Consider the following 144179-nt stretch of genomic DNA (forward strand, 5'->3'; position numbering starts at 1 on the left):
TGACTGACTGTTACAGTTACTGTCACCTTGACTGACTGACTGTTACAGTTACTGTCACCTTGACTGACTGACTGTTACAGTTACTGTCACCTTGACTGACTGTTACAGTTACTGTCACCTTGACTGACTGACTGTTAGTTACTGTCACCTTGACTGACTGACTGTTACAGTTACTGTCACCTTGACTGACTGTTACAGTTACTGTCACCTTGACTGACTGACTGTTACAGTTACTGTCACCTTGACTGACTGACTGTTACAGTTACTGTCACCTTGACTGACTGACTGTTACACTTACTGTCACCTTGACTGACTGTTACACTTACTGTCACCTTGACTGACTGTTACACTTACTGTCACCTTGACTGACTGACTGACTGACTGACTGACTGTTACAGTTACTGTCACCTTGACTGACTGACTGTTACAGTTACTGTCACCTTGACTGACTGACTGTTACACTTACTGTCACCTTGACTGACTGTTACACTTACTGTCACCTTGACTGACTGTTACACTTACTGTCACCTTGACTGACTGACTGACTGACTGACTGACTGTTACAGTTACTGTCACCTTGACTGACTGACTGTTACAGTTACTGTCACCTTGACTGACTGACTGACTGACTGACTGTTAGTTACCGTCACCTTGACTGACTGACTGTGAACCTTTAAGTACATACATATTGTATGCAAAGACAAGCAGACAACAGTAAAAAAGCTGATGTTTGGTAGAGCATTTTTCTTTTCATTCATGCTGGATTATGTAATTCTATCATAAAAAAAAGCCCATTACAATTGCACTGTCTGGGGATTTGGGTGAAAATAAAAGAGAAGAAATTAATTATATTGCTTTGATATAGAATCAGAATGCAGAGATTGCATTTGTTTCTCGCAAGGCGACACAAGTGGTGATGAGACACAAGTGGTGATGAGACACAGTGACATGTAACAACCACCAGAGGTCTCCCATGTACACAGAGAAATGGAACACTGCAGTTTCCTAGGTACAAAGCATAGTACATTTCTATAGTAATATTTGGCACCCGATTAGAATGCCTCTCAGACAATCAGAATGTGAGGTACTGTGAACTAACCGTGAAATAATTAGTTTTAAAGACATCTCTCATATAAACTCTTAATGTTAATGTTAATGGTCTTATTTCTTAAATATGATATTATTATTATTATTACTACTACACACGGTAGGATACATCCGTTATTGTCTCCGTCCATTCATACGGAATTTGGAGTTTGACCGATGAGTTTCACGAATGTATAAAAAAGAAAATAAATATGACAAGGCAAAAAAGTGGTTATGTAAATACAGTAACTCAAGAACACAAATAATGTACCTCTTCATGGAATTAGCTGGATAAATGTGCTCTATACACAATTTCCTGTACCACAGATCTATATATATTTTTAATCTAAGTTCTAAATTTGTTTGATATGACTTTAATACACTTCCTGGTAATTTTGATGATATGATGTAACAGAAAAGTATTGACAAATACAAAATAACCTGCAAACAAGCTTATACATCCAAAATGAACTACCATAGATGTACATAGTGTTTTTTCAACCTCCCAACAGCCCATGATACATTAAATATGAGACAGAAATGAGCACTTTTAACCACTTGAACGCTATATATCCTTGGTTGACCGGGGTCCCCCAGGGGGCTATTCCTGGCCCCCTCCTTTACACCGTCCTCTACGCAAAATCCCATCGCCCGAAAAAAAAAAAAAATCTACAAGGTCATATGATATCACAGCCCGTCATGTTGTGACGCATATAGGGTTCAAGTGTTTAAAGGGGTAACAGGAAGAGTGGGCTCCTTCTCCTTTTTGTTCTACAATTGCTACAAAACCTGTATATATCCAGTCATTTTGGGGTATGAACAAGACGTTGAATGATGCATTTAGGTCTGATAATGATGTACTGTGCATGTTCAAATGTTTTAAAATTTTGAACAAAATGGATAATTTTACTCGTCCTTAATGCCCACTCTTCGTTAAAAATACCAAGTAATAACACCGACGGCTGGAATACCTCCAACCGTCTTTAAAGCGTCTGTGTGTCCACCATGGAATTAGTTTTCCCCAGAGCACAGCGTCACGTTTATTTTAAATTTGTTTTCACTTTTCAATGGGAGTGCCGCGTGTTCAGAGCTATGCTTGAGCAGGACTTAAATGAGCAGGATGTTCACTTCTGGGATTTGGATCGGCCACTGTTGAAATAATTATGTTGATATATTTAAAAATAGTTTCGACTCTGGTCATTTTGGAAGCGTTTTAGAGCAATGGTTCTCAAACATTTTAAATTCCAAGGTCTCTCCTCAACTGTGGCAGTACAGTATATACAGTAGAACGACGAACCCAGAGGGTCCCTGGAATCCACTTTGAGTAGCACTGATTTAGATGAGAGCTGGGAACACACACACACACACACACACACACACACACACACACACACACACACACACAGCCTTTCATCATCATCATCATTGGCATCGCAGTCTCGGAAGACCATAGATACCTCAAAATACTGTAACTATTGTGTAACCCTTTCTCCATAAACTAGAGATGAAAAGCACATCATCTCCTGTGCATATATTCATGTCTTTGTCCTCTACCTAAGTAGAGAGTACCGTAAGTCCTCTACGGAAGACATGTCTTGTCCTCTACAGAAGACATGACTTGTCCTCTACAGAAGACATGACTTGTCCTCTACAGAAGACATGTCTTGTCCTCTACAGAAGACATGTCTTGTCCTCTACAGAAGACATGTCTTGTCCTCTACCTAAGGCATGTCCTCTACAGAAGACATGCTGAATACACGTCGTCCACACACATACAGTAAGGTGATAGTGAAAACAGCAGCTCATAATTCTAACGTACCTTTTTGAAAAGTACCTTGTTCAGACTAAAAGGAATAATACTGTACATATTATTTCACACCTATGTAACATTACTCTACGGTACATATCCAAGTATCTAAGCTTCACTGTTGTCTTTGTAAACTCAAAGGCTAAAGGGGTCCATGTCTGTATAGAGAGGCCTTTTGAGCTGGCAGTGTCAGAGTCTACCATGTAGTTACAGTAAAGGGCCGTTGCTGCACTTCTCTTCAGTCAGTGCCCGGTCAGTGCCCCAGACGCCCGGCGCCCAGTTCAGTGCCCCCGACACCTGACGCCCGGTTAGTGCCCCCGACACCTGACGCCCGGTTAGTGCCCCCGACACCTGACGCCCGGTTAGTGCCCCCGACACCCGGCGCCCGGTCAGTGCCCCCGGACGCTCGATGCCCGGTCAGTGCCCCCGACGCCCGGCGTTTTTTTTTGTGCAGTCAGTGCCCTGGACCTTCACGTCATGTCATCCTCGTGATTGTATTTGACAACCTGGTCAATTACAACCTGGCGTTTGAATCGTTACTACAACCATGAGAACAGAAGTTCATGTTTACGTCGTTTCAATTAAGCTGCTTGTGCTAAGTGTAATAACGCAGGTGACAGGACGTTTGAGCAATGAGCACCACAATGTTTTTTTAGATTTTTGGCATGGTGTTAGGGATGGGCATTAGATTTTTTTTTTTAAACATCGCAAACGAGTTGGGCTTCATCCCCTAGTGGTCTGTTTGGAATTAATCCATTGAAATCCCAAATAATTGATAGAAGATATTTTTCAATGGATATTGTTACTATTGGGTGTGCTGAATAACATACTAAAATGTCATTTTCAACATGGCATCCACGGTGGTTTACGATGCCTATAAGCTGGGAGCCATCTTGAAAATGATGCCTTTCCAGAAGTTAGATAATTATTGGTCAAAGGTCAAGACCCAAAATAAGTATTGACTAGTTTGGGTCTCCCCGGGGACCCAACTAGTGAAAATAGGCACCATCTTTCACCGGCAAATATAAAAAAAATGTAAAAAGAAAATACATACTATCAGAATATTGACATTGAGGTATTTGGTCAAATATTTCGTGATCACCCACACCCAGCCCTATATCATTTATACTTCATCCCCCAACCTTCTCGTTCAACAAAACATGGAAGTACAAAGTACAAATGAGCCTTTTAGTTCACATAGCTGGAGGAAATAAGGCTCAACACCATGTAACCATCATAGAATAACAACGGTCTGCAGTGGTTTAGATCAGTGGTTTTCAAACAGACTCAGCCGTGCCGTACCGTGCCGTGACCCCCCCTATATATGAACTGGGGATAGCAGATCTACAATGTCACAACGCCTCGTGTTTTGCGAAGCGTTGTAAGCTTGTAGATTGGGTTACAGGCTTTAGTTTAGACATAGCTTTGGTTACGACTGTCATTAGACCGACAACCTATACCTCAAACCCTAACCTAACCCTAACCGCGAGCACGGGAGCAGCGCATGTCCGACCGCATGTTCGTTGGTGTGTTAAATCTGCGTCCCTGTAGATTGGCACAAAGTGTGCCTCTTTCGTATATTATTTGACAGTTTGGTTGAGAACCACTGGCTTAGATGAGAATTGCAAAAGTACATGTTCACTCGCGACTCTATTACAGTACATACAGTAGTAAGGATGATTGGACAGCAGTATGTACTCATGTATCTATGAATTAGTTAGTTATTGTAAGTCCACTTTTATAACGTTAAAGGGATTCCTAGTTGATGTCAAGACACTTTGAAACAACATTACAAAAATAAATTAAACGGTGCAATTTCAACATACATACAGATATACATACAGTAGCCTGGAATCCAGACTGTTTGGCTCTGCTTCTCAATCCGTCCTCCCTTTTAGCCTGGTTTCCTTTTAGCCTGGTTTCCCAAAGTCAGCGCTTATACGTTACGTAGCCACGCCCCACGCCACTGCAGACAACCACTGACAGTCACTGCTGGAAATGTGACTTCAATTTTACATGGGGAAGGTTTCTGGTCCGGCCCCGCCCACAGACGAATCAGAATCCTCGATGTCTCAAGAGTAAAAAATAAATAAATAAAAAAGTCTGTATTCCAGGCTACCAAAACACGAGCTGTGTTCATGGTCTTTTCAAACCAGGCCGCGGTCCAGACGGACAGAGGGACATGTCCAGAGGTCTGCTCCTCCCACGGTCCAGAAGGACAGAGGGACACGGGACATGTCCAGAGGTCTGCTCCTCCCACGGTCCAGAAGGACAGAGGGACACGGGACATGTCCAGAGGTCTGCTCCTCCCACGGTCCAGAAGGACAGAGGGACACGGGACATGTCCAGAGGTCTGCTCCTCCCACGGTCCAGAAGGACAGAGGGACACGGGACATGTCCAGAGGTCTGCTCCTCCGCCCCGCCATGTCCTCTCAGGCACCCGGGACGGACGGAAGCACAGCGGGAAAACAGGAGACATATTAACGCACCCTCAGAGAATGAACGTGGGGTCATACTTCCTGACCTCTTGGAGGAGGCGCTCTCTGTCGCCGAGGGCCTGGGAGAGAGCAGTCTGGACTTCACACAGCTGGACCTGGAACCAGACGACCCGCCTGGTTAGTTTAGTATCAAAGGTTAAAATGCAGTTTTTTAAACGTTATTTAGACCACTGGTTCCCAAACACTGGGTCGCGGACACAATTGTATATTTCCTACATTTTGTTTCTAATTATTAGTATTTCAAAACGCATTAAAAAAACAGTTTTACATTAATTTTGCGTTGTGAGCTTGTAGATCTGCTATTTTCACTCGTTTGGGTCCCAGGCAAATGTCTAATTTCTCTTTTGGGTCTCAAGCTAAGAAGTTTAGGAACCACTGATTTAGACAGATGATACTGTAAGTTAATTTGTTTACATGGCATCCTATAGTTTCAATGTACGGATTCATATTTATATTACTTTAGACTGATGAACTGATGTTCATGTTTACCTCGCTCTTTGTGACAGCAGCTACCTGTTCCAAATTAATCCAATCCGACGTATCAATAACGTTCCTTATTGATAAGACGCCATCACACTCTGGTTGAGCCCGCTCTCCTCTGGTCACAGTGAAGGGGGGTGGGCGGTGAATAAAAACATCTAGATGTGTTGAGGTGACCACCTCCGTTTTTAACATGTGTAGCTGCCTTAAGTCTAACATAATGTATCTAGTTTAACTCTGGATAAAGACCGTCTGCTAAATGCCTAAATTGTAAATTGCATATTCAAATGAATCATGTGATGCATCAAATAAAGTCGATTCTGATTCACATTTATACATGGTCACGCGTGTAGCACAGCTCTAAAAGCTTGTAATGTAGATCGTCAATGTTATACGGTATCTTGTCCATAATCAAAACCCAAGACGGTGCTTAGCTTTAGGTAAACGGTGTGTGGAGATCAGATTGTTATCCGGGTGTAATTACAATCCTGGACAGAACACCTGGACACTCATGTCTGGATTACAAGCCAACAACGCACACAGACGGGACTACACTAGGTACACATTTACTCAAGTACTGTACAATTTTGAGGTCATTTTACTTTACTGGAGTATTTCCAGTATTCAGTACTTTTACTTCTACTTCACTACATCTCAAATATTGAACTTTTTACTCCACTACAAGTATTTGAGAACTTTAGTTACTAGGTATTTTGTAGATTTTGATTATTATTACAAAACATTAACCACTTCTGCCATATATGCATTTCAGTTATTTGAAAATAGCTTATGTACAATGATCTACAATGTGTGAGCTCTAGACTTTCAAAAGAATTGTATACAATTTGAATTTATGTGGAAACTTGTGAAATTTGCATAATGAGTACATTCTACTTTTGGTACTATGATACATAGTACCGGTAGTATTGATACTTTGATGCTTTAATATTTTTTCCACCAATGATACCATGTTATTGTAAAGTGATAGCGTGTTGTATTATGTAGACTACACCCAAACACTTTTGTGGGTCACAAGAAAGTATCCCTTTCTTTGTTTGTTTCCTACTTTTGGATTTTCAAAAAATGTCCCACATATTGTTCACACCTTTTCACGAAAATCTTTCAAAAATAATTTCATGAATAAATACACAAATCTAAGAAATGTCATGTTTTTTAGTTAGTGAAAATAGCTAGTTCGGTGACTTCGGTCCCGTGTAGACATTAAACTTATCTTTCGCGTCTGGAGATAAACAGTGTGGGAATCACTCACTGACATAGAGGATGTGCTTATAAATTATTATGTTGTACACACAGACGCGAAAGGTGTCACATTTTACCCTGGCATCCTGGTTACTTTGTAGAACATAATTGTTTTGTTGTTGCTCTCATGTTTAATTCATTGTTTTGGTTGCTCTCATTTACCCTGTGGTTTGTTGACTAGGGTTCATGTCACCGTTCTTTTGTGACGCTGTAGTATGATCAAGAAATAAAATAAGTAGCGCAACTCCGTGTGGGCGTGCTCTGGGGGGGGGGTCCGCGAAACTTTCAGGCCCACAGGAACGCGCCCAGAGTGCCGGCCCGGTTCCCGGCGAGCCTCCCCGCGTCCGAAACGGTTGAGAAATGACAGTTACTGTGGGGGGTCCCCTCTACAGTACTGTACTGTACTGTCTGTTACTGTACTGTCACACCCCAAATCATCATATATACAGTTAATGTGTGTGTGTGTGTGTGTGTGTGTGTGTGTGTGTGTGTGTGTGTGTGTGTGTGTGTGTGTGTGTGTGTGTGTGTGTGTGTGTGTGTGTGTGTGTGTGTTAGGCTGCGCAACAGTGACACTTGGTTGTGAAAACGCTATTTTCGTGCTTGGACAGACCCAGCCAGCCACCCACCCACAGACACACAAAGCTCCTTAATGAAGTGGTTGCACCACTTAGAAATAGAATATGGAGGTAAGAGGTTTCAGAATATTGAACCAATGAAAAGCGCTTGTGACAAAACCTCTTAAGTCCAGAGGGGGGGTATCAAAAGCCCCCCATACCCCACAGCAAACCCAACCCTGGTTCATATCATCTACTTCAATGTTGCCGTTTGTAACCGTTACTGTTCACTGCAAGGCACCAACCACACAAGACTAATTCCTTTAATCAATGTGCACCACACATATCTGGCAATAACATTAGTTGAATTGCTCAGCTTCAGCGGGTTTAAAAAATGTCGTTAAAGCCTAACTAATGACCGTAGCTTCCTTACCATGCTTTTAATTAGCCAATGACCATAGCGTCCATACCATGCTTATAATAGCTTATCTGGATGTAGCACTTTAGCTACGCTACCTACAGCGGATCTCACGGCTGTGTAAGCAACAGCCTCACACACATACCTCTTCTAACTGTGGCCCAACAGCCTCACACACATACCTCTTCTAACTGTGGCCCAACAGCCTCACACACATACCTCTTCTAACTGTGGCCCTGATCTGTGGCCCAACAGCCTCACACACATACCTCTTCTAACTGTGGCCCTGAGCTGTGGCCCAACAGCCTCACACACATACCTCTTAACTGTGGCCCTGAGCTGAAGACAATGTTCTGACTCACGTCTTCAGACTCCACCTTAGACGCCGTCTTATGCAAAGGTTAAAATGTCATTTAGAATGGCATAGTTATTTAGACAGATGCCAGGTTCTTTTGTGTTGACCTGGCATTCTAGAGTGTCTATAGTCTCAAATGTAGAGATTAGTTTAGATTAGTATAATGTTTAGACACGTTCTTGGTTTACCCATGATCCTAGATGACTGAGGCACTGCACTGTCTCTATGCATTTGATGTGTGTGTTTACCTTGCTTAAAACTCTTTCAGCGCCACCTGGTGGTCACCAGTTTAGGCTTTGAGTGCCAATTCTCCCATTATAAAGAAAGAAAGAATTTGTAATTCTATTATGCATGTAATGTGCATGTCATCACCTGTACACCAGATTAGAGGAATTTTCTAAATATGGATGATTTTTTTTTTTTTAATTAAGAATATTTTTATATTTATACTTCCCAAGGGAAGACGTCTTGTCGTCGGTGGCATCCGGTACTTAATTGGCAATTAGACGTCTTGACGTTTATGGCTCTTAAACTGTTTTAAGAGCGTCTGCTAAATGCCTACATTGTAATTTTTAATTGTGAGCTTGTCACGAGGTCAACATAGGGCTGTCACACTTATTACATAATGGCCTGATAAGCATTATTTATGACAATGAATGGTCAGAGTAGATCTATGACCTCATTGCATGCACACGCAGTGTGTCTGTTGGCTCCTCCCACCTGCTCGTGTTGAAGAGGATCATCAGAGGAAGTGGTTGGATGGTGAAGGCAGCCTGAGACCCCCTGGACCGCTGCTGACATGTTAGGGACCCCTAACACACACACACACACACACACACACACACACACACACACACACACACACACACACACACACACACACACACACACACACACACACACACACACACACACACACACACACACACACACACACACACACACACACACACACACACACACACACACACACACACACACACAATTTTATTCAGGTTCCGTGTACTGTAAACAGTTTGAGTGTGAATCTCTGTTTGGAATGAATGCATTCTGAATGGATAAATAAATATCGTCCAGGTAAACGGCAGGTGTTTCGGCAGTACCAGATTGTGCGTTTTCACCTTTGACCCTGAGGATGCCGTCATCTCCTCGCTCCAGGACCACCTGGTCTAGGACGAACGTAGAGGGGACGGGCTGGGGGGCCGTGGGGTACGTCCTGGGACCGTCGTCCTATATGAAACAAGGACAATCCCATGATTGTTAACCACTTTCAATCTGGCCTCCCTATTTTGGGCATGTCATAATAGGCGAAAAGTTAAATAAGAATGTATAGTGAAGTTTCAGTACAGCAAAATAAACATATACCAAAATATAGTAACGTTTGTGAATAGCCAATCTGTAGTAGCTAGGGCCGGGACTAATTGCGATTAATTTAGATTAATTAACTACAGAAAAATTAATCGCGATTAACTAAATTGATGCGATTAATAAATTAATCGCACCTTTTTTTCACCGCGGAACGTTTCTCACTGGGCGCTTTTCTATAGTACTGAAAACTGGAAATAATAAAAAGTCACCCCATTTTGTGTTGCCTAGAACTGCAGGTCTGACAAAAAACAGTAACAATATGAAGTAAGTACAGCTTTGTGATGTCACTGAGATGTACTTGTTACTGTTACTAATTTTTTTTCAGACCTCCAGTTCTAGGCAACACAGAATGGGGTGACTTTTTATTATTATTTCCACAACAGGTATATTAATGACAGTAAAATGTTGAAAATGAGTGGTATCCTGTAGTCACTATTCGTTGATTCACTGGGATACCAAAAAACATTAAAAAAAAAGGTTTCTCGCTGTTCTCGGGTTGAATATTGATATGCGATTAAAATGCGATTAATCTAGATTAATTAATCGCAAAGCCTCTGATTAATTAGATAAATTTTTTTAATCGAGTCCCAGCTCTAGTAGTAGCACAATGGACATAGTGCAGTCTAATCATTCATTCTATAAATTGCAGCTCAAACCAAAACTTTTTTCTTCAGATATTTAAGTTATCTTTTAGGTCTGCTCTGTGCATTCTTTGTTTACACAGCCTAAAAGCAAACCTTTTTTTAAATTTTATTTTGTCGTCTCCTCCAGGCTGGACAACTGTAACACACTTCTCATCGGGATCCCTAGCAAGAGCCTTCAAAAGCCATCGAGAGCACTGCACTGGCTTGGCTTCCCATCTCCTCCCGACAGAATAGAGCGTGTGCACATAACGCCCCCTCATCTACTGTAGACTGATTGGCGAAACATTGAGCAGCATAGAGCATCAGTTTGGATGTGCTCGTTGGAAATCACTCAACAGTCCTGAGTTAGTCTAAATTTTACATAATGCAGGAGGCAGCAGGACTGAGTGCTTCCAAACTCTTAGAAAAATAATCTCCTGCACAGAATTTCTTGACAGAAAGTAGCTCATAACATGGATCTTCAATCAAGAGGATAGGCCTAATTCAAGCTTTTTTCCGTACACCTGCAATGTTGGTGAGTTTAACGACACGTTGTTTAATACATTCAGATAGGACTTTTCTGTTTGGATGTCACGGCCAGAAAGTTGTTTTTTTCCCCACTCAGTAGGCGTTCCCGCATAACTTCCAGGTATACAATGATGTGCACAGGGCTCCAGCGTGCGACCTATTAGGTCGCATATGCGACTTAATTTCTTATGGTGATACTTAAAATGTAATGAGGTCACACCGGTGATACTTGGAAATGTGCGGAAAAAAAGAAAGAAAAACGATCTGTTTATTTATTTATTTTTACTCCGTCTCAACACTGAGGCACGGGCGCCGCGCGGCTATTAGTAGTGCGATAATAAAGTATTACTTTCTTTTGGCTCAATCGAATCCCCTCCCTTTCTCTCTCTATCTCTCTCTCTCTCTCTCTCTCTCTGCCTGCCTGCAAAGTCAATGCAAAGACGATAATTGTGCAAACAGGCGCAGCGCAACCTGCCGCGGTACAAACTGGACGAACCGAGGAGAATATATATTCAGGTCTGAACGCAGTTTATCCGACACAAATTAACTAATCTTTCTCAGCTGTACAATTTCACTGGAGCGCAGCGCCCATATCTAAACTGCATGATGATCAGTCATGATCTACACAGACAGCCGACTCCCGACCATAGACTGTAAGCTCCCGACCCAAACAATGAGTAAGGAGGTAAACTTGTTGTTTGATTAAACATATAATGTGCCAAGAAAAATAGCTTCCAAAGCTTGTTATGTTTGCATCGAGGAGGTAGCCTGTGTCCATACATGATGATCGGCCAACAAAATACATTAATCTCCCTCCCAGTACAAAGTGTGTGCTGAAAATGGCTGATCTACAAGCTCACAACACGCCAACTTGGCCCATGAAGACAAGGAAAAGGATTAAGAATTTGGTGGCATTTCACATTGCAAAAGATTTTTTCCAAAATGTAAAAATATTATAATAAGGAATTAATTTGGATAATGGTAATGGGATATTGTACAAATTGTCACTTTATTAATCCCAAAGGTTTGGACTGCATTTAATTTTCAACACAAAACCTTAAACTGACTTTCTGTGTGTGGAATATAAATATAGCATTTATTGACTGAGTGACTTTGTGTTGGGTTCAAACCATTCTACAGTGTTTTGAATACTGTATAACCAGGTAGGTTGCTGTTTTTTACACAGTGACCTTTGGGTTTTATGATTCAAACCTTTAATGGTGGAAACCACTACAAAAATAAATGGCGCCCTATGTGGGGGCATGATAAGATCATGTAATAATACCACGCTATACAAAGAAAAAAAATGGTGCTACCTCATTTCTGGTGGCGCTACCAAATGAAAAGGTAGGTGGCACCAGTGCTACCTGTGAAAAGGTTAGTCTGGAGCCCTGCATGTGCATACCCTCTATAGAAGATATCTCTGTTAAGCCATCAATGCATCCACGGTAATGGACACCCTACCTTAAAGGAACACAAACCTCCGCTCGCAACCTTGGTTTGGAAACAACAACTGCCTCCTCCCCCGGCCGGGCTTTCTGCTCAGCGGCTCCTCCACTGCCCCTCCTCCCCCGGCCGGGATTTCTGCTCCACTGCCCCTCCTCCCCCGGCCGGGCCTTCTGCTCAGCGGCTCCTCCACTGTGGAATGCCCTCCCTGACCACCCGAGAGCCCCACAGTCCTTTGATGTTTTTAAGAGGACTAAAGAGTTTCCTTTTTAACAAAGCGTTCGCTCAGCTAAAGGGTTTCACCTCCTAGTTCTTATGCTTGCGTGTTTATAATACTTTTTCTCTCTAAACCTTGTAATATCTGTTGCATATATTTTCACCGTGTACTGCAACACTTTGTGATTCGTTTTAAATGTAAACTGTATTATTATTACTATGATTCTGCGTTCAATGCCAAAAACACAATTACAGTATGTGTGTGTGTGTGACAATAAATCGTCAAGTAAAGCGTCATGACGGTGACAACCCTGGCTACCTTCATGGTGACGGTGATGTTTCTGAGGTGGACCTTCATGGGTGGACCCTCCTCGGCGCTCAGCTCGTCCTCCAGGAAAGGCCCCAGGCTGTTGACGGTGGAGCCCAGCAGGTCCAGCCGGCAGCCCTGCACCGCCACCTCCATGAAGCCCTGGAGGGTGGTGGAGGGGCCCATCTCTGTGCGCATGCAGACCACCGGGGGACCCCCCCTGCCGGGACCGTGGCCCTCAGGAGACTGAGCCGCTGCGACTGGGACTGGACACGGAAGGAGAGAGACGTCCATGTCAGTGATTCTCTACCTTTGTCGTTTCAAGGACCCTCGGTTTGACATGCATTATGCCACGGAGGATCCCCATTTTATCTTTGGGATCTACACTGTTAAATCCTCAAAAGTGAATTTGAACACAGAGAGTGTACAAATAGAAGCAGATGGACCCAGTCCATTTGGTTCCATTTGTACACTCTCAAAGTTACGGACCCATAAGGATCTGTCTGGTTCAATTTGTACACTAGGATCCTAATACTCATAATTTCCAAAAAGCCCAAAGGAATATCTAAAAAAGAAAAACTTACAGAATATTGAAAAAATAAATTCAAACTAGTAGATGAAGAATTACTAAAGATGGAGCAACTGTATGGTATATTTATCACCTATATAGATGTATAGACCAGCTGAAAAACCATGTCTTTAAGAAAATACAACTCCACTGTGAATATAGAGAATACCATGTCTTTAAATATCAGGTAATAAAAGGTTTGATATTGTCTCTGTCGGGTGGAAACTGTTACTTTAAAAGCAAAAATAACAGATCGACAAGCTCAAAACACGGCGTGAAGTGACTAGTTTTGAGCTTGTCGATATGCTACTGTACGTGCTTTTACGTGATGCTGTAGTATGATACAGTACTACAGTAGGGCGAGAGGTTTCTGCCTGTTTTTTTTAGGCAGGAGGAGGAGGGATTTAGGTCAGGTGTGGTCAGGTGTCAGGCTGACAGAAGGACATGCAGGGACCATCAACTCTGTGTTTGTGTACACTAGTCCAGATTGGACTAGTCCAGATTGGACAGATAAAAACTATTTCCGTAAGTTCCGTTATAGGTCACAAAAGGCGTTTTTTGGTCATTTCTCACAGGGTTTATATGTTTTCAGGAGGATTGAGAAGGCCGTACCGTACCTTGTATGAGACCAGCCTGAAGGTCCTGAAGGTCAGAGGGCTTGACGTTGCCCATCTGGACCAGGTTGACGTGCTGGACCTCCAGAGCCACCAGCTGATCTTCTCCCTTCATCTCCAGCACGCAGGACACCCCGCCCAGGACCACCACCACCACCGAGGACTATAATAGGACCATAATACACCGCCATATGAGGACTACAAGAACCATAATACACCGCCATATGAGGACTACAAGAACCATAATACACCGCCATATGAGGACTACAAGAACCATAATACACTGCCATATGAAGACTACAACAACCACAATATAATACTACAGTTATAGTAACCAATGTACACAGTTTTTAAATGTCCTTTTTTTTTGTGGTGCAACCACTCTTGCAACCAGCAATGTCCGTGTCCGCCTATGCGCCTTTGTGGCATTGGTCAGGAGCACGAGTATATGACTTATTAGTACCAGTAGGGGGCGCCAGAAACAGAGAGGGATAGTGCATGCTCTGTTGCCTGCTAATGAGAGAGAGAGAGAGAGAGAGAGAGAGAGAGAGAGAGAGAGACAGACAGAGACAGAGACAGAGACAGAGACAGAGACAGAGACAGAGAGAGAGAGAGAGAGAGAGAGAGAGAGAGAGAGAGAGAGAAAGAGGTGGTGGGGGGGTGGGGGGGGAATTGCAACACTCAGTTCACACGGTTGTGATTTTTTTACATAATAGGTAGTTAAACAACTAGTCGACTAGTAAACTAGTCAACTAGTCAAAATGACTAGAAGTGAATGCCCTAATTCATACCCACCATATCAGGTACCATGTCCTCAGTGCTTTAATAATAATAATTATAATTCATACCCACCATATCAGGTACCATGCCCTCAGTGCTTTAATAATAATAATAATAATTCATACCCACCATATCAGGTACCATGTCCTCAGTGCTTTAATAATAATAATTATAATTCATACCCACCATATCAGGTACCATGTCCTCAGTGCTTTGGGACAGATTCATATACCCACCATATCAGGCACCATGTCCTCAGTGCTTTGGGACAGATTCATATACCCACCATATCAGGTACCATGTCCTCAGTGCTTTGGGACAGATTCATATACCCACCATATCAGGCACCATGTCCTCAGTGCTTTGGGACAGATTCATACCCACCATATCAGGTACCATGTCCTCAGTGCTTTGGGACAGATTCATATACCCACCATATCAGGCACCATGTCCTCAGTGCTTTGGGACAGATTCATATACCCACCATATCAGGTACCATGTCCTCAGTGCTTTGGGACAGATTCATATACCCACCATATCAGGCACCATGTCCTCAGTGCTTTGGGACAGATTCATATACCCACCATATCAGGTACCATGTCCTCAGTGCTTTGGGACAGATTCATATACCCACCATATCAGGCACCATGTCCTCAGTGCTTTGGGACAGATTCATACCCACCATATCAGGTACCATGTCCTCAGTGCTTTGGGACAGATTCATATACCCACCATATCAGGCACCATGTCCTCAGTGCTTTGGGACAGATTCATACCCACCATATCAGGTACCATGTCCTCAGTGCTTTGGGACAGATTCATATACCCACCATATCAGGTACCATGTCCTCAGTGCTTTGGGACAGATTCATATACCCACCATATCAGGCACCATGTCCTCAGTGCTTTGGGACAGATTCATACCCACCATATCAGGTACCATGTCCTCAGTGCTTTGGGACAGATTCATATACCCACCATATCAGGTACCATGTCCTCAGTGCTTTGGGACAGATTCATATACCCACCATATCAGGCACCATGTCCTCAGTGCTTTGGGACAGATTCATATACCCACCATATCAGGCACCATGTCCTCAGTGCTTTGGGACAGATTCATATACCCACCATATCAGGCACCATGTCCTCAGTGCTTTGGGACAGGGAGCTGCTGAGGTCATTCGACGAGCCCCCCTCTGTGCCGGGGGCGGGGCTGCCGTGGCCAGACGTGTTACTCGGACGCATGGACTCGATACCCGATTCTGGAACCACAACAAGAACATTGTTCTGGATCATTCCATCGTTCATACCAGACTCTGGAACCACAACAAGAACATTGTTCTGGATCATTCCATCATTCATACCAGACTCTGGAACCACAACAAGAACATTGTTCTGGATCATTCCATCATTCATACCAGACTCTGGAACCACAACAAGAACATTGTTCTGGATCATTCCATCATTCATACCAGACTCTGGAACAACAACAAGAACATTGTTCTGGATCATTCCATCATTCATACCAGACTCTGGAACCACAACAAGAACATTGTTCTGGATCATTCCATCATTCATACCAGACTCTGGAACAACAACAAGAACATTGTTCTGGATCATTCCATCGTTCATACCAGACTCTGGAACAACAACAAGAACATTGTTCTGGATCATTCCATCATTCATACCAGACTCTGGAACCACAACAAGAACATTGTTCTGGATCATTCCATCGTTCCACATGGTAGAGAGATTCAGAACATTGTTCTGGATCATTCCATCGTTCCACATGGCAGAGAGATTCAGAACATTGTTCTGGACCATTCCATCGTTCCAAATGGCAGAGAGATTCAGAACATTGTTCTGGATCATTGCATCGTTCCACATGGCAGAGAGATTCAGAACATTGTTCTGGATCATTCCAACGTTCCACATGGCAGAGAGATTCAGAACATTGTTCTGGACCATTCCATCGTTCCACATGGCAGAGAGATTCAGAACATTGTTCTGGACCATTCCATCGTTCCACATGGCAGAGAGATGTGTGAATAATCCTCCCTGATAAAGTGGTCAAGACAGGCCTATAACATATTTTTCTTTGACCATTGTTACAGTATTAAAGCCTTTTCTGTGAGAATAAAACCTTATTTTGACCAATCAGTATGGTAGAGTATGTTAATACAAGATAACTAACACGACTGTAGTGGGTGAATTTGGTCTCTGTATATTTGTTTTTTTACTACTAGTGTACTGTACCGGAATCCATGAGAACAACGAAGGTGTCACTGAGGTCACTGTCCAATGACATGTGGTCGTCAGGCAGACTTCCGTCCATGATGTCGCTGTCCAAGGAACTCTGGGAAGGTGAGTTCTTCATGGACTGTAGGCGTGAAGCCAGGGAGGGGGAGGAGCTCTCTGAGCGCTGGGCGTCCCTACATGTAGACACACACACACACACACACACACACACACACACACACACACACACACACACACACAAAGAAGAAACCGGTGTAGGACAAAGTATGGAACACGTGCCCTCCCCACTCGGCGTCCCTCCTCCAAACATGAGCCAATGGTGTTTGTGTAGACACTCAACACAGTGGATTCAAACCCAAAACCCCTGCAGTGGTGAGCAGGCACCTTACCACTGAGTAGTACGCTACGCTGTTCGCTCTTTCTTGCACTCTTTATTCTATCCCTTTGTTTGCTGTGCTCTCTGTCTGATGTTATTGTATTTATGCTGCTGCATTGTCGGAAGGAAGCCAAACTATAATAAGCTTTACTCTTTATTTTTATTATTATAATTTTTATCCCACGATTTTGTAACCCATTTTTCACCCCTGTGTAAATTATCTAATGTGATCCTGGGCTCTACACACCCTCCGCCAACCTAGTCCCCATATATGGGGGACAAGGGGAGAGCAACGGTCTTGAACTCATGCTTCCTTCATGCCTGAGTGTCCAAGTTGCTCCTTTACACCTGACAGGGGGGAGTTTCCCTGGTTGGACGTAGCGCGTGGAAGGAACACGTTATTCCAACCAGTTCCAGCGTCCCCAGCGGGAATCGAACCCAGGACCTTCTACTGTAGCGGTGAGGCGACAGCACTACCAACTGTGCCACCGTGCCCCCATAAGTTAATAAGTTTTACTCTTATGTCCCTGTACATAAGACGTAACAATAAAGTACAGCCTTGAACCCCAGAGGACTTACTTTAGCTGCGGGGTGAACAGAGGACTTACTTTAGCTGCGGGGTGAACAGAGGACTTACTTTAGCTGCGGGGTGAACAGCTTGCTCATCCCGGAGCCGCGGCTGAACATGCTGAAGGCGTCCTTGGTGATGGACAGCGCCCCCTTGGTCAGGTCCAGGGAGACGCTCAAGGCATCCTTGGTGACGTCCTTGGTGACGCTGATGGCACTGGACAGCTCCCCCTCCAGGCTGAAGGTGGAAGGGTCCCGGGACAGGCCGTCGGGAGGGGACAGAGAGGGCGAGAGGACCAGGGCGCCGAGCCCCTCGTCCCCTCCGTCCCCTCCTCCTGTCACCTCCTCCAGCTCCTCCACCGCCTCACAGGCCTCCTCCACCGCCACCCCGTCACCAGGCCTGTTAGTGGACCACAAATAACTGGGATTAGGTACTTAACCCATTCAGGCCTGACGTCGAAATAAAAAAAAATAGTTTTCTAAATCATGACAATTTTCTGAAAGATTTGAGGCACATTTTAACTATTTTTCAAAAATAGCAGACCTACAAGCTCATGGCGCGCGCTATGAGCTTGTAGATCTGCTATTTTTCAATAGCTAAATTATAACATAATGTATGTAACCACCAAAAGGGGTTCCCGTTCAAAATGGTTAATTGTGTTTTTGACATTATAACATGTCTAATGCCACAGCAAAGATTGCACTGGGCAGACGAATGTTTTTTTTTTTCTTTCTTCAAATGTTCGAATGTTCTGTCGGAGGATAAGCCCCTTTAAAATAAATAATGTAATATTGACAACATATGCCACATTATATAATATTCATAGATCATTATTAAATAAACTGCTGCCATTTTTTCCTATTCTCTTTTTATTTGTTGATGACATGTATTCATGTGTTCATTCATATGCCATGCCATATTGATGAATTGAATACATAGGTCCACAATGGAAAAAGTCCCCAGGACCCCCCCCCCCCCCCCCCCCCATTACTGAGGTGTACCATTAAGCGCAACAGCACTGATTAGCTACACCTGGCCAACGGAGCAGCTGCTCCATGGATTACACCTCAGTAATGGCCGCGCCCAGGGCACCCCTCTGTGAATCGGTCTATACGTCCTCCGTACCTGCTTACATGTTTGACTATTCAATCAGCCAGTCAATAAAAAAAAAGTCAAATTCGGATCGATTTTTACAATTCTAATGATTATGCAGAAACAATGACCTCATGACCGCACAGATAACCGTATTCCGTACTCAGGCGAGACGGTGGCTTACCCGTCGGGTCCCTCCTGCTCCACGCCGTCGGCGGCGACACCGTTCACTACGGCGCAGTCCTCCAGGACGGACGGGCGACGGGAGTGATGGGAGGGGGACACGTCTGAGTCCGTCATGCTGGGACTGTCCGTCTCTGGAAATGGACGGAGACATTTAGCAGGATCCGGGAACCAACCATAAGTTTCCCGGAAAAACCGGGGTTGTATCACACTGTCAGAGGAGCTGCTATGTGGAGTTCACGTCTGACATACAATTATAATACCAGTGCTTGTCAAATTGTTTTAGATTCCAAGGACCACCATTACTCTGAGAGTGGACAAATATACAACCAAATGCACCCTCACAGGTCACATTTGATTCTATGTATACAGCGCACTCTCAGTTACAGACCCACAAGGGTCCATTGGGTCCACAAATTCACGAGGTGAGTGCTAGGGGGGTGAGGTGGAGTCTGAAGAGGTGAATGCTAGGGGGTGAGAGGTGGAGTCTGAAGAGGTGAGTGCTAGGGGGTGAGGTGGAGTCTGAAGAGGTGAGTGCTAGGGGGTGAGGTGAGAGCTAGGGGGTGAGGTGAGAGCTAGGGGGTGAGGTGGAGTCTGAAGAGGTGAGTGCTAGGGGGTGAGGTGGAGTCTGAAGAGGTGAGTGCTATAGGGGTGGAGTCTGAAGAGGTGAGTGCTAGGGGGTGAGGTGGAGTCTGAAGAGGTGAGTGCTAGGGGGTGAGGTGGAGTCTGAAGAGGTGAGTGCAAGGGGGTGAGGTGGAGTCTGAAGAGGTGAGTGCAAGGGGGTGAGGTGGAGTCTGAAGAGGTGAGTGCAAGGGGGTGAGGTGGAGTCTGAAGAGGTGAGTGCAAGGGGGTGAGGTGGAGTCTGAAGAGGTGAGTGCTACGAGGTGGAGTCTGAAGAGGTGAGTGCAAGGGGGTGAGGTGGAGTCTAGAGAGGTGAGTGCTAGGGGGTGAGGTGGAGTCTGAAGAGGTGAGTGCTAGGGGGTGAGGTGGAGTCTGAAGAGGTGAGTGCTATAGGGGTGGAGTCTGAAGAGGTGAGTGCTAGGGGGTGAGGTGGAGTCTGAAGAGGTGAGTGCTAGGGGGTGAGGTGGAGTCTGAAGAGGTGAGTGCAAGGGGGTGAGGTGGAGTCTGAAGAGGTGAGTGCAAGGGGGTGAGGTGGAGTCTGAAGAGGTGAGTGCTATAGGGGTGGAGTCTGAAGAGGTGAGTGCTAGGGGGTGGAGTCTGAAGAGGTGAGTGCTACGAGGTGGAGTCTGAAGAGGTGAGTGCAAGGGGGTGAGGTGGAGTCTAGAGAGGTGAGTGCTAGGGGGTGGGGTGGAGTCTGAAGAGGTGAGTGCTAGGGGGTGGGGTGGAGTCTGAAGAGGTGAGTGCTATGGGGTGGAGTCTGAAGAGGTGAGTGCTAGGGGGTGAGGTGGAGTCTGAAGAGGTGAGTGCTAGGGGGTGGAGTCTGAAGAGGTGAGTGCTAGGGGGTGAGGTGGAGTCTGTAGAGGTGAGTGCTAGGGGGTGAGGTGGAGTCTGAAGAGGTGAGTGCTAGGGGGTGAGGTGGAGTCTGAAGAGGTGAGTGCTAGGGGGGTGAGGTGGAGTCTGAAGAGGTGAGTGCTAGGGGGTGAGGTGGAGTCTGAAGAGGTGAGTGCTAGGGGGTGGAGTCTGAAGAGGTGAGTGCTAGGGGGTGGGGTGGAGTCTAGAGAGGTGAGTGCTAGGGGGTGAGGTGGAGTCTGAAGAGGTGAGTGCTAGGGGGTGGGGTGGAGTCTGAAGAGGTGAGTGCTAGGGGGTGAGGTGGAGTCTGAAGAGGTGAGTGCTATAGGGGTGGAGTCTGAAGAGGTGAGTGCTAGGGGGTGGAGTCTGAAGAGGTGAGTGCTAGGGGGTGGAGTCTGAAGAGGTGAGTGCTAGGGGGTGAGGTGGAGTCTGAAGAGGTGAGTGCTAGGGGGTGAGGTGGAGTCTGAAGAGGTGAGTGCTAGGGGGTGAGGTGGAGTCTGAAGAGGTGAGTGCTAGGGGGTGGAGTCTGAAGAGGTGAGTGCTAGGGGGTGAGGTGGAGTCTGAAGAGGTGAGTGCTAGGGGGTGGAGTCTGAAGAGGTGAGTGCTAGGGGGTGGAGTCTGAAGAGGTGAGTGCTAGGGGGTGAGGTGGAGTCTGAAGAGGTGAGTGCTAGGGGGTGGAGTCTGAAGAGGTGAGTGCTAGGGGGTGAGGTGGAGCTACCTGGGGTGTGAGGCACCTGGTCCTCTGGCTCCGTAGAGGAGGGGGGCAGCAGGAAGCCCAGCTCCACCGAATCCACCAGGAGGGCAATGCACATGGTAGAGGCCCCTCCCCCTCCCTGCTGCTGCTCCTCCTCCTCCTGGGTGGGCTCCGCCCCCAGCTCCGCCCCCAGGCGCACCATGGCGTCCTTCATCCTCAACAGGGCCACGTACTGGTAGTGGTTGAGCCACACCCGCAGCGGCGTGATGCTCTGAACCAGGACGTGTACGGACGCCTCCGAGGAGACCTCGCCCCCTGGTGGCTGGAGGACAGCGCCGGGATCTGCAGGCAGTGGAGGACATAATGTATACTGTTATTTAATTTTTTACTTAAAACCCATTGTGGGCTTGAACCCCTATCTATTGAAAAATAGCAGATCTACAAGCTCATAGCCACCGAGTGGCGCGCTAGCTGGCGCTGGCTGGCTGGGTGGGTATGAGCATGAAAACAGCATGGTTGTTTTTCACCACCTGTGCGCAACACACACACACAAACACACACGCACATATTAACTGTATATATGATGATTTCGGGTGTGCCAGTACAGTACAGTGACAGTACAGTACAGTACAGTAGAGGGACCGGCACACGGTAACTCTGTCATTTCTCAACCGTTTCGGACATTGGGCGGCACGCCGGAACCGGCCCAGCCCCCTGTGCCCGTTCCTGGGGATCTGGAACCTTTACACAAAGGCACATGTTGGCCACAAACAGAAGAGACAAACATACAAACAGAAGAGACAAACATACAAACATGTACAAACAGAAGAGACAAACATACAAACATGTACAAATAGAAGAGACAAACATACAAACATGTACAAACAGAAGAGACAAACATACAAACATGTACAAACAGAAGAGACAAACATACAAACATGTACAAACAGAAGAGACGAACATACAAACATGTACAAACAGAAGAGACGAACATACAAACATGTACAAACAGAAGAGACGAACATACAAACATGTACAAACAGAAGAGACGAACATACAAACATGTACAAACAGAAGAGACGAACATACAAACATGTACAAACAGAAGAGACGAACATACAAACATGTACAAACAGAAGAGACAAACATACAAACATGTACAAACAGAAGAGACAAACATACAAACATGTACAAACAGAAGAGACAAACATACAAACATGTACAAACAGAAGAGACAAACATACAAACATGTACAAACAGAAGAGACAAACATACAAACATGTACAAACAGAAGAGACAAACATACAAACATGTACAAACAGAAGAGACAAACATACAAACATGTACAAACAGAAGAGACGAACATACAAACATGTTAGCTACAAACAGAAGAGACGAACATACAAACATGTACAAACAGAAGAGACAAACATACAAACATGTTAGCTACAAACAGAAGAGACAAACACACTAGAAACAGGTAGGCCACAAAAAGAAGAGAGAACGAATGAAGCTCGCTCACACGTATAATAGTAGTCACAATAAATGACATATTATTATAAATGAGTGTGAATCAATTACACAAAATAATCAATCCTGGTGTGTGCGCGGACCTTTATAGGCCAAAACATGATAGATTAGTGCCACCGTGATTTTAAATGTAGTAAAGTATTTGGAGTAGATTTTCTTCCGTGGCGTACTGGGAGTGCGCGGGCAAACTTTCACGCAGGTAGCTGCACACAGAACGCAGACACACGCAGGTAGCTGCACACAGAACGCAGACACACGCAGGTAGCTGCACACAGAACGCAGACACACGCAGGTAGCTGCACACAGAACGCAGACACACGCAGGTAGCTGCACACAGAACGCAGACACACGCAGGTAGCTGCACACAGAACGCAGACACACGCAGGTAGCTGCACACAGAACGCAGACACACGCAGGTAGCTGCACACAGAACGCAGACACATGCAGGTAGCTGCACACAGAACGCAGACACACGCAGGTAGCTGCACACAGAACGCAGACACACGCAGGTAGCTGCACACAGAACGCAGACACACGCAGGTAGCTGCACACAGAACGCAGACACATGCAGGTAGCTGCACACAGAACGCAGACACACGCAGGTAGCTGCACACAGAACGCAGACACACTGTAGCCCGAGTTGCACCCGGTCGAACCTGCCTAGCATGGTCAACCACTCCCCCTTGAAATCGCACTGCATTTCTTTCTCTCCCAGAATGGAATGAGAAAGAACTAGTGCCTGTCAGGGTGGATTTGTGTGTGTGTGTGTGTGTGTGGTGTGCACACACACACCTACATGTGTGGGCATGCGCACTTTACCACAGGTCTGTCAAAGGCAGCTCCACCTCTTGCCTGATCAGATTCAGATCAGATTCACATTCAGATCAAACACACAACGTTCCAGACTCGGCACACCGAGACGCAGATGAAGGAACAGTTTAGGAAGATGCATCAGTTTGTACATGATGAAGAGGAGGCCAGGATCACCGAACTGAGGGAGGAAGAGCAGCAGAAGAGTCAGATGATGAAGGAGAAGATGGAGGGTCTGAACAGAGACATATCAACCGTTTCAGACACAATCAGAGCCATAGAGGAGGACTTGAGAGCTGAACACATCTCATTCCTGCAGAACTACAAGACCACGATGGAGAGCGTCCAGCTCACACTGCAGGACCCACAGCCGGTCTCAGGAGCACTGATAGACGTGGCCAAACACCTGGGCAACCTGGCCTTCAGAGTCTGGGACAAGATGAAGGACATTGTCTCCTACACTCCTGTCATTCTGGACCCCAACACTGCCCATCCAGTATACACCCTGTCTGATGATCTGACCAGCGTGACATGGGGATTGAAACAGAAGCTCCCTGAAAATCCAGAGAGATTTGACCATGTCAGCCTTGTCCTTGGTTCTGAGGGCTTTAACTCAGGGAGTCACAGCTGGGATGTTGAGGTTGGAGACAATACATACTGGGATGTAGGTGTGTTAGCAGAGTCCTACCAGAGGAAGGGAAACACAGGGGGTCCATTCTGGACAATATGGTTATGTAACGGTGAATACACAGCATCCTACTCAGAGCAAGACACTGATCTCTCATTGAAGCAAAAGCCTCAGAGGATCAGAATCCAACTGGACTGGAATGAAGGAAAGCTGTCATTCTGTGATCCTGATACTAACACACACATACACACCTTCACACACAGGTTCACTGACACACTCTTTCAATGCATTTACTCTGTTCCTGGTACTCTGAAGATCTTACCTAGATCAGTCTAACTCTGGACAATGTATGATGACGATGATAACGATGACGAAAACAAAGATGATGATAAATGATAGATTGATCAAAAAGGATTTTTAATTTCTACACATTAAACGTCAGTAGTGGTAATAATGTTAACATGAATAACCTGATATTGATTATGACAGTGGCAATATTTGTTGGTATAATATTGGTGGTTTATTAAAAACCAATAGTAATAAGTTGTTTTGGATAAGACATGTGTGTGAATGTGAATCCCTAGACTCCTTCAAAACAGCTCCCAAAGAGCACTTACGGGCGGCTGCAATACGAAACTGACCGCTGTAAAAAAGGTTAAAGTCCCCCCTCCCTATTTTTATTTCTTGATAGTGTGGGGGAGCTTTCACACATGCACGCTCATGCATGTGGCAGACCTGCATGTGCAGACACACACACACACACACACACGCGCGTGAAAGTTTTAAGATTTTGTTTTGCAGTCTTTTGTGGTCATTTGCCTTTTTAAGTGGTGCAACCACTCCAAGGAACAGCAATGTCCGTGTTCACCTACCTATGTGTTCACCTATGTAGCCACAAGACGCGCAAACGCGGGAAGCGAACGCAGCTCGTAAATTGCAATAACAACAATTAGAATAAATTACGTACTTTTTTTTCCTTTTTAGTTAGTAATTTTTTAAGTTTTCTACTGTGTGTGTGTGTGTGTGTGTGTGTGTGTGTGTGTGTGTGTGTGTGTGTGTGTGTGTGTGTGTGTGCTACAGCTGCGCCCTCTGGTGGCGGGCGGGTGGTGTCACAGCGGGACAGACAGACACACAGACAGACACACAGACATGATCTGCAGGGTCTCATAGTTAGTGCTCAATGCATTCGCAATCACTGCGTTCGCAATCACTGCGTTCGCAATGAGCACCAGTATATGACTATGAGTACCAGTAGGGGCGCTGTTGTGCCAGAAACAGAGAGAGAGATATAGTATTAGTGCTGCACTGTTGCCTGCTAATGAGAAAGAGAGAGAAAGAGGAGAGGAGGGGGAGAGAGAGGGGAGTTGCACCACACAGTTCACACAGGTGTGATTTTTTGGCCTATCCGTGGGCGCCTACTAAATAAAAATCATATTGTGGTGGCTGGTCATGATTGTGTGGTGGTGGCCATACAGTAATGCGAACACTAGTGTACATCATGGATTATTGTTTTGGCATAGAAGTGTTTATTTGTATGTCTTTTTCTGATTAATTAATATGGAGGACCCTCATGTAAACAAGTCTTAGTGCTTTTTTCTGGTTTTATCCTCTTAGCAGATTTTGTATTGACTGACCTGTACCTTCCTTGAACTGCACCCATTCTACTAACTGTAAATACATTTTGTATTGACTGACCTGTACCTTCCTTGATCTGCACCCATTCTACAAACTGTAAATACATTTTGTATTGACTGACCTGTACCTTCCTTGATCTGCACCCATTCTACAAACTGTAAATACATTTTTACAACCAGGCTAGTTCCTGATGCATGGCAGAGACACTTAAAGGACCACTTCACCACTTTTCAACCTATCTTCATATAACAGGTCGTCACTAATAATAATCATGATAAAATGGCACAATTCTTTCCTACTCAGTCTGTGTCTCATAGGAGGGCTGTGGGCAGTTCAGAAACCCATCCACCAGTGACATCATCGTTAGGCAAGTAATTTTGTATAATCGTGAGAACGATGGCTTCCATTTTCGCATTACAACTTTTCAGAACAGGAAAGCCTGAACTTTCTATTGGCTTGGATTCCTCATCGATGATGTCACTGGTGGACGGGTTTCTGAACTGCCCATTTTTATCATGATCATTAGTGAGGACCTGTTATATGAAGATAGGTTGAAAAGTGGTCCTTTAAGACCTATCTGCTGCTAAAGAGCAGGTAGTGCATGGCTGCCTCTGTCGTGGTGCTGTTAAAGGGTTAATGTGAGGCGTACGGTTTGTTGTAAAGCACTTTGAACAGTCAAAGTTCACTCTGACACCATAAGAACACAACCTTTTCATTCTGCTACCTTTATTGTCTGTACTAAATATAATAAATATATAAAAAGACCGTCCTTTCTCATTCAAACAATTCAATGTGTGGAGTATACGGTGTGTGTGTGTGTGTGTGTGCGCGCGCACACACACCTACAAGTGTGGGCGGGCGCACTTTACCACAGGTCTGTCAGGGTTGACGTCACGCCTACCTAGTTGTGACGTCATCCCCTCCTTATATAAGGCCTATTGCCAGAACCAAAGAAGAGGGAGAGTTACCACGACTGACTGGCAGAGTTCATTGTTGACTGCGTGAGCGAGTGTTTGTTAAAATGGCTTCCAAGTCGTCTCTCTCTGAAGAGGACTTTTCCTGTCCCGTGTGCCGTGACATCTTTAAAGATCCCGTTCTCCTGTTGTGTAGCCACAGCTTCTGTAAAGCCTGTCTGCAGGAATGGTGGCGAGAGAAGACAATAAAGGAGTGTCCAGTTTGTAAGGAAATATCTTTGATGGATCGTCCACCTCGTAACCTGGCTCTGAAGAACCTGTGTGAGGCCTTCACACAGGAGAGACATCAGAGAACGTCAGCAGGCTCTGAGGATCTCTGCAGTCTGCATGCTGAGAAACTCAAACTGTTCTGTCTGGAATGTCAACAGCCAGTGTGTCTTGTGTGTCTTCATTCAGAAAAACACGCCAAACACAGTTTCAGGCCAATCAATGAAGCTGCTCTGGATCACAAGGAGGAGGTCCACAAATCACTGAAGCCTTTACAGGACAAACTGAAGGTCTTTATTAAAACTAAAACAAAGTACTATCAAACAGCAGAACACATTACGTTCCAGACTCGGCACACAGAGACGCATATGAAGGAACAGTTTAAGAAGATGCATCAGTTTCTACATGATGAAGAGGAGGCCAAGATCACTTCACTGAGGGAGGAAGAGCAGCAGAAGAGTCAGATGATGAAGGAGAAGATGGAGGGTCTGAACAGAGACATATCAACCGTTTCACACACGATCAGAGCCATAGAGGAGGAGCTGAGAGCCGAACACGTCTCATTCCTGCAGAACTACAAGACCACGATGGAGAGAGTCCAGCTCACACTGCAGGACCCACAGCCGGTCTCAGGAGCACTGATAGACGAGGCCAAACACCTGGGCAACCTGGCCTTCAGAGTCTGGGACAAGATGAAGGACATTGTCTCCTACACTCCTGTCATTCTGGACCCCAACACTGCCCATCCATTATACACCCTGTCTGATGATCTGACCAGCGTGACAGAGGGAGAGAAACAGAAGCTCCCTGAAAATCCAGAGAGATTTGACCAGAGAGGCCTTGTCCTTGGTTCTGAGGGCTTTAACTCAGGGAGTCACAGCTGGGATGTTGAGGTTGGAGACAATACACACTGGGAAGTAGGTGTGTTAGCAGAGTCCTACGAGAGGAAGGGAACCACAGGGGGTCCAATCTGGACAATATGGTTAAATTACGGTGAATACACAGCATTCTCCTCAGGGTCATACACTGTCCTCTCATTGAAGCAGAAGCCTCAGAGGATCAGAGTCCAACTGGACTGGAATGAAGGAAAGCTGTCATTCTGTGATCCTGATACTAACACACACATACACACCTTCACACACAGGTTCACTGACACACTCCTTCCATACATTGCAACTGGTCCTGGTGGTACTCTGAAGATCTTACCTAGATCAGTCTAACTCTGGACAATGTATGATGATGATGATAAAGATGACGAAAACAAAGATGATGATAAATAATATTGATCAAAAATGCTTTTTGTTTTCTACACATTAAACGTCAGTAGTGGTAATAATGTTAACATTGATAACCTGATATTGATTATGACAGTGGCAATAGTTGTGGGTATAATATTGGTGGTTTATTAACCCATAACAACCTGAGGCCAAATGCCTTCTAAATCAGTAGTTCTCACACTTTAAAGAGTTTTTTTTTTAATGTTCATAAACATGTATAGCTCGCAGCATGGCACGAAGTGAAGTCACACGCTGTGAGCTTGTAGATCTGCTATTTTATATAGCCAACACTAAAATCTAAAGTGACACAGATGCTTTCCAGGTTTTAATTGGTTAAAAACAATAGTAATAAGTTGTTTTGGATAAGACATGTGTGTGAATGTGAATCCCTAGACTCCTTCAAAACAGCTCCCAAAGAGCACTTACGGGCGGCTGCAATACGAAACTGACCGCTGTGAAAAAGGTTAAAGTCCCCCCTCCCTATTTTTATTTCTTGATAGTGTGGGGGAGCTTTCACACATGCACGCTCATGCATGTGGCGGACCTGCATGTGCGCGCACACACACACAAACAAACACACACACACACACACACACACACACACACGCGCGTGAAAGTTTTATGATTTTGTTTTGCAGTCTGTTTTGGTTATTTGCCTTTTTGAGTGGTGCAACCACTCCAAGGAACAGCAATGTCCGTGTTCAGTGTTCACCTACCTATGTGTTCACCTATGTGGCCATGAGCACCAGTATATGACTATGAGTACCAGTAGGGCGCTGTTGTGCCAGAAACAGAGAGATATAGTATTTTTTTTTTTTAATATATTTTTTTTGCGGCTTACGCCTTTTTATTGATTTTTGAAGGGACAGACAGTAGGCTGACAGGAAACGGGAGAGAGATGGGGGGATGACATGCAGTAAAGGCCGTGTCGGGTCCGGGAGTCGAACCCGCGGCACACTGCGACTGGATTACCAGTCCGGTGCCCAGACCGTTACGCTACGGCCTGGGCCGAGAGATATAGTATTAGTGCTGCACTGTTGCCTGCTAATATGAGAGAGAGAGAGAGAGAGAGAGAGAGAGGGAGAGAGAGAGAGAGAGAGGGAGAGAGAAAGAGAAAGAGAGGGGGGAGAGGAGAGGGGGGGGAGAGAGAGGAGAGGGGAGTTGCACCACTCAGTTCACATTTTTTTAGCCTATCCGTGGGCGCCTACTAAAATAAATCATATTGTGGTGGCTGGTCATGATTGTGTGGTGGTGGCCATACAGTAATGCGAACACTAGTGTACATCATGGATTATTGTTTTGGCATAGAAGTGTTTATTTGTATGTCTTGTTCTGATTAATTAAAATGGAGGACCCTCATGTAAACAAGTCTTAGTGCTTTTTTCTGGTTTTATCCTCTTAGCAGATTTTGTATTGACTGACCTGTACCTTCCTTGATCTGCACCCATTCTACAAACTGTAAATACATTTTTACAACCAGGCTAGTTCCTGATGCATGGCAGAGACACTTAAAGGACCACTTCACCACTTTTCAACCTATCTTCATATAACAGGTCGTCACTAATAATAATCATGATAAAATGGCACAATTTTTTCCTACTCAGTCTGTGTCTCATAGGAGGGCTGTGGGCAGTTCAGAAACCCGTCCACCAGTGACATCATCGTTAGGCAAGTAATTTTGTATTATCGTGAGAACGATGGCTTCCATTTTCGCATTGCAACTTTTCAGAACAAGAAAGCCTGAACTTTCTTTTTTTAAATATATATTTTTATCCCACGATTTTGTAACCCATTTTTCACCCCTGTGTCAATCATCTAATGTGATCCTGGGCTCTACACACCCTCCGCCAACCTAGTCCCCATATATGGGAGACAAGGGGAGAGCAACGGACTTGAACTCATGCTTCCTTCATGCCCGAGTGTCCAAGTTGCTCCTATACACCTGACAGGGGGGAGTTTCCCTGGTTGGACATAGCGCGTGGAAGGAACACGTTATTCCAACCAGTTCCTTTCCCCTCCATCAGGCGCCCCGGCTGGCCAGGGGGAGGCAGTTTAGTGACCAGGATTACTGCATGTTTTTTGTGAGGGTACCTACCCTAGGGGACACGGGGAGAACATGCAAACTCCACACAGAAAGGCCCTTTCGCCAACCCCGCCTCGGGTATGGGCACTGATGACGCGGAGGAGGAAACACGCCGCCAGCACCCACAGTGTCCCGAGCGGGAATCGAACCAAGGACCTTCTAGCTGTGAGGCGACAGCACTACCAGCTGTGCCACCGTGCCCCTCTATTGGCTTGGATTTCTCATCGATGATGTCACTGGTGGACGGGTTTCTGAACTGCCCATTTTTATCATGATCATTAGTGAGGACTGAGGACCTGTTATATGAAGATAGGTTGAAAAGTGGTGAAGTGGTCCTTTAACACCTATCTGCTGCTAAAGAGCAGGCAGTGCATGGCTGCCTCTGTCGTGGTGCTGTTAAAGGGTTAATGTGAGGCGTACGGTTTGTTGTAAAGCACTTTGAACAGTCAAAGTTCACTCTGACACCATAAGAACACAACCTTTTCATTCTGCTACCTTTATTGTCTGTACTAAATATAATAAATATATAAAAAGACCGTCCTTTCTCATTCAAACAATTCAATGTGTGTATATTGTATACGGTGTCTGTCAGGGTTGACGTCACGCCTACCTAGTTGTGACGTCATCCCCTCCTTATATAAGGCCTATTGCCAGAACCAAAGAAGAGGGAGAGTTACCACGACTGACTGGCAGATTTCCTTGTTGACTGCGTGAGCGAGTTTTTGTTAAAATGGCTTCCAAGTCGTCTCTCTCTGAAGAGGACTTTTCCTGTCCTGTGTGCCGTGACATCTTTAAAGATCCCGTTCTCCTGTTGTGTAGCCACAGCTTCTGTAAAGCCTGTCTGCAGGAATGGTGGCGAGAGAAGACAATAAAGGAGTGTCCAGTTTGTAAGGAAATATCTTTGATGGATCGTCCACCTCGTAACCTGGCTCTGAAGAACCTGTGTGAGGCCTTCACACAGGAGAGACATCAGAGAACGTCAGCAGGCTCTGAGGATCTCTGCAGTCTGCATGCTGAGAAACTCAAACTGTTCTGTCTGGAATGTCAACAGCCAGCGTGTCTTGTGTGTCTTCATTCAGAAAAACACGCCAAACACAGTTTCAGGCCAATCAATGAAGCTGCTCTGGATCACAAGGAGGAGGTCCACAAATCACTGAAGCCTTTACATTTCAAACTGAAGGTCTTTATTAAAACTAAAAGAAAGTACGATCAAACAGCAAAACACATTACGTTCCAGACTCGGCACACAGAGACACAGATGAAGGAACAGTTTAAGAAGATGCATCAGTTTCTACATGATGAAGAGGAGGCCAGGATCACTGCACTGAGGGAGGAAGAGCAGCAGAAGAGTCAGATGATGAAGGAGAAGATGGAGGGTCTGAACAGAGACATATCAACCGTTTCACACACGATCAGAGCCATAGAGGAGGAGCTGAGAGCCGAACACGTCTCATTCCTGCAGAACTACAAGACCACGATGGAGAGAGTCCAGCTCACACTGCAGGATCCACAGCCGGTCTCGGGAGGAGCACTGATAGACGTGGCCAAACACCTGGGCAACCTGGCCTTCAGAGTCTGGGACAAGATGAAGGACATTGTCTCCTACACTCCTGTCATTCTGGACCCCAACACTGCCCATCCACAATACACCCTGTGTGATCTGACCAGCGTGACGGGGGGAGAGAAACAGAAGCTCCCTGACAATCCAGAGAGATTTGACCATGTCAGCCTTGTCCTTGGTTCTGAGGGCTTTAACTCAGGGAGTCACAGCTGGGATGTTGAGGTTGGAGACAATACACACTGGGAAGTAGGTGTGTTAGCAGAGTCCTACCAGAGGAAGGGAACCACAAGGGGTCCATACTGGACAATATGGTTAAATGAAGGTACAACTACACACACAGCATCCTCCTCAGGGTCATCCACTGATCTCTCATTGAAGCAGAAGCCTCAGAGGATCAGAGTCCAACTGGACTGGAATGAAGGAAGGCTGTCATTCTGTGATCCTGATACTAACACACACATACACACCTTCACACACAGGTTCACTGACACACTCTTTCCATTCATTCGCACTGAACATGGTGGTACTCTGAAGATCTTACCTAGATCAGTCTAACTCTGGACAATGTAAGATGATGATGATAACGATGACGAAAACAAAGATGATGATAAATGATAGATTGATCAAAAATGCTTTTTATCCCTGTGTCCCCTAGGGTAGATACCCTCACAAAAACATGCAGTAATCCTGGTCTCTAAACTGCCTCCCCCTGGCCAGCCGGGGCGCCTGATGGAGGGGAAAGGAACTGGTTGGAATAACGTGTTCCTTCCATGCGCTACGTCCAACCAGGGAAACTCTCCCCTGTCAGGTGTAAAGGAGCAACTTGGACACTCAGGCATGAAGGAAGCATGAGTTAAGTCCGTTGCTCTCCCCAGGTTGGTGGAGGGTGTGTAGAGCCCAGGATCACATTAGATGATTGACACAGGGGTGAAAAATGGGTTACAAAATTGTGGGATAAAAAAAAAAAAAAGAAAAAACGTCAGTAGTGGTAATAATGTTAACATTAATAACCTGATATTGATTATGACAGTGGCAATAGTTGTTGGTATAATATTGGTGGTTTATTAACCCATTACAACCTGAGGCTAAAATGCGTTCTAAATCAGTAGTTTTCACACTTTAAAGTTTATTCTTTTAAATGTTCATAAACATGTACAAACCTCGCAGTGTGGCACGAAGTTAAGTCACGCGCTGTGAGCTTGTAGATCAGCTATTTTTTATAGCCAACACTAAAATCTAAAGTAACACAGATGCTTTCCAGGTTTTAATTAGTTCGAAACCAATAGTAATAAGACTAGACTAGACTCCTTCAAAACAGCTCCCAAAGAGCACTTACGGGCGGCTGCAATACGAAACTGACCCCTGTAAAAAAGGTTAAAGTCGAGTGGCGTGCTACGAGCTTGTAGGTCTGCTATTTTTGAAAAATCGAAGACATTTTTAGAATCTGATCTCAGGTCAAAATGGGATCCAGGCGGGACCCTTAGGGTCCCTTGAGGGGGTTCCAAATGGACCCCTACAAGTCTGTAACACTGAAAGTGTACAAATAGTTCCTATTGTACACTCAATTAGAAAGAAAGATTGAGAACCACTAATCTAGGAATAAATAACAAATCCAGCAATTGTACAGTAAGAAGAATATCAAACAGTTGTGCAAACATCAACAAAAGATATTACTGTGAATTAAATTAAATGGAATAGCCATTAGACTGGCATACTGCCGATACCAGCATTTTAGGCAGTATTGGCAGATTTTCCAATAACTGGTTATCTGTTCCACCACTACCTACAGTACAGTTGTCTTTGTCGTTCTATAAACATAACATACAGTATGTGTTCCCTGCTGTTTGTTATTATCACATGTGCATGCTGGTATTGCTTGTTGTTTTTGCCTAGTACCATGGTTTTATTGTGCAATGGGTATATTTCCTCCATATGAACTCTGCTATTTAGGGTTGAAACAGGGGGGTGGGAGTGGCTATCTTTGGGAGAGCTTTTAGTTTAGTTTTGTCCCGTTTGTACAATATGTATGGTTATACTGTTGTATTGTTTTGTGATCAATGTATCTGTGTTGAGGACCCCCTCTAAAATGAGATGTGACATCTCAAGGTGCTTATCCTTTTAATAAAGGTATATATATATAAAACATCTCAAGGGGCGTATCCTTTCAATAAAGGTATATCCATACCTGCGGTGGAGGAGGGCGTGCTGCAGGTGAAGCCGTCCGGACGGCACATCCACAGCGACAGGGCGAAGGGCTCCACGAAGGGCTGCGTCTTGCCCCGGGGTCCGCGGCGCGCTCCGTCGAAGCCCAGCGTCACGCGGGACAGACTGAGCGACCAGACGTCGCGGCAGCGCGGCGGCGGCCTGCCGTCGGGGAGGGGCTGAGGCTCCGCCTCTTCCTGCGTGTGCAGCAGGAAGGCGAACGGCAGCGGGTTCAAGGCACTGTGGTCTCGGGGGAAGGGCCGGGGCCGGGCGGCGGGCCGGAAGAAGGGACGGGCGGAGAAGCCGGCGTAGGTGCCGCTGAGGTCGGCCCGCGTGCCGTGGGGGCAGTGGCGGGTGTTGCTGAGCGCCAGCGTCGGGACGAGGACGCTGAGGGACTGGGGACGCTCCGGGTGGTCCAGGATGGACGAGTCCAGGGGGAAGACCACCTGCAGAGACAGGAAAACATCATTGCCTTTATGTTGGTATAGGAGGCCATGAAGCCTGCAGAGACAGGAAAACAAACATCAATGCCTTTATGTTGGTATAGGAGGCCATGAAGCCTGCAGAGACAGGAAAACAAACATCAATGCCTTTATGTTGGTATAGGAGGCCATGAAGCCTGCAGAGACAGGAAAACATCAATTAGGCCGTGTTGTGAGGTCCCTTTTCGTTCAGGTCCGTTCCCACGGAAGGGGGACTACACAATTTTTTCTCCATAAAAGAGATTTATAGGTAGACAGTCTAAATAAAAAAGTTCTACTCGTCCGACGCTGCAGTTATTTTATAATCCGCGATCTAAAATGGGACTATTTCTTACAAGGCGTAATAATATGTGCAAGGGGAGTGGTGTGGTTTTGGTCACGTGGACCAATCGCGTAGCCGCTTTATTCCCTTGAGTATGCGCGTAACGTCTTCGTATGCGGAAGAACTTTTTGTTGTCCATAGCAACCTAGCAACTCACTGTTGCGACGCTGTTTTCATTCTCTAAACTGGGAAAATGGGAAAGAGCCGTTGTGCGATTGACTGTACAAACAGATTAAAAAAGAACTCGGAGCTATCCTTTTACAGACTGCCGAAATGTAAAGAAAAAAGAAGTAAATGGATCGCTGCACTTCGCCGATGTAGTCATGTTTCAGGGCTACATGGATTTGGGGGTGCCACTTTCACTTTGTGTCAGGTATGTTGCTTTTTTTGTAAAACCATACGTTCAATGTAAAAGGGCCTTTTCACACAATGTCCCGTTTTAAATGAACCTAACGGAGTTCTCTTCTTGTGGACCAATTAGTGGATTCACATAGTCCGTTACCCGGAAAGAGATCTGGTCAGGAGTAATTACTCATCAACATGTTACGTGAGTCCGTGGAAAGACTTTAATGTTAATGTTCTTATTGATCAACACACCCTGCAGTTACTGAATGTTAAGTCTCCATGGTTTCCCTCAGAATATCGTATGACACTGATTTATATGACACATTAAGAGTCCACTGATAACCACTACAGTGGTTTAATATCAAACTTTTTTTGTTTGTTTTTTTCAAGGACCCACATAACGTTTGATTGTTATTGCACAAATGGACTTACTCTGAGAGTGTACGAATGGAACCAAATGGACCCATAGTGTCAGAGTTACAGACCTGCATGTGTCCATTTGTACACTCAGGCTGTAAGGGTCCATTTGGTTCCATCTCTCAGAGTTACAGACCTGTAAGGTCCATTTGGTTCCTAAGAAGGGTCCATTTGGGGTCCAATGGGGTCCATTGGTTCCATTTGTACACAGTTACAGACATGCAGGCTAATCCTCTCTCACTCTAATGCCAGACTGGCATTAGAGTGAGACACTGGCATTTCCAGTGTGTGCCAGTGGTCACCCTTAGCACCCGTGGTTAAAGCTGCCTACCCCTGCTCTACACCAACAATGTTGTGAGCTTGTAGATCTGCTATTTTCTGCAAATGTTCCCTCCAGAATAGGGATGCTATTGTTCCAGTGGTTAATGTAAAAAAATAATCTCACAATGATTTGGCAGCCCCGTCCCGGATGAGTTTGTTTTGAGGCTGATGTCTGAAACAGGACATATGTGAAAACACCCCATATATGTAAACAAATTAATATCATATTTCTAGTAAATGTTTTTGTTGTTTTTGTTATTTAAGGGGAAAAGAGTGATGATCCTCTACATCCTGACTACGTGCCAAGGTTATTTGGTTTCACCTCCATCACTGATCGAAGTACAGCAGAGGTACAGACTGTTGTTGAAGTCCCAGGCATTGGGGTCCAGACAGAGGAAACACAAAATGACATTGCCTCATTACATGAACAGATTAAATCTTTAAATGCTGAATGTCAATCACTTAGGGATAAAGTCAACAAATTAGAAAGTGAGTTGAAACATCGTACTCTTGATCCTTCAGAATTTGATGACAGCAAAATGAAATTCTTCACAGGACTTTCATGTTGTTGTTCAATTTTGTGTCACCAAGTTTACCACCTCCTGCAAAACAGTCACTTAGTGATACTCAGAGACTTCTGCTTACACTGAGGAAGCTGCGCCTCAATCTGTCTGAGGAACTTTTAGGTTACCTCTTTGGCATTCTTTGAGTCAACTGAGGTAAGCCAAGCAGGTTCATCTTGGCAGCAGTTTTAACCTTGACCAGTCAACTTTCAACACACTGAGCAAATATGTGTGCTACCTGTATGGCCAATCATCTGCCAAAAACGTGAATGATGCAAGGTACAAATCATTCTGTACGGCATCATCAGCTTTGCCAGAACTGTACATTCCCCCAACAAGTGATGCTCTCCACCAACATTGCAAAAGGGCAAACTACCAAGCAGCAGTGATGAGACGTTCTCTGACTAGTAGGATGTGTGCTCCTTCACCCATTGGCAGTGGATGGGTCATGGAGGATGGGGAGTTAACAGTACAATGGATGACTATAAATCCTGCCCCTGATAGTGTGTTGCAGGTAGTCCACTGTAATTGCAAAAAAAGCAAATGTGAGACTGAAAGATGTTCATGTATGTCTGCAAAACTGTTTTGCACTGATTTATGTCACTGCCAGGACTGTGAAAATGTGTCAAAGGAAACAGAAGAAAGAGGTAGGCCTACATGGGATGATGACTGATGAAAGTGATAGGGATGAGTAACCCAACATGTTACCATGTAGGCCTACTACTTTTTTTTTTCAACAATTATTATGCATTTGTATGTTATTTTGTATTTTCAATTTTCATATATTTCCTTGGCCGGGGGGGTGGATGTACAGATGACAGATGCTGTGACCCTTTGCTGTGACCCACTTGTAAATAAATAAATGTTTCATACCATATGTTGTAATAATTCTGACCTCTACTACTTTAATTCTTAGTCTTGTCCATTTGTTGCATTATTCCAATTTAGGGGGCGTGGTAACATTTTGATAGATTTTCTGCCATGTTGGTCCAAGGTGCCCTGATTTTCTTTTCTACCTTTCATTACACATTAGGATGAGACATTTTCTATGTATGAAACATAAGCTCTTGACACAATTTACTGTGTAGGTTTCATTGTACTGTGTGGCAAACACTTAAGTTGAAGCATATTCTTTAACAAATATGCTACATTTCATGATATAAATTCACATATGACTGAGTAAACTAAAGGCACCAATACTTATGTCAGATGTTATGTATATGCATTTGACATTTGAGAAAAAGAAATTGTTGCCAAAAACACATTTTACAAGCAAAAACAGCAGCACACGATTTTCGTTTTTTGGTTATAAACTGTTTATACATTTATGGCTATAAAAAAAAAACAGCAGGTTTTTATGAGTAGAACTTTTTACCCAAAGTCTAGAAGGGTATTATCTATGAAAAAATGCATTGAATGCGTAGTTCGCTTGACATGGGAACGAAACTCATTTTCTAAGCACTTTTTCATGGGTCCCAACACGGCCTAAATGCCTTTATGTTGGTATAGGAGGCCATGAAGCCTTTTGGTTTGGTTCATAAGATATCTCTGCTGTCGGGCAGAACCTTTGCATACATCTCCATATTTAAAATGTTCATGTTTTTTTCTTTATTAAAAAAAGTGGTAAAGTGGTAAAATGTGTGTGTGGGTTTTATAAATAGTGAACCATTGAAAACCTTTTTGTTTTTGTTTTTGATCAGATTCTAAAAATGTCTTCTATATCCTGACAGTTTTCTGAAAAAGCTATGTTTCTGTCAGTCGTTCTGACAATAGCAGACCTACAAGGTCGTAGCTTGTAGATCTGCTATTTTTCAATAGCTAAAGCATAACATAATGCTAACACCAAAAGGGGTTCCCGCCCAGAATGGGTTAAAGGCGTGGTCATCATATGAGCATACCGAACAATGGATGCCAAAGAAATTGGTACATTTTCATTGTTGTGTATTTTTATATCAAAAGTCCATAAAAATCGAATTTGAATTACTTCCTAAAAACAAAAACGAACTGCGTGATGACGTGTCGAGGCCCCACATCGATAAAAGCCAATAAAAATGAAGCTCACCCGTTTAATTCCCCATATCTGTGCCGTCCGTCCAACACAGCTGATACCAATTACAGAAATCCTACCTTTTTATTCACATTCAAGATACTGTAACATCCAGACAGTGTATTACTCGGTTTCAACTTAATCATCACGCTAAAATATGTATCTGAAAACATTATAGGGTAGAAATAAGACTGATACAGCAAGTGTTCCAGTCCCCCAATACTCTTGCACTTTATAGGATATGTTTTTAACCGTCTTTTAACTGCTCTCTTGTCTCTCTTGTCTACTGTACCATAACTATGCATTGTTTTTTATTATTATTATTTTTGTCTCCACCAGGCCGAAGGCATGGGGGGAGAGTATGTTTTGCACTCCGTCCGTCCGTCGGTGTGTCCGTCCGTGTGTCCGTCCGTCCGTGTGTGTCCCCGTGAGCAGCTTATCTCCGGCACCGTTAACCCGGTCGATGCCAAATTTTGCACACACACTCCCTGGATGCCAACGATGAACCTCTGCCCCAAAATTTCCAGAACGGCCTGTTATAGCGCCACCAGGAGGCCGCTTTGTGCAAAACAAGTTTTTGCACAGTACACCTACAGATTTTGTCCAAACATCGCGCAAATTGGTACACAGTCTCTCTAGAGCCATTCAACGAAACGGGTCTTTCAGATTTCTCAGACTCCATCCTGATTGGTTAAGATTGCCTTCCAAAGTTCACAGGAGTGCTCAGTTTCAAAAAAATGCTGCAAATCATGAACACATCGCGTGATTTCCGTGAAATTGTGCACGCACATTCCCACTAGGCCGAGGAAGAAATGCCACATGAACAATTTCAACTCAGCCTCAAGGTGGCGCTGTAACTGGCCCGAAAAGTGTTTTTACCTCTAATTTACTTTTGTTGCCCTTTTATCCAACCACCAGATGAAGGCAAGCTGCAATGTCCTACATTCCTATCCTGGTGGAGACCTGTGCCCAGAAGGGCACTTTTTCTAGTTTAATATAATTTATTTTACTGTTTCACTGATGTATTGTATTGCACTGTATCGTATTGTTTTTCTTTGACCTGTGAAGCACTTTGGTACGATGAGTCGTTTTTAAATGTGCTATACAAATACAATTGATTTGATTTGATTTGATTATCTGACTTGTAAACAAACACTCCATGCGTGTAGCATAGCTACCGTCCCTAGCTACCGTCCCATCGCCTGATAGGGATGCAACGTTTCATGTTTAAACCGGCTGAAACTTCAAAAATAAAATGCCCACCATTTCCGTTTCCCTACACCTTTAACAAGAGCTTGTGACAAAAAAAACAACTACACAGGATTTCCTGAAAAAGAACCATTTTGAACATGGCATCTACGCCCCCCCAAAAATGCTGATCTACAAGCTCAAAACATGCCAGGTTACCACGGACGGTGAGCTACTGTAGTAGAGCTGCTATTCTTACTATTTTGTGTGTGCGTGCGTTGCGTGCGTTGCGTGTGTGCGTGCGTGCGTGCGTGCGTGCGTTGCGTGCGTTGCGTGTGTGCGTGCGTGCGTGCGTGCGTGCGTTGCGTGCGTTGCGTGTGTGCGTGCGTGCGTGCGTGCGTGCGTCCCACCTTCAGCTGTGCTGCGTCCAGCCGGATGTCCAGGTGCTCGTCAGGCTTGCTGCTGTCCTGCAGGTGGTAGAAGGCTTTGACCTGGTCCAGGGTGCGGAGCAGACCTCTGGCAAACACGTTGATCCACAGCACGCTGGCCACGTCAACCACCACCTGCAGGCCGTTCAGCTGGCCGTACAGGTTGGACGTGGGCACTGCATGCGGCCAGCAAGCAAAGGGTTAACGTTACATTCCATAAAAGACAGCATGTCACACACTAAACACAGACTATCTTCTACAAGGTGAGCTTATTTGAAGTGGTCAAATATAAAGCAATAAACCACAAGAGGTGTGAGATTAACTTAATAATATAATATATAATATAATGGCCGAGAGTCGTCCAACCCTCCCAGACATTATAAAATACGGGTTAAACCTCGGACCTCGCGTGGCCTATTGCTTTAACCCATTTTGGTGTTTTAAAGCATTACGTTATACTTTAGCTATTGAAAAATAGCAGAATTTCGACTCAGGCCTAAATGGGTTAATAACGGTTACAAACCTGGCACAATTAAAATCATAAAACTATTCCTAATTCACTGGAGAATGTACATTTTGCAGCCAGCAGACAGAGACCTTCCTTGTTTCCTTAGCCAGTCCAGTCAGGCTTTGTTGTGTTATAACGTGAACCTTTGCCAAACGAACACATTGAGAAATAAAAGGTCATTCTCATGGTAACTAATATTCGATAGAAATGAATATGTTTTTAAATCCAGATTTAGCTGATAGGTATGTTACCCCATTTTGGGCGGGAACCCCTTTTGGTGTTATGTCATGCTTTAGCTATTGAAAAATAGCAGATCTACATGAGCTCATAGTGCGCCACTGAGTGGCGTGCTACGAGCTTGTAGGTCTGCTATTTTTGAAAAATCGAAGAACCACTGACATAGAAACAGAGCTTTTTCAGAAAACTGTCAGGATGTAGAAGACAAAATGGGTTAACATCACAACGGAGCATAGCCCTTAGCTAAGCGACCGAGACATTGTGAGGGGGATCACCGGATTCCCAGGGGAATAGGAGGCGCTTGATGTCTTTACAAGCCTCTCATTCACAGTCCTATGAGCACGGGCGGTGCTTCGAAGCCCGCACGGCCCAGGGGTTTGCAAGGAAATCAAGCGCTTCCCTAACCCTAGTTCTGCTACAGATATGCTGGATCACTGCAGCGCACCTGGGATTGATTTAAACTGATTTAAGGTGTAGAATAGATTATTGTGAGATTTATTATGTGGTCTAATCAGAAACCGGCCAATCAGAATAAAGTATTGGGACTGAAGGTGGTTGCACACTGGATGTGTTTTTCGGAAAACCGATGGAGAAACGCTGCTAAAAATCCAAAGAACGTGCTCTGTGTGCAGGGACCTTAAACATACCAGGAAAGCCAGGGTTGTCAGGGAAGTAGTATTCAGTGAACTGCAGGTGGATAACCGGCACATTGTCCGGTAAGCGCTGACTTTTACGGTTACACGACATCAAGGACTGAGTCTTCTTACTGCGACGCCCCCCGGTGGACACCTGGAGAAAGACAACATATGTGTATGATAAAACTATTAAACCCCTCTCTAGATTGATTGAAATATTTATTAGCAGTTTGCAGAATTACAGTACATTTCAAGCACAAACTCAATACAAAAACTGTTAACTTTGCATGTCTTAATGACTGTTGATAGGGCGTTCCACATTTTGGTGGCATAGGAGCGAAAATAATTTAGTCCCTTGTTTGTGCCGAATCTGGGTTGTACATGGTTCGTTGCACTCCCTCTGGTGTTGTGGGTGTGGACTTCGTTTACATTAAGGAAGTATTTAGACAGGTACATGGGTATCTTGGTGGTGTATCGAATCTTGTGGACCAGATCCATTGCAAGATGCTGTACTCTGTCATCGACCCTAAGCCATTCCAGCCTGTCAAAGTGGGCAGGGGTGAGGTGGGTTCGGGGGGTGAGGCCAAGTAGGAGCCTGAAATGGGGCCAAAGAGCATATCTTTCTACAGGTGTCACTGAACTGAAGTTTCATAATGGAACAGATGAGGAATAAACCACTTCCTCGTGTCAGTTTCTGTTCTTCTATCAAACACAGGAACTAGTATATAAATACAGATGTATGAGGCTCTTCTATAAAAGAATAATATGGGTAATGTCCCACTTTCACAAAAAATGCAAACACTGTGGGAAAAAAAAAGAAGAATCAGTTTCTCCAGTGTGGTGAGGAGGTGTAAACAAACAAGGAGGGAACCGATTCATTTTAGACTCGCTGAGTTTGTTCTCAATAATCCAGAAGTGTTTTACTTTGATTAAGTGTGAGATGACCTTTGGCTCTGTACTTTCCATGCCCATTCAATTGTGGCATACAGTCGTGTGAATGTATCTTTCTATCTGCTAATTACTGATGGTCTGCAGCCTTATTCAATTGACACACACACACACACACACACACACACACACACACACACACTCCTCTCTCTAGTTAATCAGGCTCATCTGCTGCAGGTGTGTCTAGTTTCCTGCGGCGGATCCTATGCCGTAGAAAGCATAGGTCTGTTCCAGGCTAACTGTTGAGTGAGAGAACGATGTCGCACATTAAGCTAATTGTCTGGGGGGAACCCATAGAGTATTCAAAGGATAGAGACTGATCTGGCGCGAAGCTCCGCCCCCTCCGCTATTCATGTCAGCGGAAGTTGCTCAGTGGCGTTTTGAAGCACCCGAGCACCAAGTCTATTTCCGCCTTTTTGGTCGCATTTCCACATTTAGACCACCAAATTTTGGTGGTCCAATGCGGAAGAGCAACCGAGTGCTCAATGTTAAAGCCCAGCTGCACGGGTCATGAATGAATCCACGGGTCCGCCTGCAGTCCTTCCTCTTACCACTAGGGCCCAGTGCTTCAACGTTGGAGGGCCTCACTGGCCCCTTGGGGCAACCCCCACCAAAACCAGGGGGCAGACAGTCGGAGAAGCCCTGCTCTAGTAGCCTGGCCCAGGGGGCAGACAGCCGGAGAAGCCCTGCTCTAGTAGCCTGGCCCAGGGGGCAGACAGTCGGAGAAGCCCTGCTCTAGTAGCCTGGCCCAGGGGGCAGACAGTCGGAGAAGCCCTGCTCTAGTAGCCTGGCCCAGGGGGCAGACAGTCGGAGAAGCCCTGCTCTAGTAGCCTGGCCCAGGGGGCAGACAGTCGGAGAAGCCCTGCTCTAGTAGCCTGGCCCAGGGGGCAGACAGTCAGAGAAGCCCTGCTCTAGTAGCCTGGCCAGGGGGCAGACAGTCGGAGAAGCCCTGCTCTAGTAGCCTGGCCCGGCCAGACTCATAGCGAAGGTTCACTGATGTTTCCTCCCCGCATATGAACATCAGTGAACCCTCGGTATGAGTCTGGCCGCTCCAGGCTACTCCTCTGGTGGATTGTGGTGAGATCTTGCCTGGTGAATATCCAAGTCATCCATCCTGAGGACCACACAGCTGGACCTCAGCCTCTTCAGGCCGGTCCCTGGAGGAGGCGCTGCGCTGGAGGAGTTCCTCCTGGATGTCTGCTCCTGGTCAGCAGGGTTGGACTTCACACTGGCCCCTCCATCTGCAACACACAACCAGAATGATGACTTAATAATAATAACTTCAGCACCTTTCCAAAAACAAGTTTACAAAGTGCTTTGCAGTCTTGTTTGATGGGGGGGGAGAGGGGAAGAACACAGCCATCAAACAAGACAAGTCAAACCATGTGACTTCCATTGGAAATGCATTGGAGTGGCCATTAAACACGGACAAGACTCAAGAGTCAAGACAGGTGTCTTCTAGGTGTGAATGAGGCCTCAGGGTGGTGTGTGTGTTTAGTGTGTGGTCAGGGTGTGTTCAGGGTGTGGTCGGGGTGTGTTCAGGGTGTGGTCCTACCCTCAGAGTGGTGGATGTGATCAGGGTGTGGTCAGGGTATGTTCAGGGTGTGGTCAGGGTGTGTTCAGGGTGTGTTCAGGGTGTGGTCAGGGTGTGGTCAGGGTGTGTTCAGGGTGTGTTCAGGGTGTGTTCAGGGTGTGTTCAGGGTGTGGTCAGGGTGTGATCAGGGTGTGTTCAGGGTGTGGTCGGGGTGTGGTCTGGGTGTGTTCAGGGTGTGTTCAGGGTGTGGTCCTACCCTCCGGGTAGTGGGTGTGTTCAAGGTGTGTTCAGGGTGTGGTCAGGGTGTGGTCAGGGTGTGGTCAGGGTGTGTTCAGGGTGTGGTCAGGGTGTGGTCAGGGTGTGGTCAGGGTGTGGTCAGGGTGTGTTCAGGGTGTGTTCAGGGTGTGTTCAGGGTGTGGTCAGGGTGTGGTCGGGGTGTGTTCAGGGTGTGGTCCTACCCTCCGGGTGGTGGGTGTGTTCAGGGTGTGGTACCGGTCCAGGGAAGCCGCTACTGGCTGCTCTCCTGTGGAAGTCGTGCAGCAGCCTGGCGGCCCACTGGGCCTGGGCCTCCATGGCTCCGTTGTGGCGCTCCCAGTGGCCACAGCCGTCAGCTGGAGGACAAACAACATGTTCTGTCATTTAATATCAAACTTGAGTATTTGCTTCTCACTCACATTTGGTGTCAAAATGGAAATTCTTATTATTTTTGAGGGGCGCTATCCCCTCCAAAACATGACTTGAAGATCACGTCATGTGGCAGCACGAGTCAAGACTTTTTTATGCTCGTTTAGAGCACTTAAGACGTAAATTGTTTACCAGCCAAGTGTGATTACATGCGCAAGCAGAGGGTGCAAGTATTGTGGTTGTTGATGGTGACATAATTAAGATATGTTTCAATGTTGGGTGGATACAAGTACTGCGATCGGCTGGGTGTGTATATATGTCAGTGTTGTCGACTAATGTTGTCCATCGGCCAATAAGGGACCAACATTCTTGATGACATAACTAAGGTTGGTATAAGGTCAATAACGGGTCTAAAGGATTTAGAACAGCAGTTGTAATAGACATTAATTAGTAGCAGTGCTTGTGTGCTCTGCTTGCGCACAAGTAGGCCATGTATGGCCTACTTGTGTGTGCAAGGCGCCTCGACAGAGTGCATTTCTAGTTTGTTTTGTATTGAATTATATATGAACATCCTATTGGGGAAGAGATGCAGGGAGCAACAGCACAAAAACAAGGACTAAACAATAACACACCATTGATGAGTTTATGGCAAACTCATTCCAAAAAACGTCATAACATCAGCAGAACATTTTTCTCTCACACTATTTTAGTGCAGCACTCTTGTGGAATTGTGCGTGTAGATGACACGATGTTGGAGCACAGAAAAGGACGATTAGGTTTTAGCGGTGCATCTATAAACTCTGCATGCGAGATAGTATCTAGACGTGATTATGCAAGGCGATTCTTCCTCCGATCATAAAAGGCTTGGCGTGGACACACGCTGCACCTTAAAACTACACAGAGGAGCCAGCCAATGAATGAGCTGTGGAGGAATGTATGTGGTTGTTCCACATTCTACACGGCAGGAATTCCACTGGAGAGTAATCCCAGTGGGCAGCACATTATTCTGCTTCAACAGCAGTCCTCCTAGTAGCAGTTTGGTGTGAATGAGTTATGTGCTTAAGAGCCTGAGGCTAGACGCCAGTTAACCACCATCTCTATTTTGGGCATGCCATTACATAGGCAAGAATCTTCAAAACACGTTAATACATAGCAGATAAGCTCAGAGCTTGTACATCGGCCATAACAAAATTAAAACATTTGAGTAGGACTCAAGTGAGCCATTTGCAGCGTTATCTTCATAGAATTGTTCCTCAATAATGCCTCGTTATAAGATGGCACCATTTCTGTCTGCTCACTCTGTGTCTCAGAGGAGGGCTGTGGACAGTTCAGAAACCACTCTGTGTCTCAGAGGAGGGCTGTGGACAGTTCAGAAACCTGTCTACTCACTCTGTGTCTCAGAGGAGGGCTGTGGACAGTTCAGAAACCACTCTGTGTCTCAGAGGAGGGCTGTGGACAGTTCAGAAACCACTCTGTGTCTCAGAGGAGGGCTGTGGACAGTTCAGAAACCTGTCTACTCACTCTGTGTCTCAGAGGAGGGCTGTGGACAGTTCAGAAACCTGTCTACTCACTCTGTGTCTCAGAGGAGGGCTGTGGACAGTTCAGAAACCACTCTGTGTCTCAGAGGAGGGCTGTGGACAGTTCAGAAACCACTCTGTGTCTCAGAGGAGGGCTGTGGACAGTTCAGAAACCACTCTGTCTCAGAGGGCTGTGGACAGTTCAGAAACCACTCTGTGTATCAGAGGAGGGCTGTGGACAGTTCAGAAACCACTCTGTGTCTCAGAGGAGGGCTGTGGACAGTTCAGAAACCACTCTGTGTCTCAGAGGAGGGCTGTGGACAGTTCAGAAACCACTCTGTCTCAGAGGAGGGCTGTGGACAGTTCAGAAACCACTCTGTGTCTCAGAGGAGGGCTGTGGACAGTTCAGAAACCACTCTGTGTCTCAGAGGAGGGCTGTGGACAGTTCAGAAACATGCCTACTGCCTACTAGTGACTTCATCAGTGTGGTCATTTCAAACAAAGAAAATCTATTTTATTTTTCATTCATGCAAGAATGAAACGAAAAGAAGGCTTCTATTTCAGCATAATAACTTAAGTTTCCAGCAAGAGAAAGCATGCAGTTTCTATTAGCTTGGATTCCCCATCGATGCCCACCAATGAGACACAGACACAGAAGACCAATTATACGAAAATAATAATAAAATGACTGCTCCTTTATAAGGTGCAATTATAACTTCATGTTGTACCCGGTGATTCAAACGCCAACGTCTTTACTGTGAGATTATCTTTTGTAAGTTCCAGACAGGTGTGCGGGACGTCTTTCTTTGATCTGATATCAAAGATCCCTTTCTGTACTGAGCGAGTGCCAACATTTATCCCGTTGAGCGGAAAACCTATTTGGGTGGAGGATTACAATTTAGGCATTTAGCAGACGCTCTTAATCCAGAGCGACAAGTAGGCAGGAACAATACAAGGTAATACATCAAATACAGTATAGAAATACGGTAGTCATCAAGAATCATAAGCAAGCTAAGAACCTATAAGAATATTTTATTATGAATTATTCATTCTAGACTCACCAGGTCTGTGGGTCGGATAGTAGTCGAAGCCCAGCTTCCTGAAGGTCAGCTGCATGGCACCCTGGGAGTTTGGAGGGGGAGAGGCTTCTAGGAAGTCCAAAAACATTATAAATATTAGTAAGTCTCTGGTTCAAAAGCTTTCATAGATCACCACTGATGGAAGTCCAATAACGTTATAAATATTAGTAAGTCTCTGGTTCAAAAGCTTTCATAGATCACCACTGATGGAAGTCCAATAACGTTATAAATATTAGTAAGTCTCTGGTTCAAAAGCTTTCATAGATCACCACTGATGGAAGTCCAATAACGTTATAAATATTAGTAAGTCTACGGTTCAAAAGCTTTCATAGATCACCACTGATGGAAGTCCAATAACGTTATAAATATTAGTAAGTCTCTGGTTCAAAAGCTTTCATAGATCACCACTGATGGAAGTCCAATAACGTTATAAATATTAGTAAGTCTACGGTTCAAAAGCTTTCATAGATCACCACTGATGGAAGTCCAATAACGTTATAAATATTAGTAAGTCTACGGTTCAAAAGCTTTCATAGATCACCACTGATGGAAGTCCAATAACGTTATAAATATTAGTAAGTCTACGGTTCAAAAGCTTTCATAGATCACCACTGATGGAAGTCCAATAACGTTATAAATATTAGTAAGTCTCTGGTTCAAAAGCTTCCATAGATCACCACTGATGGAAGTCCAATAACGTTATAAATATTAGTAAGTCTACGGTTCAAAAGCTTTCATAGATCACCACTGATGGAAGTCCAATAACGTTATAAATATTAGTAAGTCTCTGGTTCAAAAGCTTCCATAGATCACCACTGATGGAAGTCCAATAACATTATAAATATTAGTAAGTCTATGGTTCAATACATAGCAGTGTTTTGGCTTCAGTACCCCCTTTCCCTGATTTCTGAATCCAAGCACCCCCTTTATCCAACTACAGCAGCAGCATATTATATTAGAAAATGTTATGTCCATAACCAAATAAATGTTATTTGAAAAATGATTGTAGATGTCCTTAAATAAAGAATATAAAAAAACAGCATATTGCGGGCAGTAAATACTTTTTGCAATTCAGTAACAGTTTTTTACAGAGCACACACATTTGTTCATGTTTTATCACTAAACATAACAGTAGAATTCATTATTTATTATTCCATAGTACATCTGCGTATCCATATTTGAGAAACACTGATATAGACAGGCATAACAATAGTTATTTATTTGATTTAGTCTAGTTTATTTCAATTGTATGCATAATAAACCTTACATACTGTAGTATAATTTAAGATGTCATATAGCTTAACCTCTTTTGTTTTTTTAAAGCATTATGTTATACTTTAGCTATTGAAAAATAGCAGATCTACACGGTCACTTGCAGGTCTGCTATTTTTGAAAAATCAGGAACATTTTGTGAACATTTTAACTCAAATCTTTGCTTCTTATCTGGGGAGGTCCATGGAACAACATATTTTCAGATGGGGGGGGGGCGGAGGCATATTACGTATAATCTTTGGGGTCCTTGACATGAAATATTGAGCACTACTGATACAGAAACATAAGGTTTTTCAGAAAACTGTCAGGATTTTGAAGACATTTTTTTTAATTTCTACGTCAGGCCTAAATGGTTTAAACCCCAGCATCCATTCTGGAGGGAAACGTTTCAGAAAATAGCAGATCGATGAACTTGAAAATAGAAAAGTGACTAGTATAGAAAATTGAATCAAATAGGGATCTGTGGCCTAACGCATATCACTGGTGGTCCTCGACATGAAAAAGGTTGAGAATAAGCAATGAAAAATGACGACGCCAGGCCCAGGAAATAGTTCCCAATGCATTTTCCCCATAGACATTTCAAAACGTATTTATTTAAAGACGTTATAAGCGTGTCGTACAAAGCCAACTCTCAACACAATATTTTGGACCAAACAAATAATTACAAAGAAGAAAAACAAACAAAAAAAAGTGTTGTAACCTGCTGTTTTCTTTCTTCTTTCTAATTATTTGTTCAGCCCGAAAAATTGTGTTTGTTGTCACGATTTGTCACGACAAGAGTTGGCTTTGTCCGCGGCGTAAAACATCTTTAAATAAATACTTTCTGAAAAGTCTATGAGGAAAATGAACGGGGATTTATTTTCCGGGTCTCTCGAGGGGGGGGGGGGGGGGGGGGGGAGCTCTCACTACAGATGTGCACACTAACCCGTGTCCATGGAGGAGCTGTCGTTGCAGATGTGCAGGTCCAGGCGGGAGATGAAGGTGTGATATGAAGACTCCTTGACGTCGTACAGGTCAAAGTACTGACTCAGGTTGCTGGGGTTAGCGCCGGGGCCGGTGGAGGCTGTGTCTGACCACAGGGTGTGGATGCCGGGCGACGGAGGGGACGTCTGCAAACACAACACACTACACGGTCACTACAGGTTGCTAGGGTTAGCAGTGGAGGAGACGTCTGCAAACACAACACACTACACGGTCACTACAGGTTGCTAGGGTTAGCGGTGGAGGAGACGTCTGCAAACACAACACACTACACGGTCACTACAGGTTGCTAGGGTTAGCGGTGGAGGAGACGTCTGCAAACACAACACACTACATGGTCACTACATGGTCACATACGGGGAAGCAGCTTTTTGCTTCTACGGGCCGTCGGCATGGAACAAGCTCCCACTGTACCTTCGACAGGCAGCCTCTGTAGACATTTTTAAAGCTCAGCTCAAGACCCACTTCTACAACATTGCTTTTAATTGATCTTTTTTTTTGTTTGTTATTCATGTCCTCACTGTATTGCATTACTGCTTGTTTTTTAATGTCGTTGCCTTGCTTTTCTTTTATTCTCCATTGTTCTGTAAAGCACTTTGAGCTGCATTTCATGTCATGAAAGGTGCTATACAAATAAAGTTTTATTATTATTATTATTATTACTACAAGTTGCTAGGGTTAAGGGTGGAGGAGACGTCTGCAAACACAACACACTACAGTACATGGTCACTACAGGTTGCTAGGGTTAGCGCTGGAGCCGGTGGAGTGTTTTAAGCGTTACGTTATACTTTAGCTATTTTTGAAAAGCCGTGAAAATGTGGCGCAAATCTTTGAATATATATTCTTTCAGAGCGAAGTTTTTAACTCAAATCTTTGCTTCTGGGGAGGTCCCCTGGAACAACATATTTTCATGTTGGGGGTCGGTGGCCAATTACATTTTTTGGGGTCCTTGACATGAAATATTGAGCACCACTGATACTGTCAGGAGTTGGGAGGCATTTTTTTAATATCGATGTCAGGGCCTAAATGGGTTTTAAAGGGTTAAGCAGAACATGGTATATCTAGGAATATCTGGTATATCTCTGGCCAAGACATGATCCATTCTAGATGATGTCAGCCACCCACTGCACACAGCACTTTACTCTCAGAAGAGCACATTCAACGGAGCAAAGAGCAAATAACAGCGTTTTATCCCAGACATGTACTGTAGGACAAAGAGACTTAGGAACTCCTTTATCCCAAGGGCACTATGAAGCACTGGGGCCGTGGGGGGAGACGAGGCGGGAGGGGGTTGGTCAGCTAATCCGTTTGTATTTATGTTGTTACAGTTGTTGTTTTCTGGGACTGGGAGGTCAGGGTTCGATCCCCGGCTGGGTCATACCAAAGACTCTAAAAATGGGAGCCAGTGCCTCCCTGCTTGACACTCAGTCCCTGCGACAGACTAGCGTCATGTCCAGGGGGTGTACTTGTACATCAAGCTGCCTCACGCTACAGAAACAGGAGATAGGCTCCTGCCCCTATGGGCCTCATGGCTCGGCAAGGCTACTTATAGCTTTTTTACTGCATTCTATTTTCTGTATGTATTGCACTGTTGAACAAAACCAATTTCCTTCGGGATTAATAAAGTATATATTTATCTATCTACATTAAGCACCGGGCCAGCGAAGGCAGCCCATGTCCGCTCTGAACGGCCACTGGGGGCACAATAGCTCGCTTATAGCGACGGAGATCCAGGGCACGCACAGACCCCCTGTGACCCCCCCCCCCCCCTATTACCACTCCCCCAGAGCATGGGAAAGCAATAGCAGACGATGGGAAAAGAAGAATGTCATGCAATCGAATTTCGAACCAAATCGTCAAAAAGTCACGCGCATTCAAACCAATCAGAACATCATGGGCACTCCCCTCTGTCGGTGTGTGTTTCTAGACCAGAGGTTCTCAACCTTTTTGGCTTGGGACCCCCGACCCGCACCCGCACCCCCTCCCCACCCCCAATACAAACTGACTGCAAAAATAACCTTATAATAGAGAAAATATATCATAAATGAATACTGAAACCAGAAAGTTTATGCATGTACTATGTAAAAAGAGCTACCTGTATAGAAACAGGGCGACCCTGTTACTGAGCAAACAATCTACACTTTTGTTTTAACCAAAGCAATACCACACACAGCACCTTTAAGCTTCTATAATAAGGTGTTTTACCGTCAGGGCGTCGTGGGTCATGTTCTTCCTCTGCTGAGCAGACTTCTCCATGCCTTCACTCAGGGACTTGGCGTAGTGGACGATGGCTTTGAGCTGGGAGTCGGTCAGCACCCACAGCAGGTCGTCCAGAATGAAGAGCAGCTTGGAGGCCAGAACGTGACAGTCCTTTACCTAAAACACATGGAAATACTAGTTTATATACACACTACACAACCACTGATTAGAATGATATTACAGTCCTTCACCTAAAACACATGGAAATACTAGTTTATATACACACTACACAACCACTGATTAAATGATATTACAGTCCTTCACCTAAAACACATGGAAATACTAGTTTATATACACACTACACAACCACTGATTAGAATGATATTACAGTCCTTCACCTAAAACACATGGAAATACTAGTTTATATACACACTACACAACCACTGATTAGAATGATATTACAGTCCTTTACCTAAAACACATGGAAATACTAGTTTATATACACACTACACAACCACTGATTAGAATGATATTACAGTCCTTTACCTAAAACACATGGAAATACTAGTTTATATACACACTACACAACCACTGATTAGAATGATATTACAGTCCTTCACCTAAAACACATGGAAATACTAGTGCTAATAAATAAGTCTGATGCCGTAAGTTGTCCGTCTCTGTTCCCTGGAGTGTGCAGTCCCTTCCTTTGAAGGTTTTTCTCTTTTTTGATGTCTATGCCTGCTAACTAGACTTGCACCTCCATACGGGTCTTTTTGGATGTGCAGGAGTCCCTTTTTTTGTCACATGGAAATACTAGTTTATATACACACACTACACAACCACTGATGATTAGAATGATATTACAGTCCTTCACTAGTAGTCATAATTATACACACTTACAATAGAGCAGTGGTTCTCAAATATATTCACACCAAGGTCCCCCAAACTGATATGGATGGGAGACCATTATATTGTATTCCATGAGATTCCACATACCAATAAAGGTCTATCCATCCATCCATCCATCCATCCATCAAACTTAATAACTAGCTTACCAACTATTTTCTTTCCACTTCTGCACTGTAACTGTATCTATATACACTATATACTTATTTTAGTTTATTATTTTAGTTTCCTTTGCTTGAATCCAATCCGTGTAAAGAACTCCATTATCTGTATTCTCTTCTGCAGCTCTGCTGTTAAGTTTCCAAGTTCCATAAGCAGCATATTGGAAGATTGATATGGCGAGTGAGTGCAGTAGTTTCACCCAATAAACGAGAGTTTATTGCTGGGATAAAGAACGGTCGATAACAAAGTAGATTTTCTCCTGATTTGTCTCGCTAAAACGAGCCATTTTAGTATGAATATCTTGTAAATATGATGTGCCTTGTGATGATTGGGTCCAGTATTTAGTTCAGTGACCATGGAGTTAAGGAATGGTTCATAAGCTGTGTTCACGTTCACTCTCCCATTGGAAATTAATAATAATAATAAGGAATGGATCATAAACTCTCCCATTGGAAATGAATACACTCCAACATTCTTCCCGTCTCCTCTCCCACCTCACGCAGATACAGGAAGTAAAGCAAAGTTGGACCCTCTTGCTATTTTCCTCTTGGGTTTCACTTCTCAGTAAACAGTACTTATCAATACTGTCAACACAGCATCCTTACTGTATTTATCTAATGGTAAATGGTAACCGCCATGGCCCGGGGCAGCCCATACATAATAAATGATCGGGGACATTGCATACACTTGACTACACAATTGCTTACAATTAATCACCATTCAGCTGGCTGTGTGTGGAGTCAAGTTGTGCATTGTATGTTTTATCATTGATTATGTGAAATGCACTGCTGAAGAGCTACTACTACTACTCATGGTTTTAAATGTTAAATGTTTATTTATTGAACTTAAGTTGAATTGATTGTGTGGGTCAACTCTCCCCTCTGCAGTGGGCTAAACAAACAAAAAAAAATGTTGTCTTTATTACTTAATGTTTGGACTATATTATATATCATATAACCATTTCTCAATAGATACAGGCCTATCGCCCATGTTGTACTGAACATTTGTTATTTATTGTGGTGTGTAAAATACCCCCACAAAATGTGAAAGTACCGAAATAGGTGATGTGTGCATCATCATCAGTCTTACCCTGCGTTTCAGTGCGATGCGGATGCGTCCCTGGTGATGTGTGCATCAGTCTTACCCTGCGTTTCAGTGTGATGTGGATGCGTCCCTGGTGATGTGTGCATCAGTCTTACCCTGCGTTTCAGTGCGATGTGGATGCGTCCCTAGTGATGTGTGCATCAGTCTTACCCTGCGTTTCAGTGTGATGCGGATGCGTCCCTAGTGATGTGTGCATCAGTCTCACCCTGCGTTTCAGTGCGATGCGGATGCGTCCCTAGTGATGTGTGCATCAGTCTTACCCTGCGTTTCAGTGTGATGTGGATGCGTCCCTAGTGATGTGTGCATCAGTCTCACCCTGCGTTTCAGTGCGATGTGGATGCGTCCCTAGTGATGTGTGCATCAGTCTTACCCTGCGTTTCAGTGCGATGCGGATGCGTCCCTAGTGATGTGTGCATCAGTCTCACCCTGCGTTTCAGTGCGATGCGGATGCGTCCCTAGTGATGTGTGCATCAGTCTCACCCTGCGTTTCAGTGCGATGCGGATGCGTCCCTAGTGATGTGTGCATCAGTCTTACCCTGCGTTTCAGTGCATGCGGATGCGTCCCTAGTTAGTGATATGTGCATCAGTCTTACCCTGTGTTTCAGTGCGATGCGGATGCGTCCCTAGTGATGTGTGCATCAGTCTTACCCTGCGTTTCAGTGCGATGCGGATGCGTCCCTAGTGATGTGTACCATCAGTCTTACCCTGCGTTTCAGTGCGATGCGGATGCGTCCCTAGTGATGTGTACCATCAGTCTCACCCTGCGTTTCAGTGCGATGCGGATGCGTCCCTAGTGATGTGTGCATCAGTCTTACCCTGCGTTTCAGTGCGATGCGGATGCGTCCCTAGTGATGTGTGCATCAGTCTCACCCTGCGTTTCAGTGCGATGCGGATGCGTCCCTAGTGATGTGTGCATCAGTCTTACCCTGTGTTTCAGTGCGATGCGGATGCGTCCCTAGTGATGTGTGCATCAGTCTTACCCTGCGTTTCAGTGCGATGCGGATGCGTCCCTAGTGATGTGTGCATCAGTCTCACCCTGCGTTTCAGTGCGATGCGGATGCGTCCCTAGTGATGTGTGCATCAGTCTTACCCTGCGTTTCAGTGCGATGCGGATGCGTCCCTGGTGATGTGTGCATCAGTCTTACCCTGCGTTTCAGTGCGATGCGGATGCGTCCCTAGTGATGTGTACCATCAGTCTTACCCTGCGTTTCAGTGTGATGCGGATGCGTCCCTAGTGATGTGTACCATCAGTCTTACCCTGCGTTTCAGTGCGATGCGGATGCGTCCCTAGTGATGTGTACCATCAGTCTTACCCTGCGTTTCAGTGCGATGCGGATGCGTCCCTAGTGATGTGTACCATCAGTCTTACCCTGCGTTTCAGTGCGATGCGGATGCGTCCCTAGTGATGTGTACCATCAGTCTTACCCTGCGTTTCAGTGCGATGCGGATGCGTCCCTAGTGATGTGTACCATCAGTCTTACCCTGCGTTTCAGTGCGATGCGGATGCGTCCCTAGTGATGTGTACCATCAGTCTTACCCTGCGTTTCAGTGCGATGCGGATGCGTCCCTAGTGATGTGTACCATCAGTCTTACCCTGCGTTTCAGTGCGATGCGGATGCGTCCCTAGTGATGTGTGCATCAGTCTTACCCTGCGTTTCAGTGCGATGCGGATGCGTCCCTAGTGATGTGTGCATCAGTCTCACCCTGCGTTTCAGTGCGATGCGGATGCGTCCCTAGTGATGTGTGCATCAGTCTTACCCTGCGTTTCAGTGCGATGCGGATGCGTCCCTAGTGATGTGTACCATCAGTCTCACCCTGCGTTTCAGTGCGATGCGGATGCGTCCCTAGTGATGTGTACCATCAGTCTCACCCTGCGTTTCAGTGCGATGCGGATGCGTCCCTAGTGATGTGTACCATCAGTCTCACCCTGCGTTTCAGTGCGATGCGGATGCGTCCCTAGTGATGTGTACCATCAGTCTCACCCTGCGTTTCAGTGCGATGCGGATGCGTCCCTAGTGATGTGTACCATCAGTCTCACCCTGCGTTTCAGTGCGATGCGGATGCGTCCCTAGTTAGTGATGTGTGCATCAGTCTCACCCTGCGTTTCAGTGCGATGCGGATGCGTCCCTAGTGATGTGTGCATCAGTCTCACCCTGCGTTTCAGTGCGATGCGGATGCGTCCCTAGTGATGTGTGCATCAGTCTCACCCTGCGTTTCAGTGCGATGCGGATGCGTCCCTAGTGATGTGTGCATCAGTCTTACCCTGCGTTTCAGTGCGATGCGGATGCGTCCCTAGTGATGTGTGCCATCAGTCTTACCCTGTGTTTCAGTGCGATGCGGATGCGTCCCTAGTGATGTGTGCATCAGTCTCACCCTGCGTTTCAGTGCGATGCGGATGCGTCCCTAGTGATGTGTACCATCAGTCTCACCCTGCGTTTCAGTGCGATGCGGATGCGTCCCTAGTGATGTGTACCATCAGTCTTACCCTGTGTTTCAGTGCGATGCGGATGCGTCCCTAGTGATGTGTACCATCAGTCTTACCCTGCGTTTCAGTGCGATGCGGATGCGTCCCTAGTGATGTGTACCATCAGTCTTACCCTGCGTTTCAGTGCGATGCGGATGCGTCCCTGGTTGGTGATGAGACGCAGCGGCGTGCTGCCCAGGTCGGCGTCGTCGCTCTCTATGGCGTCCGCCTCGATCCTTAAACTCTGCCAGTTGATCTCCTTGAAGGTCAACACCTGCACGGGGAGAGGAAGGACCAGTGTTGATTTGGACAGCCATTTATCATTTGGTTCTTTTAGTCATAGTCTTGACTAAAATGCCATTTAGTTTAAGTATTTTAGTAATTTGAAATGTTTTAGTTTGGTTTTAGTTGACTAAATATGATACGATTTTAGTTGACTAAATCTACAGTTGATTTTGACCAAACATAAAATGTCTTGTCCTTGTTCTTCTTCTCCACTAGTCCCTCCCTAGCATGTTAGTCAAGTTTTTTATTTGTTGACGAAGTTACATATTTAGTCTTAGTCATCATAGCTTAGTTCTTATTTAGTTTTCGACGAACACGTTTCGTCATAGTTTTAGTGGACAAAAAAAAAAAAGACACTTGGAGAGACCAAGTTGTATAGCATTATAACTGATTGATTGAGACTGTGCGTGGCTGCGTGCACACAAGGTTGCATGTGCTGTAGGACAATAGGTCTTATGTTAGTGGGTAGCCAGTGAAATAGAATAGAATAGAATAGAATAGAAATTAGCTACAGTACAACGTGTAGAATAATTGCATAACCAGGTGGGGCATGTATTCACAAGACATTATCACTTGCGTGGTCCCTGAACGTCCGTGTTGGCCTCAAGGGATTATTATGTAATAATTGTGACATGCCAAATGGCATGGTCGGATAAGGCACGCACGCACACACACACGCGCGCACACACGCACACACGCACGCTCTTAAGATGACACGATTATTACCACGCCAAGGCAAAATGCTTTGGTTCAAACAGCTGTCATCTGGTTTTTCAAACGAGAGCTTTTCTCCATAAACTGGATCATGAAATGTCTTTAACAGAGAGGGGGGTTTGGACATGGTGAATGTTGGGTCTCTCATTAAATAAATCACTTCATATTATCAGCACATGACGGCAATTCTTTGATGTTAACATCATAGCGTAGAGCCGTAGAAGAAGCACAAATTTGATGTATTTATTCTTGTACTTGTGCTTGTGGGGTTTATTAAGAGAAGCTGTTAATGCCACCACTTATTATTTCTCAACTCCAGTATTTAAATAATGCTTCTGTGAAAAAACCAATAAACAAAGAAGAAGCACATGTACAGCTGCAATAGGCAGCCATATTGGAAAGACATTTGGCATCTTCCTTCCTTCCTTCACAGGTGTTACCAATGATACTAACGGAGGCTCTGTGCTCCATTCTGGTCGAACAGAGTCAGGGTGCCGATATTAATTCATAAACACTCTATGCTACACCAGTGGGTCTAAATCGTGGTCCAGGGACCCTCATGGTTTCTCAAGGGGGTTCCAAATGGCCCCTTTACGGGTGTGTAACTGAGTGTGCAAATGGAACCAATTGGACATGTAAGGGGCATAGATATAGCATAGATATGTCATATGAAGACTTTACTATAGTGATGCACCGAATATTCGGCAGGCAGAAAATATTCGGCAGAAAATGGCTACAAATGCATTTTCGGCCTATTCGGTTTCGGCCCGAATAGGCAGAAAATATATCACCGAATAGTGTATGCAATTAATGCATTCAAAAGAGCTGAATAAATGTTTTATGGACCCATAATAGTGATTATCATTTAAGTTACGTTTTACCATAACCATTTCTTTTGCCATAAATCAGGTCGCTTTAAGGTACGGCCATGACAGCAATGGTAGGAAAAAAAGATATTATAATATTAATCATATTCGGATATTCGGTTTTCGGCCAACTGTTTCCTATATTCGGTATTGGGTTTCGGCCAGGAATTTCCCTTTCGGTGCATCCCTACTTTACTACAACCCATAAATTGTCACTCTGTACTATGGACGAGTTGTGCCCTTGCAGATTAGCTATTTTCACCAGAATGTGAAAAGCAACGTTTGCGTGGTGAAATGAAAACCAGGATTATTCTGTGTGCGTGGCGTGGCATGGCGTGCGTGCGTGCGTGTGTGGCGTGGCGTGGCGTGGCGTGGCGTGGCGTGGCGTGGCGTGCATGTGTGCATGTTTACCTCTCCTCTCTTGGGGTCGGTAACGCGGGTGAAGCGCAGGTCACTTTTCTGCCACTTGGGGTTGAGGCTGTTGCCCTGGAGCTGCCAGAGCTCAAAGGAGGCGTGGAAGGCCCGGGCCTGGACCTTAATGGTGATGGTGTTGATCACCACGGACATGCCCTCCACCACCTTCTCCGCAAAGCCGTACTCGCTGCCAAACGCAAAGCACAGGCGGACGACACTCAGTGACAGATAATGAGATGGAAACCTCCTGTTTCAACAGGCTCCATGCAGAGCAGCCATACTGGAAATACATTGGGCCTCTTTTGACCGGAGATCACATTCTAAAAGAAATGTCTTCTACATCCTGACAGTTTTCTGAAAAGGCTGTGTTTCTATGTCAGTGGTTCTTCGATTTAAAAATAAATAGCAGACCTACAAGCTCGTAGCGCGCCACTCGGTGGCGCGCTATGAGCTTGTAGATCTGCTATTTTTCAATAGCTAAAGCATAGCATAATGCTAACACCAAAAGGGGTTCCCGCCCAGAATGTGTTAAAACAGAGTCAGGGTGCGGTGTGGTTCAGAGAGTGTGCAAATGGAACCAAATGGACCTGTTAAGACGGTGGACCCATTTGGTTCCATTTGTACCGTCTCTGAGTTATGGGGGTCCTTGAAATAAGATTAACACAACTAAATTAACTAAACTAAATTAACTTAATGGAACAGAGTCTTAATTAGTATAAATGTTAAGACCTGTGAAGGAAGTAAGAAAGAGGCCCAATGTCTTTCCAATATGCATGCATATTTATCCTGCACGATTTCTTTCTCCCGATTGGGTGAAAATTGTATCCTGAACTGAAAAGGGTATTTTATATTCATTACAGAGCTGTGGAGCTAAACAGACTCTCTGTAGACATTAGTACAATGTTAATATAGAGCTATTTAACACTTCATTAAAATGTGTGATGCATTGTGTGCTTGTAGATCGGCCATTTCTGGTACGCAACACTGTAGCACGACAAGTTTATTTGCACCAAAATGCACCAAAATGGGTTCGCGCCCAGAATGGGTTAACAACAACAACAACAACTAAATGATCACTATGCTCAGTGAATAATCATGATGAGTATTGGTCACAATATTGGTCAAAAAATTTTCGTGATAATAAATTTGGCCATAAACATGCAGCCCTATTAGAGCAGCTATTTTACAGCATTTTACAACTAAACCCACTGGAGATTTTGTTTACTAAAATCAAATGCTATTTAGTCCACTAAAACTAAAACATTTCAGATTAGATGACTAAAATTTGACTAGAACTATTGTATGTATTCAATAAAACAAAATCAACATTTGCTGTCAAATGTAACACTGGTCAAGCAGTCGTCGCCTCAAATCGCGCCGACGTGACATTCAGAGCTTTGATGGACTGGACCCTCCTAAATGAGCTGCAACGCAGAAAGGTAAAACCGCTCTTCATTTTGAAGCTGTAATGCTGTTTGAGTTAGAAATATAAGCCTGTCAGCAAGGCTCTCAGTGTGTCACGGTCTTGTGACAAAGACAAACTGAAAGAAAGGCTTCAGGGTCACACCTCTGCCAGGGTTATTTTTACCCTGAATCCTGTCATTCCTGTCAGGCAGGCGATGCATTGTTCTTAACCACTTAAGCGCCAGCAATTCATAATCATGGGGAATACTTTGAGCAGAAAATAGCTCACAACTGGTCTAGACGCGCTGCGTTGTGAGCTTGTAGATCGCCTATTAAAGCCCTGAGGGACTTCAGTCAACCATGGGGTTTTACATGGTTAAAGGACCACTTCACCTATTTTCAGCCTTATCTTCATATATCACGAATGCTCACAATAAGATCATGGCACCAATTCTGTCGACTCACTCTGTGTCTCAGAGGAGGGCTGTGGACAGTTTAGAAATGATCTGCCTATCAGTGACATCATCGTTTGGTCGTTTGGTCATTTCAAACGAGATTTTTAACTTTTGTTTTATTAATCCATGCTTTTTGGGGGGGATTGACAGAATTCCTTTTTTTGTTCGGTTTGTAAAGCACTGCGAGACACAGATTTTGGAGTCATACATAACTATATGGAACAATAGGAGCGTGTGTGCACCGTGCGGGCGTGCACGAGATGCAGACATTCGGTTGGATTAATTTCATACAGAACTATATTGCATAATAGGAGAGTGCGAGTGTGCGCAAACCACGGATAATTCGGTTCAAACGGATGTCATTGTCTATCCATCAGTGGGTTCTTGTGTAAAGTAGCCTTGCCGAGCCATGAGGCCCATAGGGCAGGAGCCTGTCTCCTGTTTCTGTAGCGTGAGGCAGCTTGATGTACAAGTACACCCCCTGGACATGACGCTAGTATGTCGCAGGGACTTATACCCCCAATCCAACCCTTGATGCTGAGTGTCAAGCAGGGAGGCATTGGGTCCCATTTTTAGAGTCTTTGGTATGACCCGGCCGGGGATCGAACCACCGACCTCCCAGTCTCAGGGCGGACACTCTAACCACAAGGCCACTGAGCTGGTTCTTGTGTGCCTGTATTATTATCATTGCTGATTTGGATTGAGTAGATAAAGGTGTTAAAACTTGTCTGTGTTATTACTGTGTTTGCTGGATATTTATTTAAGCTATTTATTACATTCATCTTAACTCAATTGTATCGAAGGAGATTAGATGAAGTACTCCTTTAACCCATTTTGCGCGGGAAACCCTTTTGGCGTTAGCATCATGTCATGCTTTAGCTATTGAAAAATAGCAGATCTACAAGCTCATAGCGCGAGCTTGTAGGTCTGAAAATCGGACGACTGACATAGAAACATAGCTTTTTCAGAAAACTGTCATTTTCAAACAGACATTTTTAGAATCTGATCACAGGTCAAAATGGGTTAAGAGTGTCCTCCACAGTGAGGCATACAATATGAATACTGAAAAGTCATATTAAAAGCAAAATTAATCTAAAGAAAAACATAACGTGTCTGCAAAATGGATTAATAGAAAAATAATATTCAAAGTGTGTTGATCATGAACCCATAAAAATGGGTGCAATGTCCCTTTAAGCAGGCTCACCTCTGGCCTGCTGAGGTGGCGATGGGGGAGGGGCCGTTGGGTGGGCGTGGCTCTTCACACGTCCTCATCTCCACCTCCACCTTGTCCAGGTACTGGAACAGAGTACATACTGTAGTTTAGTCTAACCCATCTGACCACTTAACATGGCAGCCATTGGCTGCCGTGTTAACTCCATCTCTACCGCTAGCTGTTAGCATAAACAACAAGCATAGACTCCATCATGGCCCATAGCACTTACCCTACCCTCTTAGATAGCATTTCTGTAGACTTAGATAGCATCTGATACAGACTTATAGCATGTTATGTAGACAGCACTATAATTGCATTGTATATAGTCATAGCACGCCATAGTACATATGTATAGCATAGTAGTATATATATATAGTTTATATGTATAGTCTCATAATATAGATATTCCACTGTTACTTTCTTAGCTTACGCATGTTTTATGATAAATGCTTTTTTGTGATGTATTCCCATGCTTTTGTTCTTGCTTATTGTAAGTCGCTCTGGATTAAGAGCGTCTGCTAAATGCCTAAATTGTAAATTGTAACCCCAGTTCCCAGTGACCGCTAGCTGTTAGCATAAACCCCCGTCCCCAGTGACCGCTAGCTGTTAGCATAAACCCCAGTTCCCAGTGACCGCTACCTGTTAGCATAAAACCCCCGTCCCCAGTGACCGCTAGCTGTTAGCATAAACCCCCGTCCCCAGTGCCAGCATACGCGTTCACTTTAAAAGACGGAGTTTGTTGCCCGCCCCCCCCCCCCCCCCCCCCCCCCCCCCCTCCCACACACACACACACACACACACACACACACACACACTTGCTCCACTCCAATACCCCTCATGGCCCACAGGTTGAGAATCACTGGTATACCATGTAATGACTGAGTATATGGAGTGATTTGGGACACGACAAGATAACACACAATACCCTGAATACAATGTTAACAAAAGCATAGAGATATGGATGCTATATCACTATAGTACACATAGTTCTATTTGGTACATTATATTTACAGTCTAAGGTACTCTGTCTTTATCATTAAACACCATGTGTATTTGATACTTGTCCCGAGGAGTGAGATTTTTTATTTTCTCCTATTCTTACTTTAATTGTAACAACTGGTGTGTTTAGCTACTAGCTTGCACTAAATAATATTGTCGTTTCTTTTGCACCTGTGAGCCTGTGACAGTAACGTCATGTTGAAGTCGAGTGGAATATTAGTGTGTTTAACCACATGAACCCTTAATAAGTGTCCTAATATTCTGGGATGAAATAGCAGATCTACAAGCTCACAATGTCACACGTCCACTTGCATGTTTGACTCACTTAACTGAAACCTTAGTTAAAACCCTTTTATATCTCAGGTTTTCTTTTCCAAGATTGTGTTTATGATCAAAACGTCAAAAAGTGTCGCTTAGTCGCGATTACAAAATCCATGCCTCGGGATGGTACAAACTTCCGGTTCAAGACCCAAGGTATTTTTTTGCCCCTTTCAATAAGCCCCACAGGTCCTGACAGTACATTATGGCAATGACTGGACAGACCGGTAATTCTTGGCAGTAAATGCTAAGTGGTTAAGGACTGTTGATGTAGAGAGAGAGGGGCAGTTGGGAGTGGAAAACAGACATGACATTTTAAAACAGACTGGGTGAAAACAGGGTACATCCTTACCAAGCAGATGGGGCTCGTTTTCAACTTGGTCCATTGTATCTGCAACGAGACGAAGAACAGGAGAGAACGGGTGAAATCAGTGAATCAAACCACAGACAGACAGACAGACCCATACCTCAGCGTTCTACCACAGCAGACCTCACGCTGTCACTTAATTAGGAGCACCGCATGCTGGCAGCTGCCCACTAGAACGAACGTCCATGTCATGATGATGTTTACCCCGAGATGAATAGGAAAGCTTTAATAGTGCAGTCTGAATGATAAGTAGCAGCTAAATAAAGACACTGTATACACTGGAAGTGGAACCATTTACTGGAATACAGTAAATGGTTTGCTGGGTAGATCCAATACAATACAAATCCTGTTAGTGTGGAGGTTGACGGAATGACCAAGACAAAACCAATAGACATTGCCAATCATTTTTCTGACCATTATGAAAGCCAGGTAAACGATCTCAGGTCCAATAATATGCATGTAAATGCCTCAAAACGAAGAACTGGTGGGAAATATAGATGCACAGATTATGCAGGGGAAAGAATGCAGTTTTGTTTTACCACCAGACATATCTTTTGTCGAAATTGAGAAAATGTTGTTGAAAACAAATCTCCAGGGCATGACCTCATTGATAATAAATTACTAAAATATGCTGCCCTATTTATCGCTAGACCTGTGAAATACCTATTTGATATTTCTCTGCAACAAGGCAAGTTTCCGACAATATGGAAGCATGCACAAATTTGCCCTATTCCTAAGGATAGTAAATCCACTTTTACTGCCCCAAATAGCCGACCAATCAGCCTACTTTCCTCCCTAAGTAAAATCCTGGAGAAAGTACTTAGTGATTATATATGGAAATACATGGAAACCATTAACTCATGCCCAACATGCATACCGTAAAAACCATTCCACTGAAACAGCTCTCATTGAGATGACGGATACCTGGCTGAATGCTCTCGACCAAGGTAAACTTGCATCCATTTTACTTTTAGATTTCACTGCCGCTTTCGATCTGATTGATCACACAATTCATCATTAATAACATTCGCTATCAATAAAGCCAGAATGAAAGACTATTTAAATCCTTTAAAGATTATTATTATTAGATTTATTTTTACCCGAGTTCCACGTTTTATTATAAATCAGTTGGGTCGGTTCAGATTACCTTGGGTCTGTTTATCAATTATCAAATATTATTTAATTGTCTCTTAGTGTAGGCTGCTACATAACTGCTAGATTATATTATGGAGTGGTCTATAACTCACATCTACTGGTATAAAAAAAGCATCTTTGCCAGCAATTAAAATCATTCGATTTGACCACATAATATTATGCAACAGTTCGAGTCGGTTCTGTAATATCTGGGAACAAAGTGGATCTCCGGGCGAATGATAAAATGTCAAAAGTAATCTGAACATTCTTTGTTTAAATGCACAGGGCAGATATGACAAATAACTGAAATATACAAAGAAATGCCTGACATATTTAATGACTATACATACAAAGTAATTTAACAACAGCTGAAATAGACGTTCTAAAAGCTTACATTGCGTTGCATCGCAGCACGTTGTGAGCTTGTAGATCATCCAGTTCCACTATTAATTAAAACTCAAGTTTTCACTTCCAAGTTGCACTGCTGATCCGACCAACATTCTCATACATGGAGCTCCCTGATGTCATCAGTGTAATAATGAATTGCATTTTTATAGCGCTTTTCCCAAGTGCTCAAAGCGCTTTACAATGCTTTACATTCATTCATACATTGGGAGGTGAAGCGGCGAACAGTCGACGCCAGCGTCCTCACTTCCCACATTCACACACCAATGGTGGCAAGCTCACACAGACCAACCCATTGGAGGCAATGTAGGGTTCAGTCAGTGTCTTGCCCAAGGACACTTCAACATGTGGACAGGAGGAGCCGGGATTCGAACCGCCGACCCTGGGATCATTGGACGACCTGCTCTACCTCCTGAGCCACAGCCACCCCCATATGGTATAATGCCCATATACAGTTAGTATTAGTATATGGGCATATATGAGCATGGTTATGTCTGATCCATTAGCCAATTTAAATATATAGCAGTGGTTTTCAACATCTTTCATGTCAGGGCCTATTTTTTTGTTTTGTTTATTGGTTTAGTTTATTCGCACAATAAAAACAGTACAAAAAGGTAACATCAATAACAGAGAAGTGTGTGCAGGTGAGAAAAGAAACCCAGGGAGGGCTTATATGTGGTTCTGTATTGGGCATTTAGGCCACGGACGACCATTTGATGAGATTTAGCCTCTCAGACCCAAAACTAAAGAATATTTTGTCGGTGAATACATTTCTATGCTGTATTGATGTGGTATCATACGAGAGATGAGAATACCGGTAACAATTATTTCACATTCTCTAATTTGTGTAGACATCTTGTAAATTAACTTCTTTGTAAATGCAGATGTTTAACAAAAATGTAGCGCTTGAGAGTGTGAAACTTTCATTTTACGCTCTCAAGAGTTAAATATCTATGACCAAATATCCATTTGTTTGAAAACCACAGATATATAGGATAGGATATTGTCAGTTAGAATTATGGGGTTATGGGGTTTCTGCCAGACAGCAACGACTGATACATTGGAATGTATGTTTATTTTTCCGACATGGAAACCATTATGATGATTATGGAAAAATAATTGCGATTATAGGCGATTATGTAATAATCCTGAGAGGCCCATTTAATGAGGCAATGAACATGGCCAATCAGTGGTATTTGAGCCTTGCTGTAACTGTAACAGCCGTGACTTGTTCAAGCAGATCAGATCAGCTGACAGAGAAAACACTCAATGCACATGATGGTCAATACGAGCCGGTCCACATCTTCCTCTCCACAGTGTTGTCCCTGAACGCGTTCAGTGAACGATGGTTCACCAATCCGTTCATATGTGGGGCGAACGTGAACAGAACGTAATGTATTTCTGCTTGATTTCTGCTTAAAGTTTGGAACACCCTTCCCAAAAACCATCCGACAAGCAGATACCATTGCATCTTTTAAAACTCTTCTCAAAACGTACTTGTTCAGAAAAGCATATTTCTATCTATTACATTGGTGTTGTTTTTATATTGTATCTTTAAATATGCTTTCTACTGTAGGCCAGCTGGCTGTAAGTTCTTGATTTGCATCCATTTAAATGTGTTCGGTTTTCCTGTGAATTTGTTGTGCAGCACTTTGTGACTTTGTCCAGAAAAGTGCTATATAAATAAAAGTATTATTATTATTATTATTATTATTGATGAACGTTATTGAGAACTACTTGTGTGTGTGAACCTCACTCTCGCATAGTTCACTTCGTTCAAGAATGTACCAGATTTCCATAGAGCCTTCCAGGCGAAAACCTGAAGAAAATTCTCTGAAGTGCACAGCACGCATCTTACAACTGGATGATGCTGCTCGCGCTGAATCCACGGAGACAGCAGACAGTGCAGTACATGTCCCCAAACACTGAGGTAAACTTGTTGTTTGATTCAAGTTCATTCAGCATAATGTATAATGTGCCACCAAAAAATTGCTCCCAATAGCTTGTTATTTTGCGCCAAGGAGCGCTGTGTACTGTATACATGATCGCCTCAGCCAACAAAAGACATCTCCCACAGTGAAACCTGATGTATTCTTCGTCGTACAACATGTTGCATGCTGGAAATAGCTGATCTGCAAGCTCACACCGTGTCGCATCTGTGACACGTTGTGAGCTTGTAAATCAGATATTTTCAGCAAGGGGAAATATGCAGGCTGAGACGTTCAGAAACGTTCAGAAACCCTTCACAATAATAGCATATCAGCTTCCACATGTTGGGGCTTCATTTTCACATATAAAGTCAGAAACAAAGTGGAAAAGGATTACGAATTCAGTGGCATTTTTTTTTCCACATTTCTTTTCACACACGAAGTGAAGAGTGGGCACCTAAACATTGTGGGCACCTCAGTGTTAAATTGGCTATTGTTTTCCAAAATGTAAAACAAATAAAAGGAATACATTTGGATAATGTTAATGGATATATTGTAAAAAAAAATAAGTTTTGTGATCAAGGTTTTATAAATGTTTTTATTAAAAAAGGTATTTTTTAATTTGTGAACTGTGAACTGAACTGAACTTTCCCAACACTGTCTGGCACCGTGTGTGTCTGTGTTATCTACAAACAACTGGTGCTTCACATGGGATATTTTTATCCCCACTAGCTAGTAAGGCTGTACCCTAGCCCTTATTTTAGGACTCGAACTTCGGCAGGAATTTCCGAGTGAACATTCGGACCATTTGTTTTTAATTAATTAAAAAATAACCGTCTCGATCAGAGCGCACAGCGCGTCTCCCCCGCTCTTCTCTCGTCCCTTCCAACACACACACACACACACACACACACACACACACACACACACACACTTTTCTAATTAATAAAAAAAAATTGTGTGTGTGTGAGAGAGAGAGAGAGAGAGAGAGAGAGAGAGATGCGTCAGTCTCCAATCACCAAATGAATGTGCACAGCAGAACAAGGAGAGATTTCTTTAAAAAATCATAACTTCTGACAGGAATGCACTAGAAACGTACTTTTTTTTTTACACGTTCACATCGCATTCTCGCCGAGATATATTTTCAAGTTAATAAAAAAGGAAAAAAATAATAATAATAATTAATATATATATTTTTTAAATTAAAATAAAATTAAAAAAACGAATGGTTCAAGCCCATTAATTAAGATTCGAGTGCCAACCCTAACGAGCGAACATTCGAACCTTGAATGTTTGGGGACAGCCTTACTAGCTAGTCTAGTGCAGTGGTAAAACGTTTCATGTCATGGACACCCAAAATGGTTTGTATTTGGCTGCAGACCCCACCGTCTCAAAACGTTGTGCCAGGAACCTCCAGAAGCAAATATATTTGAGTTAAAAAATGTTTGCCTGCGGGGCGGAGGTGAGCAAGGCGTTGCCTATAGCAACCAGGCTAAAAGTAAACAGTTTCATATCGATATAAAGCGATAAATAACGTATATATGCGTCAGCAGCAGACAATGGATGGGGGTTTAATTGACGTATATACTGTATGCGTCAGGCCATCAGCAGCAGACAAGGTGTTAAGAACGGCAGCGACTTTAACCCATTTAGACCTGGTGTAACCTATACATTGTTATACCTTTTCATACCTAGCTACCTCTGTGTCTCATTATACGTAGCAACATCAATTTTAATTATTTCTTTTGGTTAGTATAGGTTTTAGAAGGCGTTTTTAGAGCTGGCAAAAGTAGCTTCTAGAGTAGACTGCGATCCATAATCCCCAACATAATGTGGCCCTCAGAGGGAAATGATTGGGCCAGCCTGCAGTAGAAACTTTAGTGAGTAACAGTCAGGTACAGTAGGTACTGCCAAAGAAGAAACCATCCTTGTGGGCCCAAATTAGAGCTGGCATACTTGGTCTGCATATTGAGACAGGTAGATATGTAGGCACGGTGGAGGAGGATAAGACTATGTAGTCTGTGTGATCTAAAGCAAATCGAAAATGAAATGCATTTTGTTTTTTATTGTCCATTCTACAACTCCATTACGGAGAGACTTTTTAATAAGATAGACCCAAACCATGAATTCGTATGGTTGGAGGACTTCGAGAGACTGAAGCGCCTGTTTCAAAAGTACACTTTTTCCATTTGCCTCATTCCTTGAGAAGGCCTAGTCAATGAGGAGTAGGGCCATTTACATGTAAAATGGCCTTGTTATGATTGTTTTCGTTTTGTTTTCTTTTTTGTTTGTTTGTTTGTTTGTTCGAATAATGTACAAATATGTATGAACAGGAAGGACTGTAGTGTCCGTTGTATTCAGTGTATTCTGTGAAATGTGTCATATAATCCCATATGGGATGGGCCAAAGTGGCATGACACGAAAATACAAATGTCATTCATTAATTAATTCATTCATTCATTCATACTGTAGGTAGGTATGGTTCTGGTGAACTCACCCTGATAGCAGCTTTGTTGCAGAACACCCTGGTGACAGCCAGCCAGGTGGGCAGGTCCAACATGTTCTGCAGGACCTCCTCGTCCAACTCCAGGTTGGACAGCTGCCCCTCCCCTTTCAACGTGCTCAGGTTGATCTTGTCTGGCGACAGATTCTTTGTGAACCTGGCGGTGGAGAGAGAGGAACGACCAGAGAAAAGATCAGCGTTCAGGGAGAGGGACGCCAAATGAAAAACACAAACATCGCACAAAAACACACACACACTGACTCACTGAAGTATCAGACCGAAATAGGATCTACCGCAGAGCGAGTCAATATTTGTCTGAGAGTGAAACAAATTGCCAAATGTCATTTGGAGGCAGTTGTGCACTAATTGGCAGTAATTAAATTGAATGAGTCATGCTGAGAGCAACTCTATTAAGGCAGTAGCTCACAGCAGGCAGACTGCATCTGGCTTTGACCTTTTCACATCCTAGGTAGAGCCGTCCTAATAACCACACTATTTTTTTGGTTTTATCCTTTTAGCCTTCAAGATCTGACAACGCTCGACAACATTTCTGACTAATAAAGTATTCAATCAATGCAATCAAGATTCAAAACTGCAATATGAATGAATGATGCGCTATTAACAAGCCAACCACAAGTAGGGCTGTCACGATTATGAAAGTTGTCATGATTATTCATTGTCACAAAAATATATTGCAATTAACAATTTAATTGTGTTTTTATCATTGAACACTGAAACGTTAATAATTGGACAACCCCAGCTTCAGGGTAGGGTCGCTCAGTGGACAACCCCAGCTTCAGGGTAGGGTCGCTCAGTGGACAACCCCAGCTTCAGGGTAGGGTCGCTCAGTGGACGACCCCAGCTTCAGGGTAGGGTCGCTCAGTGGACAACCCCAGCCTCAGGGTAGGGTCGCTCAGTGGACAACCCCAGCTTCAGGGTAGGGTCGCTCAGTGGACAACCCCAGCTTCAGGGTAGGGTCGCTCAGTGGACAACCCCAGCTTCAGGGTAGGGTCTCTCAGTGGACAACCCCAGCTTCAGGGGAGGGTCGCTCAGTGGACAACCCCAGCTTCAGGGTAGGGTCGCTCAGTGGACAACCCCAGCTTCAGGGTAGGGTCGCTCAGTGGACAACCCCAGCTTCAGGGTAGGGTCTCTCAGTGGACAACCCCAGCTTCAGGGTAGGGTCTCTCAGTGGACAACCCCAGCTTCAGGGGAGGGTCGCTCAGTGGACAACCCCAGCTTCAGGGGAGGGTCGCTCAGTGGACAACCCCAGCTTCAGGGTAGGGTCTCTCAGTGGACGACCCCAGCTTCAGGGAAGGGTCGCTCAGTGGACAACCCCAGCTTCAGGGTAGGGTCGCTCAGTGGACAACCCCAGCTTCAGGGTAGGGTCGCTCAGTGCGGGCACTCGGCACACCCGGATTGCGCAGCGCACTGGATTTTCGCACTGAGTGCACTCAGTAAACGAACGACAAGAGAGCAAGCACACCAGTGCGTTCAAGGCACATTTCCGAACGCACCCTAAATGTAATGCCTACAAGTGCTGGTCAGGGGTTGGCGGAGGTCACGCCCTGAAAGGTTTGGGAACCCTTGCTCTAGTACTGTAACCAATACCATGTTCAGAAGACATACAGTACTGTTACACTGCATGTACAGTAACTGGTGGTGAGCCACGCTGGCTTTAAGTGGTTAAACCATTTCGACCGTAGATCAGATTCTAAAAATGGCTTGTGTTTATTATGTCAGTCGTTCTTCGATTTTTTCAAAAATAGCAGACCTACAAGCTCGTAGCGCGCCACCGAGTGGCGTGCTACGAGCTTGTAGATCTGCTATTTTTCCAATAGCTAAAGCATAAGATAATGCTAACACCAAAAGGGGTTCCCGCCCAAAATGGGTTAATGTGGTGAACAATAGCTCCAACACAACACTGCCGTACCCTCCTGATGTCAGAGACAATAGCAAGCCTGTTGTCCCGATAATCATATTCAAGCAATGTTCAATTGGGTTAAAGCCCGGTCCATCTCATGGGAATGGCATAAATAAACCCACCATACATCGTCTAGTCTGCTCAAGACCACAGTCATAGATTAGACCAGGGGTTTTCAACCGATTATGAACCAGGGACCACCACGCTGACTAAGAATCAACCTGGGGCCCACTGTTGAGTTGAGTGAGGGGATATTAAAATCAATATCAAATTTGTTAATTTGAGGTGAATTAAATCAAGCCCTTAACAGTCAGTAATTTAATATATGCTAGTCGTCCGGAGCTATTCCTTTGCATGGTTGCCCTTCTCTTAACCTGCATGATTATATGGGCACAATAAATAATCCGGTTCACTTTCCCTTGAAATTCAAACTCTTTCTGTGGAAGTTCTTGACATCCGACTTCCCAGTAACTGACGTCATCATACATCACCAGGTCACTTAATGAACTACCGTAGTTCGTTTTCCAACTAGTGGTCGATAAAAAACATACTAAATGCATGGCCAGGGACCACATGCAATACCTTCACGGACCACGGACCACCAGTTGAAAACCTCTGGATTAGACCAACATAAGACTGGAGTCGACTGTAGGGCTCAAACATTCAGATATATTATGCATATATATATATATATATATATATATATATATATATATATATATATCTCCTCCCCCCCTAAGTAAATTCATTAAACGAAAGCCTGATAGGGGAATCCGTACCAGAGCAACCATTCGAGGAGACTGCGAAGTGCCACACCGGCAAACAACATTGGGCCAAAATGTCCTCTCAGTACAGGGTTGTGTAGCATGGAATGGCCTTCCTCTGCGTATAAGGGACTGTGATACATTAACATTTCCCTCTTTTAAATACAATCTGAAAAAATGGTTGCTTGGAAAGTTGAAAACCAAAGCTGCAACTATTTGATTATTTTAGGTGTATTTCTTTGTTATGCTGTGTTCCCTATGTAATGTCATGTAAATGTATTCCACTGTCTGTGTTCCGTTTCTTTGTGAGGACTGCTATATCCGGTGTATTTACGTCCATGTGACGTCCATTAATAGGCATTGTCCTGTCCAAATAAACAAATAAAGTTAAATATAGTCTCTGTCGGGGTGGACAGAGACCGTTATGTCCACTTTTTCAGAATTCAAATTCATTCAAATAGCAGATCTACAAGCTCAAGACGTGGTGGAACAGATATGTTTGATACTTCTGTGTGATGCTGTGTGGTGTGATCAAGTAGGGCATTCATTTACGACAAAACCCAAAAAGGTGAAATGTAGATATGGTTCTGCCCAACATGGTTGATACAGAGGGGTCTGTGCTGCGGACCACCCGACCCCCACCCATGACCTGACTGACCTCAGTGCTTTTAAGGAGTCAGAAGACATTCCACAGCTTAAACTGAAGTCATCGATTGAGCAAACCTTTGGCCTGCAGTCCCAAGAATTGCTGGGTTTCACTAGACGTACTAAAGCCTAAAGCAATGTCCCTCGACTGGTTCAGCAGTCAGAGTTAAATCCAAGGATTACAAGAGTTATATTGTATAACTCTCTACTGCATGCATAGTGTGTGTGTGTGTGTGTGTGTGTGTGTGTGTGTGCATGCGCAAATAAGCAACGCTACAGCAGAGTAGCATGACAGCAGAGTAGCTCTACAGTATGTAATAAGTGAGGCAGTCAGATGTACTGTAACATGAGGCCAATGCACAGAGCCTGTACTATTAATTAGGACTCAAATTACTACTAAATATGCCAACGGCGTTGGACACCAAAATAGCTCACAATGCGAATGCAGTGAGCTTGTAGATCTATCTGACTAGTCTTGGTTTGACTTCAATGATCTGGATTCTGGCCCCAATCGATTGGTCCAGGTCCTGACCGAGTGACCGTGCTTGCTGGGGGAGTGTACCCCTCAAAACTGTACCAGATCAAATATTCCTTTCATGTAGCATTCAACAGAATGGAAGTCAAGGACTCAAATGGGCCACGCGGCCACGCCCATCACTTTTCCAACCCAGAAGAAGTGGTGAAAAGGGAGTATGCGGCACAGGCCCCTAAAGGATTATGAAAACTATTCGTCCCTGCATTGTCTGTCATTCTTTATCAGTGGAGAGAATAAAAGCTGTACTCTTTACCATGAACACCAACGTGTTGGTGTTCATGTTCACATTAACCCATTCTGACCTGAGATCAGATTCATACGAGGTTTCCGCCGGACACACACTGGTCTGATTAACCCATTCAGACCTGAGATCAGATTCTAAAAATGTCAGTCGTTCTTCAATTTTTCAAAAAATAGCAGACCTACAAGCTCGTATCGCGCCACTCGGTGGCGCGATATGAGCTTGTAGATCTGCTATTTTTCAATAGCTAAAGCATAACATGATGCCAACACCAAAATGGGTGCCCGTTCAGAATGGGTTAACATGTTCACATTAACTTTCCCCCGGGTACAATGACGTGTCCAATGTGTTCGCTGGGCGGGGTGGACTTTTGTGGGCATGAAAGGAGGCTGCGAGATACCAACAGTCACTCTGTTCCAGAATGAAGGGCTGTGTGGCTGTGCTGCTTTTACTGTTCTGTCTGACTGAGGCTGATGGGGCTGCAGTTGAAGCAGGCACCCTCGGGGATGAGCCTGACCTCGGGGATGAGCTGAAGGAGGTTAGGGACATGGTGCTTCGCCTGGGAACGACCGTGGAACACCTCCAGACCAGACTGGCTGCCACAGAGGTCCAGGTTGAAGACTTGGAGAGAGAAAGTGAAGGTAATTTGAACCTGATGATGTTTCAGTGGATGCAGGCAGGAAAGTGTTGAGAAATGACTTAGCCCATTAAAAAGCATGTGTCATTTTAGTAGTTAATGGGAGGTAAGGATGGTCCAAATGGAGCCTGAAGAAGTTGTAACAGTACAGGCTTAAGTGTTTCATAATAGTTGTTTTAAACATGTATACATTTCTCTGTGATATTATTTTTCAGCAATGGATGTCAAATTGAGTGCGAGTGAGTCCCATGTGGAACACCTCCAGACCAGACTGGCTGCCACAGAGGTCCAGGTTGAAGACTTGGAGAGAGAAAGTGAAGGTGATTTGAACCTGATGTGCCATTTTAGTAGTTAATGACATGTTCAATGTAAAAAATTAGTGGTATTCCCCTTTAACACAAATTTCTAGAATGATAAAATGAGTGGTATTCCCCTTTAACACAATTTTTTAGAATGATGAAATGAGTGGTATTCCCCTTTAACACTAATTTTTAGAATGATGAAATGAGTGGTATTCCCCTTTAACACAAATATCTAGAATGATAAAATGAGTGGTATTCCCCTTTAACACTATTTTTTAGAATGGTGAAATTAGTGGTATTCCCCTTTAACACTAATTTTCCATTCTGCATTTGCAGAGAAACCAAAAGTGGCGTTCTCCGCAAGTTTGGCGTCATCTGGACACATTGGACCTTTCAACACCGAAACAATACTGATCTACAAACAAGTGCTCACTAACATCGGCCAGGCCTACAACCCAGCTACAGGTATGAGCTCTCAGTTCTGTCATCTTCTCATGTCATATACAGTCTATAGCATTGGTTCTCAAAGTGGGGACCCCCAGGGGGTCCGTGGGGGGGGGGGGGGGGGGGGGTTACCAGGCGGTCCACAGCAAAGATTGTTAAAGGGATATTTCACCCTGGGGTTATTTTAACTACTGAGGCTTTTGTGAGCAGCACTTAACTCGCTTGATTCAGTATTTAGATTTAATATTGATGTTATCAGACACACTCAGTGTCACGAATGTCAATGTCTCAATCTCAATGTCACAAAAAACTAAGCTCCAAACTTCCCAAAACAAATTAATCCGACTTATTCTAGGCCTAGGGCCCATGACCCACCTTTGTGCAATGCATTTTGATAGCTCCGGGTAGGTCGAGGACAGAGTCAAGACTCAAGCAATTGAAAATGGAACTCACATTCAAATGTGTAAATACAGCTCTGCCCTCCATACCCTCAGTTCCCACTTACTTCACTGATTACCTCAAAAAAGGTGAGCGACACTCACAGCCACAACACTAGAGGGAGCGTGAATAATGATCTGGAGCCACCCACTTTTAGATGTCTTAATTGTTGTTGACATTGTTTGATGATTCAATGCATAGGACCCGAAACAAGACCGTCTTTCAAGAAGGTCTTTCTTCGGTGCTATGCTTTTGGACCAAGTGCTTAACTGTACCCTGTGCTGTTTGCATTTATACAGTATATCGTCTAATAAAGTAAATCAACCAATGCAGGCATATTCACGGCGCCAGTCAAGGGAGTCTACTACTTCAGATTCACTGCATTCGAGAGGCGCAAATGGATGGCAGTGAACCTCTACCACAACGACCAGAGAATTCTGCACAATGCAGAGATAGCCCAAGGCAATTCCTTCATATCAAATGCACTGATTCTACAGATGGAACAGGGCAGTGTGGTCTACATGAGTCTCCAAAAAGGCTGTGGACTTTATGATGATTCAAACAAATTGACCACCTTCAGTGGTTTTCTGCTCTACTCCATGTAAAGCAGTGCTTCTCAACTCGTGGGACCCAGCCGGGGACCCCCAGGGGTTTCAGGGGGTGTCCGGCAAAATGACTGATAGTCAACCCATACTTTGTGTTGTTTTAGGCATTAGTGTCAACACTGTTGGGTTAACATATGATCTAGAAAACGTCTTATCTTATTTCATTTTTGTTAATTAATAAATACAATAAACTGTGCATCCCATCAAAGCCCCTTGAATACTAATATTAAACTGCTGTCAGTGCAACTGTAAGCAGCACTGCACTGCCAATACTGTGGTGCTGTATAAGCCAATTTCCTTGATAGGATGTAGATCAGAGTAAAACCAGATTTGTGCTCAGAACCAGAACCAGTGAACTGACGACAGTTTTATATTGTTCAGATCAATTTGCTGTATAACACACAAGCCTTGTCGCGTCTGTTTTACAGGTGGTGTAAAGCATTGTTTTGTAGTATTCTGTGAGGAGAGAGAGGACAGAGGTAGAGTGAGAGCAAAGGGAAAGATCAAAGCAATATAGCCTTAAAACAAAGATGCTCCTCCTATACAACAGCAATGTCAAGTCTGTCCTGCTGTATGGATCTGAGAGCTGGAGAGTGGTCAAGACAGACAGACACAAGGAAAATAGAAGTATTCCATAACAGATGCCTCAGACGTATATGTCAGATCTTTTGGCCTAACAAAATTAGGGATGCACCGATCCGATACTCGTATCGGAGATCGGCGCCGATCCAGGCTAAAATTCTAGATCGGGTATCGGATCGGTGGCCGATCCATTATCCGATCCGATCCGATAATTATGTGTAATTACAGTATGAAAACAACTCTACCTCCTCTGTGACACAGCAGTGTAGTATTGACAGTATAACATGTGGAATGCAGCCAGGCTAGCCTGCGCACACATTAACCTGGTCTAATTGTTGCAGTTATTTAATAAATAATTCAGTGCATTTATATCTGTGTTTGTTACATTTTGTTTTACAAAGTTGGGAAAGTAATGTTTAAGTCAAGCCTTGATGTTGCCTTACACAAAAGAATGATTCCAGACTCCACACAGTGAGGCATACAGCTTAATAGGTTATTACGTTTCTTTGTGGGGGGTATCGGATCGGTACTCTGTATCGGCAGATACTGGACCCCCATGTATCGAAATCGGTATCGAATGCCAAAAAGCCGGATCGGTGCATCCCTAAACAAAATATCGAATAATGAACTGTACAAACAAACAGGGAGCCGGAGCATTACCAAGGACATTACACACAGACGCCTGAGATGGCTAGGGCATGTACTGAGGATGGAGCAGGACTGCATCACAAAGGTGGCTCTAAGATGAACAGTGGACACCACCAGGAAAAAGAAAACCTGGGAGGCCCAAGACCACCTGGCGCAGAACTGTGGTGCAGGAGCTGGAACAGATGAACCTGTCCTGGGGAGAGGCGCAACATGCTGCCAGGGATCGAATGAAATGGAGAGTGCTCATTGAAGCCTTATGTCCCATTGGGGACGAAGAGGAGTAAGTAAGTAAGTAAAGGGAAAGAGATTGAAAATAAGTCAAATGGAATGAATACAGATTATGTACATAAAGGTGGGTGTATGTGACAGCTGTATATAGGCTACAGTATATATTATAACATTTAGAACATGAGCATCATATGCAATATGCATCCAATTGTGTTTTGAGTCGGCGGTCCGCTGTATAGTAGGGTGCATCAAAAAGAAAAATCCAAAAATGATATTAATCAATTTTGGGCAGGAAAAATAGCAGATCTACAAGCTCATTGCCACCGAGTGGCGCGCCACGAGCTTGTAGGTCTGCTATTTTTGAAAAATTGAAGAACCACTGACATAGAAACATGGCTTTTTCAGAAAACTGTCAGGATGTAGAAGACATTTTTAGAATCTGATCTCAGGTCAAAATGGGTTAATACAGTACTTCAGGTCTTTCATCTATGAATGCACTTACCTTTATACCTTTCAAAGACTATTTTAAGACCTACTCTCAAGTTCATGATTATAATACTAGACTAGACAATCCGACAATCTCCACCCTCCCTTCAGCCGTACCACTCATAGCCAGTTCTCCGTTAACAGAGGTTCTTTACACTGGGAATAATTTGTTAAATGTGCCCTTTGAGTGATTAAATTTGAGTCGATCATTCTGCCCAATGAAAGCAGTAATCTAATGTGACATTTGACATACCCAAACCATCACCGTAACCACAAGACTGCTGGCTAAATACCAGGCAGGGAAGGCCAGTGTGTTATGTCCACTACGATCGGTCACTACTCTGTGTTTGCGGAAAAGAATATGCAAGTCAAACAGCCATGCAATATATTCCTTGTTCCTGGTTATAAGAACAGTCAGGTGACACAGTGTGCACCTGACTACTATCGTAAATCACTGAAAACAGAAAATCTCATATTTCTCGACACTCAGAGCCTTGAAGAAAAAGACAGAACATCTCGTACTTGGCACTCAAAGAGTTGTAACTACTTCTGCTGGGGACCCCCTTGACCCACTCCCATATACATATATATATATATATATATATATATATATATATGGTTGGAAAATCATTCTGAGGGTGACTTGAGCCACGAGAGGCACCGCCAACTCGCCAAGCGAGCTTATAAGTGCAGAGCGTTGCGAAGTCACCTTCAGCCGACTCAGCGCCGTCCGAGTTATGTGCCGACAGGGTAGCCTGGTTAATAAACCAGACTAATATCGCACAATTATTTTTTGCCAACGGCTGATTTGGTCTGGTTTATTAACCAGGCTACCGACAGGGCACCTCCGAGATGACATTTCTTCTTTTTTGCCGGTGCCCCGCCGTGTGGAGGAAGGTCAACTTTGACAATTTTGAACAGTTCAGTTCAAAGATGTAACATATTTTCACAACTCACAGTGGGTTAATTTGACCCCATAATGAGGACAGTAGGGTCCATGTGGTTAATTTGACCCCAGAATGAGGACAGTAGGGTCCATGTGGTTAATTTTGCATGCGTGCATTTCCTTCAGACTCTAACAATGCGTCAACACTTTCAAAAACAGTTACTTCCTGCAGCCGAACACCCGCCGCTCAAAGAAGCATTCAGAGGAAGCGCACCTGCTCCATTATATCCAGAAATAAGTCAACTCCTTCCATACAGTACAATAGCACTAGGGCGGCTACTGCACGCACGCACGCACGCACACACGGCCTGGCGGGAGACGGGAGTGTAAAGTTTGACTGTGAGATTGTAGATCTGCCATCTTTGGCAAATGTTCCGAACCAGAATAGGGATACTATATGGTTCAAGTGGTTAAAGGACACCTTTGGGTTTTTTTTCAACCAAGGTTCATGTTTTAGGTTGTTATTAGAGAAAGTAAAAGATGAGTGTTAATTTTTTTTCATTTGCTGCTTTCTTTCGTTTTAGCGAATTTAGCTATTTTTGACAGGGGGGGCGGGGGCATTCGAACATGGGGCTTAATATGTATTTTTTAACAAAATTTGATAGCGATTTTTATTTTTTTATTATTTACTATAGTCCTCCTATAGACCCCACGAAATGACATCTGGCCACAAAGGATCACAGGATCTACTGAATGTAAAGGGGGGTACTATAGGGGGCTGCCATACTTTATTGTATGGCTCAATATGTCAGTTTGTCACCCCCTTCTTCACTTCTCTTGCCCAGAAGAGAAGATTTATGTTACATTTATGTTCAGAAATAAATAGCAGATGTAGCGTAGCACGAAGTGACTGACGAACTGTGAGCTTAATGCTATGAGCTTGCTGCAATATTTGAATGGTCAACAACATATAAATGATTGTGCTACATTAACTACATTTGCTGGAGACCCCCTGGAAACACACCAAGGACCCCTGCCCTGGAAACACACCAAGGACCCCTGCCCTGGGTGTCCACAGACATCACTTTGAGAACAGATGCTCTAAACCAGGGATGTCAAACTCAAATACACGGTGGGCCAAAATAAATAAATTGGTAGAAGTCGAGGGCCGGACTGTGTTTCAACACATGGGCACCGCGGTCAGGAGGACGTCCCAGGCAAATATAGCAAAAAAGTAAATGCATTTAAAACTGAAAATGCATTATTATTAAGCTCAGTTTCCTGTTCTATGATCCTCACAAAGCAGGACTTGTAGTATTATGGTGCCGGTGGTCCGTGCAATAATATACCAGAGGGCCAGTTCTAATACTAATTCAATATCATCCCGCGGGCCAGAGATAATTCATTCACGGGCCTGATTTGGCCCCCGGGCCTTGAGTTTGACATATATGCTCTAAACAGTACGTGTCAGTTTTCGTCTGTGAGAGATTTGCTACAGTCTAACTGTAGTATCATCCTAACTCAGTCAGTCACACAGCATTACAAACAGCAGCACTAAAAATGCATCTATTGGTGCCAGCTAAAGAAGATCATAAATGTCCACTCTGTAGAAACCAATTAGAAAACAAGTATATCTGTCTTTGCTCGGAGTAAAACCAAGTAAGTGACTCTGGCAGACAGTCATTTACAACAGGATGGGACCAGTCTAGTATTAAAACTATAAGCATCGGTGTGGGAGCAATGTGTGAACTGAAGCCTTAAGCATATTTGAAGATTATTATTATTCATAAGAGCAATGCTAACAGACCGTGCCATGACACTTGACAGTACTAGTAATAGTAAGGAAATGGTATAGTGCAGTGTGAATTCCATCGACTAAAACTATGACAAAACATTTCGACGACTACCTTTTTTCACTGACGATCTGAGCCTAATACATAAACATAATTGTAGTTGACATGACCTGAAAAAGAGGTTCACGGCTATATCAGGGTCTTATGGGTTAAATTCAGATGTGTTTTTGTATTTTTATTATTATTATTATTAGTAGTAGTATTACAGTTGAATCTGGGCCTGGCCCAGGAGAAGCAAATCCATGCCAAACTAAATCTCTAGTGGTCACTAACTAAACTAAAGTGGTCAGATTAATTTCAAAATTATATATAAAACAAAACACGAAATCGTTCAAAAGAAAATAGCAGGGCTACAAGCTAGCCACAGTATAAAATACGGTTAAAACGGTTAATCTGATCATTTTTATGCTATTTTAACTCATTTTGTTTGGACCCCAGTGGAACCAGTATAAAAAGTAGGTGGCTAGCACACATCCAGTTCCTGTCTGGTGCTGGACTAAGGTAAGTACAGTGAAGAGAAGAGAGTCCGCACACAGGTTTGCTCCAAGGTGTTTGCTTTTTATTCAAAACACCATAAATGTGTCTATTTAAAACATTTATTTTAAAAAATACTAAAACAGTCTGTAACAAGCAAAAAAACAGCAAGTTTTATTGAAACTGTTCCTTTGAAACTGTGTTGCCTTATTGTAAACTTGCTTGCTGTGGTGGTTATTCATATTTATTGTCATGTCACTTATTGGTGTTTGTGAATCACCTGCGCAGTCAGCATCAGTCATGTGATGTGACGACTTGTATAAAAGGGAGGTATCACATACTGGCTATTATCACCTGATGAAGGTCGTTCACGGCCGAAACGTTGTGTCTTATTTATGGTGTTTTGAATAAAAAGCAAACACCTTGGAGCAAACCTGGAGCAAACCTGACTCTCTTCTCTTCACTCACCCCAGTGGATCCCCCTCAAGGACCCCCACAGGAGTCCCCAGACTCCACTTTGAGAACCACTCTTTCTATAATGTCTCAATAATAAACTCAAGACTGAACTAAACAAGATGATGTGATGGGGGTAAATTAGGGCCGGTGTGAACTTTTAAGTAGAACACACAGAAACATTGTGTCCTATATTTGACTGTGCTGCTGAAAGTGGGATATTTTAATATTATGCATTCTGCAAACATTGACATATAGCATTTGATACAGACTTATAGCATGTTATGTAGACAGCACTGTAATTGTATTGTATGTAGTCATAGCACGCCATAGTACACATATATAGCATAGTAGTAAAGATGTATAGTTTATATGTATAGTGTATGTATAGTTTCACTATATAAATATTCCACTGTTACTTTCTTAGCTTACGCATGTTTCATGATAAATGCTTTTTATGTGATGTATTCCCATGCTTTGTTCTTGCTTAAATGTAAGTCGCTCTGGATTAAGAGCGTCTGCTAAATGCCTAAATTGTAATTGTAAAATTGTGAACCTGATCTACCTCAGGTCAGAGCTGCTGTCAAGGGGATTCTCAACCTTTATAATTTCAAGGACGGACAGTTTGATAAGCATTACACCACGACCACAGACCCTCATTGATTTGATTTCTGATGTCCGCGTTCCAAAATTCCCATACGGAAATATAAATATGAACAGGGACCCTACACAAAGCGACATCCAAATTTCAGAAAAGCTTTATGGAGGGTTCCGAGAGGGGCTAGGGACACTGTGAAATCCTTATGGATCCATTTTGTTACAGTCACAGACCCATGTCTCAGAGTCACAGACTCCATCCCTAAAGGTCCATTTTGTTCTATTTTATGTCAGCCAGGGCAGGGACCCCCCATATAACAAGATTATGATTTGTCAATTTTTTTCCAAAAATAGCCTACAAACAAAACAGGGCAGAAGTGTTTAAAACTGTTCCTTATTTGGCTGGGGACCCCCTGGAACCACTCAGACTGTAAGCCTTGTGCTTGTTGTCTGTGTTTGTTTGTTTGTTAAGTTTGTTTCCATTTTATCATGTGTGTTTGTATTGCATTGTAGCTTTACTGTCACATTACAGTCAGCCTTTATAAGGTCGGTCTGTCTGTCTGTCTGTCTCTCTTTCTGTCTGTCTCATCACAGCACTGTTGTATGGTTGCTGTTTTTGTGCCTTTATGTGTCGAGGTGGCTGACTAAATCGATTATTAAAAGTCAAATGAATGAATCAATCAATGATTCAACATTGTCAGCGTCCAGGCAGGCATGTCTGTCTTTGTTGTTGTTTATCGTGCAGTGAGGCTGAGGTGTCGCCGCTGGGTTAAGTATACTGTACATAAACTCATTAATAATGACTGTCTGGTGTTGGTGTTGTTTAAACATTAGAAGGATTAAGCCCAGCTGGGGGCTATAGCAGCTGGCTAACATCTCACACACATAAGGGGTATTTATTAAATAATGATGATAAAGCGAAATCTTACCTGGATAAATGCTTCAGAATTTGCTTTTTGAGGTATCCCGCCATGTCTCTGTGTGTCGCAGTGGAAGGAGTTTATATAAAAAATAAGAAATAAAACATGTATTAGCTTGGTGAGACCTCCAGTATCCTAGTACACCGCATCTTGCTGCTAGCCGCTCTACTGCCGACTAGGCTGGCTGGGTGCTATAGACAGTATCAAGCCCCCCGTTAAAGAAAATAGCAGATATGTAAGCTCACAAGTCGTCGCGTGCGGCCGTACGCGACGCCTTGTGAGCTTGTAGATCTGCTATTTTCCGGTTCGCGTCATTATCACGAGGCCCCACCCATCTAAACCAAACCCTCTCATGGAAGGGGAAGCCTGGTGGTGGCTTCTGCCATAGATATTATAGACCATAATACTAATCTAAATAATATATATATACTAATAATATTATATAATATTATACAATAAAATAGATATATGTGGCTTCTTGCTCCCAAATGAGCCACATCCGGCCCGGAGTCCAGCCTTACTGTATCCGATCATGTTTGCACGCGCATTGCACACTTCATGCACGCGCTGTTTCCGTATCCGCTCTTACACAGACAGACCGAATGTGACAAGCTGAAATATGAGTAACGTTTAAAAAAACATGAGGTACTGAAAATAGTTAGACTAGGATTATTAAAAAAAAAACAATAATCTGTACATTGAAACTATAGGCCTATAGTAACCAATATAGTCACGTATTATGAATCATAATTCCATGAGTATATTGGTTATATTATACTTAAGTTGTGAAGTGATTATGATTTTTTGATTGTATGAGTTTGGAAACAACCGCTTTAGATGGTGCCAAGGAGAGGGTGTGCTTTTCACAGAAGGGGTGTAGGGGATTATGATTGATTGATTGATTGATTGATTGATTGATTGATTGATTGATTGATTGATTGATTGATTGATTGACTGACTGACTGACTGACTGACTGACTGACTGACTGACTGACTGACTGACTGACTGACTGACTGACTGAATTATGATAATAATTCATCATAATAGTACAGTACAGTTAAGGCCTCCCTGTAGAAAATAAATGCATGAACTGTTGACTGTCGGCCTACATAAAGTGGTTGTGTATACATAAGGCTAGATATGGTTAAGTTTGGTATTGTAGCAGATGGTAATGAATGTGTGTGTTTGTTATGCAACAACATAATAAACCAAGTAAATAGTAAGAAATGTGTTGCGCATATAGTCATTGGGTTAGAGATTATTTGGTAAACTATAGTAGCCTTGTCTTACAGCCTTAAAATAAAGTTCCTTTTGCAGCCCCACCATACTGCCAAGGAAAGGCACAACATTGGTTTTAGGGTGCCATCTTGTGGACTGTCGAGGTAAGGACGCCCATTCGTATTATAGCCTACATGAGGGTATGAAGCTTTTTGAAACAAAAAGCACAAATCCTTTGCCGTCACTTTGAGACAAATAGCCAGTGGCAGGGCCAATTGGGCCAGTTGGTCATTGGCCCAGGGGCCCTTGCCTCTCAGGGGCTCTTCAGGGAAAGTGGAGTGGACCGCACGGTACTGGGTTTGAGGCCCTGACAAGGGCCCCTTCATTGGCTGTTGATTGTGTTAAATGTAGGTCAAGGAGATGAATAAAAAATAAAACGCAAGGTTTCCAGTATATGATCTTGGGCTTCCCCAAATAGTGTGCCTAATTGCTCCCGAGTCCTGCTGTGCAGGTTGGTAGTGGTACCTTGTATGGTTTCCTCCTCTGCCATCAGTGTGTGAATGGGTGAATGTAATGCACAATCTATGTAAAGCGCTTTGGATTAAAGTGCTATATAAATGCACCATTTACAAATAGCAGTATTTATATTCTCAAAATTAGTTAAATAGTATACAAAAAAGCCTCAGAATTAAAATGTGTTTAACGTTTAAATGTGTTTACATGCAGTGTATGGGTCGAGAAGTCTACTTGGTAGTGGTTGTATTCAATAGCCTTCTTTTACAGTTCAGATCTTGCTGTGTTAATTCACACTTTGTTGTACTTCTCCCAATAGGTAGAGTTTTTTGTCGTTGGTTTATGTTTTCAAATTGACTTTGGTTTCTGAGTGGGCAGGTGGTTAGGTGCCCAACAGTGAAAAGTAGCCTACAGTATAGGCTACTTACCTTAAGTGGTTAAGCGCTCAATTGATTGGCAGCCAGGGGCCATTAAAGGCCTGTGAGATTTACAGCCCCTGGGCCTGTAGATTACGTTGAACCTGACAATAAATTCACACACTATTGCATTCAATATCGTGTTACAATGTGCTGACAGGCTATACTCTTTTGTTATAATAATAATAATGTGATATTCTTTTGCACCGTAGCGTTATGTTTGTGATATTCCACCAATAATAACTATATGGGAATATAAATATTAGGTTTATGATGTCCCACCTATATACAGTATATAGTAGGCCTACATGGGAATGTTGTCACGGATGGGATGAAACCCTCCGTCAACACATGTAAGCAACATACTAGACTGGCTGCTATGTCCATATATTGTTGATGTCAGGCAGACGCCACCTTATCTACATATTTTAGCTTGTTTTTTGTCTTAAAAAATGTATGCCCTATAGCCTACTTATAAGTAAGTAGCCTTGCGACTCAGTTGCGAGCCATGAGGCCCATAGGGCAGGAGCCTATCTCCTGTTTCTGTAGCGTGAGGCAGCTTGATGTACAAGTACACCCCCTGGACATGACGCTAGTATGTCGCAGGGACTTACCCCCAATCCAACCCTTGATGCTGAGTGTCAAGCAGGGAGGTACTGGGTCCCATTTTTACATTCTTTGGTATGACCCGGCCGGGGATCGAACCACCGACCTGCCGGTCTCAGGGCGGACACTCTAACCACAAGGCCACTGAGTTGGTAAAGCATTTGGTAAATGGTAAATGCAGTCCATTTAACGGTACCCGTACCCATCCCTGCACGTTCCTGGGGAACTGCAAGAACCACCCCCATGGGACAATTAGTTCCGGTAGTGGAACAGAACCACATGAGGGCTGACGGTGGAGCTGCGTCGGCTCTCGTGGATCTGCTCCGAGATCATTTCCAGGTTCCCGAGGGCCGTCTTGTATTGGTCTTTGTCCCTGGACAGCCTGGCCTGGAGCTCGTCCACATCCTTCTTCAGGTCGTCCAGCTGCACGTAGTATTTCGCCTTCAGCTCACAGTAAGGCTTGGACTTGTTGATGGCACGTCTCAGCTTCTTCTCCAGATGCTTCACGCGGCTCATGGCCAACGTGGATCTAGCCACCGTCTCCTGGTGGACCAGCTCGCTGCTCGTCTTGGTCTGCTCAGCGTCGGTCAGTCTCTGGGTGGCATGGTCGAGCATCTCCTGCCAGGCGTCAGAGTCAAGCTGCTGGTTGTCTCTCAGCTGTGCAGTGGAGATCATGTCCCTGGCTGCCTGAAGGACGTCCATGGCCTTCTCAAAGTCCTGGGCGGCGTTGTGGGCTTCCCGCTGAGCCTGTGTGGCCGTGCTGCAGGCCTCCCGGTAGGGCTTGGACTTCTCCACGGCCTTCCCGGTCTTCTTCCTCAGCTCCACCAGCTTCTCCGTGGCCTCCACCAGCGCACGGTGAAACCTCTGCCTGGCATCCTGCAGTCGTGTCTCGTGTCTGTTGATGTCGGCAGAAGACTGGTTGAGCTGCTCCAGCTCTGCCTGGATTCTAGGGTCCACCTCTTCGCCGTTGTTATCCGTTTCTTCAGAGAATGTGTCCGTGTTGTGTGGGTGCAGCTAAATCCTCCAAACTATTAACCATTACAGAAAAGACACAGCCATATATAGACAGTAGAAATAGCCATATATAGACAATGGACATAACCATATATAAACAATAGACACAGTAAACATAGTGTTACAGCAGTCTTTAGCCATAACTCGGTGACGATTGCTCAGATTGGGCTAATATAGTTAAGTGACTAAACTAAAATTAGTTTAAACTGTATAAAAGAAATCATATCCACATCACAACCAATACAAAATTAGCTACATAATAGGACTTAATTGTATCTCTTAGGAATCTGGCTGGGATACTGTCATGATGTTAATTATTACTTTACAATTTAGACATTTAGCAGATGCTATTAATCCAGAGAGCACAAATCTGGTTTCGCTCTGATCTACATCCTCAAGGAAATTGGCTTATACAGTAGGTCCACAATATTGGCAGTAGGCCTACAGTGCTGCTTACAGTTGCACTGACAGCAGTTTAATATTAGTATTCAAGGGGCTTTGATGGGATGTTCAGTTTATTGTATTTATTAATTAACAAAAATGAAATAAGATAAGACGTTTTCTAGATCATAATATGTTAACACAACAGTGTTGACACTAATGCCTAAAACAACACAAAGTATGGGTTGACTATCAGTCATTTTGCCGGACACCCCCTGAAACCCCTGGGGGTCCCCGGCTGGGTCCCACGAGTTGAGAAGCACTGCTTTACATGGAGTAGAGCAGAAAACCACTGAAGGTGGTCAATTTGTTTGAATCATCATAAAGTCCACAGCCTTTTTGGAGACGCATGTAGACCACACTGCCCTGTTCCATCTGTAGAATCAGTGCATTTGATATGAAGGAATGGCCTTGGGCTATCTCTGAATTGTGCAGAATTCTCTGGTCGTTGTGGTAGAGGTTCACTGCCATCCATGTTCCTTGGCGGGTGTCGAATGCAGTGAATCTGAAGTAGTAGACTCCCTTGACTGGCGCCGTGAATATGCCTGCATTGGATGATTTACTTTATTAAACAATATACTGTAAATGCAAACAGCACAGGGTACAGTTAAGCACTTGGTCCAAAAGGATAGTGCCAAAGAAAGACCTTGCGGTCTTGTTTTTCGGGTCCTATCCATTCATTCACAATCAAACAATGTCAACAATAATTAAGACATCTAAAAGTGGGCGGCACCAGATCATTATTCACGCTCCCTCTAGTGTTGTGGCTGTGAGTGTCGCTCACTTTTTTGAGGTAATCAGTGAAGTAAGTGGGTACTGAGGGTATGGAGGGCAGAGCTGTTTTTACACATTTTAATGTGAGTTCCATTTTCAATTTCTTGAGTCTTGACTCTGTCCTCGACCTACCCGGAGCTATCAAAATGCATTGTACAAAGGTGGGTCATGGGCCCTAGGCCTAGAAGAAGTCGTATTAATTTGTTTTGGGAAGTTTGGAGCTTAGTTTTTTGTGACATTGAGATTGAGACATTGGTGACACTGTGTGTAGACCACTGTTTCACAAACACCGGGTCGGGACCCATTCTTGGGTTTTCAAGATTTTCAAAAATAATTGTACTATGGTGTAAACCCCCCCCCCCCCCAACCACCAGAACCAAGGACGGGTGTTTTTGAAGAGTATCATGGTTAAAATGGATTTACAATGGGTTTGTATAGAAAGGGAGTGTGTCTGATAACATCAATATTAAATCTAAATACTGAATCAAGCGAGTTAAAAAGTGCTGCTCACAAAAGCCTTAGTAGGCCTAGTTAAAACAACAACAAATATCCCTTTAACAATCTTTGCTGTGGACCGCCTGGTAACCCCCCCACGGACCCCCTGGGGGTCCCCACTTTGAGAACCAATGCTATATAGACTGTATATGACATGAGGAGATGACAGAACTGAGAGCTCATACCTGTAGCTGGGTTGTAGGCCTGGCCGATGTTAGTGAGCACGTTTTTGTAGATCAGTGTTGTTTCGGTGTTGAAGGGCCCAACGTGTCCAGATGACAAACTTGCGGAGAACGCCACTTTTGGTTTCTCTGCAAGTGCAGAATGGAAAGACCGTTGTAAATGTGGCCCCTTGACATTAAAGACCATTGTAAATGTGGCCCCTTGACATTAAAGACCGTTGTAAATGTGGCCCCTTGACATTAAAGACCGTTGTAAATGTGGCCCCTTGACATTAAAGACCGTTGTAAATGTGGCCCCTTGACATTAAAGACCGTTGTAAATGTGGCCCCTTGACATTAAAGACCATTGTAAATGTGGCCCCTTGACATTAAAGACCGTTGTAAATGTGGCCCCTTGACATTAAAGACCATTGTAAATGTGGCCCCTTGACATTAAAGACCGTTGTAAATGTGGCCCCTTGACATTAAAGACCGTTGTAAATGTGGCCCCTTGACATTAAAGACCATTGTAAATGTGGCCCCTTGACATTAAAGACCATTGTAAATGTGGCCCCTTGACATTAAAGACCGTTGTAAATGTGGCCCCTTGACATTAAAGACCGTTGTAAATGTGGCCCCTTGACATTAAAGACCATTGTAAATGTGGCCCCTTGACATTAAAGACCATTGTAAATGTGGCCCCTTGACATTAAAGACCATTGTAAATGTGGCCCCTTGACATTAAAGACCATTGTAAATGTGGCCCCTTGACATTAAAGACCATTGTAAATGTGGCCCCTTGACATTAAAGACCGTTGTAAATGTGGCCCCTTGACATTAAAGACCGTTGTAAATGTGGCCCCTTGACATTAAAGACCATTGTAAATGTGGCCCCTTGACATTAAAGACCATTGTAAATGTGGCCCCTTGACATTAAAGACCGTTGTAAATGTGGCCCCTTGACATTAAAGACCGTTGTAAATGTGGCCCCTTGACATTAAAGACCGTTGTAAATGTGGCCCCTTGACATTAAAGACCATTGTAAATGTGGCCCCTTGACATTAAAGACCGTTGTAAATGTGGCCCCTTGACATTAAAGGTATGGTAAGTGATGATGATAATGATATTATTATTATCATCATCATCATCATCATCATCATCATTATTATGATGCTAAAAATGAGTGTTAAAGGGGAATACCACTCATTTTTTAGATTGAACTATGTCATTAACTACTAAAATGACACATGCTTTTTAATGGGCTCAACAGTCATTTCAACAGTCATTTCTCAACATCATCAGGTTCAAATTACCTTCACTTTCTCTCTTCAAGTCTTCAACCTGGACCTCTGTGGCAGCCAGTCTGGTCTGGAGGTGTTCCACATGGGTCTCACTCGCACTCAATTTGACAGCCATTGCTGGAAAATAATACCACTGTTAAAACAACTATTATGAAACACTTCAGCCTGTACCGTTCGTTACAACTTCTTCAGGCTCCATTTGGACCACCCTTACCTCCCATTAAGGTCCTCTGGTCTTTAGCTTCTTCCTCACATTAAAGACCGTTTTAAATGTAGCCCCTTGACATTAAAGACCGTTGTAAATGTGGCCCCTTGACATTAAAGACCATTGTAAATGTGGCCCCTTGACATTAAAGACCATTGTAAATGTGGCCCCTTGACATTAAAGACCATTGTAAATGTGGCCCCTTGACATTAAAGGTATGGTAAGTGATGATGATAATTATATTATTATCATCATCATCATCATTATTATGATGCAAAAAATGAGTGTTAAAGGGGAATACCACTAATTATTTACATTGAACTATGTCATCAATGGCAACTAAAAAATACGGGGAAGCAGCTTTTTGCTTCTACGGGCCGTCGGCTTGGAACAAGCTCCCACTGTACCTTCGTCAGGCAGCCTCTGTAGACATTTTTAAAGCTCAGCTCAAGACCCACTTCTACAACATTGCCTTTAATTGATCTTATATTTTTTATTTTTCATGTCCTCACTGTACTGCATTACTGCTTGTTTTTTAATGTCATTGCCTTGCTTTTCTTTTATTCTCCATTGTTCTGTAAAGCACTTTGAGCTGCATTTCATGTCATGAAAGGTGCTATACAAATAAAGTTTTATTATTATTATTATTATTAACTACTAAAATGACACATGCTTTTAATGGGCTCAACAGTCATTTCTCAACATCATCAGGTTCAAATTACCTTCACTTTCTCTCTTCAAGTCTTCAACCTGGACCTCTGTGGCAGCCAGTCTGGTCTGGAGGTGTTCCACATGGGTCTCACTCGCACTCAATTTGACAGCCATTGCTGGAAAATAATACCACTGTTAAAACAACTATTATGAAACACTTCAGCCTGTACCGTTCGTTACAACTTCTTCAGGCTCCATTTGGACCACCCTTACCTCCCATTAAGGTCCTCTGGTCTTTAGCTTCTTCCTCCATGTTACTCAGCTTCTCTCTCTGTTCTACCACGGTCGTTCCCAGGCGAAGCACCATGTCCCTAACCTCCTTCAGCTCATCCCAGTGGTCAGGCTCATCCCCGAGGGTACCTGCTTCAACTGCAGCCCCATCAGCCTCAGTCAGACAGAACAGTAAAAGCAGCACAGCCACACAGCCCTTCATTCTGGAACAGAGTGACTGTTGGTATCTCGTCGCCTCCTTTCATGCCCACAAAATGCCACCCCGCCCAGCGAACACATTGGACACGTCATTGTACCCAGTGGAAAGTTAATGTGCAACTGGACACCAAGACGTTGGTGTTCATGGTTCAAGGTTCAAGGTTTCTTTATTTTGTCTCCCAAAAGAGAAATTTATTCTTATACAATACATTGTAAAATACTTCAAACGTCGATCTACATGTTTGATGTATATGCTATTTTAAAACTTTTCCAAACTTTTTTCAAAAATGGTAAAATAAATGCCTAAAAGGTTTAGCCGCATATATACTCCCTTTTCACCACTTCTTCCGGGTTGGAAAAGTGATGTGCGTGGCCACGTGGCCTATTTGAGTCCTTGACTTCATAGAATGCTTCCATTCTGTTGAATGCTACATGAAAGGAATATTTGATCTGGTACAGTTTTGAGGGGTACACTCCCCCAGCAAGCACGGTCAGGACCTGGACCAATCGATTGGGGCCAGATCATTGTAGTCAAACCAAGACTAGTCAGATCTGGCCCAAAATATCACCTGATTTCAACCAATATAAATTTGTGTGAGTCAGTTGAGCCAGTGCTTTTGAATACCTTTCATTGGTTCAATATTTGTAAAACACCCACACACACACACACACACACACACACACAGTCACACACACACACACACACACACACACACACACACACGGTCATTTTCGCGTGAATTTGGCCCAGACCGGCCCACCACAACCAGCGCGCAGATAGCAGAAACTCTACCGCCCGCTCCGTCGAGGCACACACACAAACAAACAAGCCCTATTAATACCACCACTTTTACAGAACAACATAAATGATACAAACTACACAACCCTTTGTACGGGGTTTATTTGTCACTCACTGATACAGGTACAGTGAAATTATCATGATGGCAGAATGGCAGCACGCCCGGCCGGACCTTTCCTGGTGGCCTGCCGCCTATTGGCCTGCCTGCCGGTCAAAAAGGGGAAAAAAAGTCCGGTACGTCCTGTGGCCAGTCCAGCCCTGTACACAACGCTGTGGAGCGGTCCATTCTACACAACGCTGTGGAGCGGTCCATTCTACCCCGTGGACATCATGGTACGTTCCAGCCACACCAGGAAGTTGCTGACTCGGACGTAGACGCCGTACAAGTCCTGCTGGGCGCAGCCCCGCCCCCAGCTGACCACGCCCGTCAGGAACCAGGTCTTCTTGTAACGGGTGACCAGCGGACCCCCGCTGTCCCCCTGGCAGGCGTCCCGGCCCCCCTGGCGGACCCCCGCGCACATCATGTTCTTTGTCATGGGCAGATGGGTATGGGCCTTGCACTCCTACAGGGAGGGAGGATTAATTGATTACACTTTATTAACACGGTTATTAACAGTACAAGTAGTACAGTCAAAGATTATGCTATAAAAGTATAACACGAAAAGCCCTCATGCAGGGGGTTGTTTCCATTGTACTCAATGAATCAGGAGAGGGAGAAGGAGAGGGAGAGGGAGAGGGAGAGGGAGAGGGAGAGAAGAATCCAAGTGAACTTTGCAACGTTCGACATGGAAACTAGCTCGCTCAGACGGCTCAGTGGTGTCTCAAATTGGATTGAGACGGCACCCCTCCGTCACAGTCATTAGGGTGAAAGTCCCGCCCACCTGGGGAGGAAAAGCTAGTTTGTGTCAGTTAGAACGGCGACTCCCAGAATTCAGTTTGAAACAAACCATGGCAGAACCAGGGGACTCGATCCCTTAGAGTATAGGCTATATATTAATAGAGACGTCACCGAGAGGAAACACTGAAGCGAAAATGACATGATCGCCGAATGTAGGTACCGGTATACTGCAGCTCGAGCGGCACTGGGCCAATCACATGAACGCGCCGAGCCAATACACAACAACGGCAGCGCTTGTTCATGACTCGCTTGCTCGCACATGCGGTACTAGTTCATGTGTTTGGCCCACCGCGTTCACATATGGCCTAAATGCATCCCAGAATGCACTCTGTTCCAACCAAGGAATAAGGGGTGAAATCGCCTCATGCGCTGCAGCGCTGGGTGAGCAACTCAATGCAAGTGGACGGGAGGAGAACTCCAGTGACGTCTCTATTATATATAACTCTATGCTTGATCCCCCATCCATACCTGCATGGGGACCCTGGGGATCTCCAGACGTTGGAGGATGTTGGCGGGGGGTCCCACCTGCGCCAGGCGACCCCAGCCGCTCACTGTGGACAGGCGACGGGTGGCCAGCGTACGGGAAAAGCTGCTATTGGAGGCGGGCAGACAGACGGGCACCACGTAGGGTCCAAGCGGAACGGGGTGGCCGAGCTTCAGGAGGGCCAGGTCACCGTCGGACGTGGAGACGTTGTACGATGGATGGACGAACACCGTGGATACCATAGTGGTGTTTTCGGTCTGCTCGTCAATGGTGCGATCGTGTTCTCCTGGAGGAGACAGGAGAGGGTTTATTGTAGTTGTTAGGTTGTTATTGTAGTTGCCTTGTACATTGGATATAGTTGTACTTACTTGCGCAAGCAGAGCGCGCAAGTATTGTGGTTGGCTGGACCAAAAGTGGTATGTATGTATTTAATAATGTATTTAATAATATTTGGAATGCTGGAGAGCTGAGTGTCCACATCTAACTACAACCCAATCCACATCTGACTATGTGGATTTGTCGAAGGTTGTGAGACATTTGTGCCACTGAACCAATATAAGCGGATAAGAGAAACACATCATGACAGTATTTGACAGAGCAAGAATTAAGTTATGCACTGTGAGAAATGTTCTGCTGGACACTGCATCTGAAGGGAGGAGATAGGAGATTGGATCATGCTGCTGTTGCAGTGGGGCAAAACGTGTACTCCTTTGAAGGGGTCCTCACCACGGCTCAGATTGATGTGCACGTCTTCAACTCAGTGTCTTTACACTGGAGGAAGTTGACTGAAAGTGGAGAACTTCGCCTTGAGGCTCCTTCCAGGCGCTGGGGCCACACAGCTGTGCTGATAGAAGATATCGCCTACATATGGGGAGGGTGTCCATACTGCAATGTGCTTTTTGCATTCAATGTCGACACCCACAGGTGGTTCAAGCCCAGGGTTTCTGGGTCTGTTCCAGAGGCGAGGACCAACCACTCAGCGTGTGTATTAGGGAAGGTCATGTATATCCATGGAGGGATTATACAGGTTGGATACACTAACGACATCTACGAGCTGGACACCACCTCAATGGTCTGGGCTTTCATTAACACCGGAGGCACTCCGCCACCTGTTTCAGAACTTCACTCTGCCACTGTCATCGGGACAAAGGTGTTTGTATTTGGGGGCTGCAACACGATACTACTAAACAGCACCAGAGTGTTTGACACAGAGACCAACCTCTGGCTGGAGACGCCTGCTGCACAGCCTCTTCCAGAAGCACGCAAGGATCATTCAGCGTTTGCCTACAACGGAGAGCTGTACATATTTGGCGGTCCGACCTTATGCGGTCTGTGGAAATTCAGTCCGGAGGCCTTCACCTGGAAGAAGGTTCAGCCCAAGGGGAACCGTCCGCGTCTAATATATAGGATGTGCTGTTGCACGGTGGTAGATCGTGTCATCCTCTTTGGGGGATACAACACACCAAATGACCTGTACATCTTAGACTTAAGTCCTAGTCTGAAGACGTTATGCAAGCTAGCGTTTATCCAGTACGGTCTGGAGTGGTCAGAACTCCCACATGACGTCGGGTGGGAAATGGCAGCCATGACTGCCTCCAGACAGTCTCCTCGGGGAGGAAAGGTCTGATCCTTTTTTAAGTGTAAACCTACTGGAAAGGGTGACCTGACCGCACACATCACAAGGCACTTTGAAATCGATAGTCGTAACTGCATTGTCCTAGCGATGTCCTAGTGATTTTTTTAGTCATCTGAAATGGTTTGCCTTTATGCCTGATTTAACTGTGTGCCGACAGAAATGAATGGTGTATGTGCTGCTGGGGGTCTCACCCACAGTGATGTAGAGGCTAGCGGGGGGTTTGTTCCAGACACAGTGCGCTGCCGTCAGGATCCACCAGGGGGACAGAACGATGGCGCCACACACGTACTTCAACGGTGCTTCTTCTTTTTGCTTACCATGCATCGATGAGCCGTTTACCGGCTGCTTACCTTGCTTCAATGTGCCTCTACTGCGCTCTGATAACATGGCCTGGAGAGAATGAAGACAGACAGACAGACAGACAGACAGACAGACAGACAGACAGAATCCCATGGACAGTCCAGGAAGCATTTGAACACTGTAAAAAAAAATCTCAAGATACTATATCCTTATAATATATCTCTCTGTGTGTGTGTGTGTGTGTGTGTGTGTGTGTGTGTGTGTGTGTGTGTGTGTGTGTGTGTGTGTGTGCGCGCGTGCGTGCGTGTGCGTGTGTCTCCTACCTGCCAGGGGCATTGTCCTTTGGGACAGATGTATCCGTTGACGACCCTGCGTTTGCGTGTATGTAGTACCTGCCGGGGACACGCCTGTCCTTTGGGACAGACATGCTTGGGGACCCCCCGGGGGGCGGGCTGTTGGAGTTGGACTGTCCTCCCACACGGCACCGCAACTGGACCGGTGGAAACAAGACATACAACTGCAAGTTCTGTTTTTGATTGATTGAACACTTTATTGACAGTTTGCAAAATAGTACAGCGGTACAATTATGCAATGATGTCCAAGGGATAACACAAAAAGTCCTAAGGGGTTGATTCCATTGTGGTTCTATGTGTACAATAATCAACTTGGCTGTCAGTCACACAAGCCAAATTAAGGTCATTTATAAAATAAGTTCTCTAGGTCATTTTTTCTATCCAGTGATTCCAGCTGGCAGCTTGGTCTCACTGACAGGCAGACTAAAATAAAATGGAAGGTGATTCTGTTAAGCCTGCTCGCCTGTGTGTCATTGACTGATTCCCTGCAGTTCCCATTAATGCAGAAGCATTTACACTCAATTCAAGTGAATGAGGTTTTGGCCGGACTTTTCACTTGTATTACCTAAGTAAACATTTTCATGAATAATGTTTTATGAGGTAGGCTACACACTTTTAAGAGGTGTGACAGACAGTGTGCACGCTTAGCAGTTCAATAAGGGACACGTCTTTTAGTTAACAAATGGCGAGCCCAATCCTGGCTAAACTGCATGGAGGGGTAGGCCTACTGCAACCGCACCGTGCGTACAATAGACAGACCTTGAGGGAGACAGCTGGAGTTGTCAGCAGCAAGGCTGTAGCCAGGTGCACAGAGACACCTTGGTGCTTCCAGGACCTCACTACAGAAATGTTCACAGCCTCCGTTTCTATAGAGACAACCATAGGAGGTCCTTACAGCTAGGGAGAGAGAGAGAGAGAGAGAGAGAGAGAGCGCAACAGTAGTGAAAACGTAACTAAGTGGATATTGAGTATTGACAATTTGTATTCCCTTCCCTCATCTTGGATCCTTTATGTTATGTTACATTATAATAGGCTATACACAATAGCAGTCTTCAATAACAGATACAAATGTTGTAATCAGATCACCTTTTTCGCAGATCCGTCCCTGGTAACCCTTGCGACAGATACAGGTGTAACCTTTGACCTGACGCATGCAGGTGCCTCCGTTCTTACAGGGTCTGGATACACACGGGTCCACTACTACGCAACATGGGAAGAAAACTACATTACCCATAATCCTTCACACTGGTCCTGTGGTCCACTCATAGAGTAGTAAAATGATAGAGACCGAACCGGAGCATTTTTTATATATATCTATGTACTTCTACACAACACAACACAGGAAGAAAACGGGTCCCATCAAGGTCACTTTTGCACCGTAGACCTATTTTCGGTTCCATTTCTGAATGGTTAAAAAAAATGAACCCATGCCACCCTCTAATCTACTCATAAATCAAACATGTAGATTGCTCTGTTTACCTGAGTATGTTTTCCAAAACTCTTTCTGTAGGAGAGAGACAAACATAATAGCCTATTGTTATTGAACTGTTTAAAGGAGTAGTTCACCCCAAAAAAGACTTATTTTCTACCAATTACACAAGTCATTAAGTCTAGAATTCATGAGGACTCTTTTGAGGACTCTTTTTTTTGGTGAAATTATTGGCTTAATAAATTGCCATAAACGCCATAAAAACAATATCCATGAATTCAAGGCTTCATGGGGTGTGTAATTGTTTGGGTGAACTACTCCTTTCATTAAAATTATTTGATTATTCATTCTGTTTTACAAATCAAAATAACTATGCAGGTAAACAACAGTAGTAGCAGCATCAGCAGCAGTAACAGTAGTGGTAGTAATTGTAATTGTAATTGAAGGTCGCAGTTAACTATGGAATCGTGCATTTCCCGTCAGTCTGTGTGTTAGTCAGCCACGTGACATCACATGACATCATCAGGGATGGAGATCCCTGATGATGTCCATCAATATTAAACCCATATATGGAGAGCCCTGATGTCATCAATATTGGCCAGCAACTCTACATCTGACCTCAAACCTCAAACCCTTAGATCTCAAAGACTCCATATATGGAGCTGACCTGTTCTGACATTCCATATGTTGATCCTTCCCCATCCATCCTTCCTCCTCGATGTCTCCCTTTTGACTGATACCTGTCCATTAAAACTCTAGACGGGCCTGTGGACTGATACCTGTCCATTTAAACTCTAGACGGGCCTGTTGACTGATACCTGTCCATTTAAACTCTAGACGGGCCTGCCCCAAAAGTTATTAGTTCTGCCACACCCGGCGAAAACTAGAGTTCTCAACAGGCCCAAAAATTAAGATCTTACCCGCCCCATGTTGATCTGACCTCCCATTCCAAAGCGCCAGTGCTCGCCCAGCAGTCTGCTGTCACCCAGGCGGATGCGTGCTAGTATTCGTAAGTAGTATTTGTAAGTAGTAGTAGTAGTAGTAGTAGTAGTGGGGCAGCGGTGACCGAACGGTTTGCGGAGCGGTCTTGATATCGGAAGGTCGCTAGTTCGTATCCCCAGACCGGCACGTTAAAATTACCACAGCTGAAGTGCCCTTGAGCAAGGCATTGAACCCCTACCATGAAATGTTCTATGAGCAGGGCCTGGCTGTAAACAAGTTCTTGAGCTTAGTCCAGTTACCCTGGGTAAACATAGTACCTTTGCTTTGCTTTGCTTAGTAGTAGTAGTAATAGGACTAGGAGTAGTAGTAGTAGGACTAGGAGTAGTAGTAGTAGGACTAGGAGTAGTAGTAGTAGAAGACACTCACAGTTTGTTTAGGGAAGAGGAAGATCTCCCTGGCCTCCTCGTAGGAGCATTTCTCCTCCAGACATTCTCTCTCCAGGTTTCCTACCCTCAGCTCCTCCAGGAAGGAGTTGGCCCGACGGGAGCGCAGGAGGACCCTGCTGGCCTCCTCCCTGCTCACGAACACAGGAGCTGAAAGACAGACGTAATTAAATATATAATACTGCATCCCTCCATGGATCATGTATATAATATTTGATATACTTATATCTCTGGGGGGGGGGGGGGGGGACACAGAGAGTTCTGCCAATGAGGGATCACGTGGTTCATGTAACCCATTTGTCACTCTAAAGCCCGCATAATAATAAACTTACCATATAACATCATGGAAAATCAGGTTTCAAAAAAAGTTATTTCATTGTTATGATAAAATTAAAAATCAAACTAAACAAACATTAAAGTCCATAGATTTGGCTGGCAAACTAATTACATCATAAGCGATCTAAACAAACCCATGGAACTGCATGCCATATGACGTAAGGGGGGGGTAGCACCCCCCCAAAAAATGCATACAAAATTACACGTTTTTCTTTCTTTAATCTTTCAAATTAAAACCTTCTTCTTTGAGTTCTTTGCGATACCGATAAATAGGAATATGCTCTGGAATGTGGCCCAAGTAGCCTCTAATCCGGAAAACATCGAGAACTGTTCCAGACCAGTGTTTCCCAAACAGTGGATCTAGAGACCCATTATTAGTCACACTCATGTGAAGTGAGGGGCGCCCACTGCATTTATATCGGCCACATGACGTCTTACGTCGTCTTTAAGTGCCCTAAACAAACATTAAAGTCCATAGACTTGGCTGGCTCTAAAGTGCTCTCTAAAGTGCTATACACAAACGTTGTAATATCCTCAAAGTACATAGACTTGGCTGGCTCTAAAGTGCTCTCTAAAGTGCTATACACAAACGTTGTAATATCCTCAAAGTACATAGACTTGGCTGGCTCTAAAGTGCTCTCTAAAGTGCTATAAACAAACGTAATATCCTCAATGTACCATAGACTCTACTGGCAAACGATTTACGTAATAAGTGCTCTAACAAACATTAACAATCCCATAGACGTGGCTGCCATATGACGTAATCTTCAAAAGCCATGCACTGGAGCGGCTAGCGCCCCCTCAAAAAATATGGAAAAGGCTACGGTGACTTATTGGTTTCTACAGACCCGTTTTGAAGCCAATTCAACCCTCTTGGAACTTTCAGTCCCGAAAAGCAACCAGAAACGACTGATATTACCTTCAATGTCAGCTAGGGCAACTCTTCACTCGCTAGAACTAGTAGAAATCATAGAAACATTCCCTACTTTGTTATCATACATTTAAAATGAATGGGACCATAATTTACTAAACGCATATCAAGATAATTGAAAATGTTAAATGAAAATAGTATTCATCAAAATGATTACTAATAAAAAATGTTAAGTCTCATAATTGTGAAATGTGAAATTTGTCCTAATAGCTATAGAGCAGTCAGAGCCATCTAATAGAAGAGTTGCGATATTGAGGGGGCAGAAAACAGCCTGGTCATGAGTGGTCCATGTACTCGCACGAGCCCAAGGACTCCAATGCATTCCGTACACCTCCGGTTGTCCAATAGTCCAATAGAAGTCTATGTAGAATAGCATTGGACTGGCGCCATGAAGTGAACGGAGTTTGCGTAACTCTGTCTCACTTGGCTCTGGGAGCAGTGAGCAGCCATTCCGGTGCTCGGGAGCAATTGGGGGTTAAGAGTGTTGCTCAGGTACACACCACGCCGACCCATTGCTGGCCTCCTGACCTGTAAGTGGACCTGGGACAACCAGGGGCTCTGGCTCGTGTTGTTCTAGACCACCAGCACTGCTCGTTTACTGAAGTCCCAGTATGCCGTCATGTGGAAGGCCATGTTGGATACAGCGACCATGTACTGGAAAGCAGCGAAGAGGGAGTAGATTCCCTCCTCACAGAACACGACGTGCCGTCTGAAGAAGTACGTTGCCGCCAGGCAACAAGACACGTTGACCAGGAAGAGACATAGCTTACAGCGGTATGACGTCACATCTTCATGGCGTCGGGGCCGTCTGCTGATCGAGTGCCACAGATGGCAAGTGGACGACATGTACAGCAGAGAATAGACATTAAACATGATGACCAACTTCTCGTGGGTGCTGTAGGTCTCGGCAGCGGAGGAGACGTACGCTAACAGTACCAGCACGGTGGTTTCGGCCACGCTGCAGACGAGGGCCAGTGCGGCCATCACTCTGCCGGGCGTCGCCTCGATGCGTTGGCGGTACAGCGAGAAGTAACAGGCGCTGGTGAGGTAGCGGTGAGCAGAGTGGAAGCCGACGCACGTCCTCCATACGTAGCGCTCCGGTACGCGGCGGATGGACGCGCTGATGGACGGGAGGTAGTTGGACACCGTTGTGTTCTGCGCTCTGCATTCTGTGAGCGTGGCCTCCTCCTTGTGGAGCAGCAGGGTCAGGCCCAGACAGCACACGAGGCCGGTCAAAGCCAACAGAAGCGTTCCCACGGTCAGGTGAGAGAACTGCAGCCTGATCAGAGGACGGGGGGCCATGTGGGCGGTAACCTGGTTGTGAGGACCGGCGCAACAGCAGTCTCTCTTTTCTCTCTCGCTGAAAGAGCTTTGGGCTGACGTCACACAGCAGCACCCACACCTGTTCTCCTTATATGGGCATAATGTGGACATTAACAAATTAACAAACTTTTAGATATACTTTTGAGACCAGGAATCAAATGGGAAATGGTGCACCTGTTGGTTAATGGTGAACCAACGTGAATACTGAGCAGGCATTTTGGTCAAAGTTACTTTAGAAGAGCATCCAGCATAAACTGCCTCCCCTGGTCAGGAGGGGAAAGGAACTGGTTGGAATAACGTGTTCCTTCCACACACTACCGGGGAAACTCGACAAGAAGCGGCTTGGACTCCTCATGTATTGAGGTAAGCATGAGGTCAGTCCGTTGCTCTCCCCAGGTTGGAAGAGGGAGTGTAGAGCCCAGGATTACAGTACAATTGACACTGCCTGGTGATACTTATATTACACATACACTTACTACATACAACAAACAGAAACACACACACACACACACACACACACACACACACACACACACACACACACACACACACACACACACACACACACACACACACACACACACACACACACACACACACACACACACACACACAGTGTGTACTTGATATGTATTGTGTACTGCCTGAACTGTAGCATACTTTATAGTTAGCTACGGAGACATCTCAGACAGCAAGGTCAGCCTTGCTGCAGTTAGCGGTTATTGTCTCCACCAGGCCGAAGGCATGGGGGGAGAGTATGTTTTGCACTCCGTCCGTCCGTGTGTCCGTCCGTGTGTCCGTCCGTGTGTGTGTCCGTGAGCAGCTAATCTCCGGCACCGTTAACCCGGTCGATGCCAAATTTTGCACACACACTCCCTGGATGCCAACGATGAACCTCTGCCCCAAAATTTCCAGAACGGCCTGTTATAGCGCCACCAGGAGGCCGCTTTGTGCAAAACAAGTTTTTGCATAGTACACCTACAGATTTTGTCCAAACATCGCGCAAATTGGTACACAGTCTCTCTAGAGCCATTCAACGAAACGGGTCTTTCAGATTTCTCAGACTCCATCCTGATTGGTTAAGATTGGCTTCCAAAGTTCACAGGAGTGCTCAGTTTACTTTTGTTGCCCTTTTATCCAACCACCAGATGAAGGCAAGCTGCAATGTCCTACATTCCTATCCTGGTGGAGACCTGTGCCCAGAAGGGCACTTTTTCTAGTTATGTCTCAAGTGTTGTTGTCACGTCATTAGGATCCATCTCTATAAATGTTCCTGTGTGTGTAATAAACTTTGTGAACCTTTAGCGTGATACTGTCTCGTGTCGCGTTATTGTTCTCCCGGGCCCGCCGCCGCTGTCGCCGCACCAAAGGTATACTTCAACCGGATTATCACACACCACCCAGAACCACACACTACCAGTCTGTCAGAACCACACACCACCCAGAACCACACACTACCAGTCTGTCAGAACCACACACCACCCAGAACCACACACTACCAGTCTGTCAGAACCACACACCACCCAGAACCACACACTACCTGTCTGTCAGAACCACACACCACCCAGAACCACACACTACCTGTCTGTCAGAACCACACACCACCCAGAACCACACACTACCTGTCTGTCAGAACCACACACCACCCAGCCTGCACACACTACCTGTCTGTCAGAACCACACACCACCCAGAACCACACACTAACTGTCTGTCAAACCAGACCAGGGTCCAGTACATGGAGTTTACAACAATCAAACAAATTGTCTTTGTGCTTCATTTTAAACTGTTTCATATCTTTAACTCCACCATAAAACCATTCCATATAGACTCACCCCATACCAAGACTGCAAAAACTTTAAAATTACATTTAGATAATACTTACAGCCGATTCTAAAAAAGCCTTCTCCTGACCTTTTTTCTGAAAGTTTTCTGAAAAACTTAAAATCTTTATTTAAAAAAACTAAATGTTGCTATATACTGTATCTATACTGCAGGGACAACTAAGTGTTCCAGGCCTAATGGGTTAAGTAACAATTAAAAAATAATAAACTTAAAGCAACACAATGTAATTTTCCTCTTCTACCCCCAATTCAAACCCGCTTTCCTGCTGGATTTATTGACTGCCAAATATGTGTATCACTGTGTACGTTTCCCTTACATTAAATATCATTGAATGCCTCTGTCAGCTAATTTTCAATACCAAAGTACTAATTCAAACTTGACTGCAGCTGTTATTCATGTTCTCCTACCCTTGTGTCGCACATACAGTATATCCTTGTGACCATTTTTAGGATAACATCTGCTGTGTATAAGAAATGTCCGAGATGACACCAGGAGGCCTGGGCTATGCTGCTGTAAAAATGTTTTATGCTCAAATTATGATTCAATAAATTGTCTATACACTTCACCCTGAGTGGAATATTAATATTTCGAACCTCTCTAGTGTGGTAACTGTATAAGATAGGCCTACCTGTAGGATCCCCAGTGCAGTATGGATATGGGATACACACGAGGAGCCATAGGAGGCTCTGTATGGCTGTCAGTGTGTCTGTGCGTCTGTCTGCTCTGCCGAGAGACTCCATTACTGAACACAAGAGCCAAGTTCAGTTGACCTCCATCACCATGCAGTGCTCTGCACAAAACACACAAACAGGCACGCACGCACACACACACACACACACACACACACACACACACACACACACACACACACACACACACACACACACACACACACACACACACACACACACACACACACACACACTTTCTCTCTCGCACTTTAGACACAAACAAAAACACGCATACGTGCATACACGCCAGACACTACATCTACATCCCCTTTGCACTTTAGACATTGTGGCAGATCAGGGGAAGCTGGGATGTAGTTGAGGCTGTGGAGCTCAGACTGGGGGAGGTGATTCTGCACTGTACTTTACTGTCTGTCCCGTTACTGTATGTCACCAACAGTGGTGGAAAGTAACTAAGTAAAGTACTAAGTAAAGTAACTAAGTAAAGTACTACTCCACTAAAGTAACTAAGTAAAGTACTACTCCACTAAATCTCAGAGGCAAATATTGCACTTTACCAAACTTTAGTTACTGTAGTTTCTTTGTAGAGTGTGAGCCAATAGCCGATCTATATTATATTTTCAAAAGATTGTTATACAGTACATTTGAACACTTGAAATGGGACATTATGCACCATTAGTACTTGTACTTTTGGTACTTTAAGTACATATTGAAGCCAATATTTTTGCACTTTTCCTCAAGTAAATGTTGACTTCTGGACTTTTACTTAAGTACTTTTCCCACCACTGGTCCACGGGCCAGTCAAGGTAGGGTCTGTCCACGGGCCAGTCAAGGTAGGGTCTGTCCACGGGCCAGTCAAGGTAGGGTCTGTCCACGGGCCAGTCAAGGTAGGGTCTGTCCACGGGCCAGTCAAGGTAGGGTCTGTCCACGGACCAGTCAAGGTAGGGTCTGTCCACGGGCCAGTCAAGGTATGGTCTGTAGTGTCCACAGGCCAGTCAAGGTAGGGTCTGTCCACGGGCCAGTCAAGGTATGGTCTGTAGTGTCCACGGGCCAGTCAAGGTAGGGTCTGTCCACGGGCCAGTCAAGGTAGGGTCTGTCCACGGGCCAGTCAAGCCCCACTGATGCACATGGAGGCAAAACTGGATCTGGAGGCTCTCTGAAATACATTGGAGTCAATGAGAGCAGGCTCTGGACCAGCTTGTGAACAAACAAAGTTTCTGAAAGATTGCGTCTTTTTTCATTTAATCGGTTCAGGAATATAAAAGGAGACACGAAACAGTGCCAGCATGTATCGTTTGATTCGTTTCTGGCTCTGCAGTATCGTGAGATTTGGCACGTTCAGAAACGTACTTTGTGCTCTTCAAAACGATGCAGCGTAGCCTACACATTGAAAAGCAACAGCAAGTGCGATATATCTTCTAGTATTTCACAAAGGTGGCATGTTGGTGGCAGTTAGTCCAACTCTCATTGACTCCAATGTATTCCACGGCTGCAGTTTGCCTTCCAGTGATCTGCTGGCTGGAATTGCTGGATAGTGAAAATGACGTAATAATAATAATAACAATAATAATAACGTGATACCATATTTTATTTCAGTTTATATACCTTATTTTTCATCGGATATCGATGATTTATTTTTCTTTGAGAAAATAAAAAGGGATCCAGGACAGTTCTAAATCGATAGAATTAATAATAATTCAATATTGTGGTATACTTTCACCGCTGTGTGTGTCAGTTTACATGAGGAGTGAAGACGAAAAGGCAGGACAAAGGTTTCTCTCAGATCTCAGCGTTTATTTGGTAAAACACAAAGAGATTAAATTCGCTACAAAGCAAGCATGTCTCAAAAAGGTACACGCCAATTGTCTGTTCCAACCAGCCTAGTGGAGCCAAATGTAGACTCGTTCGAACAGCCCCGTTCACAAGAAATACAAGGTGTTATATACTTGAATACTTTAGATCTGATCCCTCCTCTCCGTAGATGAACTAGGCACTTCCTGACTCTTTTGACCAATGAAATCTGGGCTACTAGCTTATTCATGTTTACAGAGTGTCTCTGCCTCTCTGGCAGAGACACTAGACATTGGTAACTTCTAACCTTGCACTAAAACAACAGATTACTACTTTAAAGATACAATGACAAATTGTAGTTAAAACATAACCGGTCTTTAGATGAAACTGAGCACTCTAATATTAAACAGAAACAACTAAATATAACATAACTGAAATGGAACAGGACAGAAGGAGTGATTTAAACCAGTTTGACCCAGTAACGAACACTATCATCTTATAGTCTCATAGTACCTTTTAAATCAGTACAGGTTGCACTCACTTATTAATAGTTATAGAGTCTCATCTTTCTATAGTGACAGATTGTAAAAGTCATTTCTTAGATAAATGTGGCACAGTTACATTGACAGAGCGTACCCAAATGGTCACCGGTGGAGAATTCCAACCTCTCACTTCTCCAGGGGACCTGGAGCTTCAAAGGAGTTAGAAACAATGACCCTTTGTCTCCAGGTGTAAATCGTAAACTCAAAGTAGTTTGATGAGACATTCTGGTGCCAATCGTACTTTTGGTTCATGAAATTACACGACAATATTTAAAACGTTATTTCACAGAGAAGCTGAGATTTGACAGTTTGTAGCGGTCGACAGTACTTGCGTGCTCTGCTTGTGCACTAGTAGGCCATGTATGGCTTTTACTTGTGCACTCTGCTCACGCAAGTAATAATAATAAATATAGTCAAGCCCAAAAAGGAAAAAAGTATTAAATAAATAAAAATCACAAGTGAGGGTCCCGCTTTATCATTATACATTCGGTGCTCAGCCGATCAAATCATCAAGCTGGGCAACCAGCTTTATGTGTAACCAGTCAGACCCATGTATGGAAATGTGATTTCTTTGACGTGGCCAAAAAAAGGCCGAAAAGTGGGTAGAGTAAATCATAACAATTTACCCATCGAAAGATCTAAAGGTCAAAGGTCTTTTGACGAATGAGTTATGAGTGTGAGCTTCAGTTCATGAGGAATCCTCACGGTCCTCTACCGTATTGCCTAATTTCATGGAAAAACTAGCACATGAGTGCCAAAACTGCACTTTGGGCTTGAGCCCAATAGCTGCAAGCAAGACTGGGCTAAGCACAAAAAGAAAAAAGCCATATGCGATATACACAATGAGCTATATAAATAAGTCATAGGCTAGCAGACCTTGTATTGAACGGTATACTTTCCTGTGCTTGTCTTTGCAAACTGTTCCATCCATCAGTTACACACCACCGCCACTAGGCGGCGAAAGCAACATATCCTTTGCTGAATCATGGCATGCTTGTAAACACGTTGACCCGGTAGTTGCGTTTCTTTTCAGCATAATGGTGGAATTGGGATTCTCAATGTAGGTTTCAGTAGTAACAATTAAAACCTTTGGTGAAAATGTCTCTTAACGGTAAAATGAGTCAAATAGAATCTGCACGGCTGTCGATACATGAACACCTGGCGTCGGTGGGAGAGCAGATATTAATTAATGTCAGATTGTTAGTGTTGGAGCGCCTCAATGCTGCTGATGAGTTCATCAGTGACCTCTTCCAGAGAGAGATGGAGACACTGGAAACTCTGCTGGAGAGAGAACACAAACAGCTGGACGCGATGATGATGCAGCCACACATCAAACTACACAGAGCAGGTTGGTGACGTTGGTCACATGTTTATGTTTACACGAGCATACGTAGATTAACTATACCTGAACTACACTTTAGTTGTGGTGCTAATGTAGCCCTGAAACATGACTGTCATAACGAGCGTCATGTGAACCATGGCTATAGTGCTGATTGACGCTAACTCCTTCTGGCTGTGTTTAAAAAAGAGGTTTCATCTGAACCAGAGCCATAGAGTAACGCCAGGGCTCCACTGGGCGCGTCTGCGTCGCGTCTCCGTCAGTGTCGGGAATGTGCCCTTTTAATCAATGGAGGGTGGCTCCACTGCCCGCGTTGCGTCGCGTCTCCGTCACCATAAAATTGAACCGGTTCGTTTTTTGACGCACGCACGCGTGACGCAACGCGCCCAGTGGAGCCCTGGCGTAAGACATGGCTCTGATCTGAACATGAGACGAGCCGGAATCAGCAGAATGACAGCTGGTCTGAATTAATCAAAACGTCCTCTGATCATCACAAACGTCATCACCAATTGACCAGGGAAGCACAAATGTTTAGGGCACACATTTGGCAGGTGCCTTGCGATAGGTGCTGGGTACCACCACCTGGGTGCACCACCTGCCAATTGTGTGGAGGAAATAATCCTCCCAAAAAATCATAATCGAGGCCAAACGTTTGAAATAATCATTCATGATATTGATTACTGCCTAATAATTACATCTGGTGAAATGTAAATATATGTGCAAACGCAACATGTTTAACCACTTGAACCCTAGCATCCCTATTATTTTTCCTTGATGGGGTAAATTCTGTTCCAGCTTCACCCTCAGCTTCACCTTCAGCTTCACCCTGCTGAATGCTGCCCACAGGGGAGCACGGAGGGGGAGCACGGAGGGGGGAGCAGTTATACCCCCTTTTTGAAACTAGCTCCTCGCCACTCGCCCTACACTTCCACTTGGTTTGAGCATAGATATATAAATAATAGAGATGGCACTGGATTGGAGGGGAATCCTGGTGCAGTCTCCATTATTTCTATATCTATACTCAAACCGAGTGGAAGTGTGTAGGGCGAGTGGTGAGGAGCTAGTTTCAAAAAGGGCCATAGTGTCTTAAAGAGACACTTCTTCAACACATTGCTGAGGGCTGTTATTGAACTGGTCCTCCGGCTTCCCAGGCAGCCTATAGTCAGCAATGGCCAGGGAACATTCACAGGAAATAGCCAACGTATACAAGCTCAGACGTTGTTGTGAAGTTATTTAAAAAGCCATGCATTATTGCATGTATTAAAAGCATTCCTGGCTAATAAGACCTATGCCTTAAAACATTACACTTGCCCTCTAAAACTAAAACGGTTCCCTATTTCAGTTCAAAGAATTGTATAAAATAACTTCAATAAGAGATCAAACTCTTATTTAAACAACTTGTGACAGGAGCGGCCCCTATTTACAGACTGTTTCTAAGATAAATGAATATTTACTGTGTTTTTAATTTTAGTAATATATTAAAGGCCAAGTATAATGTTTTAAGGCAAATGTGTCTTATTAGCCAGGGATCCTTTAATACGTTGTACATACATACGCAGGGCATTGAGTGAGCTGCTGAATACACAACAGACAGAACTATAAGACAGACTTGTTTCAATGATACAGTACATGTCGATAGCTAGCCGTCAATGGTCTGATTATGAAATAACCGACCTGGCCCTACTGGTCATCTATGATTATATACAGCTGTAGTGTACTTGTACACAAAGATTCAATCATTTGTGACAATTTTTATTTTTTTATCCAAAATTAGTTAATAGCACAGGCAGACTCTTCACATACTAGAGCATGTCTGAAATAAGTGTCAGAGCTGAAATCGATGTAATGTAATGTAAATATGAAGTGAACCTTTCAAGCCTGTTTTCTCAACTCGCTGTTTTCTGCAAGACAATACTCTATAAGCCATATCTCCAAGACTGGTGGGTCAAACTGAACAACCAATATGACAATTTGAAGCTATGATTCCCTACTTTCATGACATGAAAAAATCGAAAATTCTAATAAATCCAATGGCAGCCTGTAGCAACTCATAGCCCCTCCGTCAAATTTAGTTTGAATAGTGTTCAATTTCCATCACACATTGCAATGTTGCATTGTTTTAGACATTGCAGTCGATAACAAATGTATTTACAGCTTAAGTTACTCCCAACTACCACACCTATGGCACAGATGTAACACTTAATGAAAAAATTTATAGAAATAAAATAAAATATGTATTGGTTGTTTTCATTTGATCTTTTCCCCAGACGTGCTGCAGCTCCCTGTGTGTAAAGAGGAGAGGAGCCCCAGTCTGGTCCAGGAGGAACCAGAGCCTCCACACATTAAAGATGAGCAGGAGGAGCTACTTCAAAGACCAGAAGAGGTTGATTGGCCAATGCTGACATTACTATCAGTGAAAAGTGAAGATGATGTAGAGGACTGTGGAACATCACATCCAACTAGTGGTGACCAGCTCCTCTCTTCACACTGTTCTGAATCTGACATCACTAAAGACAGTGCTGACAAATGGGAGCCCAGTGTACATCAACACATTAAAGAGGAGCAGGAGAAGCTACTTCAAAGACCAGAAGAGGTTGATTGGCCAATGCTGACATTACTAGCAGTGAAAAGTGAAGATGATTATAGTGAAAACAGAGACACAGAGCTTGTAGCCAGCATCTCAACTAAACACATGAAAACACAAGCTGATGTAGAGGACTGTGGAACATCACATCCAACTAGTGGTGAACAGCTCCCATCTTCATACTGTTCTGAATCTGACATCACTGAAGACAGTGCTGACGAATGGGAGCCCAGTGTACATCAGTCACCTTTAAACACACTGAAGTCACACAAGAAACAGGTGGAACATGTGGAAGGACAGAGATGGTCTTTGAGCAACAAGAGGTCCCAGGACCTGAAATCATCAAAAGAAACTCACTCCATGCAGAGTGACAGAAGGAAGACAAGTTTTAATTGTGCACTGTGTTCCAAAATGTTTAATCATAAAGGAAATCTAAAAAGACACATGAGGACTCATACAGGAGAAAAGCCTTTTGTTTGTAAAGTTTGTGGCCACAGCTTTAATAGAAACTATGATCTAAAAACACACATGATGACTCATACAGGAGAGAAACCGTTTACTTGTAAAATTTGTAGCAAAAGCTATAGACAAAAGTGTGTTCTAAAAATACACATGAGGACTCATACAGGGGAGAAGCCATATACTTGTGCTGTTTGTCGCAAAGGCTTTAGGCAAACAGGAGCTCTAAATTATCACATGAGGACTCATACAGTGGAGAATCGGCTATAGTAGCAAAGGCTATGGTCAAATGTGTTTGGGGGATGAATGCTTTGAGTATCGCTGTTGTGTTACATAAACCAAGATCACAAGTTCCGACCTGCGCACGGATACTCGTTCTTATCAGCGTGACATCTGGAAATGTCTATTTGTGTCTATCACCAATATTTATAACTGTTGCCTGAGAATGATTTAATTAACTGTAACGGACATTTTACAATGCAAATCTGTTTTAAAACATTAAGTTCTATATTTAATAGTACGTTGACCACAGTGTTGCCGTCACAGCAGGGGACTTTTCCGAGCTCCTGTTGCTGTCATTTCAACAACTGTAACAAAGTCCATTTCTCTTTTTGGCTGATCCAGCAATTCCAATGATGTTCATGAGTGTAATAAGCCTGTGTGTCTTAATATGGACAAAACTTGACCAGTCAGCATTTTCCTACTGTGACTTAGTATAGTACCATCTGATGTACGCGGATGACCTGGTCATCCTGTCTCCGTATAGTGCGGGACTACAACAGCTCTTGAGAATATGCTCTCAGTATGGCACTGATTTTAACATTAAGTATAACGCTAAGAAAAGTAATATCTTGATTGTTCGCAGTAAACATGATAAAAGGGCTGTCTTCCCTGATTTTATCCTCAGTAGCAACACTCTACTGTATGCCCAGGCAAACATTTTAATGAGAAAGTTCCACAAGTGCTCAGTGGATGTCAAAGTATCACTGTTTAAAGCATTCTGCACACCATTATATACGGCTCACTTGTGGAGCAATTACAAGGCTAGTAGTATGCACAAACTAAATGTGGCCTACAACGATGCATTAAGATTACTTATGAGGGAACCAAGATGGCACAGTGCCAGCCAACTATTTGTCAGCCTGGGGGTGCCTACCTGCCCGGCCCTTTTAAGAAACTTGATGTACAAATTCATGTGCCGTCTAGATAAGTCTGATAACAGCATCATAATGGTTTTAACGGACCCTATGAAAAGCTCATGTCGATACACGTCCTTGATCAGGAGACATTGGCATAATAGCCTATATAGATTATAGGTTTGTGTATACTGTGTATATATATAAACATATGCTATGTTGGATGTATCTATTTGTTATTTTATTCTTATTTTTTATCCTTGTGTTTTATCCCCCTGTCTTCTTGCCCTTTGTATGTGATATGGACCTGAGTCTGAAATAAAGATTTATTATTATAGCCTGTTTATATTTATCTCCATTTAGGGAGAGCATCTTTGTGTATAAAGGGGAAGAGCTGTTTACTTGTGATGTTTGTATCAAACTTATTCTAAAAAGAGGGGGAGACCCATACAGGGGGAAAGCCCTTTACTTGTAAAGTGTGTTACAAAGCCTTTGGTAAGTAATCTAAAAAGAAGACTCATACCAGCGTCTGTTAGATTATACATTATAAAAATGACAGTTATTATTTGTGCTTCATAAAATACTTGTAAGGCAGTCAAGGTATGGTCTGTCCACGGGCCAGTCAAGGTATGGTCTGTCCACAGGCCAGTCAAGGTATGGTCTGTCCACGGGCCAGTCAAGGTATGGTCTGTCCACGGGCCAGTCAAGGTATGGTCTGTCCACGGGCCAGTCAAGGTAGGGTCTGTCCACGGGCCAGTCAAGGTAGGGTCTGTCCACGGGCCAGTCAAGGTAGGGTCTGTCCACGGGCCAGTCAAGGTAGGGTCTGTCCACGGGCCAGTCAAGGTAGGGTCTGTCCACGGGCCAGTCAAGGTAGGGTCTGTCCACGGGCCAGTCAAGGTAGGGTCTGTCCACGGGCCAGTCAAGGTAGGGTCTGTCCACGGGCCAGTCAAGGTATGGTCTGTAGTGTCCACGGACCAGTCAAGCCCCACTGATGCACATGGAGGCAGAACTGGATCCGGAAGCTCTCTGAAATACATTGGAGTCAATGAGAGCTGGCTCTGTCTGGACCAGCTTGTGAACAAACAAAGTTTCTGAAAGATTGCGTCTTTTTTTCATTTAAATCGGTTCAGGAATATAAAAGGAGACACGAAACAGTAGCCAGCATGTATCGTTTGATTAGTTTCTGGCTCGGCAGTATCGTGAGATTTGGCACGTTCAGAAACGTACTTTGTGCTCTTTGAAACGATGCAGCGTAGCCTACACATTGAAAAGCAACAGCAAGTGCGATATATCTTCTAGTATTTCACAAAGGTGGCATGTTGGTGGCAGTTAGTCCAACTCTCATTGACTCCAATGTATTCCACGGCTGCAGTTTGCCTTCCAGTGATCTGCTGGCTGGAATTGCTGGATAGTGAAAATGACGTAATAATAATAACGTGATACCATATTTTATTTCAGTTTATATACCTTTTTTTTTCATAGATGATTTATTTTTCTTTGAGAAACTAAAAAGGGATCCAGGACAGTTCTAAATCGATAGAATTAATAATTCAATATTTCAAACGTTATTTCACAGAGAAGCTGAGATTTGACAGTTTGTAGCGGTCGACAGTACTTGCGTGCTCTGCTTGCGCACTAGTAGGCCATGTATGGCTTTTACTTGTGCACTCTGCTCACGCAAGTAATAATAATAAATATAGTCAAGCCCAAAAAGGAAAAAAGTATTAAATAAATAAAAATCACAAGTGAGGGTCCCGCTTTATCATTATACATTCGGTGCTCAGCCGATCAAATCATCAAGCTGGGCAACCAGCTTTATGTGTAACCAGTCAGACCCATGTATGGAAATGTGATTTCTTTGACGTGGCCAAAAAAAGGCCGAAAAGTGGGTAGAGTAAATCATAACAATTTACCCATCGAAAGATCTAAAGGTCAAAGGTCTTTTGACGAATGAGCTTCAGTTCCTGAGGAATCCTCACGGTCCTCTACCGTATTGCCTAATTTTGTGGAAAAATTTGCACATGAGTGCCAAAACTGCACTTTGGGCTTGAGCCCTAATAATAATAAATATAGCTGCAAGCAAGACTGGGCTAAGCACAAAAATAAAAAAAGCCATATGCAATATACACAATGAGCTATATAAATAAGCAATAGGCTAGCAGACCTTGTATTGAACGGTATACTTTCCTGTGCTTGTCTTTGCAAACTGTTCCATCCATCATTTACACACCACCGCCACCAGGCGGCGAAAGCAACATATCCTTTGCTGAATCATGGCATGCTTGTAAACACGTTGACCCGGTAGTTGCGTTTCTTTTCAGCATAATGGTGGAATTGGGATTCTCAATGTAGATTTCAGTAGGAGCAATTAAACCTTTGGTGAAAATGTCTCTTAACGGTAAAATGAGTCAAATAGAATCTGCACGGCTGTCGATACATGAACACCTGGCGTCGGTGGGAGAGCAGATATTAATTAATGTCAGATTGTTAGTGTTGGAGCAGATCGGTGCTGCTGATGAGTTCATCAGTGACCTCTTCCAGAGAGAGATGGAGACACTGGAAACTCAGCTGGAGAGACAACACAAACAGCTGGACGTGATGATGATGCAGCCACACATCAAACTACACAGAGCAGGTTGGTAACCCACATGTTTACACGAGCATACGTAGATGAAGTTGATGAACTATACCAGCTGAACTACACTTTAGTTGTGGTGCTGATGTAGCCATGGTTCTAGCCCTGAAACATGACTACCATGGTTCATGACGCTCGTAATCATCATGAGAGTCATGTTTCAGGGCTAGTGCTGATGTAGCCCTGAAACATGACTGTCATAACGAGCGGTCATGTGAACCATGGCTAGTGCTGATTGACACTAACTCCTCTGTCCTTCTGTTGGCTGTGTGTAAAAAAGAGGTTTCATCTGAACCATGCAGAGCCATATGGCTCTGATCTTAACATGATCAGTCACGAGTCTGGTGTCTGGTCCAGGAGGAACCATACCATAGCCCTACAAGCAGAACCAGAACCCAATGCTACTGAAGTTTCTGAAAGTTTTTAGACCCAGAGCATTGGGTCCTATTCCACCTCCACCCTGCCACCGGGTACGCACACATATATAAACGTAAACAACTTCGGATAAGTCCTTCTGCGCTCTTTCAGGACTTTTTTTCGTGTGAGGGCTTCTGAATGTGTGAACTTTAAGTACCTATAAATACCACTGCGAATATCTCCTGTGGCGCGGAAGCCGTTAAGTATTTTTAATTTTTGTTTGACCGATTTGGTCGCTTTGATTCTTCCCTTCCTTCCTTTTTTATTGACACCTCATTGTACCGCCTATCTGGCTAGCTAGTGGCGCTATAGCTATGACAGAGCAGATCAGAGGCAGGGACGTAGCCGGCACAAGCCAACCGCACACCGGGAGGCGGTACAATAAACGGTAAACAAACAAGAAGAAATAAAGCGACCAAATCGGTCAAACAAAGATTAGAAATACTTAACGGCTTCCGCGCCAAAGGAGATATTCGCAGAGGAATGTATAGGTACTTAAAGTTCACGAATTCAGAAGCCCTCAAAGGAAAACAGGCTGTCAAACGGCGCAGATACGATGTTACGGAGCATATTTCTGTCCGCGTTCCAAAATTCCCATACGAAAATATAGTTATGAACAGTGACCCTACATAAAACTCATCCAAATTTCAGAAAAGCTTTATGGAGGGTTCCGAGAGGGGCTAGAGGAACCACAACATGGACATGACTGTACAGCTGTACCCCTCGAATGTCTCTGTTGTTACATACAGTATTACATACAGTATTTCACATATCCGAGCCATAGATCAGTGTCCTTGACTGCGGTTTCAGAGTCAGAACGGCGGCATAAATGTGATAAATGCTCCGTTTGTTGGCCTATACTCACCCATTACATAATTCCAAAGACGTTGAGTCAGATATTGTCCTCTAGTTTCATATCCATGTGAAAGTTCTGGCACAAAACGTGTATTTAGTCAAATATCTCCTGCACCCGGACGGCTTTCTCCGGGCGAGGGGCCCGGAATGATCGATGGACTGAATTAATCAAAACTTCCTCTGATCATCACAAACGTCATCACCAATTGACCAAGGAAGCACAAATGTTTGGGGCACACAATTGGCAGGTGCCTTGCGGCCGGGTAATTAATCACACCACCTGTCAATTGTGTGGAGGAAATAATCCTCCCAAAAAATCATAATCGAGGCCAAAAAAGGTTTGAAATAATCATTCATGATATTGATTACTGCCTAATGATACATCTGGTGAAATGTAAATATATGTGCAAACGCAACATGTTTAACCACTTGAACCCTAGCATCCCTATTCTTTTTCCTTGATGGGGTTTATTGAACTGGTCCTCCGGCTCATAGACAGCTCCGGCTTCACAGGCAGCCTATATTCAGCAATGGCCTGGGAACATTCACAGGAAATAGCCAACGTATACAAGCTCAGACGTTGTTGTGAAGTTATTTTAAAAGCCATGCATTATTGCATTTATTAAAAGCATTCCTGGCTAATAAGACGTATGCCTTAAAACATTACACTTGCCCTCTAAAACTAAAACGGTTCCCTATTTCAGTTCAATTTATTTTATAAAATAACTTAAATAAGAGATCAAACTCTTATTTAAACAACTTGTGACAGGAGTGGCCCCTATTTACAGACTGTTTCTAAGATAAATGAATATTTACTGTGTTTTTAATTTTAGTAATATATTAAAGGCCAAGTATAATGTTTTAAGGCAAATGTGTCTTATTAGCCAGGGATCCTTTAATACGTTGTACATACATACGCAGGGCGCTGAGTGAGCTGCTGAATACACAACAGACAGAACTATAAGACAGACTTGTTTCAATGATACAGTACATGTCGATAGCTAGCCGTCAATGCTCTGATTATGAAATAACCGACCTGGCCCTACTGGTCATCTATGATGATATACAGCTGTAGTGTACTTGTACACAGATTCAATCATTTGTGACCATTTTTATTTTTTTATCCAAAATGAGTTAATAGCACAGGCAGACTCTTCACATACTAGAGCATGTCTGAAATAAGTGTCAGAGCTGAAATCGATGTAATGTAAATATGAAGTGAACCTTTCAAGCCTGTTTTCTCAATTCGCCGTTTTCTGCAAGACATTACTCTATAAGCCATATCTCCAAGACTGGTGGGTCAAACTGAACAACCAATATGACAATTTGAAGCTATGATTCCCTACTTTCATGACATGAAAAAAACGAAAATTCTAATAAATCCAATGGCAGCCTGTAGCAACTCATAGCCCCTCCGTCAAATTTAGTTTGAATAGTGTTCAATTTCCATCACATGTTGCATTGTTTTAGACATTGCAGTCGATAACAAATGTATTTACAGCTTAACAGCTTAAGTTACTCCCAACTACCACACCTATGGCACAGATGTAACACTTAATGAAAAGAATTATAGAAATAAAATAAAATATTTATTGGTTGTTTTCATTTGATCTTTTCCCCAGACGTGCTGCAGCTCCCTGTGTGTAAAGAGGAGAGGATCCCCAGTCTGGTCCAGGAGGAACCAGAGCCTCCACACATTAAAGAGGAGCAGGAGGAGCTGCTTCAAAGACCAGAAGAGGTTGATTGGCCAATGCTGACATTACTAGCAGTGAAAAGTGAAGATGATTATAGTGAAAACACAGAGCTTGTAGCCAGCACCTCAACTAAACACATGAAAACACAAGTTGATGTAGAGGACTGTGGAACACAAACATCACATCCAACTAGTGGTGACCAGCTCCTCTCTTCACACTGTTCTGAATCTGACATCACTAAAGACAGTGCGGACAAATGGGAGCCCAGTGTACATCAACACATTAAAGAGGAGCAGGAGGAGCTACTTCAAAGACCAGAAGAGGTTGATTGGCCAATGCTGACATTACTAGCAGTGAAAAGTGAAGATGATTATAGTGAAAACGGAGACACAGAGCTTGTAGCCAGCACCTCAACTAAACACATGAAAACACAAGCTGATGTAGAGGACTGTGGAACATCACATCCAACTAGTGGTGACCAGCTCCTCTCTTCAGACTGTTCTGAATCTGACATCACTGAAGACAGTGCTGACGAATGGGAGCCCAGTGTACATCAGTCACCTTTAAACACACTGAAGTCACACAAGAAACAGGTGGAACATGTGGAAGGACAGAGATGGTCTTTGAGCAACAAGAGGTCCCAGGACCTGAAATCATCAAAAGAAACTCACTCCATGCAGAGTGACAGAAGGAAGACAAGTTTTAATTGTACACTGTGTTCCAAAATGTTTAATCAAAAAGGAAATCTAAAAAGACACATGAGGACTCATACAGGAGAAAAGCCCTTTGTTTGTAAAGTTTGCAGAAAACTCTATAATGACATCAGTAATCTAAAAACACACATGAGGACCCATACAGGGGAAAAGTCCTTTAATTGTACAGTTTGTGGCCACAGCTTTAATAGAAACTGTGAGCTAAAAATGCACATGACGACTCATACAGGGGAAAAGCCGTTTAGTTGTAAAATTTGTAGCAAAAGCTACAGACAAAGGCATCATCTAAAAACACACATGATGACTCATACAGGAGAGAAACCGTTTACTTGTGAAGTTTGTGGCTTCGGCTGTATTCAAAAGTGTGTTCTAAAAATACACATGAGGACTCATACAGGGGAGAAGCCATTTACTTGTGCTGTTTGTAGCAAAGGCTTTATGCAAACGGGAGCTCTAACATATCACATGAGGACTCATACAGTGGAGAATCGGCTATAGTAGCAAAGGCTATAGTCAAATGTGTTTGGGGGATGAATGCTTTGAGAATCGCTGTTGTGTTACATAAACCAAGATCACAAGTTCCGACCTGCGCACGGATACTCGTTCTTATCAGAGTGATGTCTATTTGTGTCTATCACCAATATTTATAACTGTTGCCTGATAATGATTTCATTAACTGTAACGGACATTTTACAATGCAACCCATTTTGACCTGAGATCTAATGTCTTAATCATCCAGACAGTTTTCTGAAAAAGCTATGTTTCTATGTCAGTCGTTCAGTAAAAAATAGCAGACCTACGAGTGGCGCGCTACGAGCTTGTAGATCTGCTATTTTTCAATAACTAAAGCATAACATAATGCTAACACCAAAAGGGGTTCCCGCCCAAAATGGGTTAAAACATTAAGTTCTATATTTAATAGTACGTTGACCACAGTACAGAGCTCCTGTTGCTGTTGCTTCAACAACTGTAACAAAGTCCATTTCTCTTTTTGGCTGATCCAGCAATTCCAATGATGTTCATGAGTGTAATAAGCCTGTGTGTCTTAATATGGACACAACTTAACCAGTCAGCATTTTCCTACTGTGACTTAGTATAGCCTGTTTATATTTATCTCCATTTAGGGAGAGCATCTTTGTGTATAAAGGGGAAGAGCTGTTTACTTGTGATGTTTGTATCAAACTTATTCTAAAAAGAGGGGGAGACCCATACAGGGGGAAAGCCCTTTACTTGTAAAGTGTGTTACAAAGCCTTTGGTAAGTAATCTAAAAAGAAGACTCATACCAGCGTCTGTTAGATTATACATTATAAAAATGACAGTCATTATTTGTGCTACATAAAATACTTGTAAGGCAGCATTGGAAAGAGACTTTGAAAGGGCACTTAAAGGTCATTGTGTTACACAACATAACTAATACTGATGATAACTAATAACTGCTTAATACTGCTATCCTAAAGATGAATTAATTAATACAAATGGTAACTGATAAAAGGTCATATGGAATCTGTTGTGGTTCTTTCAAAAAATGTGAAATGAAATGGATGAAAATGAATGGCAACTGGAGTCAGTTGAACGCAATAATGTCCTTTGGGTTCAATAAAGTATCCATGTTCCACATGGAACCATCTGTTGTTCTTTAAAAGGCTCATAGAAATGTAAAGACCCACTGTGTGTGTGTGTGGGGGAGTAAGGCAGCAGATTAAATAAACATTCAAACAGTAATGTCAGACCTCAGACAGGCAGAAGTCTTCATCCTGTCAGTCTTCCTTCACAGCTGGATACGTCTTCCTCCTAGCAACCTTTCTCCTTCTCCGGACTAGAGAGAGAGAAGAGAGAGAGAGAGAGAGAGAGAATGAAATGGATTCACATATTTCCGTCTCTCTCTCAGAGGGCTGATATTCTGATAACACAGAAAAGTCCCCAGTGTTACTTTGTTACAAATGGATAAAACCATAAACATACATCGCCTCTGTTGGGTAGAAACCAAAACTGTTACTTTTTGGAAATTCAAATTGTGTGACACTGCAGTATGATCAAGATGGTCATTCATTTACGAAAAAAAACTAAAACAAACTTAAAATAATTAGGGAGAACGATATACAGATACTGTATGTCTAGTTATTATTATGGATAATCTGATTCACTAAGTGCCAAACCTTAGAAGTAAACAGCTCTAGATTCACCAGTTGGATTTCAAACCTTAAATATATACACTACTGTGTTATTATACACACACAGATAGATATAGAGAACATCAAATGGTACACATTACAATGTGTACAATATTGTTATACCCGTCTGCAGTGTGCAAACTAATATTAAAGAATCAATTTACTATTCGAATGAACACAAATACATACATACTATTTTTGTAGTATTCATGAAATACATTGAATGCATTAAGTGAATGAAGGTAGCAGCTCTCCACACCACTTGTAGATCAACTTTTTCGACGAGCGACACCACTGTAGTAAGAGTATAAATGCAGCCCTATATATATATATATATATATATATATATATAAACAAGACAATGGCCGCTATAACTTCTACTACGAGTCAGTTCTCTGTACTCCTCCATTACATTCAGCGCCGTTAGAATAAATTACTCAATCAATCAAGACGACATACAGAGAAGAGTTTAGATAATTTCCTGTTTATATAAAACTTTGTATTTACAAACTGAGACATTTAAACAGATGAAAAATAAAATAAAAAAACATTCCTCCATTTAGACTCGATTTAACGCGAGAAATAAGTCTCAGGGAGAGAGAGAGGACGAGAGGAAGGGCATGAGTGATTACAAACGTCCTTTGAGATTCCAATGGGAACCAATTGGATGTTTTAATCCATGCGCTATTAGAATAAAGAATGTTACACTGGATTCTTCTATTGGATATAATCCAATGGAATGATCCAGTAGCTCACAACGTGTCTCTCCATGGCACATTGTGCGCTTGCTTGCAGATCTATTTTCCCCATGTTCCACATTCTGTACGTTTTGTTCTAGTTAACCCATTTTGGACCGAGTTAAAAACATTCACTTTGAAAGAATATATATATTCAAACATTTGCGCCACATTTTTACGATTTAAAAAAAATAGCAGACCTACAAGCTCGTAGCGCGTCACTCGGTGGCGCGCTATGAGCTTGTAGATCTGCTATTTTTCAATAGCTAAATTATAACATGTTTAAAACAAAGGTTCTGTTCCTTCATTCCTCTTTTCTCCACCACCACCACCACAACATAAATCAATCCAACAGGTCACATACATTTTCATTCCATTCTTTAAATAAATTCTCTTTTCACATTTTAGCTGCATAAACAGTTGGGTGATTTGTTAAAAACAATTAAAAATAAAGAAAAGGAAATGATAATACCAGCACCATGTTTATCCTCTTTCACATCAAAATGACTTAATAATTAATTAATTATAAAACCTTCTCCCTTTGAGATGAAAATAAAATAATCATTAATAAACAAACTTTTCTTTCAAGTGAGATTTCAACGTCAGGCAAACATTCATTAAACACCATCCTGCCATTAACAGATCAATGAATCAATAGAGCTGAATGGACAGGCCGTGGATCCATTGGAACAATGTGGCTAAAGAGCTACATTACATTTACTGATGGACATTATTCTGATTGATAATTCAGACTGACAAACAGCTGTGCAATGACCTCTAACATGATATGATTGACATATCGTTTCATTACTGTCTTGTTTAATGGGACATTTCAGATTTTTTACCTAAAATCCCATTGTTCTGCAACTGTCGTTTTGCATCAGAGGGCATAGGCTTTGTCACTTTTTTCGCCATTGGGCGTGTCGTGAATTTACGCATTTCTAAAATGTATTATTAGTGGGTTTTTTTTTAATGCACTCAGTGGTTCTCAAACCTTTTAATTTCAAGGAAACCCAGTTTTATGTTGTACACTCAGAGTTTGAAAACAACAATAAGTACAGTTAATATAGCGTGTTTATGTTAGACTGCGATGTTGCATTTTGGTCCTAACAAACAATCATTTAGCTGGGGACTAAAGTCGGGACCCCCTGGAAACCCCTCAAGGAGGTTCCTGGACCCTACCTTGAGAACCATACTGATATATCTGATCTCACCCCAGAGCAGTGGGATTTTCAATAATAAACTAAATCAGCTAAAGTTTCCCTTTAATATCTTTGTTTTCTGTGATGATGGTCATCACATGCGACGACTGCAGGTCACCACAGTGGACAATACTGATGCTGTCTGTTCCTGAACCCCTAAAGAAGCATTCGACTGAAGATGTAATCTCTCAAGAGAGACGAGTCCGTTGCTCTCCCCATGTCCCCCATATATGGGGACTAGGGTGTGTAGAGCCCAGGATCACATTAGATAAAAAATATATTACAAAAAACAAAGAGAGACGCGTCGGCTCACTCTTATTTTCAAAAGCTTCTACCTAAAATGGCTTACTCCCATTGACAACCCAACTCTTTCTTCTGGAAGGGGAGCTGAATGCTGATGTACAGTATTAACTACACATTGACATCATTCCGAGCCTCGGACAGACTGGTTCCAGTCTTCCAGAAGCTTTACTCTAAAACCTGATGCGCCTCAATGTGTCACTGACTCCCCGGACTATAAGGTCAGGAAAGTCTTTCCGAACTGGGAGATATTCAGAGTATGTATTATGCTTAAAGTGTCAATACATGCTCCTTTCGACGTCGTAAAAAAGACTAGAGATGTGTCCGACACCATATTTTCCAGTCGATACAGAGTACCAATCTGATACCCATGTAGTACGGTAATAATAACAACAAAAAATAATAATCTAGGACAGTGGTTCTCAAAGTGGGGTCCATGGAGATAAGAGTGTACACTCCCAGAGTTATGGGCTCTATCAGAGTTATGGGCACTATCAGAGTTATGGGGGTCATTGAAATTAAAAAATGCTTGATAAGTGCAACATCAACTGAAGCATTTAAAATACAAAATAATTAATAAATGTAAATTATATATTATGTGATATCGTAATGACTCGTCAATACCGATACCAGTATTTTAGGCTCTAATCGGCAGCTTTTTTAGAAAACACCCGTTTCGGACGGGCTTTCCGAACTATAGACCAGAAGTTCTGAACGACGTCAACATTTGTAGTTATTTTTACCTCCCTTTCCGAGAGGTCTGTACAACGGAAGCTCCAAAAACTAGTCGGAAGAAAAGCTGATGCGTTCCGTTTGGCCTTGAAGTGGTGAAAATAAGTCGTGCTGAAAATCTAATTAGTAAAGTGGTTCTGTAAACCTCCAGAGCTGTGGTTCGGGGACCAAATCTGGGACAGGTAACAACGCTGGTGGGGTCCCCACATGCTGATGGGGCTGCATCAGGCATGTTTAACACAACCTTACTGTACTTCACAACCAATATCTATCATTCGAACAACAACAACACATTAACAAAAATAAAAAAATAAAAAAATTACGTTAAGAGTTAAAGCCTTTACAAACAGCTGCACTGAGCATCTTAGTCTACTGGAAGCCCCATAGGTGAGGAGGTCACATATAGAAATGTTGGTTAGTATAAACTTTTATGATTCAAATGTCATCTATAGGCTGCCGCTTCGCAGATGAGATTAATCTTGGTTGCTAAAACTTGCATGTTGAGCAATTTGAGTAATTTGCATGATATGTGACCATACCATTAACAAGGCAAACATGTATCTTCTTTAAGCAAAATGTATCTAAATTTCATCAATCTTTAAGTAGCATGAGACGTGTTAAACTAGGGGTTTTCATGATTCCGAATCCATTCCAAGCTGAATTTCATCCATTAGGCCTATAGATAACATTTCATTTTACTAATCACCAATTCTGGGCTCATGACATTTCCAGTAGATTATCTGTACATTATTTATCTAGGAGAAAACTCTTTGTGGCCATTTTCTTTTTGTACCGATGACATGAAGGCTAGGCCTGTCACAATGATGACATCATCGCTTATGACATAATCGCTTACAATAATCATGATGTAAAATGTTATAATATTGTTGGGACAACGAATCATCATGTAAGATGTTATCATCGTGACAGCCCTAATGAAGGCACAGACACTACCGTCAAACAACCAGAACGTGATGCATGTCTATGCAGGACCATGTGATGTGAACCATACTGTAAAACTATATTAGCCTTATTTCCATCGTTATCATTCCACCGTTTTAATAAAAACATATATTCACCACCAGAATCACTTCCAGTGTGTGTGTGTGTGTGTGTGGCCAGTGTTATTCACAAGTCTGATTCCTGTCAATAAACAAGCTACTTAAAAAAAGAAATGATACCGTCAATGGCCAAATAGAAATATGAGCTATAATATACCATATAGATATGAGCTATATTCCTTTGTGCGTGGTACTACAGCCACAAATACATATTTATGTGTCATAAAATCTATCTCTCCAAGCACTGCTTTCAGACCCATCCTTACACTTACAGATCTAATCTGTAAATCATCCTTACACTTACAGATCTAATCTGTAAATCATCCTTACACTTACAGATCTAATCTGTAAATCATCCTTACACTTACAGATCTAATCTGTAAGTCCCATCCCTACACTTGCAGATCTGTAAGTCCCATCCCTACACTTACAGCTCTGTAAGTCCCATCCCTACACTTACAGATCTGTAAGTCCCATCCCTACACTTACAGCTCTGTAAGTCCCATCCCTACACTTACAGCTCTGTAAGTCCCATCCCTACACTTACAGATCTGTAAGTCCCATCCCTACACTTACAGCTCTGTAAGTCCCATCCCTACACTTACAGCTCTGTAAGTCCCATCCCTACACTTACAGATCAGTGATCTCCGTCCTGACACACACACACACACACACACACACACACACACACACACACACACACACACACACACACACACACACACACACACACACACACACACACACACACACACACACACACACACACACACACACACACACACACACACACACACACACACACACACACACACACACACACACACACACACACACACACACACACACACACACACACACACACACACACTTTTTTTAATATATCTTTTGTCCCACGATTTTTTAACCCATTTTTCACCCCTGTGTCAATCATCCTGTGATGTGATCCGGACTTAACTCATGCTTCCTTCATGCTTGAGTGTCCAAGTTGCTCCTTTACACCTGACAGGGGGGAGTTTCCCTGGTTGGACGTAGCGCGTGGAAGGAACACGTTATTCCAACCAGTTCCTTTCCTCTCCATCAGGCATCCCGGCTGGCCAGGGGGAGGCAGTTTAGAGACCAGGATTACTGGTCACGCAGGCTTTTTATTGGCTCAGTGGTAAAAATGTTCAGCACTTCCGATGAAGGAGACCTGGGTTCACATCCCGGGTAGAACACAGTAAAGTTACACAGTGCAGCTTCTATGACACTGTAAAAAAACAGTTCTAGATGAAACCATTTGGGTTCTATTGAAAGGCCCACATCAAATGGTTCCATGAAGGACCTTTATGACCCCCCCCCCCCCCACACACACACACACACACACACACACTACGGTCCGTCTGTTCTAAAGGTCACGTCTAGCGGTTACGTTTCAGAATGTGAGACTGTTACAGTTTTTTGTTTCTGTGCAATAATTGTCACATTTTGGCATCAGAATGAACTGAATCAATCTGATCTGGGTCCGTTGGCTACCACCACACCTCCTCCACACACCACCGCCTGATTTATACAAAAGAGAAAGAAAGAAACCGTTCAGAAAAACTCTGACGATAATAATAAATATTACAGTTGTAATAATAAATCAGCCGTGTTCGATCATAAGGCTTAGAAAACATAAGGAATAAATACTTTTAAGGCAAGAGAGGCCATAACGAGACATTAACCCATTCTGAACGGGAACCCATTTTGGTGTTAGCATCATGTTATGCTTTAGCTATTGAAAAATAGCAGATCTACAAGCTCATATCTATTTTTGAAAAATCGACTGACATTTTTTGAATCGGATCTCAGGTCAGGATGGGTTAATCAGACCAGTGTGTGTCCAGTGGAAACCTTGTATGAATCTGATCTCAGGTCAGAATGGGTTAAACTAAAACGTGGACATGTCCTCCACACAGAGGGACAGAGAAGTGTCTCTTGTGCTTTCAGAGAAGTTATTCGAGCTACGCCCCGATTCATAACCGGAACTAGCCGATGTACACGCTTGTAGATCGGCTATTTTCGGTTGCAAGACACGATGCCAAACAGAGCATAATCAGGCTTTTGGTTCCACAGAAGATGAAGTGTCTTTGGCCGTCCAGTAGAATGCAGAGAGAAAGAGAGAATAATGAAGAATTGTTATGTATAGTTCAGAGAGAGTGAAGAAGGAAAAGAAAAGTTCAATGTCTTTAGTAGCAAATCCTCCTTCTCTCCTCTCCTCTCCTCTCGTCCGCTCTTCTTCTGTCTGTCCTCTCCTACCAAATCATCTGCTCATCAAGAACTCCTCCAATCAGAGCAGCGTGAGGTTTAATTACTTACAACGGAGAGAGGAGAAGAAGAGAGAATTGAGGATTCTCAATATGTTGTTAATCATCCAACTAACTGCCTCAGAAAGAAAGAGATTAGATAGAAACAGAGAGGGATAGATAGATAGAATAGAGGGATAGATAAATAGACGGACAGACAGAAGGGAGCGAGGGGAATAAATAAAGATAGACTTTAGTTTCTTTGTTGGACTGACAGCCTAGCTGGTCTGACAAGGAGGGAGCGATCGTCAATGAAACAAAACAAAGCCATGAGAAATGTTTTAGTGTTTTGTCTCATTTGATCAGGACTGACTTGGGGAGGAAAGAGTCCATGTCTGAGGCGCCATCTGTCCGTTTTCCTCCTCCCATCACCTCCGATGAGGAGCCCAGCGACGACGACGAAGAGGGCGACGAAGAGGACGGCGGCGCGGCTCTGGGCAGACTGTACATGTACACGGCTCCGATCACCATGGCGGCGCCGGCCGCGAACACGGGGTCCACGTGGAAGGCGAACAGGTAGACCGACATCACCGTGGAGACCACGATGCTGAAGGACGTGGCGAAGCCCTTGAGGATGTTGTCGGCGTACTTCACCACCACGGCCACCAGGAGGCCCCCGAACGCCTGGTTGAGGATGACCGTCCACACCATGGGGGTGTAGCCGAAGAAGAAGCCCTGCACGGCCACCTGGAAGAGGGTGCGAGGGTTAATTAGAAGCAATTAACCAATCACAAGTCTGGCATGGTGATGATACTATACTAATTGATATTGATACTCAGATTGAGTCCCTCCCCACAAACCGTAGGCGAGTCTCATTACTCCTGAAGAACCAGGACTGTGACAGCCAGAGAATACAAAATATACAGAAGGGTACAGAATATGATTATTGCTAGGGATGCACCGAAAGGGAAATTATTGGCCGAAACCGAATATAGGAAATAATATTTATGGACCCATAAATATTATGGGTCCATAAAATATTTATTCAGCTCTTTTGAATATTTTTGTTAATGCATGAATTGCATTCACTATTCGCTGATATATTTTTTGCCTATTGGGGCCGAAACCGAATAGGCCGAAAATGCATTTTTTTGCCATTTTCCGACTGAATATTCGGTGCATCACTAATTATTGCATTTGCGTACCAAATGCAATCTTTCCAGGTTTTTTTTTTTTATCAAGTATAGAGGGTTTAAGTGGTACTGAATTTGCAACTCAACAAACGCTAATTCGTCCTAGTGTATGACTATGACGGAGTTCAATTTCACGATACATTTTAAATCTCTGTGATACCATAATTGTGAGAGTTCCCCCCCCCATCAACATAAACGATAAGGACCATCGTCCCCATGATTGTGACCAAATTTGACTGAGAGACATTGGATTTATTTTTTCATGTATATGAAAGCAGGGAATCATAGCTTTAAATTGACATATTAGTTGTTCAGTTTGACCCACCAGTTTTGGAGATATGGCTTATATAGAGTAATGTCTTGCAGAAAACAGTGAGTTGAGAAAACAGGTTTGAAAGGTTCACTTCTGTGGTCTCTAACATTACACCTAGCTACATGTTTAAGGATTTATTTCATATGTACATGTTGATTTCAGCTCTGACACTTATTTCAGACATGCTCTAGTATGTGAAGAGTCTGCCTGTGCTATTAACTCATTTTGGAGAAAAAAAAGGTTTTTCTCCTCTGGCGAAAAGCTGGAATTTGCACGATGGCAGTCTCTCAGTCAAATCTGGTCACTAATAATGGCGGCGAGTGTACGGTACCACCACATTAATATGATGATGTCATAATAAGGTACCTGCGCCCCGTCGTTCCACCACATTAATATGATGATGTCATAATAAGGTACCTGCGCCCCGTCGTTCACCACATTAATATGATGTCATAATAAGGTACCTGCGCCCCGTCGTTCCACCACATTAATATGATGATGTCATAATAAGGTACCTGCGCCCCGTCGTTCCACCACATTAATATGATGATGTCATAATAAGGTACCTGCGCCCCGTCGTTCCACCACATTAATATGATGATGTCATAATAAGGTACCTGCGCCCCGTCGTTCCACCACATTAATATGATGATGTCATAATAAGGTACCTGTGGCCCGTCGTTCCACCACATCCCCAGCAGGCCCAGCGACGTTCCGAACAGGCCCAGCTGGACGTTGCGGACCCACACGGAGGCGGAGCTTCCCTTCAGGATCTTCTCGAAGTAGACTCCGGCGAAGCCCGACGACAGGCAGCTGATCACCACGGCCACCAGCCCCACGGAGTAGTTCTGATCCTTCTCCTGATCCGACTCCTTCTGGCCCTCCTGTTGCACCTGGAGAACAACAGAACAATATTAGTTCTGATCCCTCCTGTTGGACCTGGAGAACAACAGAACAATATTAGTTCTGATCCCTCCTGTTGGACCTGGAGAACAACAGAACAATATTAGTTCTGATCCCTCCTGTTGGACCTGGAGAACAACAGAACAATATTAGTTCTGATCCCTCCTGTTGCACCTGGAGAACAACAGAACAATATTAGTTCTGATCCCTCCTGTTGCACCTGGAGAACAATAGAACAATATTAATTCTGATCCCTCCTGTTGCACCTGGAGAACAACAGAACAATATTAGTTCTGATCCCTCCTGTTGCACCTGGAGAACAACAGAACAATATTAATTCTGATCCCTCCTGTTGCACCTGGAGAACAACAGAACAATATTAATTCTGATCCCTCCTGTTGGACCTGGAGAACAACAGAACAATATTAGTTCTGATCCCTCCTGTTGGACCTGGAGAACAACAGAACAATATTAGTTCTGATCCCTCCTGTTGGACCTGGAGAACAACAGAACAATATTAGTTCTGATCCCTCCTGTTGCACCTGGAGAACAACAGAACAATATTAGTTCTGATCCCTCCTGTTGCACCTGGAGAACAATAGAACAATATTAATTCTGATCCCTCCTGTTGCACCTGGAGAACAACAGAACAATATTAATTCTGATCCCTCCTGTTGCACCTGGAGAACAACAGAACAATATTAATTCTGATCCCTCCTGTTGCACCTGGAGAACAACAGAACAATATTAATTCTGATCCCTCCTGTTGCACCTGGAGAACAACAGAACAATATTAATTCTGATCCCTCCTGTTGCACCTGGAGAACAACAGAACAATATTAATTCTGATCCCTCCTGTTGCACCTGGAGAACAACAGAACAATATTAGTTCTGATCCCTCCTGTTGCACCTGGAGAACAATAGAACAATATTAGTTCTGATCCCTCCTGTTGGACCTGGAGAACAATAGAACAATAGAGCAATATTAAAACGACAATAAGAACAATAACAATCAGTGGTAGAAAGTAACAGTTTACTCAATTATATGACAGCTGTAGTTACTAGTACACATTAAGTGATAGATGATTATGCATTATTAGTATATAGGTTAAAGCTGCACTATGTAACTTTTCTTTATTACCATCAGGGGATAAATTGAATCTGTAGTTTCTGGACTATAAGAGTTACGTCCCAACACTGATTACAATACAGTCATGTGATTTTGAAATGGACCAGTCTGCAGTGCATATAGAGTACTTTGACGTTTGTGTTGTTAAAGGTATATTCAGTGATTTCACTTAATTCAAATATCACTTATTTTTTTGTTTTGTTGTGATAATCCTCCCTACTATAGAGTGTGCTGGCCATATAAGGAGTTCCTCCCTGTCCCCAGTTAACCCCTGGGGGTCAAAAAACCTTAGGTTTCGTTTTTGACTCTATCCTGATTGGACGAAAGGCTGGGTCCCACAGCCAAAAACGAAACCTAAGGTTTTTTGAGTGAAATCACTGAATATACCTTTAAGTATATTCTAACACCAATACGTTTAATAATAGCCATTACTCATTACTAACCTGTACAACAGCCACCCCTGCAAACAGCAGCAGCAGAGACACCCACTGCACTTTGGACAGAGACTTCCTCAGCATGAGTACACTGAACAATGCTGTGGTCAGGATCTTCAGCTGGTAGGTGACCTGGAGACCAGACACACTTATAGTCAATACACCCCCCAAACACAATGAACAATCCTGGTACAGTTAGGTCACGTAGAAACCAGACACACTTATAGTCAATACACCCTTAAACACAATGAATGCTTTGGTCAGGATTCAGCTGATAGGTATACTGTAATACCGATAGCAGACTTTTAGGCAGTATACTGTAGTTCTCCTGTACAACGCCGTCATCGGTGTATGACTGAGAGAGCGCTATAGTTCTCCAGTACAACGGTGTATGACCGAGAGCGCGCTATAGTTTTCCAGGACAGGATAAAGTTGTGTGCTTTGCAGAGGTTTGTTTAAGGAGTTCTTTATCAACACTGCCCAGGACGTCCACACACACACACATCTTAAAACCGCCGGGTGCCCAGGACGTGTGGGCACATTTTAAGGTCATTTTTAATCGATATAAAACAGGATTGCTAACATAGATTTTTTTTTGGAAAGGGACATTGCTAGGCAGCGCCTTGCTCAGCCCCTCCCGACCCGTTTGGGTGCGCTCGCACCCATTACTTCCTTGTTTACGGCCCTATTTTCTCTGAATCTACGCAGCAGTCGCGCTGATTGATCATAACGTGGACTGGTCCAATTTCTGAATTCAAGTTACAATTTAGGCATTTAGCAGATGCTCTTAATCCAGTGTGATTTACAGTAAGCAAGAACAAAATCTGGTAATGCATCAAATACATAAAAAAAATGGTCTTCAAGAATCATACCCAAGCTAAGAACCTAACTGGAATATCTGTAATATCTATATAATGAAATCATGAAACTATACACTATAGAGTGCTATGTCTACATGCTATCTAATTTACATAGGTTGAGCCTTTGCATATACTGTACTCCTGTAAGGTCGTCAAGGCTACGGCAAGTGCTACGGGCTAAGATGGAGTCTGAGGTGGGTTTTCAGACTACGGCGGTGTGTGTGTGTGTGTGTGTGTGTGTTACCTGGAAGGTAGCAGCAGGCAGGTTGGAGATGGCGACATACTGCAGGTTGTTCTGTAACGTGTAGATGAGGGAGGGGACGGCCATCTTCAGTGTGTCCTTGTACTGGACAAATATACTGTCACACAGGAACAGCACCGTCTGCTTCAGATTACCTGCACACAATATCACAACATTACATTTGAATATGCAGATAGAAGGTTTCTGCCCGACAGCAACACTTGCACCACAATACTTTACAAATATATTCTATCCATTACTTTTTCGATTAATTGAATAGCCGAGAAGCGTTTCTTTTTTTATTAACTTTTTTTCCCCTATACAGTACATCAACAAACCAAAATATACAGTATACAGCTCCATCTCAATGAATTAGAATATTGCGTAAATGTTCATTTTCTTCCGTAACCTAATTAAAAAAGTGAAACTTTCATATGTTCTAAATTCATTGTGCAAGAGGAAGGTGTGAGACATGAGACTCAACAATACAAATTAATTTTATAAGCTTCGGCTTCAGCACTAACCTTTTCGGCCAAATAGTCACCTTGTTGACTAAGTCGTAGGCTACTGTATGCCTATCAACTGTATTGTTTTTAACAAATAAAAATAAACTAACTAACTAAACCAACTAAAAATGACAGCTGTCATCAAACAAACCTGCGCTTCCATAACACCTCAACAGTGCCACAGGCTGATCACCTCCATGCCACGCCCCATCGATGAAATAATTTGTTCAAAAGTAGCCCAGACCAAGTATTGACTGCATATATTAATATATTTTCAGATGGTCGACATTTCTCGTTTAAAAAAAAGAATAATCATCAAGATTAAAACTAAACAAAAAAGGTTTTAAATACTTCACTTTATGCATTGAGATGAATATGAATATAAATTGAGAATACATGAAAGTTTCACTTTTTGAATTATTTTACGGAAGAAAATTAACTTTTACACAATATTCTAATTCATTGAGATGGAGCTGTATATATATATATATATATATATATATATATATATATTTATGATATAAGACAACATCTTTAAGTCTGATCAACCACTTAAGGCCTCTTTTATTCAACGTCGTATAACAGAGTCACTCAAAAAATTTAAAAATGGCCGATCTACGTTCTGCAGCGCGACGTGAGCTTGTAGATAAGCTATTTTTGGCTAATGTTTCCCCCCAGAATATGGATGCTGCAGTTCTTCTAGTGGCTAATATCGAATACAAAAACTGTACATATTAGATAAATATAATAAAGATAGATTAGATCTTTTTCTGGGCATCCCTAATTTTTCATGGACATTTAACCCATTTTGGACTGAGGTCGATAAAAAAAAAGTCTTCTAAATCCAAAAAAAATTCTGAAAAACCCATGTTTCTATGTCAGCGATGCTCAACTTTTTTCCATGTCAAGGACCCCCAGAATTATCTCTATTGGGCCACACGGACCCCCATCTCAAAATATGTAGTTCCAGGGACCCCCCCAGAAGCAAATATTTTCACAAATGTTGCTCTGAAATGCTCTGAAATATATATTCAATGATTTACGCCCACATTTGAACAAATTTTCAAAAATAGCTGACCTACAAGCTCGTAGCGCGCCACTCGGTGGCGCGCTATGAGCTTGTAGATCTGCTATTCTTCAACAGCTAAATTATAACAATGTTTAAAACACCAAAAGGGGTTCCCGGCCCAAAATGGGTTAATTGATTTCCAGATAGTAGCAGCCAGCCATACAGTCAGAAAGTGCAGTACAAATGTACAGTACGTACATCTCTTCTGCAGGATGATGATGAGCAGGCAGGTCAGCAGCTTGAGGATCTCCGCCATGACCACGGCCGAGGTGGTGAAGAAGCGGTCGCCGGGCAACGTGCGGACGTATCGAATGCTGAGGATGAGCGACGCATTCTGGACCACCAGCACCGCCAGGCTGATGTACTTTAACTTGCTGTTGGCTGCACCATAACCAGAGGTTAAACAAAAAGCACAGGGAATGTCACATTCTGGACCACCAGCACCGCCAGGCTGATGTACTTTAACTTGCTGTTGGCTGAACCATAACCAGAGGTAAAACAAAAGCACAGGGAATGTCACAAAAACGCCACAACGCCTCCCTGGCACTAGTTTGGCTTTTCTTTTCACAATATTTATTCGTGTAACTGTGGTGTTACCGATTATACTAATTAAACCATTTAGGCCCGACGTCGAAATTAAAAAAAAAAATCTTCTAAATCCTGACACTTTTCTGAAATATCTCATGTTTCTGTATCAGTGGTGTTCAATATTTATTATGTCAAGGACCCCCAAAAATGATTTGGCTAACCGACCCCCCCCATCTGAAAATATGTTATTCCAGGAACCCCCTCAGAAGCAAAGATTTGAGTTAAAAACTTTCACTCTGAAAGAATACATATTCAAAGATTCGCGCCACATTTTCATGATTTTTCAAAAAATAGCAGACCTTCAAGTTCATAGCGCACCACCGAGTGCCGCGCTATGAGCTTGTAGATCTGCTATTTTTCCAATAGCTAAAGCATAACATAATGCTTAAAACACCAAAAGGGGTTCCCACCCAAAAATGGGTTAAGGCTCTGTTCCATTTAGTGTACAGTGGTCCTCAAACTTGTTTATTTCAAGGACCCCACAGTAACTCAGAGACGAGACCCACTGATTGTTTCCAGTGAGCCAACATGCACAACAGCAGCACCCTGACTCCGTTTGACCATCGGTAACACCTGTGATCAAAATTACCACCGCTGAAGTACCGCTGATTGAACCCCTACCATGAAATGTTCTATGAGCAGGGCCTGGCTGTAAACAAGTTATTGAGCTTAGTCCAGTTACCCTGGGTAAACATAGTAACTTTCTTTCTTTCTTTCTGTGAAGGAAGTCGGAGAGGCCCCGGAAGTAGGAATAGTCATTTCCAAAATGTCGTGTACGTGCATAGAGCCTATTGACATTGACAAAAGCCTGTGATGTCATGGAACATCTGGCCGACGCCTACAGAGACAACTACAAGAGGCAATAAATTAAATACATATTCATTTACAGCCATAAAGAATAAACTAACATCATCGTCATCAACCATTTACAGCATTCAGTCCAACAATGGATTATTTCCTCCAGACCATTAAGTTACACACAGACGTGTGGGTGTGGCTCCTATAATTACAACACTGAACAAACAGGTTGTTAGAACAGGTAGGGTGTGTGTGTGTGTCTAAATTACACTAAACAAAAGATTGTAGTCAAGTGCTCTTGCTTTGTGTGTGCGTGCGTGCATGTGTGAGTGAGTGCATGCGAGAGACACACACACACACACACACACACACACACACACACACAGTCACACACACACACACACACACACACACACACACAGGTATCCTGGATAGTGGTCACACTCACGACACGTCAACCTTACCCTCCACGTTGGAAACATTTTCAACCTGGTCTCAGAACAGTACAAACAGTTACAGTACTACAGCAGTAACTACAGCAGTGACTACAGCAGTAACTACAGCAGTAACTACAGCAGTAACTACAGCAGTGATTTCTTTATAGATTTCAAGGACCCGCAGGAAGACAACTAGATACTGAATTGAATACAAGTATTAAAACATAAAAATAGCAACATGAATAAACATTATTCTCACTGTGTTTGTTTTGGTAGCCCACACACATTCCGGCCCATCAAAACAAACAGTCTTAGGACAAGGTCTTTCTTCAGGTACACACCACCACAGTGGCTGATGAACGGCTGTTACGGAGGGAAAAACTATGTTTATATTGTTTTACATACTATGCCTTTAAAGGGACACTTCACCCTTTTTGCAAAAAAATATATGTTAATGATGTTTAGAAGCTTTAGAACACTTTCCCGGGGGTCTTTATGTGTGTAATATGTGGTTTTAGATATTTTAGATTGTAGCAGTGAGCCCAGTGTCTCTGATGTCATGGACACTGGTCTCACTTCCTTCCTGGACTACAATTCCCAAAATACTTTGGTGCACTGCTCCTCCTTGTAGATAGGGGAGGTCTGTCTTACTGAGTACACATGTAGTCCAGGATGTAAGTGATCCCAGTGTCCATGACATCAGAGACACTGGGCTCACTGATACAATCTAAAATATCTAAAACCACATATTACACACATAAAGACCCCCAGGAAAGTGTTCTAAAGCTCCTAAATGTCATTAACATATATTTTTTAGCAAAAAGGGTGAAGTGTCCCTTTAAACACTGGTGGACAAACAGCAGTGCAACAAACACCACCACTTTGATACGGGTTTCATCTCTGGTGGACCCCATCATCATCATCATCATCATCATTTTTCGACCGCGGTCGAGATCATGGATTTCATAACGCCACGCCAGACTTTCCGGTCCTTCATTGCCCATCTCCAGTTCCTGCTTACTGATGCATGTGTCCCTATAGCGATGACATCAGGGAACGACAGTTTTCTACCTCTGGTCTGCTTTGAGGCAGGACTCCAGAGAAGAAGGGAAGATATATATGTAACCGGTGTAATTGCGAACGCAGTGAGCCACTTACTATGACAGCAAGGGCTGAATGTCTGTGTGTGTGTGTGTGTGTGTGTCACGCTGTTACACCACCGGCCCGCCACCAGAGGGCGCAGCTGTAGCACACACACACACACACACACACACACACACACACACACACACACACACACACACACACAGGGCGCAGCTGTAGCACACACACACACACAACCACACACACACGAGCTGCGTTCGCTTCACGCGTTTGCGCGTCTTACTTGTCTGTCTCTCTCTGCGTTGTGTTGAATGGAGTATGGACAGACGGACCCAGAACTGTCTTTGGAAACCACGTTTTATTCTGACAAGGAATAACAACACACACGTCTCCACGTTAGTTCTTAGTAGTGCAATGGCTCTCTCGTTCCAAGACGGAAGTAAAGAAGGAAGAGGTGGAGGTGTCGCAGGACATTTATACAGGGGGCAAAAGGGGGAGACTTAAAGGGGCTGTGACCTCTAATGCACTATGTATTCCTATACACATGAACCATGGAGAATTAAGTCAGGTAGAAGCACTTATTTGTGTCATATTTTGTGTAATTATATAATACTGTTACATATAAACCTCATTGTCAGCTCTGAAGCAGTGGCCAGCAAACTGTGTTCTTCTGGATCGGACTAATGAGAATCACGGGGAAGGTTGCCGTATATTAGATTAGTCGATGGCTGGCTCTTCCAAGACAGATTTTGCGTTAGAGCGGTGTAAGTGCCATCCAGCCTAGCTGCGCGTCCCTACGTTCCTGCCTCTGATCTGCTCTCAGCTAGCCACTCTCGGTGCGGGAGGCGCTACAATGGGAAGTCAATAAGGAAGTCAAGGAAGTGAGAAGCCAAAACGGTCAAACAAATATTTTAATTTCTCCCACGTTTCCGTTGTCTCCTATAGCCGCTTAATGCATCTTTTGAAACATCTCCCCACCACCACCAGGCCGCAGCATGGCCTGAACGGAGGGCATGTGCATCTGCCTACCATAGCGCGTGGAAGAAACGCACAGGGACCCTACGTAAAGCGAGATCGAAATTCAGAAAAGCTTTACGGAGGGTTCCGAAAAACTATCAGTTGAGTTTAACCACATCAGCTATTTGAAATGGCCCCAATCTACAAGCTCACAATGCATTGACACGTCAGATCAATTTTAAACATTTTAACAGATCTTGTATGGGGGGTCACGGGTCCCTGCCAATTAAAGGCACATAATATTTTCAGGTGGGGGTCTGTGGCCAAGAAAGATGTTCCACAACTGCCACTGGTGTGTGACTTAAAGGGACATTTCACCCTTTTTGCATAAAACTATATGTTAATGACATTTAGAAGATTTAGAACACTTTCCTGGAGGTCTTTATGTGTGTCATATGTGGTTTTAGATATTTTAGATTGTAGCAGTGAGCCCAGTGTCTCTGATGTCATGGACACTGGGCTCACTTACTTCCTGGACTACAATTCCCATAATGCTTTGGGGCACTGCTCCTCCTTGTGGATAGAGGGAGGGCTGTCTTACTGAGACAACATGTAGTCCAGGTAGTAAGTGAGCCCATTGTCCATGACATCAGAGACACTGTGCTCACTGCTACAATCTAAAATATCTAAAACCACATATTACACACATAAAGACCTCCAGGAAAGTGTTCTAAAGCTCCTAAACGTCATTAACATATTATGTTTTGGCAAAAAGGGTGAAGTGTCCCTTTAAGGTCCACCACCATTGCAGTTGCAGCAATAGTGAAATTCTGATCAAAATAAGACATTCTTGTACGTTCTCTACTTGTACATGTAATAATGGTGAAGATGAATTATCAACCATGAAGCTGGGGACCACCTGGAACCCCTCAATGACCCCACGTTGAACCCCTGCTACACAAACACTACTGTCCAGTGTGTAGGCTAGTACTCCTACTCCACAGTACTGCAAACTACTAGTGACATCACACAGTAAAACACATAATACACCACAAGGTTAATACTAAGCATTGGACAATACAATGACAAGAACAGTTACTTGCATTTAGCATTTAGCTCAAACAAAAACTGTTTAAACTTGTCCAGTTGCTAAACGTCAGCTCCTGAACAAACATTATGAATGTTTTTGCTCCTCTGGTGTAATCCGGTAGTAAAACACACGCACAGAAAACAACTATTATTCATAGTAATATGATTTCTGATGTGTCCTTACCTTCCTGTTTGCGTTCGCCGGCCTGGCTCGCCATGTTGGCAACAACGACCAGCTGTTACACGGAGACTGGTGACCCAAACAATTAGGTTACTTCCGCCAGAGGTCGCTGTTCTGCCCGTAGAGATCCCCGTCAGCTACTAAAAAGTCCAAATGGTTCTTTTGACAAGAAAATGTGCCTTTTCCCTCAGCATTTAGGGCCGATTCATACTCCTATTTTACCAGTCGGGTTTAGTCAGGCTAAAATTGCAAAACGCTTCGGTTTATCTGATCTAAAATACTTTTATCTTATCTTTATTTACCAGTTAATCCCATCAACAGATCAAAGTTCTCTTTTCAAATCATCCTGATGGGAGTCTCGTCTCGTCATCTCAGACTCTTGTTGTTTTCCACAAATAAAAATAAAAGTATTTATCATAGGATTAAAAAAAAATAAAAAAGACGTTTTACAAGGGGGAAAAAAGGCAACCTAGGGAGTAAACATCCGAACGGGTCACCGATTTGGGCGCAACACCCTAGTGGTTTTCTCCTGCTGCTGCTGCTGTACTGACGTCCTCCGGGCTGCGGGTCGTTTGTTTCCTTAGGAACAGAAATCTCCCTCATGAAGTCATGTTGCGGAGCTCAGTCCAACAGTCCAACAGAACCTGCAATGTCCTACCCGTCCTACCATAACCAAAACATTGACAAACAACAGAACAGAAGCTGTTCAGCACACAAACACTTCGAGTCCTCCTCACTACCAGGTAGCTACAATCAGATTGGCTGTTGTGGCCAAAGTAAGAGTGATGATCAGTGATCCTATTGGTCGTTGACGTTCGGAGGAGGGGCGTCGCAGGCCCCCCACTCATTGGCCCCTCGTTGTAACTTGTATGCGTGGCAACAACAAGTAACTTGATTGAATATATTTTAATAGTTTATTATAAGGACATTTACAAATCCACCACATCCCTGTACGTCTGTCTGTCTGTACGTCTGTCTGTGTGTACGGCTGTAATCTGTAACTCGAGAACCTCCAACTTTCATCGTTACAAGAACTCCATGTTTGGGCATAACATTTTAAAGGACAACTTTAGTTTTTTTCAACCAAGGTTGATGTTTTAGGTTGTTATTAGAGAAACTAAAAGGTGAGTGTTCATTTTCTTTCATTTGCTGCTTTCTTCCGTTTTAGGGATTTTAGCAGTTTTTGACAGGGGGGCGGGGGCATTCGAGCATGGGGCTAAATATGTATTTTTTTACACAATTTTATGGTGATTTATTTTTTTATGGTTTACTATAGTCCTAATAAACGCCAGGAAATGACATCTGGCCACAAAAGATCACAGGATCTATTGAATGTGACAAACTGACATATTTAGCCTATACACACAGTATAAGCCTTCCCCCAGTAGGCTACCTTCACATTCAGTAGATCCTGTGATCTTCTGTGGGCAGATGTAATTTCCTGACGTTTATTAGGACTATAGTAAACCATTAAAAAAGAAATCACCATAAAATTGTGTTAAAAAATACATATTTAGACCCATGCTCGAATGCCCCCGCCCCCCCTGTCAAAAACAGCTAAATTCCCTAAAACGAAAGAAAGCAGCAAATGAAAAAAGATTAACACTCATCTTTTACTTTCTCTAATAACAACCTAAAACATGAACCTTGGTTGAAAAAAACTAAAGTTGTCCTTTAAGGGACACGGATACATAATAACTGGTTGGGGCATGCATTTCCAACTTGCATCGCTGCGTACTAATGCCCAACGCGCACCACTCTAGTAAATGTAAAAACACCAACAGAGTACAGTGAAACACTTATTCCAAAAAGGATAGCACCAAAAGAAAGTGCTTGTGGTCTTAATTGTTTCCATTTAGGCCCTATACTATGCTATGCAATCAACGACTACTTGGTAATTATTGACCCAAGCCTTTAATAGCCCACAAGTACTTTTATCTCACCGCAGTATTTCACTTAAATGTTGCTTGTCAATCCCAAGGCATGCATCACTCACTGCACATACTCTGTCAGCAAATACCAAGGCTTTGTAAAGGTGTGGCAACCACTCATAAATGAACACTTCTAGGTTGAATGCTGTCAATGTGAAGAGGTGTGTTGTTGCTTGTTGGACCCTGTAGCCTACCCTTTGATGTGGTGCAATGTTAACAACTGTCTACTTTTTAATAATTGGCCAAATTGTCAAATATTACGTAAGAAAGATGCAAACATTATGAAAATAGCCGATCTACAAGCTCACAATGCCTTGCTTGCAGTGCGATGCGTTTGATTTATTGATTGATTGAATACTTTATTGTCAGAAATGTAATCAGTACAGGGTACAGTCAAACAGAAATGTAATCAGTTACATAGTACAGTCAAACACAAGTCCAATGGGATCACCGAAAAGGTCCTGGGTATTCAATTCTATAATCATGACATGAAAAATAACAAAATTAAAATCTTCATAAAAAATAAAAATAGCTAAAATGTACAGGTTGGGGAGAAAATGATGTGGTTATAAGGAGGTGGGGGTAGTCACTAGACTAGGGGTAATCATTTCCTCTCCCTTTGGCATGCTGAAGGGTGGATTTTCAGGCCTGTTTTAAAGGACGCCAGGTATAAGGAGGTGGGGGTAGTCACTAGACTAGGGGTAATCATTTCCTCTCCCTTTGGCATGCTGAAGGGTGGATTTTCAGGCCTGTTTTAAAGGACGCCAGGTATTCTTTGAGGGAGGGTGTCAGGGCATTCCACACTTGGGTGGCATGCTGGCAGTGCTGTAGAAGCAGAATTTGTTTGTTTGAAAGTGGGTGGTAACAAATCGTTGTTCTCGCTTCCTCTTATTGTGGCTGTGGGAATCGCTCACATCTTTTAGGTAGTTTGTCAGGTATGCGGATACAGAGGGCATAGAGGGCAATGCTGCATTTACAATTTGAAATGTCAGTCCCAATTTCAATTGCTTAACTTCGTTTTCTACCCGGAGCCCCCCTATAGACTATCAAAATGGGTTGCAAAAAGTATTAGTTTGTTTTGGGAAGTTTGTAGCTTGGTCTTTAGGGACATAGAGGTGTTTGGGAACCAAGCATAAGTCAAGAGGTCATAGTCAGGTCCTGGGTTCGATTCCCGCTGGGGACGCTGTGGGCGCTGGGGGTGTGTTCCCTCCTCCACGTCATCAGTGCCCATACCCGAGGTGGGGTTGGCGAAAGGGCCTTTCTATGGGGAGTTTGCATGTTCTCCCTGTGTCCCCTAGGGTGGGTACCCTCACATGTTCTCACCGTGTCCCCTAGGGTAGGTACCCTCACATGTTCTCCCCGTGTCCCCTAGGGTAGGTACCCTCACATGTTCTCCCCGTGTCCCCTAGGGTATAGGTACCCTCACAAAAACATGCAGTAATCCTGGTCTCTAAACTGCCTCCCCCTGGCCAGCCTGATGGAGGCAGGGGAAAGGAACTGGTCAGAATAACGTGTTCCTTCCACTCACTACGTCCACTCAGGGAAACTCTCCCCTGTCAGGTGAAAAGAAGCAGCTTGGACTCCTCATGCATAGAAGGAGGCATGAGGTCAGTCCGCTGCCCCCCCAGGTTGGCAGAGGAAGTGTAGCGCCCAGGATTACATTCAATAATTGGCACTGGGTGAAAAAACTGGGTTGCAAAATCGTGGGATATATATTTTTTTATAATAAAATAAAATAAATGTCATAGTCTGAAAAGTTTGGGAACCCAAGCTTGATCACAGGTTCCCAAATCTTTCAGACTGCGACCCTCAAAAGAATCATATTTGAAGTGGATTTGACCTTTGTGAAGGTCAACAAAGGTCATATGGCCAATCTGAGTGGGGGCATGACCTCCATAGCCTCCAAGGACCCTGTGAAATTCCATCCCTGGTTGTATAATAAAGATCACACGTGTGAAGTGAGGGGCACCTGATAATGTTGAAATTAAGCATAATTTTGACTTTTAGAAGCCTGGCACAAGGGGGCGGTATACAGTACATAAGGGAGTACAGTATGCTCTGAAAAGGTTTACCTTTGCATCAATAGAACATACCGTAAGTAAAACATTATACTCAGCATGTTAGCTTGAGCATTATAGGCTAATGTATACAAGCTGTTCCAGGTGTTGTAGGTCATTAGCACAAACAAACACAAATCAATTTGACTTCAGAAGTTCAGAATCAATATAAAGTCCAGTGTGTAAGCAAACATTAAGTGATGCTTCACGTCACTGAGAAACTAACTCTATATTTACTCAAGTACTGTACTTCAGCAAACATTTTACTTCACTGGAGTACCGTACTTCTAATCTTCACTACTTTTACCTCTACTCCATTACATCTCAGAGGCACTATAGTTACTTTTTTATTACAAAACTTATACCTTTCGATTTCGGCCATTCAAAAGTATCCGATCGGACGGCAAGCTTCTGGTTTCTTATAATTCACATTCTATTGAGAAAACCAAGGTGGTGGCGTATGTACGTTCTTCTGCAATGTGGGAGTCAACATTGTTCATGTCCTGAGAAACCTGATGTAAAGGTGTATAATGAGTCTCTGAATTATATTATTATTATATGGTTGTGCGGTCTAACCCCAGCCTCAATGTTACAATATATCAGTCTACTTTTTCGAAACCCCCCTCGATTGTCTCTTGTAATATCTGATGTTTTTATTTATGGTATCGATGTGTGCATTCTGTATGTTTAGTGATGTTTTAATGGACCCCTGAAAAGTTGATTGATTGATTGATATGACACACCCCACTCGACTGACCCCAAATGAAATATGAACAAACCATAATTTATATTCACACATCAATCTAAAATTCTAAATGATACATACATTGTTTTATTTCATGTAAATAACATTCAGTAACAAGTCAGAGTAGCCACTGTAACAATTCAACAATAATTAAAAGATAGCTGACACATACACTATTTACATACATACAACTGTATAGAAAAAAATGAGCTCCAATCTCTGTATACCGCTTAAAACACAGTCAGTTATGAAAGCATAGCTTCCAAACCTCAATTGGGACATAAACAATATTGTGGACAAATATATGAAATATATTTTGTAAAAAAGAAGAAAATCCAGTGTCCAAGAAGATACATTTAGTTCTTTGGCCAATGTTTTATGTTTAGAAGCTTTATGAGATCAGTGAAGCCTAATGTATAATTTATTCATAAATTAAACTATTTGCTTCCTGTGGTCTCATGGTTTAAATGGCAACATATCAGTCCATTCTCCAGTGTGTAAACATCTGTCTCACATGTTAAATACATACAAACACATCTTCTGGTCTTATCAAACAGACGTCACATGACACCAACAAACAAACAAACAATAAATAGCATCATTACTTACATGGCAGTAGTCGTTGGAAGAGGCAACAACATAGAAAGTACAGACGTACTTGAGGTCACTGTGTGTGTGTCTATGTGTGTGTGTGTGTGTGTGTGTGTGTGTGTGTGTGTGTGTGTGTGTGTGTGTGTTTGTATGTGTGTGTGTGTGTGTGTGTGTGTGTGTGTGTGTGTGTGTGTGTGTGTGTGTATGTGTGTGTGTGTGTGTGTGTGTGGGTGTGTGTATGAGTGTGTGTCTATGTGTGTGTGTGTGTGTGTGTGTGTCAGTCTGTAGAACCAGGTTCTCACCCCTGCTCGACTAACTG

At 43.5% G+C, this 144179-nt stretch overlaps 9 protein-coding genes across 9 annotated transcripts in view; 3 read left to right on the forward strand and 6 right to left on the reverse strand.

The window, feature by feature from the left end:
• Nucleotides 1–4951: 4951 nt before the first annotated feature.
• bltp3a (bridge-like lipid transfer protein family member 3A) lies at nt 4952–83559 on the reverse strand. Its single transcript, XM_083769583.1, has 24 exons — nt 83417–83559; nt 69743–69905; nt 63764–63802; nt 62086–62177; nt 59020–59209; nt 56877–57017; nt 52111–52281; nt 49850–50033; nt 47635–47721; nt 44891–45043; nt 43988–44139; nt 41963–42104; nt 40553–40746; nt 34441–34903; nt 21575–21892; nt 19388–19520; nt 18181–18510; nt 17165–17340; nt 16037–16170; nt 14132–14291; nt 12959–13212; nt 9580–9688; nt 9179–9270; nt 4952–5486 (listed from the first exon to the last, which is right to left on the reverse strand). The coding sequence occupies exons 1-24, from the start codon at nt 83458–83460 to the stop codon at nt 5385–5387; spliced, it is 4023 nt and encodes a 1340-aa protein (XP_083625709.1). The 5' UTR covers nt 83461–83559; the 3' UTR covers nt 4952–5384.
• Nucleotides 27120–28554, forward strand: LOC310861295 (nuclear factor 7, ovary-like; the record flags this gene model as incomplete). The annotated part of the gene is made up of 1 exon (XM_083768696.1): nt 27120–28554. Exon 1 carries the CDS (start codon nt 27175–27177, stop codon nt 28552–28554), a length of 1380 nt encoding a protein of 459 aa, XP_083624822.1. The 5' UTR covers nt 27120–27174.
• LOC310861296 (E3 ubiquitin-protein ligase TRIM35-like) lies at nt 31425–32810 on the forward strand (the record flags this gene model as incomplete). Its single annotated transcript, XM_083768697.1, has 1 exon — nt 31425–32810. The coding sequence occupies one exon, from the start codon at nt 31425–31427 to the stop codon at nt 32808–32810; it is 1386 nt and encodes a 461-aa protein (XP_083624823.1).
• Nucleotides 74276–76680, forward strand: LOC310861297 (complement C1q-like protein 2; the record flags this gene model as incomplete). The annotated part of the gene is made up of 4 exons (XM_083768698.1): nt 74276–74495; nt 74707–74811; nt 75130–75258; nt 76009–76680. The coding sequence occupies 4 exons, from the start codon at nt 74276–74278 to the stop codon at nt 76278–76280; spliced, it is 726 nt and encodes a 241-aa protein (XP_083624824.1). The 3' UTR covers nt 76281–76680.
• A 2854-nt stretch (nt 83560–86413) lies between the features above and the next one.
• LOC310862141 (SH3 domain-binding protein 5-like) lies at nt 86414–91696 on the reverse strand (the record flags this gene model as incomplete). Its single annotated transcript, XM_083769876.1, has 4 exons — nt 86414–87141; nt 90360–90464; nt 91275–91379; nt 91477–91696. The coding sequence occupies 4 exons, from the start codon at nt 91694–91696 to the stop codon at nt 86414–86416; spliced, it is 1158 nt and encodes a 385-aa protein (XP_083626002.1).
• A 1109-nt stretch (nt 91697–92805) lies between these two features.
• Nucleotides 92806–104149, reverse strand: LOC310862142 (coagulation factor VII-like; the record flags this gene model as incomplete). The annotated part of the gene is made up of 5 exons (XM_083769877.1): nt 92806–93054; nt 93858–94159; nt 95701–95899; nt 98960–99126; nt 104038–104149. 5 exons carry the CDS (start codon nt 104147–104149, stop codon nt 92806–92808), a joined length of 1029 nt encoding a protein of 342 aa, XP_083626003.1.
• On the reverse strand, nt 100817–101545 carry LOC310861299 (post-GPI attachment to proteins factor 2-like; the record flags this gene model as incomplete). Its single annotated transcript, XM_083768700.1, has 1 exon — nt 100817–101545. One exon carries the CDS (start codon nt 101543–101545, stop codon nt 100817–100819), a length of 729 nt encoding a protein of 242 aa, XP_083624826.1.
• A 15609-nt stretch (nt 104150–119758) lies between the features above and the next one.
• On the reverse strand, nt 119759–139235 carry slc35a2 (solute carrier family 35 member 2). The gene is made up of 7 exons (XM_083770229.1): nt 138540–139235; nt 133581–133763; nt 131811–131962; nt 130716–130838; nt 128909–129133; nt 127108–127481; nt 119759–120080 (listed from the first exon to the last, which is right to left on the reverse strand). The coding sequence occupies exons 1-7, from the start codon at nt 138571–138573 to the stop codon at nt 120056–120058; spliced, it is 1116 nt and encodes a 371-aa protein (XP_083626355.1). The 5' UTR covers nt 138574–139235; the 3' UTR covers nt 119759–120055.
• A 4748-nt stretch (nt 139236–143983) lies between these two features.
• Nucleotides 143984–144179, reverse strand: part of pim2 (Pim-2 proto-oncogene, serine/threonine kinase) — a 9539-nt gene continuing 9343 nt past the window's right edge. The window contains exon 8 of the mRNA XM_083768510.1: nt 143984–144179. This exon is cut by the window's right edge and continues 241 nt beyond it. The gene's annotated coding sequence lies outside the window, so the exon portion shown is untranslated.

This window comes from Protomyctophum parallelum (assembly GCF_964188405.1).
Source record: "Protomyctophum parallelum genome assembly, chromosome: 7".
NCBI classification, from domain to species: Eukaryota; Metazoa; Chordata; class Actinopteri; order Myctophiformes; family Myctophidae; genus Protomyctophum; species Protomyctophum parallelum.

Bases quoted from the DNA above. Each gene is read 5' to 3' on its own strand.
- bltp3a (XM_083769583.1), bottom strand. From the start codon at position 83,460: ATGGCGGGATACCTCAAAAAGCAAATTCTGAAGCATTTATCCAG. The intron at 59,210-62,085 runs GTGAGCCTGCTT...TGCGTTTGGCAG, and splicing joins GCCACCTCAGCAGGCCAGAG to CGAGTACGGCTTTGCGGAGA. The intron at 9,689-12,958 runs GTAGCCAGGGTT...TGTTTCATATAG, and splicing joins ACATCACCGTCACCATGAAG to GACGACGGTCCCAGGACGTA.
- slc35a2 (XM_083770229.1), bottom strand. From the start codon at position 138,573: ATGGCGAGCCAGGCCGGCGAACGCAAACAGGAAG. The intron at 130,839-131,810 runs GTAACACACACA...TCTGGTCTCCAG, and splicing joins TGCCTGCTGCTACCTTCCAG to GTCACCTACCAGCTGAAGAT. The intron at 129,134-130,715 runs GTTAGTAATGAG...GTTGTTCTCCAG, and splicing joins CAGGGGTGGCTGTTGTACAG to GTGCAACAGGAGGGCCAGAA.